Here is a 132,418-nt window from a genome sequence, read left to right on the forward strand (position 1 = left end):
TCGCCTTGTTTCAAAAATGGTACAACCCCTATGTGGTACATAGAATAGAATGCGTCTATTGCATAGGTTCACGACCATCCAACTGAATAGGCCTGGAATAGGCCTTACGATTTACACGCGTGAACAGAAATCTTTCGCCTTGTTTAAAAAATGGTACAACCCCTTTGTGGTACATAGAATAGAATGCGTCCATAGCCTAGGTTCACGGTCATCCAAGAAAACCCTGGAATAGGCCTTAAGATCTACACGCGTAGCCAGAAATCTTTCGCCTTGTTTCAAAAATGGTACAACCCCTTTGTGGTACATAGAATAGAATGCGTCCATAGCCTAGGTTCACGGTCATCCAAGAAAACCCTGGAATAGGCCTTAAGATCTACACGCGTAAACTGAAATCTTTCGCCTTGTTTCAAAAATGGTACAACCCCTTTGTGGTACATAGAATAGAATGCGTCCATTGCATAGGTTCACGGTCATCCAAGAAAACCCTGGAATAGGCCTTAAGATCTCCACATGTAAACAGAAATCTTTCGCCTTGTTCCAAAAATGGTACAACCCCTATGTGGTACATAGAATAGAATGCGTCTATTGCATAGGTTCACGGCCATCCAAGAAAACCCTGGAATAGGCCTTAAAATCTACACGCGTAACCAGAAATCTTTCGCCTTGTTTCAAACATGGTACAACCCCTATGTGGTACATAGAATAGAATGCGTTCATAGCCTAGGTTGACGGTCATCCAAGAAAACCCTGGAATAGGCCTTAAGATCTACACGCGTAAACTGAAAAATATTTCGGCTTGTTTCGAAAGTGGTACAACCCCTTTGTGGTACATATAATAGAATGCGTCCATTGCATAGTTTCGTGGTCATCCAAGAAAACCCTGGGTAAGGGCCTTAAGATCTACACGTGTAATTTAAAATCTTTCGGTTTGTTTCAAAAGTGGTACAACCCCTTAGAAAAAAGCCTTAAAATCTACACGCTTAACCAAAAATCTTTCGCCTTGTTTCAAAAGTGGTACAAGCTCGTTGTGGTACATAAAATATAATGCGTCCATTGCATAGGTTCATGGTCATCCAAAAAAAAACTCTTGAAAAGGCCTTAAGATCTACACGCGTAACCAGAAATCTTTCGGCTTGTTTCAAAAGTGGTACAACCGCTTTGTGGTCCATAGAATAAAATGTGTTCATGGCATATGCTAATGGCCATCCTAGAAATTTATGGAGTAATACTTCTAGGCTTACACCAATAACAGTTGGTCTTTAACCTGATATAAATACGGTACATGGTCTATGCAATATTAGCCCGTTTTTTTCCTTGCGTTTCCGGCGTGAAATTGTCTCGTTCCAATTTATTCACATTTTGCATTTCCAAGGAATAAACAGTTACGTACGTGATATGAATGAATTTTGTATACTACCTGGAACCCATGACAACAAGAACTACTTGGGATGCACACATTCCAACAGATGAAGATGCGCAACTTGTTATTTTTTCAATTAATGGTTCCATAATGGAGGGTAACCAGTAGACCTTGACTCTACGGAGTTCGTAGATTACTTCGAACCCATGACAATAACAAGCAGTACATGGAATGCAAATATATAAAGTACATATTCATTTATTTAGACTACATCTAAACAGATAACACTGAATCAGCAATTTGACGCCACAATACACGGTTCGAGGCCGCATCTCTCCATCCTCGAATACATCCCAGACCCCACGCTCGCCAAGTCATTTTGCACCTGGTCTGTCCATCTCGCTCGCTGCGCTCCACGCCGTCTCGTAACTGCCGGATCGAAAGCGAACACCATCTTTGCAGGGTTGCTGTCCGGCATTCTTGCAACATGTCCTGCCCATCGTACCCTTCCGGCTTTAGCTGCCTTCTGGATACTGGGTTCGCCGTAGAGTTGGGCGAGCTCGTGGTTCATTCTTCGCCGCCACACACCGTTTTCTTGAACACCGCCAAAGGTGGTCCTAAGCACCCGTCTATTGAATACTCCGAGTGCTTGTAAGTCCTCTTCGAGCATTGTCCATGTTTCATGTCCGTAGAGGACAACCGGTCTTATTAGCGTCTTGTACATGACACATTTGGTGCGGTGGCGAATCTTTTTTGACCGCAGTTTCTTCTGGAGCCCGTAGTAGGCCCGACTTCCACAAATGATGCGCCTTCGTATTTCACGACTAAAATTGTTATCAGCCGTTAGCAAGGATCCGAGGTAGACGAATTCCTCGACCACCTCGAAGGTATCCTTGTCTATCGTAACACTAATATACAATATTGACCCGATTTTGTCACTCTTCGATATTGTCATCTCTGATTTTGTCGACCCCGCATTTTTGTCGTTTTTATTATTTTCAAATAATAACGCAAACTACAATGATTTTCGTGAAATAACGTTCATCGCCTGTGGTTTATTCTGAATTAATTCAAAGAACCTGTCAAGAATTTTGTAAGCCTCTTCGACAAGAAATTACGGATTCCGTTCACGTATTTTGCCTTTCCAAGGCATAAACTGATTCATATTGGCGAAACAAACAAAAAAAATTAAAATAAAAATTGTTCCAATTTTGTCACATTTTCTATTTCATCACCCAGAATTCACTAGGAATGATAAAATCGGGATATGACTGTACCAAGAAGAGGCCACAAAAAGTGTTCAACGTTCAATATCTGCATCCATTACGGAGCACACGACCACAAAAAGAATTACTTTAAAGACAAACATAGACCAAGAAGGGCTCACACAACTTGTTTATTTTCAATTAACTGCCCCCATTAAGGAGGTTGACTCTATGTTCGTAGACTACCAGGAACTCACGACAACAACAAGAACTATTTTAAAAACACACATATATAAGGAAGGGGTCACACAACTTGTTTATTCTTCAATAACTGCCTCCATTACGGAGGTTGATCCACAGACCTTGACTCTATGGAGTTCGTAGACTACCTGGCGTCAATGACAACATCAAGATCTACTTGAAATACAAATATATACCTAGAAGGGGTCGCACAACTTGTTTATTCTTCAATAACTGCCTCCATTACGGAGGTTGATCCACAGACCTTGACTCTGTGGAGTTCATAGACTACCTGGAGCCTACGACAACAACAAGAATTACTTGGAATACAAACATATACCAAGAAGGGGTTACACAACTTGTTTGTTCTCCAATTACTGTCTCCGTTACGGAGGTTGATCCACAGACCTTGACTCTATGGAGTTGGTAAACTTCCTGGAGCCCACGACAACAACAAGAACTACAAGGAATACAAAGAAGGGGTCACACAACTTGTTTATTCTTCAATAACTGCCTCCATTACGGAGGTTGATCCACAGACCTTGACTCTATGGAGTTCGTAGACTACCTGGCATGAATGACAACATCAAGATCTACTTGAAATACAAATATATACCTAGAAGGGGTCGCACAACTTGTTTATTCTTCAATAACTGCCTCCATTACGGAGGTTGATCCACAGACCTTGACTCTGTGGAGTTCGTAGACTACCTGGAGCCTACGACAACAACAAGAACTACTTGGAATACAAACATATACCAAGAAGGGGTTACACAACTTGTTTATTCTCCAAAAACTGTCCCCGTTACGGAGGTTGATCCACAGACCTTGACTCTATGGAGTTGGTAAACTTCCTGAAGCCCACGACAACAACAAGTTCTACAAGGAATACAAACATATACCCAGAAGGGGTCACACAACTTGTTTATTTTTCAATAACTGTCTCCGTTACGGAGGTTGATCCACAGACCTTGACTCTATGGAAATGGTAAACTTCCTGGAGCCCACGACAACAACAATAACTACAAGGAATACAAACATATACCCAGAAATGTGTCACACAACTTGTTTTTTCTTCAATAACTGCCTCCATTACGGAGGTTGATCCACAGACCTTGACTCTATGGAGTTCGTAGACTACCTGGCATCAATGACAACATCAAGATCTACTTGAAATACAAACATATACCAAGAAGGGGTTACACAACTTGTTTATTCTCCAATAGCTGTCTCCGTTACGGAGGTTGATCCACAGACCTTGACTCTATGGAGTTGGTAAACTTCCTGGAGCCCACGACAACAACAAGAACTACAAGGAATATAAACATATACCCAGAAGGGGTCACACAACTTGTTTATTGTTCAATAACTGCCTCCATTACGGAGGTTGATCCACAGACCTTGACTCTATAGAGTTCGTAGACTACCTGGCATCAATGACAACATCAAGATCTACTTGAAATACAAATATATACCTAGAAGGGGTCGCACAACTTGTTTATTCTTCAATAACTGCCTCCATTACGGAGGTTGATCCACGGACCTTGACTCTGTGGAGTTCGTAGACTACCTGGAGCCTACGACAACAACAAGAACTACTTGGAATACAAACAAATACCAAGAAGGAGTTATACAACTTGTTTGTTCTCCAATAACTGTCTCCGTTACGGAGGTTGATCCACAGACCTTGACTCTATGGAGTTGGTAAACTTCCTGGAGCTCACGACAACAACAAGAACTACAAGGAATACAAACATATACCCAGAAGGGGTCACACAACTTGTTTATTTTTCAATAACTGCCTCCATTACGGAGGTTGATCCACAGACCTTGACTCTATGGAGTTCGTAGACTACCTGGCATCAATGACACCATCAAGATCTACTTGAAATACAAATATATACCTAGAAGGGGTCGCACAACTTGTTTATTCTTCAATAACTGCCTCCATTACGGAGGTTGATCCACAGACCTTGACTCTGTGGAGTTCGTAGACTACCTGGAGCCTACGACAACAACAAGAACTACTTGGAATACAAACATATACCAAGAAGGGGTTACACAACTTGTTTATTCTTCAATAACTGCCTCCATTACGGAGGTTGATCCACAGACCTTGACTCTGTGGAGTTCGTAGACTTCCTGGAGCCCACGACAACAACAAGAACTACTTGGAATACAAACATATACCAAGAAGGGGTCACACAACTTGTTTATTCTTCAATAACTGTCTCCATTACGAAGGTTGATCAACAGATCTTGACTGTGTGGAGTTCGTAGATCATGACAACCGCTAATACCACTTCGCATGCAAGCCTATATTCTGTTTCTAGAACATCCGTAGTACTTAGATCATCTAAAAACAACCTCCGAAACTAATCCAAATTTGCCTCATATAAATGCTTGAAACTTTTTACGCTCCTATAGGGCGTAAAAAGAGGGAGCGTTATTTCGAATTTGGAGCGTAAAAAGAAGGAGCGTTATTTGGAATTTTGAGCGTAAAGAGAGGAGCGTAAAAGGAGGGAGCGTAAAAGGAGGGAGCGTAAAAGAGTTTTTACAGTAATGAATCATACATTTCATTGTTTGCAAAGGATAAATGATTATGGAAAATGTGTTATTTTATCACAATTTTTATGTTCGTTATATTCATTTGATTTTTCATCTCACTCACCATATGTAATATTCATTCGTTAGATGCATTGCTACAAAATAGCAAATATATTCAAACTTTTCAAATAATTAAAATTGATAAATACCTTGCAAATTTATTAGGTGTATCACTTTGCTATCAATTTGCTGGCTTCATCAATTGTGAGAAGCGGAACCTAATCGAAACCAGAACGTAATATGATTACGATACGATATGATTAAATTATTCATCCCTGATTGAGATAAAGATCATGATTAACGATTGATTTATTTTCTGACAATGATTCTATTCTTCTTCTATGACTTTATATTTCAACTGGAACTTGACCTGCTATTCTTAGGTACCTACCTACTTTTCTAGGTATTTCATATTGAACATTCGAGTATTGTATTATTAATTTTTAAATTGTGTTGAAAAATATGCTTCTCCAGATATGAAAAGTAACAATATTTTGGATGTACAGTTTTGAACAAAAAGGTAAATAATTTTTAATTAAAGAATACTAATTTTGATTTAATTATTCCTTATTTCTTATAAAATGAAAAGTAGACGAAAAAAATCTGTTCAAAAGATATTTCAAACAAACTGTCTTCCTGTTTTGCCAAATGCTACTACTAGGGTAAAGGATGTATTTTGGACCACCCTTACGGGAGCTCTTATTTTGGACCACCAAGAGGAATTTGCACTCAGTGGTCCAAAATATGAGCCGTCGAACTGGTGGTCCAAAATACCTCCCTTATCCTATACTACAATAAAATCCAGCGCTCTTTATAAAATAGAAATTATATCGTTAAATTAAGGACAATTTTAGACAAAAAAATTCATCACATTATGAACATATGAACTTTAACATTCATTTACACTGTAAAATTTGTCGTACCATAAGCCAGATTTCCTCCCAGATTAAAATAAAATGATTTTGATAATTGTTTTTATTTTCAATTACACAATGCTAACTTTGAATTCAACAGTTTTCCCTAAAAACAATAATTATGATTAATAATTTAATTTACTTAATTTAATTTACTACATTTTACTTAATTTTGTTCTTTTCATTTTCTTCAATTGCTTGAATGATATAAACATTGAGAAATAAACTTTTTTTTACCATGGAAAGCATCTTACAATAACCAATTCAAATTTCAAATCTTGTAATTACCTAATTGTAGATTGAATATTATTTTCTCCAGAACTCCATCTAAGAATTTAGCAAAGGTTTATGCTATGCTATTTAATTGTTTTTGAATGAGGTCCTGCATGAGGTTCTTATCCCAACAACTTCCATATTCGTGTGGCCAACCGGTAAAATATTATTGTCTTATTTCCACACACTGAATTTATTTTATAATGTTCGGTGATTCCTGCCGTACTTCCTGCATCTGAACAGTAAGATAAATCTTTGGAAGATTAAATTTCACGTTTAGGAAATTTGGTTACAGATCCGTTTATATATTAAAATATCTGATAGGCTATAATAGGGTAGGATGGGGCAAGATGGGTCGCCTAAGGCGAACCCTGAATATCTCAAAACAGAAACATTTTAATTCAACTTTTCAACATGGATCTATAAAAATAGCTCATAATCTGTAAACCAGAGGTATAAAATAACAAAAACTCCACTTTTTATTCCATTTCGAGTCATTAAAGTAGAAGTCTATTTTTCTGTCAATCGAAAAATGACGGGGTAAGATGGGTCAAACAGCGGGGCAAGACGGGTCACCTTTAAATACTGCAATTAATAATGTTTTTATTCCCAATATTGAATTACACACAGATAGATAGCTTTATTGCCAATGATTATATTGAATAAAACATAATTTTTGAGCCTTGGATGAAGAAATGGCTCTACATTCAAAAATGTCTACAAATTCTTATAAAAAAAGCCGTCTGAGTATTGCTTTCATAAAGACAAAAAAATAGACATTTTCAATAAACAAAATAACACCATTATGTCAAAAGTAACCTTGAAATGATTAAACCAGCAATGGAAAATATGTTTTGAATACGAACTATGCCCTTCAGTATGTGCTGACCCATCTTGCCCAATTTGTAAGTTCATGCTACAATGTCTATTTTTCGATCAAACTAATTTATTTCAAAGCAGTTAGTACAACATCACTTGTATTACAAATCATACTTTTCCCATATTACCAAAAATGTTAAAATTTTACACTTCGACGAGATTACACGTTTTATAAAAAGTGTGTTGCGCTTAAGAAGCATAGCTGTAAAATATTCTACCTTGCCATACTCCAATAAAATTTTATCCTCAAATCGAGTGACAATATTAGAACCAAATTATTCCTCCTACAAAGTCATAATCTCCACATTAAAATGTACACGATGCTCAAAAACGACCCTGACCCATCTTACCCCGTGACCCATCTTGCCCCGCCTAACCCTATTCATTTATTTTTAGAGAACGTTACATAATATGGTGAAGTTCCATAAATAATAAAATAATAATACCGGGCTCAATGTGAACGCACTGGAACTTTTGCTGAGATGTACCAAGTAAACTGCAAGAGCAGCAGCCAATAACAGCTACCGCAGATAGGAAACCAAAGAGAATCTTCACAGTCCCCAAAATGGCAACAGTTAGGCATTGCGGCCACAGTTTAGATGGAAGTAAAGGAGGATGAGAAGTAACTTCGATGTCTTAATGAATATACTTGCTACGCCCTGTTCAAACCTGGAACTATTGAAGAACTAAACTGGTGAGCACGTTCCAATTATTATACTTTGATTTCTTCAATCGCTATATAAAATTATAAATTCCTGAAATTGATCACTAAATACGCACAGGGCACTGTTTGCTTCTATTGCCGCGGATATTGTGGGAGTCCCAGATATCCGGTTCAAGCTTTAGCTAGCAATGGTGGCTCTTCTCGGCCTTCTATTCCCTGAGTAGCTATTACGAATAAGGGCGTCCTTGTGAAGTTTTGCTGTACCTGTTATGAACAACTAGTACATCCCATTCCCTACACTCACTAATGAAACTTGCCTTGCTTCAGAAGTGAATCCTTTTTGTAGTACTAGTCTTCGTAACAAAAAGGGCACCATTGCGGAGCTTGAGATCTGATCAAATTATCCGTAGTACTACTTGACTAACACCCCCAGTCGGGTGAGGGGTAGAGGATGACTCACACACACACACAAGATATTATTAGGCCGATATAAATATCTTTTAAAATAAGCCCCCCCCCTTCGGATTGTTTTGCTTAAAAATAACAATTTGAGGGGCAACAAAAAAAATTCAGGTAAATTTTGAGAATTTGCAAAACATTCTTTAACAAATCCGAGGAGTTTTCATTCAATTTTTTTTAACGAACTTTATTTTGTCTAAAATTGATTTATTCTCTGATTAGTTCTCGAGTTATGCAGAAATTTTTGATTCATTTGTATGGAGCCCCTCTTTCCTCCACACGCCAGATTTGGTTCCATTTGCTTGATCTCGAGTTATGATGAAATTGGTGTTTCATTTGTATAGGAGCCAGGTTCCAAAGAGGAGAGGGGTCTCGAACAATCTTAAGAAACTTCCCCGGTCCCAAAAACCTCTGCATTCAAATTTTCACGCCGCTCGATTCAGTAGAAGAAGAAGAAGATTACCCCCCTCCCACTTGACTTTGCAGAGAGTCGGAGGCCAGTAGACCTTGACCTTGCGTAGACCATAATCTTCTATATAATAAAAAGGAGTTGAGATTTCCTTCCTGACGATTTAACTCCTGATTTGCAAGATTTTTTCCCTAATCGATTCGTTTTGGGATCCACAAGGTTTGTATATACAAAAGTTGGTGAATTTAACGGGAAATGTAAAAATCATTAGAATACTATTTTGGGTCAGCTGTTGAGGAAAACAAAACAAACGGACGAAAAATGATCAAGAGTGCGGTGCTGCAAATAGTTCATTGTGACATTTTCAACATCCGGACAAAGCTGGATTTGTTTCGCTAGTTTTTAATAAATATGTAACGGCCTTATTAGTTTTCAATTTGCAAAAAATGCTCAACATTTTTCCAAAGTCGTTTTTAAATATAAACATGTTTATGCAATTAAATTGCGATGATTGCATTACTAGCAAGGGCTTTGGCATTGATAACAATTGAACGTCTCATGCCTGCACAAACATGCCCCTATCTGCATCACTTTTTATACACCATGCACTACATTACGCATTTTCGTTACATTTGTTTCGACCGCGGTCACTGGTCCGGCTCCTTTGTTCTACTTTTTGTGCGAAACACCGCACAAAAAGCAAAGTTCAAAAGCCAACTGCACTGAACGGCGACAACCGATACGTGACTCTTGCGGGCAAGAAAAGAGGGTGCTGCCAAAATGATCCGATACCCTATTTTAACGTCCTAACCCAAAGTTTCAATATAATTGACAAATTGGTAGAGAATTTCCGCGTAGATTGATATATAAATCTCAAAAATCCATCGGAAGATAAAGACGCTATTAAAGTTCAAAATCTTACATGATTTCGTGACGGTCTCGAATTTGGAAATTTTCATTTGTCCCCCTGTATCCGAGTCTTCCCCTTAGACGTAGTTTACGTCAAAATAAGTTGTCCATTAGGAGTAATCGATGTTGTAGGGGAAACCGCCAAATGTTGAACGGCTAATTTTGTCGCCTATTGTTGAACTTTCATAAGAAATGCACATGCGTTCAACAATAGGCGAAGAAATTAGCCGTTCAACATTTGGCGAATTACCCTAATTAATTTGGGAGAGATCTTTGATAGCTCTACTCAAACGGGCCTGGCGCATGACTAAAGGAAAAAGCGTATACAGATGAGCGCATAAAGGCTACCCCAGACCTAAGCGATTTCATCGCCGCGACGGTGACAACTAGCCGCCGCAATTCTATCGTTGGTTCGCTCCCGACAATGTTCCATTTACGTTGACAATCGATGACAGTTTTATCTAACGAAATGACAGCAAACTGAAAAATACATATCAGAAAAAATACATATCAGAAATCATATAAATTTTCAATATATTCCTTTCATCGTAAGTGTACACTCAATTCCGACACGAACTGTATGTCTACTCTTCAGCTAGAATCTCAGAAACAACCGTGCGGTTTGCGTAAAGAATGGGATTTGCAAGTTGGTCATCATCTGAGAGTCATCATCAGTCTACCAACGAGAATCGAACCGCGAGCATCATTCGATTCTGTTGCCTTAACAATCTGGAGCTGGAACCTGTTCGAGGTTATCACACCGTGCCCGAAACCGGACATAAACAATTAATTATAGCACTGGTTGGGGGAGCGGAACAGGTTGCACCAGCAGCTGGCTGCTGCATTTTGCGCGCGCATTGACGAAAACCGTTGTACGTGATCGCAATATCTTCCAGGATTGGTTTTTTAGTGGAATAACTAAAGAAATGAAGCAAAATAATCAAGATGTGATGTGATTTTCAGTGCCAGATCGGATTTAAAACCACAGAAACTGGTTTGTTTGTTAAGAACAATCAGCGACACAAGTAAAGTTGCCATTTATTGCACCCACGCATTTATAGCTTGTAGTTCCAGTTTTGGATGAAGCAGAAACGGTGATTAGAATAAAGTGTACCGATCCACAGTGAAATTATGTGAAATTTAAATCCACAAAAATAACTAACCAGTAATGAGTAGCAGCTGATCCCGTGAAAAAAAAATACACTGCAGTTATGCATTCCATTTATTCTGTTAAATTGTCAGCAGTAGCTGTGTTGATTCATGGACTGATGTTGTTTTCCAATCTGATTGGAATTTCCGGTCAAACATCTGCGGAACTGTACGGTAAGTTCGATTTTACAAACAGCGGACAATTCACATTTATAGACCGTGGCGTGATTTTTCGCTTACGATCGACAAAGATAACGACTCTTTGGATATGACCATCCGTTGTCAGCTTCCTTTGCTATTCTCGTTAATAGTGTCGCTCATAACACTATTCTACCCGTTCAAAAGATTTTCAATCCAGAACGTATGATAAAACGAAGCTAACTTATCAATTAACTGATGACCATATGGCCCTAGTTAAATTTTCAAATAATTTCAGTCCTATAACACACACCTTGCGGAACTTCTAATTAGATACCAGAACTCAACAGCGCCAAAAAATTATTTTTGCAGAGGACGACAATTGTAAGTCAGTAGATAACTTACCCGGCACCTGCAAAATGCCCAAGGATTGCCCCTGGATACAGCCGAATGTAATTCAGAAGAAACTAGTTTCAATCCGTTCTATTCCAAGGTGTGGTTACACACTCCATGATGTTCTGATTTGTTGCCCAAACGAGGATTCTGGCAGGTAGCTTCTAAATCGCAGATTATCATCAATCGCATCTTTATTTTGTTTTTTTTTGTAATAAGTGGAATCATTACCAGCACAACACAGAGTACGGGAAGGAGGGCCACCAAGGCATGCGAGAACTTCTCACGGGGTTCCACGCACATCGCACAACACATCATAGAGGGTAAGGAAGCCGCCGAAGGTGAAATACCATTCATAGCTGCCTTGGGGTACAAATCAACGGAACCGGATAAGCCCTACGACTTCCGCTGTGGAGCTAGCTGGATTTCAAAAAGCTTCCTGCTGACGGCAGCCCATTGTTTGAGAGATCGGCCAATCGTTGCCCGAATGGGTACGATCAACTTGTCCTCATCCAGTGACTCAAACATCCAGGACTCTGAATTAAAGGTAGGATATTGCAGCCTTGGCAATTTCTGAAATAATCCATAGTTTATCCATTTTAGAAATTGTACCCGCATCCTGATTACAAATCGAAAAGTAAATATCATGACATCGCATTGATTGAGTTGGTTAGTCCGTTCAAGTACGATGATAATGTCAACAGGATTTGCTTGTACACTGACCCAAATGATCTAGTAGTGGACCACGTCCTGACCACATCCGGTTGGGGATGGATAGATAGTAAGAACAAATTGTAAGATTACTTTCCTTATTATACGAACTAATTTCCTGCTTCGGTTTCAGCTGATCAGTCGCAGTCCAGCATACTTCTTAAAGTCGAGCTTAACACAGAACCTTTGAAGCAATGTGCACAGCAATATGCAAGCGAGGTGGGCACCTTAGGCGGTAGATTAGCTTCCGGTGTTACCGAACGACAGTACTGTGCTATTGGAAAACTTCAATCTTCCGGTAAACGAGGTGATGCATGCATTGGAGACTCGGGAGGTCCTTTGCATTATAAGAATGAATCGGCCGATCGCTTCTTCCTGGTTGGAATCACCTCATTTGGTCTAGGATGTGGCTGGAGGGCGGAATCTACACCCGGGTAGCGTCCTACCTGGATTGGATTGAAGATATCGTGTGGCCGGACGACGCATCTCTCCTTGACGATTAAATGCATGCGCAGCGAGGATTTTAATACAATGTGTTCTAAATATTAATATCACTTTCCTGTAGCTAGTGGCTTTGTGCACAATGACTCAAATAACTTGATGTCTTATTTAGTAACTGGAAGCTGCTTCGTGCTCTCCAGGGACAATACTAAACTATTTGAAACTTCTGTTCATTGTCGCATTTATATACTATCATTTAAAGATTAGAACTTTTGGTGCTTTCAAATCTAAAAGGCCGAAGTGGCCTATGCAGAGTCATAATTGTCTTCTCCATTCGGCTCGGTCCATGGTTACAAGTCGTCAACCACGCAGTCTACGGAGGGTCCGCAAGTCATCTTCCAACTGATCGTTCCACCTTGCCCGCTGCCACTCCGCACCGCGCCTTCTTGTTCCCGTCGGATCGTTGTCGAGAACCATTTTCACCAGATTACTGTCCGAAATTCTGGGTACTTGCCCGGCCCTCCGCAGTCTACCGATTTTTGCGGTGTGAACGATAGATGGTTCTCCCAACAGCTCATGCAACTCGAGATTCATTTGCCTCCTCCACGTACCGTCCGCCATCTGCACCCCACCATAGATGGTACGCAACACTTTTCTTTCGAAAACTCCCAGTGCGCGTTGGTCCTCCACGAGCATCGTCCAGGTCTCGTGTCCGTAGAGAACTATCGGTCTAATAAGCGTCCTCCTGACATCAGCTAGAGTGAGAAGGTACGCCTCAAGCCTCTGTTCACCAGGAGGTGCGGCTCAAACAGCATCTGCCTGGTACCTAGCGGCTGATTAACGAAATGCTGTATCGCGTCAGCTATACCTAAGGTGGCAGCCCCATCATCGCGATGTAGGTAACGCGACCCCGGTAAGGTAGCTTACTGAAGCCTCTCAAATACCACGAAAAATGGAGATAGAAGAAAAAGAGAACGTTATTTTTAGCAACCGACTCGGCAAAGAAATCAGTAGCACCTATTTTGCACGAAAGAATATCCGAAAGCACACCTGGAGACACCCAAATGGTGAAAGTTCCAACCAGATAGACCATGTTCTGGTAGATAGGCACCATTTCTCGGATGTTATCGATATGCGGACATTCAGGGGTTCGAACATTAACTCTGATCACTACCTCCTTGTAAGTTAAACTCGTTGTTAAACGGTTGGCAACTGTAGCGAACAAAAGATCACAGCGAACGATGCGCTGCAATATCCAGCGATTGTCGGCGGAGTACCGCCAGAAGCTCGACGAACGGATAAGTGCAACCAACGTTAGCGACAACATCAACGATCTATGGGAGTCGATCCATGGAGCGGTGAGCACAACAGCACGAGAAGTGGTAGGCGCCGCACAGAGGTAGCCCAGGACGGGTTGGTTCGATGCGGAGTGTCAGAGAGTGACAGACGAGAAAAAACGTTGCCAGAAGCCGGATGTTGGTGTCGGGTACCCGATCGAATAGAGATCGGTACAAGGAAGCAAGAGCAGCCGAAAAACGAACCCACCGCAGGAAGAAAAAAGAGTACGAAGAACAAGTTATCAGTGAGGCGCAGGAAAAAATGGAGCAGAACGAAATGCGGAGTTTCTATGAGTCTGTCAATGGCGTGCGGAGAAAGACAGCGCCATCTCCCGTCATGTGCAACGACCAACAAGGGAATTTGCTGACAGATAAAACCTAAGTGACTGCCAGGTGGAAGCAACACTTCTAGACTTTGTTGAATAGTGGGAGTGACGGTGCATAGGTGAACAGAATAAATATTAGCGATGATGGACAAGGTGTGGAGTTGCCTACAATAGATGAGGTTAAAAAAGCTGTTAAAGAGCTGAAAAACAATAAGGCTGCGGGGAAGGACAAGCTCCCGGCTAAACTTCTCAAACATGGCAGTGAGCAGCTTTATGAAGTTCTGCACCATATTATGTCGAAAATATGGGAAGACGAGGAAATGCCTGCTAGCTGGTTGGACGGCCTCATTTGCCCTCTCTTTAAGAAAGGGCACAGACTGGAGTGCGCCAATTACCGAGGAATAACCCTCCTTAATTCGTCGTACAAAATTATGTCCCGTATTCTGTTCAACAGATTGAGACCGCTTGAAGAGTCCTTCGTCGGCGAATACCAAGCAGGTTTTCGTGAGGGCCGATCAACGACGGATCAAATGTTTATCCTGAGACAAATCCTTGAATAATTCCGGGAGTACAACTTGCAGACCCATCTGTTTATTGATTTCAAGGCGGCGTACGATTCAGTGAAACGGAATGAATAAAAATTATGCTTGAAAATTATGCTTGAACATACGAAAACTAATACGGCTGATTCGTATAACGTTAGACGGATCGAAATCAAGTGTAAGGGTTGCGGATGAAATATCGACGTCATTTGTTACCTTTGATGGATTAAAGCAGAGTGATGCACTCTTGAATCTTCTGTTCAATATAGCGCTCGAGGGAGCGATTAGGAGAGCTGGTGGACAAAGAAGCGGTACCATTATCACAAGATCGCATATGCTCCTGGGATTTGCGGACGATATTATCGGGATTGATCGCCGTGCCGTGGAAGAGGCTTTTGTGCCTTTTAAGAGGGAGACAGCGAGGATTGGACTCACGATCAATACCAGCAAAACGAAATACATGGTCGCTGGAAATCAACGTGGGTTCATTAGTGGTGGTGGTAGCGAAATGGTGCTGGATGGTGAAAAATTTGAAGTGGTAGAAGAATTTGTGTATCTTGGAACATTAGTGACGTGCGATAATGATGTTACCCGCGAGGTGAAAAGGCGTATTGCAATATTTAGTAGAGAACCCGGAAGAGGCCGCAGGCTTCGTGGAAGGCCGCGTACACGATGGCTTTTTGCAGTTGAAAAGGACCTGAGGGCGCTTAATGTTCAGGGCGACTGGAAGCGATTGGCCCAGGATCGAGTCCAATGGAGAAGGATACTCCATTCGGCTTAGGTTCATCGAAGAGCTGTAGCCCATCAAGTATCAAGTAAGTACTGTGAGATACTTACTGAAACAAAAGTCAGAAGCAACCCAAAATATTATTGATTATGTGCGGTGGGCTGAGACAAATTTTGGTCGCAAACCTAAGGTTGTGCGATCCTATGGTGGAGAATAGTTTCAAAACAAGCGACTTCGGAACTTTTACAAGGAACAAGATATAACTCCACAGTATACTACTGCGTATTCCCCTCAGTCTAACGGCGTTGCCGAAAGAAAGAACAGATCAATAACCGAAATGGCAATGTGCATGCTCCTTGACTCCGGTCTGGAGAAACGGTTTTAAGGAGAAGCTGTTCCTTCCGCAACGTATCTTCAGAACTGAAGAACTGAAAACCAGATCTGGAGCACCTGAGAGTATTCGGAAGTGTTGCATATGTACACGTTCCGGATGTGAAGAGGAGCAAGCTCGATCGGAAAGTTCGGAAGCTTGTGTACTCCATGGAACACAAGGGGTATCGATTTGTGGATCCTGCGACTGCTACAATCACAATCAGCCGAGACGCCCGTTTTGTTGAACTCGGAAACGGAACATCATCGGTGGACTTACTACCTGTGCGTATGTATCAGAACGAATCTGGGGAAACAGAATTGCAGCCGCTTGAGAAGGAATTCAATGATGGAGAAACTGATTATGACACCAATGATCTGTGTTTTGATGCACCAGAAGATGAAACTGCTAGAGGGGATGATGTTGTGACAAAGAGTGTGAATCCTCAGCACCTTGAAGACTAAGTCGTCGGAATAGCAGCATGTACGGTGCAAGAACCACTAAGCTACAGGGATGCTGTGAAGAGTAAAGAATGGCGTGATGCAATGGAAGAAGAACTAGGCTCTCACAAACGTAACGGAACCTGGGAATTGGTACCATTGCCTGAAGGTCGAAAAGTGGTTGGTTCCAAATGGGTGTATCCAGCTTTTTATTATAGCTAAGGATCAACTATGGTATTCCAGTTTTGACATTTACTGTGTACAGATTTATAGCGCTGTTCTAGTAGGCATAGATTTGAGCAAAACAATTCAATTGTCAAAAATTTTCAACTACCAGATGTTGTTTGATTTGTGTCATTGTATAATTACTAACTTTTAATTCCTTTCAGGAAATGCAAGCTCCTGCAACATCGTTTTCATTGGGAATTTACTATTCATTGGATGGCTGTCGTAGCATCTTCATTTTAGAATGTGGTCTAACATTATTTTGGAGTAAATATCACTTCCGGTTTGAGATAGCTCCACACATTATTTTTTTCTTCCGGAAGCTTGTCGTCTTAACATTTTGGAATCCTATGAATCCTGTGGTAGGAAAAGCTTTTGACCAGGAATCAATACAATATGAGCATGAGCATGAGCATGATTGACCGCCCACGGTTGCTACTCCGTTATTGCCAGGTCAGCTGTAATTACACAGAGAACCAACAGATGAAGTTTGGGACTAACATCATCTTCAATGTGTAAGAACTGGTGACCCAAAATTAAGCAATACCAGCGCCGGCCGTGTCCGAATGCAGGTCAATTAAGGAAGGGGTAGGAGAATGTTGACATGATACTCGCTTTGATAGAAGCCGACGAGTCATCTGCACTTCCACGACAAATCACTGGGATGTTGGATATATGGGGTAGGAAGTGTGGCAGGGTTCGTTTTGGTAAACGGTTTGCCGTGTATAGCGTGTAGTTTAATCGATGAAAACAAAACTAATAATTTAATATGAAAAGCCGCACAAAGCAGAACAAAATTGCGGTAACCGGCCGATCGTTCTGCTCACCGCACAAAGCAGAACAAAATTGTGATGACCGGCCGATCGTTCTGCTTACTGAAGAGAACACGCGATCTAAACTTTTACTTTCTAATTATTTACTCACCCGCACGCAGCAGAATAAAATTTCGGTGACCGGCTGATCGTTTTGCTCACCGCACAAAGCAGAACAAAATTTTGAATATCAGCCGATCGTTCTGCTTACTGACGAAATATGTCTCCGATCGTTCTACGTCCAATACAAAACAAGAACAAACATGTACTAATGTTTTCTGTGGACAACATTTTCCGGTTCTTGTGATTGATCTTATAAGTTTATTGCTAAAAGGTATGATGCTAATTTTCTGACCGTTGTGATTCGTGAAAATCTTTATTTTCTCTTTGTAATCTTGACAATTTCGAGTGGATCTCAACATCCTATAAGACAATCAGTTATGAACTGCGCTTCGTTCTTTCATATTATCGACATTGGCCCAGTTCCGAATGAACCACATTATTATTCCACCCTTTCTCTCACAGTATCTAACGGTGAGACACATTTTTTTTTTCGTTCCAAATAATATCCTACTAGGCATGAGGTTTAAATTTACGATGAATCCCAGAGTCACTCTACCTGAAATATTAAATAATATATTAGTAGTATATTAACATATAGGTTCTAGAGTTTGTAAAGCATTTCAAAAACTTTCGAAAGCAAAACAGTGTTTTAAATGACGTACGGCATATTGGGTACAAAGCCACGGTAACCAAAATAAAATCCACGGCAAACCTGATTAGAATCTGATAGAACCATAAAATCTGTACACAGCATGTGTCAAAATTTAAGCGTCACAGTTGATTTATAGCCAGCGTAAAAACCTGGATAAGGTTAAGCGCAACGAAGACAATAAAGTGCTCAAATTCAAAGCCAGGGTGGTAGCACAGGGCTTCACTCAGCAGTTCGGGGTGTTTTTGCTCCGGTGACACGCCAAGCTAGTTTGCGGATGTTTCTTACCATTGCTGCAAACCGGAAGCTGATCGTTAAGCATCTCGACGTAAAGACCGCACACCTCAATGGAATTCTGAAGGAGGAAATTTTTATGAGGCAACCGCCAGGTAGTGTAGCTCAGAGACAGGAGGAGTTGGTTTGCCGCCTAAAACGAAGCATTTATGGCCTCCGCCAGTCGGCCAGATGCTGGAATGCAAAATTGAAGAGTGTTACCAAACATGGGTTCAAGTCGATGCTGGGTCATTAGGCCGAAGACCATTAGGCCGAATGGTCGTTAGGTCGAACGGTCATTAGGCCGAATGGCCATTAGGCCGAATGAGAACTTGGGAGTGAGAAATGAGTAGTGCGAAGTGAGGAAGAAGTAGAACAGAAGAAGAAAAAAAACTAGGAGAAGGAAGAAGTAAGAAGGAAGGAATGGAAAAGGAAGAAGGAAGAAGGAAGAGAAGGAAAAGGAAAGAAGGAAGAAGGGAGAAGGAAGAGGGAAGAAGAAAGACGGAAGAAAGAAGAAGGAAAAAGGAAAAAGGAAGAAGAAAGAAGGAAGAAAAAAGAAGGAACAAGGAAGAAGGAAGAGGGAAGAAAAAAGAAGGAAGAAAGAAGAAGGGAGAAAAAACAAGTAAAAAAGGAAGAAGGAAGAAGGAAGAGAAAGAAGAAGGAAGATGGAAGAAGGAAGATGGAAGAAGGAAGAAGGAAGAATAAAGAAGGAAGAATAAAGAAGGAAGAATAAAAAGGGAAGAATAAAGAAGGAAGAATAAATTAGGAAGAAGGAAGTAGGAAGAAGGAAAAAAGGAGGATAGAAGAAGGAAGAATGAACAGGGAAGAAGAAAGAAGGAAGAAAGATGAAGGAAGAAGGAAAAGGAATAAAGAAGAAGGAAAATGGAAGAAGGAAGAAGAAAAAAGGAAGAAAGAAGAAGAAAAAATGAAGAAGAAAGAATGAAGAAGGAAGAAAGAAGAGGGAAGTAGAAATACGGAAGAAAGAAGAAGGAAGAAGAAAGAAGGAAAAAGGAAGAAGGAAAAAGGAAGAAGGAAGAGAGAAGAAGGAAAAAGAAAAGATAGAAAAAGGAAGAAGTAAGAAGGAAGAAGAGAGAAGTAAGAGGAAAGAAGAAAGAAGAAGGAAGAAGATGGAAGAAGAAAGAAGGAAGACGAGAGAAATAAGGAAGAAGCAAGGAAGAAGGAAGAAGGAAGAAAAAGATGGAAGAAGGGAGAAGGAAGAGGGAAGAAAAAAGATGGAAGAAAGAAGAAGGAAGAAGAAAGAGGAAGACGGAAGACGGGAGAAAGAAGGAAGAAAGAAGAAAGAAGGAAGAAAGAAGAAGGGAAAAGGAAGGAGGAAGAAAGAGGAAAGAAGAATGGAAAAGGAAGATGGGAGAAGGAAGAAGGAAGAAGGAAAAAAGAAGAATATAGAAGGAAGAAGGAAAAGGAAGAAGAATGAGGGAAGAAGAAAGAAGGAAGAAGGAAGGAGGAAGAAAGAGGAAGGAAGAAGGAAGATGGAAGAAGGAAGAAAGAAGAAGACAGATATAAGAAGGAAGGTGCGAGAAGGGAGAAGAAAGAAAGAATTTCTCATTTTTAACTGTTTGCTTCTTTTTGCTAACTCGGCCTAATGGCCATTCGGCCTAATGACCATTCGGCCTAATGACCTTCGGCCAAATGGCCTGACACCGTTCAAGTCGTCCACAACGGAACAGTGTTTATACGTTAAAGAAGAGAATGTGTAACAAGTACGCTTTTTTAATGTTTCCTTTCACTGCAATTATTTATTGGTTTTCGTTATTTCACGTGTCTCCATGTTCAGTCGTTTTTTCATTTAAACTTTAAACTTTGTCCACCGCACTAGATCACATCCTTCACAGAGTTGCAACGATTGCGTAAATGAGTCCCCAACTCAGTTACACGCGCCAACAGTTAAATGTTTGTCGAGCAGGGTCATATGCAAATCTGCGATTTCTATTAGTGGACATTAGGGCAGTTCAAATTTCAAAAATGTTCGAAAATTACAACTCCCACATATCTTTTAGCATCATTTTGATAATATAGAAGTCCTGGCAAAATTTCAGGTAATTCAGTGGTCATTTAGGGGTGGCGCGAAGTCAATTTATGTTTATATGGAAATTTGTATGGGAAAAAATAAAAAAAATATTCAAGTCTCCCTACATCTGTCAAATCGTGGTGAATTCAAATAAACATCCCCAACCTCTCTTTTTGGAATCTATATAAATGAGACCTCCGGATAACACATTAGTTATGAGTGGATTGAACGGTTCTATTGACAGCGTGAATATGAGATAAATGGCTAAAATGGTGTAATTAGCTTCAACGTAGCAGTGGAAACATAAATCAAATTTAATGATTGACCCACTGGTTAAGCTCAAATAGACTCCAAAAATGGAGGTTGGGGATGTTTATTTGAATTCATCACGATTCAAGAGTTGTAGGGGGATTTGAATAAATTTTAAGTTTTTCCCATACAAATTTCCATATAAACATAAATTGACCTCACGCCACCCCTAAATGGCCACCGAATTGCCTGAAATTTTGCCAGGGCTCCTATATTATCGAAATGATTCTTATAGACATATGGGAGTTGGAATTTTCGAACATTTTTGAAATGTGAACTACCCTAGTGGACATCGACCTGGCAAGGTATCCATTCAGGATGCAATGACCTTTCCCGTTCGGCTTGGCCCACTCCTTCCGAACATGGGAAGAGAGTTTAATTTGGGAATTAAACTGACTACAGAATGACTGACAGGACTTCGTCCAATTTCGCGACCTCGAAACCGAAAGTTTGGAAATTTGCCGGTATCTGAGGACATTCTTAGGCTTTTGATCGTCCACTTCGTTTCGAATTGTGGAAGAGGCAAGAGCAAGGGCAAGAGTGATCGGTTCAGTGTGTCGCGTCGCGGTGTGCTTAATTAGGTACTTAAAACCTGTATTTTTTTTTTACTGGCTAGCTCGGGCGAATCTAACCTCAGGGTCGGCACTCACTTGCTTCGAGAGGACACACTACAGACCAAACAACTGACGTTTAACGCTCGCACACTGATGTGCAATTCGGCATGTGTAAATACATGTTTGTTTTCCTTCTGCTCATAACCTCAAAATTGATCGAGTCATCACAATGGTTGCGAAGGAGTCAAAAAATATATGGAAATATACTCATTTTTACCCAAACTTTGCTGAGTAGCACCATCTAGAGTGTTTGTTTCCTTTTATCCCCACTCACATTCGGACGTGAGAATCTCAATACAAGGTGAACAGGACCCTCTTCCAGAAAGAAAATTGGCACATACACAATTAGATAGGCGTAAGTACTATTTATTTACATTTTTACATCAATTTAAGGGGAAAGGGGTATCGTTGCGGCCGATCCGGATCCGTAGACGCCTCTGATCGGGCGAAGCATGCGAAATTATAGACACTATAGGAACCTATAGTGTCTATATGCGAAAATGGGAGAGAGAGAGATGTAGTTTGATTGTTGGCGGTTTACCTGGTATCGGCCGCGTGGCCTTATAGCTTTCGGGGTATAGTAGGTCTTCCGAATTGGACTGCGCCTTCCTGGAGTCTCGGCCGCGTGGCCTCAATGCTTTCGGGATATCGTAGGTTTTCCGCTTTGGACTGCGCCCTCCGACTGCGACGTTCCGCATGCTCGCTCACGGGGCGATGGCTCATCGGATTTTGGGTTCTAGCAAGCGGGGCAAGCCCTCGGACCTTGCTAGACCCTCACCTCCAAGACTTTGGCCATCGCGGATCGTGGCGTATGGTGTGGCAATGTCGTCGGGCGCATGAACCACCAGCACGGGACTCGCCGAAACTGTCCAACACTCCTTAGACTCGTGACCACCGATTTTCACCAGAGACGCTTCGGGACCGTGGTGAATCCAGACTTCCGTGACTTGCTTCTGGTACGTGGCACCGATTAATGATGCGGCTAGAAATCCGTGGCGCTTTAGTGATTCCTCGGGTTGTTGAAAAGACTGCTGGAATGTAGCGACACTGGTCCGGGCTGGAACCTCCGGATCACGACGTGGCTAAATCCTGGTACTGGACCCTTGACACCGAATTGGACACTCAACACCGAATCCGAGGGAATACTTCGCACTCCCGTTTCACCGCGAACACGTTTTTCGTTCCTTGAAAACAGGGATCCGTTTTTCCACCGGGCACTGGACCTAGCTATTGTTCCCAGTTGTTGGTAACAAACCATGTGAAATTCCTTAGTAGATTTGCTAAATAAACTTTCCCTTTCCCAAGTTAATCGTTCCGTATAGACAAAACGGACTTAATAGTAGGCGGCAAGTGTGTGTTGTTTCTTTGTACAAGAGGTAAGACAGTGGATTTTAAATGCAAAAGGTGGAGCACGTGTGTTGAGCTTGTCTTTAATAGGATTCGCGGCAAAGGAGGCCATTGCCGGCACATCACCCAAAGTCAGAGATCGCTCTTGACCCCACCTTTCGATTTCGGAGGATACCCGGGACACGCGTGGCCGGAAGAGAGTAGCACTCACTAATTCCGCAACCTGGACAGGCAGGTCGCTACCAACAAACCGTGTCGTCAGCCAGCAACAGCAACCGAAGACGCATAAGTCCGCGTATCCAGTGGAGAGAGGGCAAAATCGCATCGTCTGATTGCAGCCGCGATCGTACAGGACTGGAGTAGTGTGCTTCAGCAGCTTCGGTGCCGCCGCCGGCCCGCCCACACCCATCGAAACACCCGGACGTAATTCCTAGGTTGTTGCGTAAGTACCAGGCAAGCATGCTTATTGTTTTTGTGTCGTCCATGCGCATGTGACCGAAAGGCACGAACAATAGTCGGTCCATCAACCGACCGTGTATGAATGGAGTCTCGTCTCCCTAAGCACCGCCACCGCAGCATGTGGCTGAAATAGGTTGCCGCAGCGCCGATACCGAAATCGTGATGCAGAAAGTGTAGCGGTAGCCGTGTAATAAATACTTGTATCCGTAGCCGCGGAAGTGATTCTTTGCTAGGAGCGCATGAGGGAATTAGAGTAAACCTGTTGTAGAACACACACGATACAGATCGCCCGTAGAGAGCGAACAAGCGTAGAAGGGAAAGGAAAGACCTAGGCGAGCATGTAGCGAAAGCGATCGATCGAGTGAAGTAATGTAAGAAGGTATCTACCAATAAAACCGCTGTGAATGAAAGCTTTCTGGTTTGAGCTTGGCGATAGTTGCCACCTCTGTGGGATGATAGAATAAACGTGATCAGTAGTTTCCAAATGTTTTTCTGTATGCGGTAGAGTACCAGAAAGAAAATTAATTTTTTTTTGCTAAGGATTTTCATGTGGTTCGTTTCGTTATTTTCGTGTTTTAGATGTTGCTGGGTTAGTCGACCCGAAATCGACTTCGATCACTCTCGAATTGGAAGCTTTCGTTCAAGGGATCTTCAGACTTAACCGATGAGGAAAACACACGGCACGAAACTTTAGTTCCGACGAATTATTAGAAGGGTATTTTGAAGCGTTGGGTGGCAGGATTCGCATCGAACCTCTGTCCCTATTTTCTAAGGCAGCCAGTTAGCTTCCTTCCCTAGTTCGGGAAAACTCAACCCCTTCTCCTGGAGGGTCTCAGGCCGGGCAAACCTAAATCTGCTGGGTGGTCTCCTTTAAGGAGTGGCGCTTTAAGCCACCCATCTACGAACGGGATACGAACGGGATGCTCGGCTGGCGGGTTTGAAAGAAGTGTTTTTGCTTGTTTACGTGGATGATATGTTGTTGGCTGCATCCACAGTACTGGAAGTGAAGAAGATCATAAACAATTTGTGCAAAGAGTTCGAATTGACTGATCTCGGCGAAGTTCGTAATTTTTTGGGACTAGAAGTGCTACACGAAGAAGAGTGTTACAAAATCCGGTTGAAGAGCTGTGAAGAACGGGATGGGTGAAGCTAAAGTGTCTAGATCGCCGATGGATCCGGGATTTCTGAAAGTAGAAGATAAGTGTGAAAAGCTGAATGATCCTACCAAGTATAGAAGTCTTGTTGGAGGGTTATTGTACATATCGGTTGTTGCTCGTCTGGATCTTGCCGTGTCTACGTCTATTCTTGGAAGAAGATTTTCGGACCCAAACGAAGCAGATTGGACCGCCGCCAAACGTGCGGTATTTGAAGGCTACAAAGGATTATTGTTTGCGTTTGGGCGGACTTACTGACGAAAGATTAGTCGGATACTCTGACGCCGATTGGGCGGGAGATCCTGCCAGTAGAAGGTCAACATCAGGAGCTGCTTTCTATTACCACGGTGGTCTGATCTCATGGGCCAGTCGCCGGCAGTAATGTGTAACGCTATCATCGATGGAGGCAGAATATGTTGCGTTGTCGGAGGCCTGCCAAGAAATTATATGGTTGCGACAATTATTATTCGATTTTGGTGAACCGCTTGAAACTCGTTCACGATAACAATCTGACAAAACGAATTTGACACACAGATACTATGCTACTATCACTTATCTACTACTTATTCACTAACTATCTACTTAAAACTCCAGAAAGAATATTGTGAGACATTGCACGTAGTTTGATTAGATTTTAAATTATTTAATTAATCGTGTAAATCCTGATCGGCTAACATCTCTCTAATTGGAAAATTCGACGGAGGCACCACCATGTCGGGAGCCGGTGGTACATGATTACCGAAGCACAAATGAGGAGAAGGGGAAAAAACGAGTTGAGTGGACGAGGAGATGGGGTATGGGGAGGATTGGAGATGAAAAAAAAACGATCGACGGGGGAGTAATGAAGGAGCTCTGGAATAGAGAAGACCGAATACGGTTTCGGAAGAAAAATCAAATTGACAGAATTTCAAGCGGCCAATCATAATCGGGCCATAGTTTAATGTGCCGGGAAAAAGTTGAAAAAGTCGTCTACTAGTTAATCGTGAATTCGTATGGCTCGTTGGCAGAATTCTTTGGGAGCCTTCTAAAGCTGCCAGGTAAACACGTGGCATCCGTAGGCCTATTGTTCAACGCCTCTCCGCCGATATCCAACGTGAAGGTGCAGTTTGGAAGTGACCGGTTTTCACGGGTGCATTCGGTAGAAAGCTCGGAGATATGTTCCTGGACATGTACACTGGAATTGTTTAATGGTATGGTGCTCCGACGACTATTTACTGCCACCAAAGCCAGTGTCATCACTGTGGCTGGGCTTGAAATCACTGTCCAAAAGACCTATGATCATTCCGTCAAGTCGCCCGAGGATCGTACCAACGTGGTGCCCATTATTTCGAGATGCACCAAATACCACCCACCCCCTAACTTAGAAAAATGAAAAAATATAAAAATCACTAAAACAAAACACAACAACAAAGCCTTAGTATGTGTGTTCTTCTTGTTTATTTTGTCTGTGTTATGTCCGCTTCGTAATGTGAGTCCCCTGAGCAGATCGAAGAACGACCCTGAAATAAAATCTAAAGTGAGCTGGTTAAGGGCGTAAGGACGTCTGCTCCATAGACGTAGGTACGTCACAGGAGTCTGTTACAATTGGCGATCCAACGAAATAAGAAAAATATTCTCAAAGTATCGAATATTTTCTACCTGCTCAGGGAGACACACGATGTGTTCCGTTTGATTCATCGTGAAATTTTCTTGATGGCGTCAATACAGGGTATTATTCCGTGTATAGTAGAAAATCGAAAATTTGTTTTCAATAAAATGAAATATCTGCAGTTATTAGACGTCGCAACTCATTTCTGATTAGTGCGCATGATAGTACATCCATGCGTGCATGATGCGCACTACTAATGAAATATTTCAAATTGTCGCGACTCGCGTCGCAGCGCGAGTGCTCAATCGCGCGGTCCGGTTTGGTGGCGGCCCGACAATAAAAAAAATGCGGTTAAGGCTCGTTTGATCTATTGCTTTATTCTTGCCGGTCCGAGTCACCCATCGTGAGATTAAGAATTCTGATGATTTAGGTCGTTTGTTTTAATTTGGTTCCTTGTAACTTGAATTTAATAAACACTATCTTTCGCTATGTTGAATTTGGCGAAACGCAAAACACTGAACTAGGAATGTAATTGGTAAAAGTTTTCATTTGCGAAGGTTAGGTTAAATTGGAAGTGTGAATTAAATTAGAATTAAATAAAAATCTAGAATATTCGAAGTTGTATCAAAAGAAGGTTATCAAATTCTTGCGAAGAACAAAATCGTTACTATTTACAAGTCTAATACAAACTTATTCTTTCGGACATATGTGTTGAGGAAAATAGACAAAAGGCGGACCATATCGCCGATCCAGTCTAAGAAACACACAATATTTTCCAGATAGTATATAATCGAATGAGTAGTAAACATTAGACCATTTTCTGCAACCACAATTTACTTGTTTGACCTCAACCCACGTTGTGAGGTAAATGAACCCACTGATAAAATTGAGAAAATAAACGTATACTCCAATAAATTATATACAGACTTATAGGCTGCATAGCTCCATCCAGAGCTAGTTAAAAATTCTGGTCAATTTGTGCTTCATTTCAAATGGAACAACAGAAATATTTTTTAAAACTTTCAAATTAATAGCAAGATTGATATGATTAAATTGTTTGCAATCGACCCAACTATGACCCAACGTAATCGGCAATACTAGTGGCCAAAAATAACACATAGTGTTCCTGAAATTAAATTTGGGACAATAAAAAAACAACAGTGCACTGTAACCAGAAAAAGACAAATTTTTGGGTTGAACATGGGAAATAGAACCCAATTTGCCTTATATCAACTTCTTCAATTAATCTGAGAAGTTACAAACAAATCAAAGTTCTTCAATGGGGCTAAGTACACTCGAGTCAGTCTGATTTGGTGTACATTTCTCGAGACGGAAAGCGTCTGGAGAAACTATATGGTTAGGATGATTTACATTAAACTCAAACTAAGATAAATAGAATAACATGCATGAAAAATTGAATGAATGAGTAGGGCCCAATGAATGAGGATGTATAAGTGGGAAGGACGTCAGAGAAACTAGCATAGTAAATTACGAATTAAAACAGGGAAGTAGTTATGTTCCTGTTGAGATTCTAGAAGAGAGTATAACATTACATTTCTTCGAAAATCAACCATAGCGAAAAATAGTATAAAGTTTATCGCGAAGAAAAGTTGTCGAAGCATAATCATAAGAATACTAATCTCAATAGAGGTGAATGCAAATTGGCACGAGTGTTTAACTTATTTTGGATCCAAGTCAGCGCCTAATTTGAATAGTATCTTAGATATCGTTAGCAAGAACGTTTTCCTATGAATCAATAGAGCACTGAAAAAAAAATTAAGTCATCTTGTAGACTTAATTTTTTCCCCCGTTAACAATCTGACAAAACGAATTTGACACACAGATACTATGCTACTATCACTTATCTACTACTTATTCACTAACTATCTACTTCTTCTTGTTTATTTTGTCTGTGTTATGTCCGCTTCGTAATGTGAGTCCCCTGAGCAGATCGAAGAACGACCCTGAAATAAAATCTGAAGTGAGCTGGTTAAGGGCGTAAGGACGTCCGCTCCATAGACGTAGGGACGTCACAGGAGTCTGTTACAAGCTATATTGAAGGAAGATAATCAAGGTTGCTTGGCTTTCGTTAAGACATAGCGAACGAATAGACGATCGAAGCACATTAGTACGAAGGAAAAGTTCATCCAGGAGTTATGCGATAAAGGAGACATCGTCTTGGAGTATTGCTCTACAGGCATCATGATCGCTGACGTTACGGCAAAACCCCTAGGTCCGGAGAAGCATGGACGCTTTACAGAGATGCTAGGCTTAGTAAAGTAAGTGTGAAGCTGTAAAACGTTGAAGAAGAGTGTGGAACGCGAACGGTACAACGATTACCACTTCAACCATACCTCGTTTGAATGCACACCTGTGTGCCTAACATACATTCAGCCAAACGAGGTGTGTAAACGCGTGTACTCTTTTCTTTCCACAATTGATCCGAATCCTTACGCTGTTTTTCCATTTCGATGTCCTGACTCTGCCGTAGTTTCCGTCAACAACGAGATACAAATAAAACCACTTGTAATAGAAAGCTTTGAAGCTTATCTTTAAAATGTGCATTTTTTGCCACTTTTTGCAACCTTGCAAGATATTTTGGTGTGAAAAATGTGTAATTTTGTTCGTAAATCTCGAATTTCCTTCTAACAATTAAAAATATTGTTATGATTCAGTAGCTGAATGCTGTATTTTTATGTACTGAATAAGTTTCTAGAACATTGTTAACCATTCGATACGAGCTAGCCTCGAGCTGAAAGAATAAAAAATACATTGTTAACCTCGAAAATTCGACCATGCAAAGTTATTCATTGAATACCAGTTTTATATGGTTAAATGACCTATTATCTGAAGTTCAGTCATAATTTGATCGTTTCAATAGATAGACCGGTAATGTCTTTGGCAAAGTTTTTCTGTACATTATTTCTGACAACTTTTCCAAAGACGCCATTTTGTTTCAACAAATTTTGAAAAAAATAAAATTTCTTTCTCACTTTTAGGTGAATTAATCAAAAATAAAATTTTCTCAAATGATACCGCGAGGGCGACAACTAGTCGCCGCGATTCTATCGTTGGGTCGCTGCCGACAATGTTCCATTTACGTTTCCATATTTACCAACGGCTACAGAATCGCAGTCGCTAAGTGATAGAATCTCGTCGCAATTATTGCGTCGCTCGCATGTGTTATGGGGAACCATAAAACCAACTATTCGAAAAAAGAGATACCTACTTGCTACACGGCATCAGACCAAACTTTTACCAATGAAAAAGTAATGAATCTTTGAAGATGACCCCAACATCTCACTAAGATAATTTTCCGATCCCACGATGACAGTTTTATCCTACGAAATGAGAGCAAACTGAAAAATACAGATCAGTTTTATGGATGTTGATATCTTAATAACTAACAGAAATCATATAAATTTTAAATATATTCCTTTCATCGTAAATGTACACTCAATTCCGACACGAACTGTATGTCTACTCTTCAGCTAGAATCTCAGAAACAACCGTGCGGTTTGCGTAAAGAATGGGATTCGCAAGTTGGTCATCACCAGTCTACCAACGAGAAGCGAACCGCGAGCATCATTCGATTCTGTTGCCTTAACAATCTGGAGCTGGAACCTGTTCGAGGTTGTCACACCGTGCCCGAAACCGGACCTAAACAATTAAAAATAGCACTGGTTTGAAGAGCGGAACAGGTTGCACCAGCAAACCGTTAACGAAAACCGTTGTACGTGATCGCAATATCTTCCATTGGTTTTTTAGTGGAATAACTAAAGAAATGAAGCAAAATAATCAAGATGTGATGTGATTTTCAGTGCCAGATCGGATTTAAAACCACAGAAACTGGTTTGTATGTTAAGAACAATCCGCGACACAAGTAAAGTTGCCATTTATTGCACCCACGCATTTATAGCTTGTAGTTCCAGAAACGGTGAAGCAGAAACGGTGAATAGAATAAAGTTTACCGATCCACATACCGATCCACAAATTATATGAAATTTAAATCCACAAAAATACCTAACCATTGTAGTAGCAGATTCCGCAAAAAACAAATCACACTGCAGTTATGCATACCATTTATTCTGTTAAATTGTCAGCAGTAGCTGTGTTGATTCATGGACTGATGTTTTTTTCCAATCAAATTGGAATTTTCGGTCAAACATCTGCGATACTATACGGTAAGTTCGATTTTACAAACATCGGAATATTCACATTCATAGACCGTGGAGTGATTTTTCGCTTGTGATCGTCAAAGATAACGACTCTATCGATATAGACCATCCGTTGTCAGCTTCCTTTGCTATTCTCGTTAATAGTATCGCTCATAACACTATTCTACCCGTTCAAAGAATTTTCAATCCAGAACGTATGATAGAACGAAGCTAACATATCAATTAACAGATGATCATATAGCCCTAGTTAAATTTTCAAATTATTTCAGTCCAGTGTGTGTTAGAACACCTTGCCGAACTTCTAATTAGATACCAGAACTCAACAGCGCTAAATTTTTTTTTGCAGAGGACGACAATTGTAAGTCAGTAGATAACTTACCCGGCACATGCAAAATGCCCAAGGATTGCCCCTGGATACAGCCGAATGTGATTCAGAAGAAACTAGTTTCAATCCGTTCTATTCCAAGGTGTGGTTACACACTCCATGATGTTCTGATTTGTTGCCCAAACGAGGATTCTGGCAGGTAGCTTCTAAAGCGCAGATTATCATCAATCGCAACTTTATTTTGCATTTTTTGTAATAAGCAGAATCATTACCAGCACAACACAGAGTACGGGAAGGAGGGCCACCAAGGCATGCGAGAACTTCTCACAGGGTTCCACGCACATCGCACAACACATCATAGAGGGTAAGGAAGCCGCCGAAGGTGAAATACCATTCATAGCTGCCTTGGGGTACAAATCAACGGAACCGGATAAGCCCTACGACTTCCGCTGTGGAGCTAGCTGGATTTCGAAAAGCTTCCTGCTGACGGCAGCCCATTGTTTGAGAGATCGACCAATCGTTGCCCGAATGGGTACGATCAACTTGTCCTCATCCGGTGACACAAACACCCAGGACTCTGAATTGAAGGTACGATATTGCAGCCGTGGCAATTACTGAAACAATTCATAATTTATCCATTTTAGAAATTTTACTCGCATCCTGATTACAAATCGAAAAGTAATTATCATGACATCGCATTAATTGAGTTGGTCAGTCCGTTCAGGTACGATGATAATGTCAACAGGATTTGCTTGTACACTGACCCACAGGATCTAGTAGTGGACCATGTTCTGACCACATCCGGTTGGGGTTTGATAGACAGTGAGAACAAATTGTAAGATTACTTTCCCTATTTCCTACGAACAAATTTCCTGTTTCGGTTTCAGCTGATGAGTCGCGGTCCAGCATACTTCTTAAAGTCGACCTTAACACAGAACCTTTGGAGCAATGTGCACAACAATATGCAGGCGAAGTAGGCACATTAGACAGTAGATTAATTTCCGGTGTTACGGAACGACAGTACTGTGCTATTGGAAAACTTCAACCTTCCGGTAAACTAGGTGATGCATGCGTTGGAGACTCGGGAGGTCCTTTGCATTATAAGAATGAAACGGCCGATCGCTTCTTCCAGGTTGGAATCACCTCTTTTGGGCTGGGATGTGGGTGGAGGGCAGGAATCTACACCCGTGTGGCATCCTACCTGGATTGGATTGAAAATATCGTGTGGCCAGACGACGCATCTCTCCTGGACGATTAAAGGCATGTGCAGTGAGGATTTTAATACAATTTGTTCTATATATTTATATCACCTTCCTATAGCTAGTGCCACTTTTTGGTACTTAGCATTAACAGGTTGCAATCGACGCAGTCTAGTTGTTTCCTATTGAAAATTGTCCCGATCGGTTATTGCGCTCCAAAGTTATTTCTAGTCTAGTCTAGTCTAGTCTACACATGCACAGCCAGTTCATGAAAGAATCCTGGAAAGTGATAGACTCGACTACGTCTATCACTTTTCTTGTCATTATTTACGTTTGAAGCACATCTTGAATGTAGTTCAAACATAAAAGCGGCCAGGCCTACTGTGCAGCGTTGTTTAATATAACTGTGAAAATCAATTCTCAACTTGATTTCACATGTAAGCCATAGAACGGGGACATCTCGTACCAACCGTTCCGTTTACATTGTTAGGTGATGCTTGTTGAATCGTTGGGAGTGACTTAGCTAAGATGATTAATAGTCACTCCTTGGGTCCTCGACGACTTGGGATGGGACACAGTTTTTAGTCTAGTGCCCTGGCTTAGACACTGATGGACAAAAGTAGTCTATGAATTCAAGTAGATTACTATGAAAACATGACGAAGGCTTATATGTCCATCAATGTACATGTAAGCCTAGGTTCAAGCGCCATTACTCGCCCTCTGAAACGAGAAAGGAAAGAAAAGGAACAAGCAATGAAAAAACAATCAAAAACCCATAAGACGATAAAAATTTAACAATTTTACTTACAACAATTCCATAATTTCTGTTGGGCAGAATCATACGCGCAGAGAAGAAAAAAACGTGTCTATCTCGTTTGACTGTTTATTTGGTAACTGAGTTGTTCGATAAAAGTACAGTACAGTAAAAACATAAACATATTCTTACACGCTCAACGGCCTTTAGTAATAATAGAGTAACATCAATAAAGTGAGCACAGATAGTGATATAGATAAACCACAGCTTATTTATTTATGCTCCAATACACCCCCTTAAGGTGATGCGTTTATTCCCATTGCCGTTCGGTTGCGATCCAGCTTGATGCGTTCCAGCGGTTTCGTTAGACCATCAGCAACTTGTTGATCGGTGCTCACGTAGTTGAGTTTGACTGCGTTCTGATCTAGGGCATCACGGATGAAGTGGTGACGAATGTCAATATGTTTTGTGCGTGGCGTGTATCCTCCATTTTTGGCCACACAAATTGCGCTCTGGTTGTCGCAGCGAAGTTCGACAGGCTGCCTCATTCCGAATTGTGACATCAAACCACGCCACCACATTGCTTCTTGAACCGTAGCAGATAGGGCCATGTATTCAGCTTCGCAAGTTGAGAGAGCGACCGTCGGTTGTCTTTTGCAGCACCAAGACACTGCACCACCTTGAAGCATGAAAATATAGCCACTAGTGGACTTTCGGTCATCTAAATCTGAAGCCCAACTAGCATCCGAGTAGCCTTTCAATTCTGGGTCACCTTGCTTCCTGTAACGTAGTTTCAGTTTCGTCGTGCCTCTCAGATATCGAAGCAAATGTTTTACAGCGTCCCAATGTGCAGGCCCAGGATTGGAGTTGAAACGACTCAGTTGGTTGATAGCGAAAAGGATGTCAGGACGCGTGCACTGGGCAAGATACATTACACCGCCCACGGCTTCCTGATACGGTACCGTTTTCATCTTTTCCACTTCGTCCGCGGTCTGCGGAGCCATTTCCTTGGTCAGCTTCACACTTGGATTCATTGGGGTCGCTACAGCTTTGGAATTCTGCATATTGAATCGAACCAGCAACGACTCAATGTACGCCTCCTGATCCAGTGCAATGGCGCTCTTCTCACGAGTGATGCGTATACCAAGGCAGCTGCTTGCCTTTCCCAAGTCCTTCATACGAAATGTTTCACTCAGTTTCGATTTGATCTCTTTCGTGAGCGCCTCGTCGTTAGAGAAGATGATTACGTAATCAACGTAGATCGCGACGAACAGGATTCGTTTTCCATCGATCCGGTAATAGAGACAAGGGTCATACTTTGAGCGAGTCAATCCGAAGCTGCGCAACGCAGCGTCGAGTTTCGCGTTCCAGACGCGACTAGACTGTTTAAGTCCATAGAGCGCCTTATTAAGGCGACATACTAGCTTCTGTGAACCCGAACTGACGAAACAGGGAGGCTGTTCCATATAAATTTCCTCCGTCAATTCTCCTTGAAGGAACGCTGTAGTCGCGTCCATCTGATCGATAGAAAGTCCATTCTTGACTGACAAAGCAAAAAGGTAGCGCAGCGAACTATGACGTACCACGGGTGAATAGGTCTCGTCATAATCCACCCCCTTTCGCTGCGAAAACCCTTTCACGACTAGGCGTGCTTTGTATCTGTCCACTTTGCCATCCGCGTCGTGTTTGGTTTTAAAAACCCATTTGCACTTGATCGGCTTCCGACCGTTTGGCAGCTCGGTCAACGTCCAGGTATCGTTCGTCATCAGTGCGTCGTATTCGTCGCGCATCGCCTGCTTCCAGAGATCAGCCTCCTCACTGGCCAAGGCTTCTTGGTGCGTGGCCGGATTGCTGTCGATTATTAGACTCCTAGCTGCAGCTGTATCCGCCGCGGTTGCGACTCCGCTGAACTGTTCCTGACTGTCGGAACTCACTGATGCGTTATCATGAACCGGTTGATTGCTCGTGACATGGTCGGCTTTCTGTAAGGATTTTAAATGCGGCAAACCTCTGATCGATACTACAAAATCATCATACTTGCCTGGTAAATTGTGCTCCCGACCGCTGGGCCTCGACACCTGTGACTGAGGTGGATGTGAAGTTTTGCGCGGTGGGAGCACGGAAGTCACGTTGTCGTTGTTGTTAAAACCGTGAAAGTCTTCTTCCAGATCAATGCTGTCGTCTTCACAGTCCGAGTAAAATTCGTCTTCATCGTCGTCGTTATCTTTTTCCGAGAAGCGGTCGCGAGCACCGCTCGCTGTTGATTTTTCACTGACGAACTCGTACTCCAATTCGATTACGTTTCGACGCCTCGTACAATCAGGTGGATTCGATGTGCCTTCGTCGATAAAGCAAACCTCGCGACTGGTGAACACCTTCCGCGATTGCAGGTCGTAAAGCCGATACGCTTTAGTGTTATCATCGTAACCAACGAAAACGCACTCCCGTGACTTGGGATCCAATTTCTGCCGCCGTTGTTTCGGTATTTGTACCATCGCTTTGGTACCAAAAACTCGCAAATGAGTGAGACTCGGCTTCCTTCCGGTCCATAGCTTTTCTGGTGTGCCATTGTGACCTTGCGTGGGTGATCGATTGAGAAGATAAACGGAGGTATGCACAGCTTCGGCCCAGAATACTTTCGCCATTCCAGCTTCGAAAAGTAGACATCGAGCTCGTTCGACTATCGAACGATTGGCGCGTTCCGCCATCCCGTTCTGCTGCGGGGTATAGGCATTCGTGCGTTGGTGCTGGATACCGTGGGCTTTCAGGTAATTCTGGAATCCTTTGTTAAGGTATTCCATTCCGTTGTCGCTGCGAAGTATCTTGATCTTCCGTTCAGACTGTCGCTCAACCGACGCGTGGAACTCTTTAAAAGCTCTTAAGACTTCTCCTTCTGCTTTGGTTTTCAGGAAATATACCCACATCTTTCTTGATTTGTCGTCGACGAATACAATGTAGTATTTACTACCTCCGAGTGATCTTACCTCCATGGGCCCGCAAATGTCGGTGTGTACCACATCGAGTACATCTGCGGCGCGTGAACCTTTCTTGTTGAATGGGTGCCTGCAATGTTTTCCCATTGGGCACACTTTACAATCACCAGCGTTCGTGTCAACGATCGAAATTCCTTCTGCCAAACCATTTGCCAACTGCCGGATGCTTTTAAAGTTCAGATGACCTAGTCTCTGGTGCCACGTCTTCAGACTGATCGCAGATGGACAGACCAAAGCACTATCCGTATCTTGTTGTCGCTGATCCAGTTTGAACAAGTCGTTTTCATGCTTACCCGTAGCCACAGTATCACCACTTTCGTTGATTACTTTGCACCCGGCATTCGTAAACACGACCGTATACCCTTTCCTGACTATTTGGTTTACGGAAAGAAGGTTCACTGACAGATCGGGAATCAGCTGTACTTCGTGAACGGGAATGTTTTTCTCCTGACAGACCGGCTTCAAAACAGCCGAACCAGTTCCAATGACGTTCATACTGTTTCCGTTAGCTGCGACGACGGTTCCATTAAAAGGCATCACATTCTCCAGAAACTCCCGGTGACTGGTCATGTGCACACTCGCACCGGAATCGACGTACCAGTCCTTCTTCTTCGTCGACGAAAATGCCGACAACACGGTACAGAACGCATCCTCCTTTCTTGAACTCCTACATTCTCGAGCAATATGGCCGTACTTGTGGCACTTGCGGCATTTCGGCCCTTTCGGGGGGTCACTTCTTGATTCACTTTTCGGTATATATTTACCTTTTCCTTTAGCACCGCTTGCTCGGCGACTTGCCATCAAGGCCGAATCCTCCGCCGAAAATTTTACCTCCTGCAGCAGCTTGGTTTTAATAGCATCGCCGGTGATTAATGTTCCCGAATTTTCGAGGGCCATTATCATTGGCCGATACTCCTCGGGAAGTCCCGCCAGCAGCAACGTTCCCACCCACTCGTCGGATATCGGGAAGTTGATTCCGTTCAGCTGGTGTGCAGTGGACACTATCCGGTTGACGTAATCGTCCATCGAAGTGCAGGCATTCAGCTCGGTTTTCACTAGCTTGTGCAAAAGACCGACACGCCGTGTCAATCCCGTGTCTTCGAATGCACTTTCTAATTTCTCCCAAACCTTTTTCGCGGATTTCGCTTCCTTCACGTGGATATAATTTTCGGCTCCTGCAGCAATATGTTTGTCGCCCTCGCTCGGCGCTCGCCATCAGCACTAACAGCTTTGTATGTTCCGTCCGCATTCTGCTCCGGTTTGACAGCGCTCCACAGGTCCTCAAGCTCCAGGTAAGTTTGCACCGCAAACTTCCACGTTGCCCAATTTTCCGTCCTGTGAGCCGCGCGATTCCCGGAAGGCTGGAAATGCTGTGAACCACTCCACTTCCTGATGCAGCTGTACCACGAACGCTACCGGTGGGGACAACACTGCTGCCACTTCCGTCCGTCATTTTACCACTCGATTATCGCGAAAACGACCGAAAAACTAACTTTTCGCTATGAAAAACTTTCTCGAACAGGCCCATAACCTGTTGGGCAGAATCATACGCGCAGAGAAGAAAAAACGTGTCTATCTCGTTTGACTGTTTATTTGGTAACTGAGTTGTTCGATAAAAGTACAGTACAGTAAAAACATAAACATATTCTTACACGCTCAACGGCCTTTAGTAATAATAGAGTAACATCAATAAAGTGAGCACAGATAGTGATATAGATAAACCACAGCTTATTTATTTATGCTCCAATAATTTCTGTACCTGGAATCGTTCCCCGAACCTCGACTATCCCCGTCGAAACACAACTTATCTCCAACACACTTGCATTGACTATAACTTATATGGGGAAGGAAGGCAATATGCCCTAGCCAAGCAAAAACATCTTTAATATCTTGACTGTAACGCTTTTAATGAGTACTTTCACCTTATGCAAAAGTTAAACAACGTACACCCATAAAATTAATCTCAGGTTTTTGAGAAATTTCACCGAAATCTCAACAGCAGAAATGTTCGGCAAATAATGTATGAATCACGAGTAGCACGTGTGCAGACGTCGTCAGGCTGTTAAAATGCGGCACAATACAGTGGGCTGTACATGTAGTGCGTATGCCGGAGGAGAGCGCATCAAAATTGATGTTTAGCAAAGAAACTGGAAAAGGTCATCGGCTCTGGGGTACACCCGCACTCGCTGTCTGTGTGCAATCCATGAAGATGTGCATACGGCCGGCCGTGCTCAGGAAGTTTATAATAGAAAAAGTGAATCAAAATGTCATAATGTATTAAATAAACATGAATAGGACAGCAACCGAGTTTTCTTCTAACTAAATCCAACAAAAATAATAAACGGAAAGGTAACGGTCTCGATGTCTTACCAGCAACGCTAAGAGAAAAACACAATCAAACCAAATGGATTGTGTTCAAACCATTTGAAATTAGATTGGAGATTGGAAAGAATTTTATTATTTCGTTCTCTGAATTAAAAAATATGTAATACTAAAATGTCATGTTTGAATCATACATAAAGTCATTGATAGCGTACTGCAAACTTTACGGTTTCTGGTGTAACCTCGTTAAATTCGTGTGCAGTTCTGTGTCGGACGTCACTAATAAATCGTCACTTACCTGGACATGCAACCTATCGATACGTAACTGATTTCATCGTCTGTCCAGTCCTGCACTTTACTGACTGAATCCGACACGACCATCGACCTCCAATCCGGAACTCTGCTTACCGAATCTTCTGCAACACTCATCTGATCGAATTGTGCCGCCAAAACTAAATCCATCTTCAGCAGTCCGCTGACCGAATCGAGACTGCCAAATCCATGTGCCGTCCTCTTGTCTTCATAGAAGGTTTACCGACTTAAGATTTCACCACGAAAAAAAAATCCAGCTGCAAAAAATCTGCTGTCAAAAAACACGTCTTTTCTTGAGCCTTGGCTACTACGATTCCGGTTATTGCGCTCCAAAGTTATTTAAAAAAAAAACATTGTTTTTTGCCTTGGTGGATTGATCTGGGTTTTAGTAATTGAAAGCTGCTTCGTGCTCTCCAGGGACAATACTGAACTATTTTGAACATCTGTTCATTGTCGCATTTATATACTAGTATCAGAGGGGCATCCACATTCCGAGTCGTGGGTAGGACAAACAGGAAATAGCGAATGTGGCAAAAGTTCTGGTAATTAACATTAAGCAATTCGTAGATGTTACAAACCTAGACTATTGTATGAGAGTAGCATCACTCCACTTCCTTGCGAATCCTGGAAGAGAAAGGAAGGTTAGTTGGACACATACTTAAGCACGGTGTAGAGAACTCTACGACATTATAATCAATTGTAAACATAATCTGGACTTGAAAATATCTTTGCGGACATAATACTCACATAATTTGAGAATTTTCCCCGATTTTCAGGACAAATATTGCTTTTCCAAGAGTGTTTAGGGATTTCCAAAAAGCATGACACACATCTCGGAATTCTTTCCTGCCCTGCAAGAGGCCACGGATCACAACTTGTCCAATAACTTTCAAAAAAAGTTATGGATCTAGCGATCTAAAGCGAACCACCAAGAAATCATATGACAGTCCCAGATTTTTTTTAGGATTTCGGAATGCCTAACGGACCAGATTTCAAGCGAGCTTAGAGATGTCCGTTGTTCCATAGATTTCAAGAAATTGCTTGGGTTCCTATAAAACCTTTTTTCCGTGGACTTCTAATAATCCATTTAAACGTGCTTTATTTATCACTAGCAGACTAAAATTAATTTATTCTTTGCTTAGTTCTCGAGTTATGGGAGAAATTTCTGTTTCATTTGTATGGGAGCCCCCCTTTCCAAAGAATGGAGGGGTCTCGAACCATCTTAAGAACCTTCCCCGGACCCAAAAAATTCTGCTTACGAATTTTCATGCCGGTCGGTTCAGTAGTTTCGGAGTCTATAAGGTTCAGACTGACAGAAATTCATTTTTATGTATATAGATTACTTCTAAATTTATTTTTTATTTGCATTTGCAGGTTTCAACAACTTCATTTTATCTCTGAAAAACCTTCGTGACGTTTTTGTGCGATTTCGGGATTATACCAAAGCAAGCATAATTTTTCATAAGGACGTATGTAACAAAAGTAAACAAAACGAGGTTTTTAATCCAACATGACAATCACACGCGACTTTATATAATACGCATCGATTTTACTGATTTTAGATCCTAAAATTCTTTAATTCAATCTTTTTACGAATCGACGTATGTAAAATTTTCTATTTTTGAAGTCTCACTGTTACATACGTCGCTTTAACATATGGGAACTAAGAGCGACCTATGTACCAAAAAAGCAAAACAAAATAAAACTGCAGTTGCGTCAATCGTACACTATGGAAAACCGACCATTGTACAGCGACGTATGTACAGCATACCGTTGTATGGATAAGATTTAGTTCTTAAACAGTTTTAGAAAAAGTTTTGCCAACTTTCTGCAAAGGATTTCTCGAATCCTCATAATTGTTACATACGTCGTTATGAAAAATTATGCTTGAAAAGTGTAAAGTGTCAGCTATAATAAAGTAGGGGGCTATAATAAAGTAGTAGGACCAGCCGCACTGGCAACACTGAGAGAAGACCGAGAAGGCAGTGAATATTTCCATTCAGTTCTCGCGTGATTTTTGAAAACGTCGTAAGTCCAAAAGAGAGGCTCTCTTTGTTTACTTTCTCTTTCGATTATTACGAAGCCATACTAACATTTACATCAGATTTTTCAACCGAGACGTAAAGAAAATAGCTTTGTTTAGCGTGCTGAGGTGGAAATGTTGTAATAAATGCAAAATTAGCTTCAATATTAGTGAAAGAGAGCGTAATAAAAGAGAGTCTCTCATTTGGACATACGACGTTTTCAAAAATCATGCTAGAGTTATGTACCTAAATCTGTACACGGTTAGATGCATTTACCCATTAATGGGTAGTCTGTTATTGTTGATATTATTCCCACCGTGGAAAATTCACCCATTTTTTCTCAAAAGTGCTTCTACCCATTAAAATGGGGAGAGGCACTTTTACGAGAAAATGGGTGAATTTTTCACGGTGGGAATAATACCATCAATAACAGACTACCCATTAATGGGTAAATGCATCTAATAGTGTATAATAAAGACGTATTGAAACGAGTCTCGCGTGTGTTAAGCGTCCTTTTGCTTTATCCGTGTCACATCACATCCGTTCCGGTGAATCCACTGGCCTGTTGTGTGTCGGTTCTGTCCGATGGTCCACTCTGCATATCCCATCACGTTTTGGACCTAGTGCAGTGCTTGAAGAAGGTGTTTTGGGACGAAGAAAACACTTTAAGGAAGCCATATAAGGGCGAAAAAGTTTTTCGACGTGGTAACAGTCGGTACAGTTCGTTCGGCTCGAGCAGCAAGGCAATTATTGCGAGAACAGAGAAAACTTCTAATTTTGCGGAGCAAAGAAGAAGAAGAAAACTGAGTGTCGGAAACTTCAAATGGCATGCACTGTGCGAAAAGTGTTGATATTCCTTGATATCAAGAATATTCGAGAAGTCTAAAATGTTTTAAAATCGCATAAATACGTTCAGAAATGCCTTGGAAGAACCATAAAACATATTTAAAATATAAAGCGGCATGTAACACTCGTTTAAAGTTACATATTTTCTTTGATTTCAATAATAAACATTCACACCGAAAAAATCAACCAACAATATTTTCCGTGCATCAAGTGATTTGACGTTTGCGGAACAACTTTCCGACGGTCGACCGTCGGACCCTCGTTCGAATTTTTCTATCTTCTCGCAATATTGGGAGTAAACTCGAGCAGCGCGCGTATTCAGTCGTTGGTGTGTTTGAAAAAGAAAGAAATTTCGGGTACAACGGGTGAAAGAGCCTGACGGCAAGTTTGATTTTCGTTCGCGGTACGAGTGTCGATTTGGAGGATGAGTGAGAAATTTTTGTTCGCTCGTCTCCGTGTGGAAAACGCGCATGGAAATGCACTTTTAGAGCGCGAGGAGCTGTTGTACGTTATTAGAAACCCAGCACCGCAGCCGGTCGATGATGACTGGACGGTTAGTGACGAGAAAGCGCTGGCCATGTGTTGACGCCAGATAATTTCGTCAATAATCTCTTTGTCAAGGTTTGCAGAAATCGCTTTCAATAGATAACGAATAACGATAAAAGAGAGGCAAAAACTGTTCCGAATCGTAACATGCCATGATAACAAATTTACCAAATTTGTATACAAGTGCGAAAAAACAAAATCGGATAGGCAGCCCCCACAGAAACATGGTGATTCTCGCTTTGTTTTCGCTCATTTCGTGTTGGTTACTACACAGCTGAGTAAAACAAGTTGAAATGCATCATCAGAGCCAGTGCTTCCCGCATTTGGAGCTTTGTAAAAGAAATTTATCATAGGGTATAGCCTCCCGAATCAGTTTCAGCTTGCGAAAAAAGTCTCTCACGATATGCTACATATCGTATATGTTTACAGAGATGATAAGTGAGAGACTTGTTCATTCTCTTTTGGATTCAGCTGCCTGTTGCTTAGAAGCAGTAAATAATTAATGTAAATATAGAATGGTGTTCATTTCTACCCGTTCATGGATGCTTTACACGGTCCCTTTTCTCATGCTGGTCTCATGAAGGTGCGAATGTGTGAGGCTGTTGTACGGGTGGCGATGATATGACAGAAGTGTGCTTTCATTTCTCTGTACATACGTTCAATTGGAAAGAACAACAAAAATGATGCTCCTCAAACAGGCACATTGAGACAAACCGTTTCTCCCAAAGAGAGCCACTCCTCATTTTTCCCACAACGAAGAGCATCTTTTTTAAGTTTTGATCATATCCGTGATGTTTTGTTGCTAATTTTTGATGAACTTTTTTGTTCTCATTGAGCTCATTATACGAGTAAATGCCAAGCCTGCCCATAATGCGCAATGTTGTTTTTAAATAACAAACCGAAAATACGTTTAATGTTAATGATTTCAATGGTTCTTCTTCTTCTTATTGGCATTACATCCCCACACTGGGACAGAGCCGCCTCGCAGCTTCGTGTTCATTAAGCACTTCCACAGTTATTAACAGCGAGGTTTCTAAGCCAAGTTACCATTTTTGCATTCGTATATCATGAGGCAAACACGATGATACTTTTATGGAAGTCGAGACAATTTCCAATCCGAAAATTGCCTAGACCGGCACCGGGAATCGAACCCAGCCACCCTCAGCATGGTCTTGCTTTGTAGCCGCGCGTCTTACCGCGGCTAACCGCACGGCTAAGGAGGGCCCACGATTTCAATGGTTATTTACGTTAAAAATATTTCCGACGTATCTAAAAAACGCCTTGCGTCTTTAAGAGCTAAGAGTGTCTTCTATAGATAGTAGAATCTATAGATGAGCGAAAGCATGGCTGAGTCGATTTTTTTGCCCGTGCACACGCGCATATGACGTCACACCCCTAACGTTTCCATTGAAATCGTGACGTCATGCTCGTTTGGAGACACGTTTGACAGTTCGTTTGGAGACAGAGGATTTATCTTCGCTCATCTATATATTCCACTATCTATAGTGTCTTCTAATAGGTTTACATTTGGATGACAATATTGGTACATTCAAAATGAATTGCCTATATGCCGGCTATTAAGCCACCCGGAGTGGAAATTAATTACTATGTCTGAAACTTGATTATGCATATGTACAACATGTGATAGATTTAGTTCAGAAAAGGACAATATTGCTTGAAATTCTGTTTTATGTCACGTACCGTAAAAAGAGGGCCGTAAATTGAAGTGACATCTAAAAAGTGCCGTAAAAAGAGGGTTCAGTGTAAAATCAAAAGTTTTGGGCTCCGTAACCCCCAAAGACAAATAAGCCTTTCAAATAAAATGTGAGACTGAAAACAGATGGTTTCAGCCATGCCAAATCAGCGCCATGGTACGGAAACAGTGGGTTGTGATTCAGTCACTAAACCATAATGCTTTCGATGGGATGACAACATAGTTCACAAACCTTAGCAACCTCTCAATGCCTAATTGTGCCGAATTATGTCAAATTTCAACCAAACTTAAGATTTAGTGCAATGAGTAATAACTAGATTAGAATCGTCTTCAAATCGACGTTCCCATTGATCACGACAAAAGATATTTTAGTTACTAGATAAAGATTGTCGCTGTCGTCGCTGTCCGGAACATCTTTTGCTGGCGAGGATAGGGGAGCTAAATGTCAAAGAAGGAAAATCCATACGATTTGACAGGTATGTACCACACATGTTTCGGACAGCAGAACAAAGGGAACCGAAGCGACAATCTTTATCTAGTAACTAAAATATCTTTTATCACGACCAGTCAAACTTGCGTCTAACGTTTTCTACGCAAATACGAATCTCTCCTCTCTTTTGTCTGATGGTTAATATCTCAGTAGAACAGCCTTTCCATACAGAAAGTCAAAAACGTTTAATCAAATTTGACTGTTGTAAGAATTGACACCTTCTGACCTACCTACATCTGTGGGATGGCTGTTGTATGTAGAAATTGACACCTTCTACACACCTCCACCTGGTATCAAACTACAACATGAACCTGATAAAAATTGCACTTAACCGCAGACCTGTTCTTAGCAGCGTCCAACCATTGTTGTAATGTAATGCATGAATCGCATCATAACAATCCACTGCCAGCTAATCACCACCATTGTAAGTTCTCTGCAGACTGACCATCACCTTTCGATCACTGTTCGCTCTTTGGAAACTCACTCTCTGATAGCGGCCACGCTTCCATGGCAGTGCAACATGAGCGGCTGCTGTCCGGCGATGATTGCCGAATTGAAGATCTGTACGCGAATGCTCTTCTTGATGCGCGCAACCATCTCACTTGATGATGTCCAGCTTCCGCCCATCAGTAGTCGGTTGATGCTCTGGTCGTTCAGTTCGCATAACGTCGCTAGTCGGGGAGTGTGGTGTAATCGCGTCGTGCTCGTCAACTGCAAAACCGGTTGATTAAATTCTGTCAGTGAACCCCCGGTGGGCAGATCGGACACCGTTTCTATAACAGTTTGCGGAACTACGGTTCGATTGTCGGCTAAGCCTGACGGCCGAATCGATGGCACGGGCAGTGATCGAAAAACAATGATCTACGCATGCGAAAGGTGACGTCATTGAGGTTATAGCGGTTGATAGTTGACACTGATCGTTATATTAACTACAAAGAAGATTATTCGAAGGCACTGCTACCGAGAAGAAGCTAATCTGCCGTTGTGCTTTTTATTTTTATTTCGGCTCAGCGGTGACCATTCCGCGAAGCCATCAACTAGTGTTGGTCGCGAGAGCGAGTTCTGCTGTACAACTTGCGCTGATTACAAATGTGAAGATTCCGCATCGCTACTCCGCGATTGTAAACAAAAATCAAAGAGCGGTAAAACCTGAATACAAGACCTACGAAGATGACGAGGATGATGATGACCTTAGGGAAACCCATCGGTGCCGGTTTGCTGCTACAGCTGTTTTTGACCGGTTGCACGCTGTTGGCCGCATCCGTGCATGGCCAAAGCCAGACTCTATACGGTAAGCATCGAGGAAGCCCCGGATTGGTGTAGTCTTCAGGAGGAACGCTTGATAAAATACTAAACTAGAGCGCGATAACAGTGACTATGCCGTTTAGTGTTAGCAAGCGCGTTGTTTGTGTGGTTGCCGTAATCTACAATGGTATAGCACCGACATGATAACCTCTCGATCCTGCATTCTGAAATCGGCGAGAAGCGATCTGTATAGAATGTGCAAATGAAAAGGAAGTGTATTCTGGTGGGATAGAATAAGGGGAATTTAGGAAGTGTTTTTTTAATCATAATGAAGACTTTTGAAAAACAGGACTAGTCATAGCCGAACAACCCACGCATTTTTTTAGATATTTACTATAAAAGTAGTAGCAGCCAACCTGTGAAAAAGAATTGTAATTGTAATTTATTAACTATACGTGGACCTGTTAGTTACCTTTACAAAACGTCAAGGAAGGTGAAAAGCCATTTTAGCAGTCTTTATGTTTATTACTCGGCCACATATCAGCCTAATGGGTTGATTTTTTGCACATCATCAGACACCTATAGATGATGATCATGATCAGGTTTGCCTCATTTTTTGTGGATCTGAAACATATATAGGAAAGTTCCACTGAAGAGGGAACTCACATTGCAGAGCTGACCGACAACAATACTAGTGGGTGGCTTATAATAATGCCTCGGCATTATTTTTTTTAACGTCATGCTGTCACTGGTGGAGTTAAGCTGAGGCACGTAACCCGCCAAATCAAGCATTTTCTCTTAAATTTAATTAGGGTAAATCAGTACTTCGACACATTGCCGGCACACTGTATTTATGATTAATTAATATTGAGAGTCTTAGGTGAAATGTTACAGAGTTAAAATCTTCACTATTCCATTTACTTCCACTATTATCGCTTTTGTTGTCGATAATAGACGACGAAACGAAATACGTATCTGTTGATACAAAGTGGTTATATTATTAATAGTGGAAGTAAATGAAATAATGAAGTCTTTTAATAACACTGCGTAACAAATTTTGCAAAATGTTCTCGCTTTAAGATTAAACCAAAAATTAATTGAGGCTTAGCCCCACCTAGGATCTGGTTAGCCCCCCCCTAGAAAATTTAATGCTTTGCATATGAATTGCACATATCTAGCAAAAGATATTTTAGTTACTAGATAAAGATTGTCGCTGTCGTCACTGTCCGGAACATCTTTTGCTGGCGAGGATAGGGGAGCTAAATGTCAAAGAAGGAAAATCCATACGATTTGACAGGTATGTACCACACATGTTTCGGACAGCAGAACAAAGGGAACCGAAGCGACAATCTTTATCTAGTAACTAAAATATCTTTTTATCTAGCCCTCTTGTTGCATCTATTTGAAAAAGTTTTTGCACTCCGAGCAATTGTTATATTTTGCCATAGGAATGCTAAACACGATGGATATTGCATCAATGCCAGATTTAATTTTTTTTATTTCCAAAATTTTAATTGAATGAAGAAAATTCAAGTTAAGGTGACTCGGAGAGGCCGTGTTATTTCTCATATCTTTCGTCTCTTTCTAGCATTATCACCTCGCAACTTTGGAGCGGCGTATTTCGGTTTTCAGTTGTTTGATGTAACTGTAAAAGTATCAGCTTGTAGATTGTGAGTAAGCACGCGCCGGTGGTACTGTTTCAAAATCATATTTGTTATAGGAAAAAAGTTAAGCATTCAATGATGAAAATGATGACGATTTGATGATTGTTAGTGCTTCCCGTGTCACCTGAAATATTGAAAAACCTGTATTGTCTTGATATTGAGTAAACTTGAAACTTTGGACAAATTGTTTTAGTTTCAAATGGCATAGGATGCTTACTATTGCTTAGATTACCGTACAATTTTCAACAATTCCGGATTTTGCAATGGAGTTAATCAGCAATTGATCAATCCTCTAAGCTTACTTAGCTTAGACTGACTGTACATATCAATGGTTGCTACTCCGTGATTGATCAGAACTGGTGCAAAGTACACTTCGATCCGAATGAATAGTGGTTGGGATTTACCATCTATTCTCGAAGTGCACGTTTCAGCAGCTCGCAAATGTTGATCAATAACGGCGCCGGCCAAGTCCTTACAGTCAGTTGGGAAAGGGAGGGAATGTTAATTTGTGGTTATTGTTGCTACTAGAGACCGAGAATACCTTTGCATCTCCACAATTACCACGGAAAGAAGTTTTGTTAGTTGGGTGGGGTAATCAGTAACATAGATCGGGATTCACCATGGAAAGCGATGTGACCTATGCAACATCTACACAACAGTATTACCGTCGCGTCGTGCGGGGCCTCTTTTGACTTCAGGGGCCACTTTGGATTTTGGATTTTCTGAAAAAATTAAGCGAAAAAAAATACCAAATTTGAAACAGAAAGCACAGACAAACAGACATAACAGATTGAACATCCACTCATCAAATGCATCGTCGTTTAAACACTAACGACATCTGTTGATTTCAGTCACGAATCAGATGGCGGTAGTGAGCAAACATCAAACTAGAGCAAAACCGATGTGCGCGCCACGAGTGATCGATTGACCAACTAATGATTATTTGAATTGACCAGTAAATCAGTGAACGATGGAAATTTGACGAGTGTTATGTCTGTGATTCAACACCCGAATGGTAATAATGACGATTTAAAAGTAATTTACGTTACAATTCATGTTTTAAAATGTCCAAAGTAGCCCCCGATTTGTCAAAAGAAGCCCCGTACGATGGTAGCATTTTCTTAATTTGATAAATTCTTCATCCTTCGTGAGAATAAACAATCAATCGCTCAAAGTGAGCGATTGTTCACTTGAATTTCGGATTAGGCGCCCGCGTCATCATATCTTTAACGTAAGGAAAGTAAAAAGAACCGGGAATAAAATTGAAAATATAGTAATATTTACGGCCGTTGAACCACATTGATAGTAATCGGAAAGCTAATGCCAATCAGCAACCCTTATTTTATCTCTATTTGAGGTTAAACAAGAATATTCAGCCAGATATATTTTGTTAATTTACGTTTATTTTACATGTCGATTATTTTGCATTACTATCGCGCGCGTGGGTGTGTGTTGTGTGACGTGACCAGTATCCTGGTATTAATCCTGATGTGCCGATTGACGCTCGTGTTGGGCTTGTGCACTTTGAGCGGCACACGTTCACTTCCCAGTCAACATAAAATCGTACATGGTTCAATACAAGATGCTAAATTGAAGACGATATACATACATGTTGCATGGAGCAGTACCTCTATCGCCTCCACTTCAGCATCCTACACGACACAATATACGTTCATGTGTTGACAGCTTTTCGTAGAGGTTTAACAGAGCCCACTGTCAAACCCCACCAGAAAATGCGTTAGTATCATACTTCGGAACATCATAGTAATCAAAAGTCTAACTCAGGTATAAGATGTATTAAAAATTATTGCCGGATGTAATCATTTCTAACATCAAATTAAATCTACATTTTATTCGCATCATATTCAATACAACGTTTTTAAATATAAATAAAAAATCGTCAGTTATTATCGCTCGCAAATGGATCCCGAATGTTGCACACAACATTAGAAAGAGTTCTACAGAAAAAGCGTCAAAGTTTTCCAAATTTCCAATTCAATCAATGGAAATTGACACTTATTTTTAACATTCTCATAGCAGATTCTATTGTATCCAAAGCAAGAAAATTTCACTACCGTGGTTTCTTTTTTCCACGGTTTGGTCTTAGTCGATACCCCACTAAAATACTCACACAAAAACTAAGGAAATCCAGATGGTATTCAAAAAGCTGTGAAAATTTATGTTTGAACCGAGAAATTAATGAATTTTATCCGCGTAAAAAACCTGAGTGTAGTTGTTTCATTGATAACGTTCTTGCGCCCAGCTGCACTCCGACAAAAAAACAATGGCTGGCGCCGCCAGTGTTGAAAGTTACATTGGAAAAATTAGTTAAAATGTAGATAGAGAAACAACATTGGAACATGCTCACCGGTTAATCCTAGTTGATGTACATTTCGTTGCCATCTGCAGTCCGTAGAATTACTCAAATTTAGATTTTTCGCATTCAACAAGGAATTTGTTCTGTTACACTTGTAGTACGAAACTTTTTTTTAAACATTAAACGACTATTAAACAAATAGAATTGAATATGCACCCACGTAATAAGCACCCGCGAAAGTTCTATAAGCCGAACACCAGCGAAAAAGACAGCAGAAAAATCCTGTCAATTTTAGTTTCACTTGTATCCACCATGACGGCCTACTCGCAATTGATCAATCCTCTAAGGTTTTAAAGTTGTTTGAAGTTTTGTGAGTAATTGTTAACTAAACCGAGCGTATGATCTTTAGCTTTCTAACTAAAACGAATCCTAAAAGATGCATTGAATTTTCGATTATCACGCTAGGCTTCTTAAGATTGGATAAAGGCTCAATAAAACATTCAGATCTAGAGGAATGGTAACTAAAATTTAAATAAGAAAGAACTTGTTTTGCTTTTCTAAGCTCTTATTATCGCCGCAGCAATATAAACAGTGAAAAGGTCTTAGTAGGCCCTCGAAGTTAGTTGGCTTACTATTGAGCAAATTTTCTCAGAGTGTAAATTTGATAATATGTGTTAAATTTGTTCCTAGGGGAACAGACGGCTTTGGCAGGTTTTGTTCTATTATTGGCAGGGGGCTTTTTGTCGACCGAATTTTATGAAATTTGGCCACAATATTCTTTGATATGGAAAGAATGTTTAGGCCAAATTTGAGCAAAATCAGTCATAAAAAACCCCCCTGCCATTAATAGAACAAAACCTGCCAAGGCGTCATTCCCCCTATATGTTAATTTATTTATTTGTTAACTACATTGAAAAATAATAGTCGGGAAAGTTGTATTAGGAGGTAGATTTTTTTTAAATCATCCACGAATTTATTCTATCATGAGGTGAGTTTTTTTTTGTGGTCAGATCACCGTTTGCAAGCTCGTAGGATTTTTCGGGCCATTAAATTGTAAGCCGGAGAAAAGAGTTTAAAGCCCCAAACGCAATACAACGGAACGGCGACGGAAACGGAAAATTTGACAGTTAGCCCATATATTTTCTGTCAAATTTTCCGTTTCCGTCGTCGTTCCGTTGTATTACGTTTGGGGCTTAACTAACTAATTTATTCAATATTTAATATATAAGGGATTCTAGGTATAATGCAAAATCTATAAAGCCTTCAAAAATCAGTGTCGTGCTTTCATTCCATTTGCGATGAACGAACCAATCAAGGTTTTCGGAAATGCTACGAGATTTCTAGATATTCTATTTCAGGGCTGTGCGTCGATGAATATCATTTGGGATGTTTCAGTCTTCCATGGATATCTGGTAGGCCGACTTACGAACAATATACGAGCGAAAATGATATTTTTTTGTGGTAGGGTAGATGTACCAGTTTTAGCCACCCTATGTATTCTACGAGTTCCATACGTCGTTTAAAGAAGTGAAACCTGGATTTATCGCATTCATCACTGACTTTACATGGAGCAAAACTTTTGTTCTGTTAAACTCATTATTAAAATTGATAATAAATTGCGATATTATTATCAATTTCCCACCTTATCGGCCGCGACGATTTGAAATCGTCGCAAAACAAATTGACGCCAAAATCGTCGCCAGCAGAAATGGCCATAAGATCTGTCAAATCAACTGTGAACAAAATTTTATATACTCAATAATCACATTATTTCCCAAAATTGAGCCCTGTTTTTAATGCAGATTGACATCATTTTCTAATAAAACATAATTTTAGAATAAAGATGATAACGACAATTTTGATAGTGCCTAAAAAATGGTCGGCGCGTTTTGTTACCAAGGAAACAGACAATATTGATACATTTCCATATATAAAAACAGTACTTTTGTTCCTGGTTTGGCCACCTGTTTTCCAGTTTTCGCCACCCCCTGTTCCTCTTTTGGCCATCGTGTTGCTAGGAGCAACACTGACAAGAACATTTAGCATATTTATTAGGAAACGTCCATAAATTACGTCACGCTTTAGGTTGGGGGTTCTGGGAAACGTGACTCATACAAAGACGTCCATACAAAATGTCTGACGAAGGGGGGAGGGAGGAGGATTCCTCAATCTTTCTGACCATTTTTCGCATAACAAACTGACACGGTGAATTCACCAGCTTTACTGACCATTAAAAACCTGCTACAGACCAACTCCTTGAAAGAGTGACAAAAATGCGTAATGTTATTTAGAGGTCTATTTCGTAACTCAAGACGATTCCGCTCGACAGTGACTTGAGCCGAATTGCTCGTCAGTCACTGTCGAGTAGAACAAAAACGCAGTCGACAGTTTTTTCACTCGACTCCCATACATTTGCAGACAAGTAAATCGATAATAGGCGTTATATTGCTTTTTGCATTGAAACTTTTCGTTTCGTCACTGAAACCATTGACACTTGTCTTCAGCGACTGCTTCCGCGATAGAGCATTTGCACATTTTATTCACTCATACATCTATATTGCTGTCAAAATGTGCATTTGACAATTAAATTTTCAGCTAAAAGCTCTATTTTTCGACACCGGTGCACTCACACAACCAATCGACATCAGTTGTCAAAAAATCAGGAGTGCCAACTTCACCACTATCTCCTTGTCGCCGAGTCTGGCGCTGAGTGCTCGGCGCGGAAACCCAAAGGTGGGGATAAAATTTTGGGGCTTATGAATATTTGTTTTACATAATTGCGATTTTTTGCCATTTCGTTAATATTCTTTTTCTTGAATGTAGATACGATTCATTTTTACAGAAAAAATTGATTATTTTATTTAATGACTTCAACATTACATTTGCTCTGTTTCATATTGAAAAATCATTGTATTACAATTCAATTCCATTACACGCAAACGCTTCAACGTTTTGTGTATCTTCTTTGACTTCCCTTTCTCTTCTAATTACGGTTTTCTGTTTCTTCTTTCACTGATTCCTCATTCAACCTTTTTTGTGTTTCTCAACCTGCTCTGACTTTTTCTATTCTTCCTCTAGCTTCTAGCTCTTCTGCCAGTTCATCAGTAACACTGACCCACCCACATCTGATGTGAATATTCCACTCACAGTGTCTTCTGCCTGAAATTCTGAAATTAGAGCAAATTTTCTTCTGAATTTCATTGTTTTGTTTTTCTTGCTCTGCTCTTCTTATACCCTTAACACGTTTCCGGCCGCGTTATAATCAAATTCCATTTCACACAAACGCTTTAATGTTCTGTTTTCAACTTCTTCGACTTTACTCTCTGAGTTGTAGTAGTCGCTTTTCGAACTCTTTTTACAATTTTACAATTTTCTTTTTCTTCTTTCACTGATTCCTCATTCAACTTTTTTTGCTTTCGTTTCTCGGCCCGCTCCTTTTTGGCTTCTTCGGTTCTTCTTCTAGCTTCTGTTCGTTCTGCTGCTCTAATTTTCTTTTGAATTTCATTTTTTTGTTTTTCTTGCTCTGCTTTTCTTATTTCCTCAATACGTTCTCCGGCCGTCAGAACGGGAAAGTATTTTTTGGTATAGCTTCGATGCTTCGCGCTTCGTCGAGGGGTTGGTGGAATCTTAAGAAATTCGGAAATACTTTTCTTCCTTGTTTGCGATACAACGTTTGTTGTATCTCTAAGAATGTTGGGAACAGGGTGACCAGAAGTTGAGTCTAAAATATTGAAAACATTTATGAAAAAACCCTGGCAATTATGTTTAAACAAATAACTTACCAACGCATATATTTTCAGTAGTGCCAAAGCTCATTGAAATGGAATTATTGAGTGCTTGTGGTTATGTCACTGCTTGCCATCGATTCTTTCAAGGAACGAATCACATCCTTTTCCTCAAAATATTGAGCCGCCGAGATGGTTACGTTTCCGTCGTTATCGATCAATAACTCTCCCATTATTGTGTCATCCTCCTCAATTTCAACCATTGCATTTTGTTCAATGTGGTCGTCCTCAAATGAGTTATTTGCGAAGGTCGTAAAAGGGCGAATAAACTCTTTGTAGAAATATTGAAGAACCTGCTCCTCATGAGACAAATCAGCGTTTAGTCGTTGAATCTTCGAAAGCGTAGATCTTCCCATAACTTCAATTGCTTTTTTGATTTTGTCTTTGTGAATGGGCACATAGGCAGAAGACACTGTGAATGGAATATTCACATCAGATGTGGGTGGGTCAGTGTTACTGGTGAACAGTTGATGCGTTACTGTAGCTGAAGTATTTCCGATTAATACCTCAACACTTTTTGCATCGGACAGTACGGGTTCATCAGCTGTTTCGTTTGTTACGGGTGTATCAATATTGGGTAATGAAGTCTGCTGACTGGGAACTACAGAAGGAGAAACAGTGTTATTCGACGATTTCGCTATGCATTTAGTGTAATCAACGTTCTCAGCATCGAAAGGGAACAAACCGCACACACGAAAACCGTTAGTAATACTGTCCTTTTTAATTCCCTTTGCTACTGTTTCCTGTAGCACACCTCCAAAGTGACGCAATGTGAAGCTAACATCTGGTTGCTTCGAACGCCAGTCATCTACTTCGTTCTTCCACTGATCTTTTAATGGTTTGAAAATAGAGACGTCGGCTGGTTGCGTAATAGGGGAAGACACCCAGAAATCGCCCTCCCCCCAGTTTTCGCCCACCTATTTTAAAACTTTAATTTCTCGAAAACTAGTTGTTGGAAACAGTTAAAGTTTAGGTTTTTTCATAATTGATTGATGCTTGTATGGAAAAACTCTAACTGTAACTGTTTTCAACAACTAGTTTACGAGAAATTAAAGTTTTAAAATAGGTGGGCGAAAACTGGGGAGGGCGATTTCTGGGTGTCTTACCTTACGGGTTGTGTTAGGATATAAAGCAATTAGAATGACTCCCAGCTGCTGACACAAATCTGCCACTTCTATTCCTACATGAGAAGAATGGCCGTTCACAAACAATATTATAGGGAGCTTGATTCCTTTTTGAAGTAGAAAAGGGTGAAAAACTTTCTTCATGTATTCACCGAAGTTGTGAGATGTCATCCACCCACGCTCACTCTGCCCAAGTCCCCATTCTGAGGGAAATCCTTGCGCGATTTCCTTTCTAATTCTCTGCCCTGGAAGAATGACCAGTGGATTTACCACCAGTCCGGATGCGCTGAACGAAAACATCACGGTAACGTTTTGCTTGCTGCAGGCTTGTTCCACTTCGTAGACGTTTTTGCTTCCTCTCTGTGCAATGACTTCTTTAGTTTTCGGATGAAGATAAAAGGAGGTTTCATCTCCGTTAAACACACGGGATGAGTCAATTAGGATATCACTTATTCCATGGCGGTCCAGCCACTGATAGACTTCCTTAAACCAATTCCGAATATCTTTTTCGCTTACACGAGCACTAGCAGATGTTACTTCCTCTGGTGTTCGGAGGGACAATGTAGGATGTCGTCGCATAAAGGAGTTGAACCATTTCCGGCCTAGAAACAGCATAATAGAATTGACAAACAATAATAATAACATCGCTAGAATATTTACCAGGGCAATTATTTTTAAATGGAGTTTTCCTGGGATTAGCAGACAAAAACTCTTGGACTTTGAGGAGCAGAGAACGGCGCTGTACGGGGAAACCACGCTGTTGCATCCCAATGATCCAGACACAAATTTTATCTTCTTCTTCCTTAGAGAGAACACTGGGTGGTCCATGTTTGGTTGTTTTTTGCCATTTGCTGCTCAATCGGTATCGAATAGTAGATCGAGAGATTCCGTATTTATTACAGGTGGATTTTACAGAAGAGCCCTTCACGATTTCGTCGAGACACTTTCTGATTGCTTCTTCACTGTGCGCATGCCGGGAGGAACTTCGTGACGACATTGTTTCGGACTTTTTTTTGCTATGATAAAGAGACAATAAACAAAAACATACACAAAATATAATTAAAAGTATACGTACCTCGTTATCCTAAACCATTTTACCTTCACAATTGAAACAATTTGAGAAAAACCCAACTTAATTCACCGAGTGGTCATACTGCCTTTCTCGCATTTAGCCAAGACACCAACCTTATATGGCGCTTATATAGTTCGATTCCATTTTCTCAATAACTTTAAAACGCAATGGTCGATCGTTATAAAATTCAATAGTGATCAACAAGGCTTTGTCCCCTGTCGAATGCAACTTGTTGCGAGAAAATCGGTTAAGAATTACTATATGAAAAAGTGGCTAATGTTTTTCGGTTTTCATGTGCACACACACACACACATACACACGGACAGACAGACATTTGTTCAGTTCGACGAGCTGAGTCGATTGGTATATAACATCATGTGTCTCCGAGACTTCTATTAAAAGTTCGATTTTGGAGTGAAATGATAGCCTTTCGGTACAACTTTGTTGTACGAGAAAGGCAAAACTGCTGTTAGTAAAATGCACGATAATGATGTCACGCGGATGGCGAAAATTAGGAACTGTCAAAAAGCAGAGCGCGTTCGTGGGTGGCCAAAACAGGCGCATGCTGCGATATTTTACATAATTTTTAAATGCAAAAAACAACAATTTGTGCTAATTAAAACTGATCAAATAAGTGTTCAACTTAAAATTCCTTCATTAAATTGCACACTGACCTTGGTGAAGTAGCATAAGTATGAAAAATATTATATCTATTATTCTAACAAAATATGAATTCCTAGTACAAAAATTATAGTAATGCCCTGGTAGCTAATACTGCTCGGCAAAGAACTTCATTATTGAATAAAATTTGCATTATTTTAATTAATTTTTTACCACCATAATGAAGATTTATGTTCATATTTTTAATGGTTTTGCTTGAAAAGGTCAAAAAATGCCAATTTTACTAGATATATTAAATTATGTGCTTCGTGTGGCCAATACTGGAACATGGCCAATTCTGGAACATCTACCCTATAGAAAATGTGATAAAAGTTAGCCCGACCTAGAATTTTTCATTAGTTACGCCAATGAATGTCAAAAATCATACAGAACATACCTTGATGAATGGTAAATATCCTGCTGACAATCGCCGGGGTATATTTTCTCCTCGATTTGTTTCCAAACTCATTTGAAAAACGTTGTTTTGTACCTATTTGTACTTCCAATGTCACACGACACGAACAACAAATTGAACATTTCAAAGTGCCTCATTATTTTTGGGCTAATAATAAGCTTCATAATCAAATTTTTATAAAATGTTTTGTGTAATCAGTTAACTTGAAAACCGGAATGGAGAATTGGGGTACTAGCGAAGCTAGTTTTTTCTCAAAGTTCATACGTTAAACCTAACTGCGATAGTGGTGCGCTATAAAGCGCTTAGCACATCACTACTAAAGTAAGGTTTAACCACTTTAACGTACGGATTGTAAGAAAATCCCAGTTTAGAATAGTTCCCCATTCCGTTTTTCCGAGTATAAATGATATGTATGTAAATGTGCAGTCAAAAAACCAAACCATCTCAATGGATCAATTGCGGTTTGATCTAGAAATCTTTGCGCAGACTTATCATACACATTTAAAAAAAATTGGTCAAAGTTCATAAAAGAAATCGTTTCGTGGCGGCAAATTCCTATACATATAGGAAATAGAGTTAAAGAAAATGTGTATTACTTATGTAACTATTCCGACTATTATTGGCCAGTGGTCCGTGTTATAGGTCAAAATGATGCCACTCTTGATAACAACTTTGCAGCCATATTAGGACCAACATACAACCGCTTGACATTCAATACGTGAAACGTGACGTGAACATGCTGCATTTTCGAAAATCTTTTGAAATTTCTAAGGAAACATATTAAATATTAAATATCGTTCACAGAAACCTACTGAGGTTATTTTCAAATGTATACGTTGAAATCATTTGAGCTTTTTCAAAAAGCACAAATGATTTCAACGTCCACAAAGTACGTCACGCCTCTAGGGGGGGAGTGGGGGTTCTGAGCAGCGTGACGATCCATATACAATTTTTAGGTGTTTGTTACAAAAAAACGTGACGAAGGTGGAAGGGGGGTTGGCGTTGAAAATCGCCAATTTTTGCGTGACGTACTTTATGGATCTTCCCTTACCCCCTCCAAAGCGATGTTGAATAGCAGACATGAAAGACTAACACTTTGCTGTAACCCTCTGCGTGTTTCTAAGGGACTCGAGAATGTCCCTGAAACTCGCACTATGCACATTACCCGATCCATCGTTGCTTTGATCAACCGTATCAGTTTATCCGGAAATCCGTGTTCGTACATTAGCTGCCATAGCTGGACAGATCGATTATATCATATGCGGCTTTAAAGTCGATGAATAGATGATGAGTGGGTATGTTGTATTCGCAGCATTTCTCGATATCAGGCATACGGCAAACACCTGGTCTGCGGTGTAGCGAATCCCGCCTGGTACTGCCCCACGGACACTCTTTCGATGGGTGTTAGTCGACGGCATAAAAATCGAGAAAGTATCTAGTAGGCAGCGTTCATCAATGAGATTGCGCGGTAGTTGCTGCAATCCAGCTTATCCCCTTTTTGTAGATGGCGCACACAAAACATGATGGTTCATTGGTGGTTCGACGAAATTTGTTTCCCTCTGGAGATTGTCAGCCAACTGGCTACCGAAAAGGGCGGCGCACAGTTCAAGTCGAGGAATTGACTGCCCACATAGTGGAGCGACACGAGATTTGGATATCAGTAGATGACTGTGACATTGTCCGAATTCGTCAGTTGAGTTGAAGCAGTGCAGACCTGGCTGTACTGTTGGTCCAACAAAAAGAATCTCATTCAATGACAAACTGGTAGAGTTACGACAGGATCTATCAAATACGATTCGTTTCTCCGTCTCAGGACGATGGAAGAAAATGTGCAATCAACGCTTTTCAGAACTGCTTCAAAAATTGCCACATTTTAAAAATTCGAAAATTATTAAATATCAGAAGAAATCTTTTGAATGTACTTGGTTAAATCATTATTATATTACACTTATTTAATCATTGTTATCTATTCTTTTTCTAGATGGCGACACATGTACCTTAAAAGACGGAGAAGCGGGGATATGTCAAGAGGCTACCAGTTGTCCCTGGTTCTTGGAGACCATAGTGAAGAAGAAACGCTTCGGAGAGCGGGTAACGTGCGGGTTCGATGGCCCCATTGAGGTCATCTGTTGCAAAATGGACAAACCGGTCACTTTTAAGCCGGGTGTCCGCAGCGGTTTGGCCTGCCAGGATATACCGGATGCGGACAATCGGCTAACATTCCACATCATCGACGGGGAGGACGCCGCCGATGGGGAATTTCCCTTCATGGCAGCCTTAGGGTACGAAAACGAGGAAATCAAAGATGGGTACGATTACCGCTGTGGTGCAAGTCTGATTTCACCGAACTTCTTGCTGACGGCCGCACATTGCATTCCCAAACAGGGACGTCCGGTAGTGGCGTTGCTTGGTACGGCCAGTCTCAACTCCATGAACGGAGTTGTCGTTAGAATCAAGGTACGTGTGGAACAGATTCGCGCTGATGCAACATTGTGCTTGGATTGTTTCATGCTAACATTTTACAGGAGTTTTATCCTCATCCCGACTACAGAGCCAGCCGCAGCTACAACGACATTGCCCTGATTGAACTGGAGAAAAGACTGATAAATGAACCTGACGTGAATCCCATCTGCGTCCGCAGCGATACCGGAGATTTACCCAACGATGTGATTCTCACTGCCGAAGGTTTTGGGATTATTGATGTAGACAGTAAGTACTGAATATAACATACGGATTTTCCAAAGCTCATCTTGTGTTCAATTTACAGAGCAAATTCGCTCCGCTCAGATGATGAAGGTCAATCTAACCACGGTGGCCCTGACCAAGTGTAACCAATCCTTCGCTGACAACAATCTGTTGACCAACAATCGCAGGTTACCCCAGGGCATCATTGACACGCAGTACTGCGCAACGGGTCGTGAAAACATCGTCACAAAACAGGTAGGCGATACCTGCCAGGGCGATTCCGGGGGTCCACTCCAGATCGTAGTGGACGGAAAGTTCCAACTGGTGGGAGTGACTTCGTTTGGAAATGGATGTGGATCGAATACGCCCAGTGTATACACCCGGGTCGCGAGATTTATCGATTGGATTGAGCCCATCGTATGGCCCACCGGAGTTCCGAAAACATGAATGGTCGTAGTACAAATGGAATAAGGAATTTGTCATGAAAACTGAAAAAATATACGAAATATGTGAAAACTCGCTTTTCAATGTTAAAGTTTTATATCAAATTATTGATCAACAGGCCCAAAAACTGAATGCCACTGAAGTCAGCCGTATTTTACACGATTCACAATATTTTATTTCTTGTACACTTGATACATATCAGTTTTTATCGTTCAGCCGAGCATTGAACGCAGCCCTTTCCGCCGGAAACGATAACTGTAATATATTAGATGTGTGTTCCGTATCACCATAATATGATTATGATTATTATTTATTCAGACTAAGGCCGAAGTGGCCTGTGCGGTATATAAGAGTCTTCTCCATTCGGCTCGGTCTATGGCTATTTACACGTCGCCAACCACGTAGTCTACGGAGGGTCCGCAAGTCATCTTTCAACTTATCGATCCACCTTGCCCGCTGTGGACCTCGCCTTCTTGTGCCCGTCGGATCGTTGTCGAGAACCATTTTCACCGGGTTATTGTCCGACATTCTGGCTACGTGCCGATTTTTGCGGTGTGAACGATGGATGGTTCTCCCAGCAGCTCATGCAACTCAGCTCATGGTTCATTCGCCTCCTCCACGTACCGTCCGCCATCTGCACCCCACCATAGATGGTATGCAGCACTTTCCTTTCGAAAACTCCAAGTGCGCGTTGGTCCTCCACGAGCATCGTCCAGGTCTCGTATCCGTAGAGGACTACCGGTCCAATGAGCGTTTTGTTGATTGTCAGTTTGGTTATATAGTGCGGAGCGTCTTGCGGAGTCAAAAGTACGTACGATTTCCAGCCACTATGCGTCTCCGATTTTCTCTGCTGGTATCATTTTCGGCAGTCACCAGTGAGCCCAAGTACACAAAATCTTCAATCACCTCGATTTCGTCACCACCGATGCAAACTCGCGGTGGGTGGCTCACGTTGTCTTCGCTTGAACCTCTTCCTATCATGTACTTCGTCTTCGACGTGTTGATGACTAGTCCGATCCGCTTGGCTTCCCTTTTCAGTATGATGTAGGCTTCCTCCATCCTCTCAAAATTACGTGCCATAATATCTATGTCGTCTGCGAAGCCAAATAGCTGGACGGACTTACTGAAAATTGTACCACTCGTGTTAATCCCCGCTCTTCGTATTACCCCTTCCAAAGCGATGTTGAATAGCAGACACGAAAGACCATCACCTTGCCGTAACCCTCTACGGGTTTCGAAGGGACTCGAGAATGCCCCTGAAACTCGAACTACGCACATCATCCGATCCATCGTCGCTTTGATCAACCGTGTCAGTTTATCCGGAAGACCGTGTTCGTGCATTAGCTGACATAGCTGGTCCCGATCGATTGTATCATATGCGGCTTTGAAGTTGATGAATAGATGATGTGTGGGCACGTTGTATTCGCGGCATTTCTGCAGTACTTGGCGAATGGCGAACACCTGGTCCGTGGTGGAGCGTTCGCCCATAAAACCCGCCTGGTACTGCCCCACGAACTCCCTTGCAATTGGTGCTAGTCGATGGCATAAAATTTAGGAGAGCACCTTGTAGGCGGCGTTCAGCAATGTGATTGCGTGGTAGTTGCTACAATCCAGCTTATCGCCCTTTTTGTAGATGGGACACACGACACCTTCCATCCACTCCTGCGGCAAAACTTCCTCCTCCCAAATCTTGGTAATGACCCAGTGTAGCGCTTTAACCAGTGCCTCACCACCGTGTTTAAATAGCTCTCCTGGTAGTTGGTTAACCCCAGGGGCTTTGTTGTTCTTTAGCCGGCCAATTTCCTCCTGGATTTCCTGGAGATCCGGAGCCGATAGAATTATTTCCTGCGCGCGTTCCCCCAGGTCCATCACCATACCGCCATCTTCATCTGCCACATCGCCATTCAGGTGCTCTTCGTAGTGCTGCCGCCACCTTTGGATCACCTCACGCTCGTTCGTAAGAAGGTTCCCGTTTATGTCCTTACACATATCGGGCTGTGGCACGTGGCCCTTACGTGAACGGTTCAACTTCTCATAGAACTTTCGTGTGTTATTAGCGCGGTACAGTTCTTCCGTCTCTTCACGGTCTCGATCTTCCTGCTGGCGCTTTTTCCTCCGGAAAATCGAGTTTTGTCTGTTCCGCGCCCGTTTGTATCGTGCCTCGTCCGCCCTCGTGCGGTGTTGCAGCAATCTCGCCCATGCTGCATTCTTCTTCTCAACTAACTGCTCACATTCGCCGTCATACCAGTCGTTTCTCTGATCCGGAGCCACCGTGCCTAGTGCGGCGGTTGCGGTGCTTCCAATGGCGGATCGAATATCTCTCCAGCCATCTTCAAGAGATGCTGCGCCTAGCTGCTCTTCCGTTGGGAGTGCCACTTCCAGCTGCTGCGCGTAGTCTTGGGCTAGTCTACCGTCTTGTAGCCGCCCAATGTTAAGCCGCGGCGGACGACTCCGACGCGTGTTGTACACCGTCGAGAGTTTTGAGCGCAGACATACTGCGACGAGGTAGTGGTCGGATTCAACATTCGCACTGCGGTAAGTGCGTACGTTCGTGATGTCGGGGAAGAATTTACCGTCGATTAGAACGTGGTCGATTTGGTTTTCCGTTACTTGATTAGGTGATTTCCATGTGGCCTTGTGGATATTCTTGCGGGGGAAGAAAGTGCTTCGGACTACCATTCCGCGGGAGGCTGAAAAGTTTATGAATCGTTGGCCGTTGTCGTTCGATACGGTATGCAGACTATCCGGTCCGATGACCGGTCTATACATTTCCTCCCTTCCTACCTGAGCGTTCAAGCGCGACACCAGCATAATGCAAACAGGAACCGTCATCAGCTAACACGCGTCCACACCACACCAACCCAGCGCCAGCACCGTCGAACTGCGCACCGCCCGATAGAACCAGCGAACACGCACTGAGCCACTAAGTAAAAGCATCATATATGCTGGAACTGCACTACAAAGATCGATGCTAAACAACCATACCCAACGCGACAGTGCAGCAAAGTACCGAATCGGGGACTGCCTACACTATACCATTACACCGCGGAGCCTACACCTTCTCCTGCGCTATGAGACGCTGCTGAAAACAACCTCTCAACCTCTAATACCCAAAAATAAAAATAATTAAACTAATTACACTAAAATTTATCTTACATTTTTGGTCGATAAACAATGTGTTCCATGAGTGCAGATCTTTCATGATAACGCACCAAATCGGAAAATTAATGCATTGTTACGCAGAGTTCAAACCCTCTATTGCGCTAAGTAAGTAATGATGCTGACAAAACTTCTAAGAATTTGATGCGTGGAAACTAATTATTCTGAAATTGGTGCGTGGCAAAATAAGTTATACTATTAGCTGATTTAGTTAAACTCTGACTACCCCACATTATACTGGCCCGTTTGGAGTCATTCAGTGGTACTTGGTCTTAACATTCGTTTTATTTTTAAATTCTATAACATTTCATCACGCTATAGCCCCCCATATTAGTCATATGTACTACGAATGCTGGACTATTACTATACTAAGTATAGTAAAAGACCGGAAGTAATCATGGGGCCACCACAAAAAAAAACGATCGAAGCACATATACACAAAACTCCATTTTATTAAGGATCGGGCTGAACGCAATGAAATAGAAGTAAGTAACTGTCAAACAGTTTATTTGAAGATTGTTCTGCGGGATATTATACTATTCAATATCCCAATGGCCCTACTTGTTTTTCTTCCAGTCGAAATCCTTCCACAATTGATTTAGTTTTAACGGATTCAAGTCAGCTGTGTGGCCAATTGGTAACTCATGCTGACTTTGACTCTGATCACCTTCCTGTGACATTTGAAATCTCACAAGAAGCCATTCATAATCCAATCAGCTCTACTTTCAATTATCATAGGGCTGATTGGGATTTATATAAAACGTATATCGATAGGAATTTTGATGTTGATATTCCTCTTGATACCAAAAGTGATATTGATAATGCTCTCGTATCTTTGACAAATTTAATTGTCGAAGCCAGAGGCATTGCAATTCCTAAATGTGAAATTAAATTCAACTCCATTATTATTGACGACGATCTTCAGCTACTGATCCGTCTTAAAAATGTGAGGCGAAGGCAATACCAAAGAACTCGCGATCCCGCGTTGAAAGTTATTTGGCGAGATTTGCAAAATGAAATTAAAAAACGTTTCGCTATTCTGAGAAATACCAACTTTGAGAATAATGTCTCGAAGTTGGATCCCAGTTCGAAACCCTTTTGGAAATTAACGAAAATTCTTAAAAACCTCAAAAGCCAATTCCAGCGCTTAAAGAGGGAAATAAAATTTTATTAACAAATGGCGAAAAGGCTCAAAAACTTGCTCAGCAGTTCGAGAGTGCCCATAATTTTAGTCTAGGTCTCACTAGTCCAATTGAGGATCAGGTTACACGAAGCTTCGAAGACATTCTCGATCAAGATAATGTTTTTGACCCTTCGTTGGGAACTAATTTGGATGAAGTGAGATCTATTACTAGAAAATTTAAAAATATGAAAGCCCTGGGTGATGATGGTATTTTCTACATACTTATCAAAAACTTCCTGAGAGCTCTTTATCCTTTTTGGTTAATTTATTTAACAAATGTTTTCAATTGGCATACTTCCCAGATAAATGGAAAAACGCCAAAGTTGTTCCTATTTTGAAGCCGGACAAAATCCAGCTGATGCTTCTAGTTATCGCCCTATCAGTTTGCTTTCTTCAATAAGCAAACTGTTTGAAAAGATTATTTTAAATAGAATGATGGTTCATATTAATGACAATTCTATTTTTGCTGATGAGCAATTTGGTTTTCGCCATGGGCATTCAACCACTCATCAGTTATTAAGAGTTACGAACTTAATTCGGCTCAACAAATCTGAAGGATATTCGACTGGAGTTGCTCTTCTTGATATAGAGAAAGCATTTGATAGTGTTTGGCATGAAGGTTTGATTGTAAAATTGATGAATTTTAATTTTCTTCTGTACATTATTAAACTGATCCAAAATCATTTATCAGATTGCTCCCTGCAGGTAAACTATCAGAATTCAAAATCTGATAGATTACCTGTTAGAGTTAGTGTTCCCTAAGGCAGCATACTGGGCCCCCCACATTGTATAACATTTTTACTTCTGACTGATCTGATTTACTACCATGGTGTCAAAAGTCTTTGTTTGCAGATGACACAGGTCTCTCAGCCAAAGGGCGAAGCCTTCGTGTCATTTGTAGTAGATTGCAAAAAAGTTTGGATATTTTCTCCACTTACTTGCAAAAATGGAAAATTTCCCCGTATGCTTCCAAAACTCAGCTTATAATTTTCCCACATAAGCCGAGAGCTTCTTATTTGAAACCTTCTAGCAGACATATTGTCACTATGAACGGGGTTCCAATTAATTGGTCTAGCGAAGCTAAATATTTAGGACTTCTGCTAGATCAAAAATTAACTTTTAAAAATCACATTGAAGGCCTTCAAGCCAAATGTAACAAATATATTAAGTGTCTATATCCACTTATAAACAGAAAATCAAAACTTTGTCTTAAGAACAAACTTTTGATTTACAAACAAATTTTAGACCAGCCATGTTGTATGCTGTGCCAATATGGACTAGTTGCTGCAATACCAGAAAGAAGGCACTTCAGAGGATTCAAAATAAAATTTTGAAAATGATTCTGAAGTTACCTCCGTGGTATAGTACCAATGAACTTCATAGAATTTCTAATATTGAGACATTGCAACAAATGTCCAACAAAATAATTTCTAATTTTAGACAAAAATCGTTGCAATCTTCTATTGCAACGATTAGCTCCTTGTACCCTTAGTATAAATTAGGTTAAGTTTAGTTTAAGTAGAAAACATTGTAATTCCTACATGGTTTAATTCAACCAGAGGAAATATCGTAACTGCCAGAGGCAATTGAAATGTATTAATAATATCTAAAAGCGTAACATAGCAAATAAGGATGATAGTGTTAAGAAAACACGGAACACCTAGAAGAGATAAATGCATGTATTAGATAATTAGCAAATAAAATTAGTTAAAAAAAAAAAAAAAAAAAAAAAAAAAACTGTCAAACAGAAATAATGCTAGCGGACATACTCACGAAGCCAATGAATAGAGTAAGATTAGAAACATTACGTACGAAAATTGGAATTTGACTTGAATGCGAGTGATGGAATCATATAGTACTTAACTCGCTAACCAATTGCTAAGCATAGGTCCATCGCTAACAACTACTTTATTGATAGCAACTAGATTGGTTAAATTGTTCTCTCGATATGAATAGTTGTCTTTTCATCATTAAGATATGACCAACAAATACCACATTTTTTGCAACCCACTAAGTACCAAATGCGATGAATTTTAGAAATAGGATAAAAATTATTTCGCGTTAGATTAAACAAATCATAATGAATAGCTTCACACCCCATCATTGTATCCAAAATCTTATCCTGCATGCCTCTTCAAAAAAGAATTTTAACTTCGGACTTCGATTGGACTTGGATTGGATTTGATTTGAATTTGAATTGAAAGTTTAGATCAAAGTAGCTTCGTGTGCGGACGTCTTTTCCACTACAAGTGATGTTAATCGAGACATCTTTGGCGGACAATATTCGCTCAGCTCCTGACCGCGACCCGTTTCAAAACGCGAACCGATCCGACCACGGGATCCGGAAATACGGCGGTTTTTTTTCTCTTCGGCCATTCAGGCCAGTTTTCCCCTCGCAGAGAGGTGGAATTGAACCGTGGCTAGACCCTCATCGTGCGGTGGGCAGGTCCCAGGACACTCCTGTTGTGCGACGGGCATCTTAAAGAAGAGCTAAGGTGAAAAAAGGGGTGAAAATTCGGGTATTTTAGCCTTTCAACTCTCCAGTGCAATCGCACTGAACAAGTTTTGACTTTGAAAAATTAAGTTGGCTTCCAAAGTGCACTCCCTGCAGGAAGGCACACGTTCGACCTCCAGTGAACCGGTGTTATTTTTTGCCACTGAAGAAGCCCAGTGAGGTTGTTTTTTCAGCCGTTCGGCCTGAAAAAAAAGTGGTGGAGACACAGTGTTTTTTTTTCGTTCGGTCTGGTGGAGACGCATGGTGGTAGAGACATATAGTGGCTGTTTCGTGAGAAAGCGCGAAGGGTGGTGAAGACGCATTGTCGCTAGTGCGTCCAACTAGTGACTTGCGCGAAGGGAGTGAAACAAACCATCTCGTGAAGGTGGTCGTCATTGTGACTTGCGCGGTGGGAGTGAGAGAATGTTTTTCGTAGAGGCGGCGAACCCAAACAGTGACTTGCGCGGCGAAAGTAAGACAAACTTTATTCGTCCGTATCGGTGCGGTGGAGCCGCACGGTCGGTAAAGCATCAAAACAGTACGGTATAATCTTACCCGATGGGAGTGTAGTCAATTTTTTAGCGAGTGAGAAAGCCACTAGTAACGGTAGCGGCACAGTAAAACTTTCGTTTCGGTACATTTGTCACGGCGTCGAACTTTTCGCGTAGTTCAATTCGACGAGCACGCTTTGAAATCCGCCCGTGTCGGTTTAACATGACGTTGGCCTCGGGCCACCCCTTTCACCTAGGGGATCCAGGGAACCCCAGTAATGACACGGTCACCAACCGTATTGACGGTGACTAGAAGACTCCCGAGTTACATGGACCCCGACAACTCATCTGGACCGTTCCAGATTGCGAGACTGCAAGGTGTGCTGACCAGGGTTGTAAATGTTCGGCAGCACTGAGTGAAGGTGATGTATTTTTATTTCATTTATTTATTTTCTTCCTTCCTTGAGATCGATCTCACATTTCCGAAGAGGAAGAGGAGTAAACAAAAGAAATCACATCACCCAGTGCGCCACAAATATGAAATTTACCACAGTAAAATTTACACATTCACCCAGCAAATGACAAAAATTCACCACGCGTTTAAATGGTCACCCACATTCAGGCGGTAACGCACGAACTGAGCAGCCTGTCAGAGCGACTTGTGTTGGGTTGAATGGTTGGGGCTGGAATGATTTTGTGGCTGCCCTACAGTCTCACTCACGACGGCGGCGATGAGATGAGATGAGAATATGCTGAAATCCATGTTTTTCGCTGCATTGACTTTGACATATTTCAATCCTGGTGCTGACCCTTTCCTGCTCCGTCTCTCCGTCGAAGCTTTTCTCAGGGGAGCAATTGAAGGCGCGAACAAGGAGAATGGTGGAATCTCGTATGCTCTCAAGGTTCGCAACCCGAAACAGTTTCACAAGCTGCTGCAGGTGGACAAGCTGAGTGACGGAACACAGATATCGGTAATTGAACACCCTCAACTGAACTCAGTCAGATGCGTGGTCTCGAACGACTACCTTCTGAGCCAACTGAAAGAGCAAGGTGTGAAGGAGCAAGGTGTGAAAGAGCTACACCTGGACCAAAAAACGGCTCCTCGACGGTTGTTGGCCAACATACCAACGATTATTCTGACTTTCGCAAGCACAGTCATCCAGAGCCACTTCACCTTCGGCTGGTTCAGATGCGTAACCAGAAACTACTACCCCAATCCCATGACGTGTTTCCGGTGTTGGAACTTTGGACACACCGGCAAGAGATGTTCAAGTGCAAAACAATTGTGCGGCAACTCCTCGAAGCACTCGCTTCACCCGCGGACGCCTCAATGGCGACCGACGAGCCCACCAACCTCCCACAATATCACTGTGGACCGTCGGCTGGCTTTTACCGAACACTGCAAGAAAACGCGAGAATCATGTAAGGTAAGGTGCAATATGATAAAGCTAATTTCCAGGAAAAGAACCCGAAGCGACCGTGCCCTGCGCCTCCGGGTTGCGGATGCGGTTATTACAAGTCGCCTATTGTACGGATCGTCAACCTGCCCGAAGTCACACGTTCCCTAGCCCCGGTCTACAACCGAGCAGTTTGACTGGTCTCGGGCCACCTTCCATCGACACCTGCGGACATTGCGTGCGCCGAAGCCGGCGTAGTACCCTTCCGCCATAAGATCACCGCAGCATTGAGCTCGAAAACAGTAGGATACCTGGAGAAGACCCAAGTTTCCAACGGCCCCTGCTACCTTCTCGACAGGGCCAACGAGAATTTCCAACAAACAACCCAGCAACAACTTCCTAAAATCGCCGGCCTTCACCGCCTCGTCCCCAGGAGCTGGTCGTCCAAACCACCAAAACTCGACCTAACGCTGAAGACACAGCTGCGCAAAACTCCCAACAAAAAACAAGCTCAAAGTCATTTCAGTCAACGGATCGAGGAGCGTTACCAAACAACACCAATCAGGTGGGTATCGGAATTGTTTCCAGCGAAGGCACATCCACCTCCCACCGACTGCCAGACGTCTGCTCCGTCTTCTCGGCGGAAGCGGCAGCAATTTTCCAGGCAGTGTCGATGGCGAGTACCGTCGTGCGGGGCTTTTTTGACTCCGGGAGCTACTTTGAATTTCTGATTTTTTTTTTTAAATTAAACGGAAAAAATACCAAATTTGAAACAGAAAGTTGCCATCCAACTAACAACAAGACACCCGATTGGGGATAATTGTTGGAGAGCGCACAACAGTGGACAACAAACGTACAGCGGACCGATAAAGCGATTCGGGAACGTCGGAACGGAAGAAATAAAAACAACAACCTATCTGTTGGACTTCACACGAACGAATACGATTTATTCACAAACAAAATTATAAACAATAAATTCGACAACACAACAACCATAGTGTGTCTATTTGGCCGTAGCATAAAAGTAGTCTCGAATGCGAGGGGTGACGGTTGCACACTAAATTTATTTCCAACACCCCTCCTCAAGTCGGCATCCCGAGTATCACAGTACAAGTATCACAGAGCCTATCGATTATAGTCCAACTATCGACAACTTGATTTCCAAGAACATATTAAAAAATTCCGAAGAATTCTTCACCGAAAGCTAAATTGTTTTTCCTTTCCGCCATTGAACCGTTACAACTATACATCAAGAAACTAACAATTAAGAATAGTCTTTCTAAATAAAAAACTTTTCGTCTTAACATTTCTTCTTCTCTTTTTCTTCTTGTTTGTCCCCTCCTAGACAAAAACCTCGTCCATGATGGTTGCTAATTTGCACATTCCTTTCTGCATTTACTGTTCTTTCCTTGGTTCTTCCATATTCTATTACAATCATCACATTTCTTTCACCAATTTTCTTCTAATACTGCTGGTCCGATATACTTGGCATCTTGTGGTATAAAGTCGCTCACTTTTACTGTATTTGCGTCACACTGTATACATTCAATACATATTGTTTTCCTTCATAATAAGCGGCAGCCATTACAACCCCATCTTTTGTGATTTCCGCTTTATTGTTCACAAAACTGACTCTCATACCCGCTCTCGCTACACGGTTCACGGAAAACAAATTACAGCTGAGGCCGGGCACATACAGCACATTTTTTACTTCACATTTCGCCTTCACTGCTCCAACCATTGAGTGCACTACCACATCGCCACTGTATTCAGCCGACAGCTTTTCACCGCTCGCTACTACCACTTCCACCGGTCGCTTCAGACGCTGCATCTTGCTGAAGAAATTTCGGTCGTTCACCATGTGGTTCGTCGCTCCAGAATCTAAGAACCACTGCATTTTCACTGTTTCTTCTTTCTTTTCTTTGGATGCCATGAAGGCCACATCTACTCGATCGATGTCTTCAACCGCTATGTCTGCTCTACGATTCTGGTATTTTCTCTGGTATTGATTTCTTCCATAATCACTACGATCTGATTCCAGTGACACATTCACACGGCATTCGGCTAATTTGTGTCCAACTTTACCGCACCGAAAACACTTAAACTTTCTCCAGCTTTGTCTGCTAAACATGGCAACACCTTCGTCGTCGCCCCCAGGGGCCAGCAGATTTCTTCGCTTCATATCTACATCAAGCAATCGCTTCTTCACAAACGCCATTGTGACACCGTTCGGAAGTGTTTCAATTGCAGTCACTACTGAATCGAACGACGGTGGCAGCGTCAACAATAAATGACAAACCGCGTCGGAGTCTTCTACAGCCGCACCACTTTCTTTCAACTCCCGAATCAACCGATCTTCAGCAGGTGTTCCGACAAACTATCACTCGCATCCTCCACATATTTTAATGTGAGGAGCTGTTTCCGGATAAACAATTGTCCGGCAACACCGCGACGCTCAAACACCGCTTTTAGCGTGTCCCATATTTTCTTCGGAGTCGCACAGTCTTTCACAAGTTCAAGCTGGCTGTCAGCAATCGCCTGAATTATCACAGCTTTACACTTTTTCTCTGCAGCTTTTCGTTCTACTATTTTCTTTTTCTTCTCCGACTTTACACTAGCGGAATCGTCCGCCATCAATTTTAATTCGTCGATCTCACTCGTCTCCCGGTGGAGACAATCCAGCAGATCGAACGTGTCGAGAACGGTTTCCATCCGGAACTTCCAGATGTGGAAGCCGGACCCGTCGAACGCGGCGATTTTCACTTTATCGTCCATACCTGGGCCAATAACCTGTTGGAGAGCGCACAACAGTGGACAACAAACGTACAGCGGACCGATAAAGCGATTCGGGAACGTCGGAACGGAAGAAATAAAAACAACAACCTATCTGTTGGACTTCACACGAACGAATACGATTTATTCACAAACAAAATTATAAACAATAAATTCGACAACACAACAACCATAGTGTGTCTATTTGGCCGTAGCATAAAAGTAGTCTCGAATGCGAGGGGTGACGGTTGCACACTAAATTTATTTCCAACAATAATGACAGTTTTATAATAATTTTCGTTGTAATTCTTGTTTTAAAATGTCCATAGTGGCCCCTGATTTGTCAAAAGAAGCCCCGCACGACGGTAATAAGACTGCAGGGAGCAACTACAACTGGGGGGTTTGTTTCTTGGGGAGTATAAAATTACGTGTAGTTCGTTCGAGGTGTAAAACAGAAGAGAGCTCCTGGCTCTGATTTATTTATTAAGTAAATAACAGCAGTGTTGCGCGCTGCGCTTGCTGAACTGCTGAATACACGGAAAGATGTTTGTAATCAAATTTACAGTATACATCAGCTCTTCCCCCTTCAGAAGGAAAAGAGACTCAGACTGAACAAAAATTCAAGAATCCAATGACAACGATATTCACTTTTAAATCTAACCTTTCTAATTCTTATTGAACGCCTAGGTAGGCCAGAAAGCTCTACCGGCTCTGACGGAAATTTTCTTTTCCTATTCTTATTCTTCAATAACTTGCGTTGGTTCGAGGCGCTTCCATTGCTATGACCTGGTAATTGCCAGATATCGCTCTCGTTCAGTACGGGTTTCATCATGCGTTCTGCTGCAGTCCACAACGGTCGACCATTCTCGGGAATCTCGACAGTCGATAGCGGACGACCAGTCTCGACCACTCGCATTACCCGCTTCGACAGACCCGTAACTCCATGTCCATCCTCAAGGATTCTGATCTGATTAGGATGGGACGTTGTTGTCGCCTCGTTTCCAACCATGATCTGTAATACATTTTGAGAAAAACGTTTCAGAAAAGATGCTTTGATCCATTTTCCACGTATATGCGGTTTGTTATGCTTTTTCGTTCTAATCAAACAGATTAACATCTTAGATGTATGGGTATAGTATTTTTCAGGAGGAAAATTTCCAACCATTGTCGTATCATTAAAGCTTAAACGTAAACTAATCTGGTTTTCCAAGTACAACTTACAACTTTTATGTAAGAAACAATTGTCATATATTGTGACGTTGTCCAATAAAAAACTCGCAAAATGCATAACCAATTTAGCTATGACTACCAAATAGTTGTCAATTTTAATCATTCGCTTTACCTCCACCCTTTTAGAGAAATCATTTCCTACCGATGGTTTCTTAGTAGGTACACTGTTTGAAAATTTTGAATTAATATTATGTTTTGGAATGATTGCCATATTGGAACAGACGCCACAAACAGCAACAAAATTCGTGTCAAAACCAAACAAGTGAACCGCTTGTTCTACAGATTTTATCATATCAATGATGCCATCATGAATGACACGTTCAAGTTTAATCATTTCTCCTTGAAATTTCTGCGTAATGTTCACTTTGTCCTGGAATAATAAACACACGTCAAGATCATAGAAATCTGGTTTAGTTCTAAGCATTTTAAAACCATGTTTGTCAGTTTTCTTAGGCCACAAATAGCGTGTAAAATAAATTCTGTTTATTTGAAATATATCATTCATAGTCTGTATGGAAATTACCAAAGAATCATCAGTTATAATATTACTTTTCACAAATTTATCACATTGTATTGGAACTGACACATTCAAAACCAACTGCGAAATAAAACTCGCAAATAAAGATTTTGACGAAAATATATTAGGAGTTTTGAAATTGAATACAAAAAATTTAAAATTATTCTGCCTCATATCATAAGGAAAGTCATTATCTTGTTTTGAAATTGGTAAATTACTTTTTAAAACCACATCTGCTTCACAATTAGCTATAGAATTACATGAATTTCTGACAAATACATCAGCACATTTAATCTTAATATTTGCAATAAGTGCTTTATGTTGTTTTTGGCGAATATTATTTCCTGGCAAAGAAACGCCAAAAAAAATTCTCCAGTTGGGAAAGGATTCAATCAACCACGTTTTTCCCTGTAATGGAATAAAGTGATAATAGCAATCAAGCACTAGCAGATTAAATATTGCTTTTGTACTATTCAATTCAACCGTAACATCATCTTGGCCAGAAATTGTCACCCTGGAACTATTTATCTCAATTAATTTATTGAACCTCTTACTTAATGTTCGGTTGAAATTTGGAGCAGCTGTCCTAAACCCACTGTCAATCTCCAATTTTGTCAAATTATTCTCAATAGAGACATTCAACAAACAAGAACTACTGAAATTATCGATGGAAGAAACATCCCTACACTCCAATACAAAATCACTTGGCTCATTGTTATCCAATTCACAACTTATTTCATTAAAATTATCCAGACGCTCGGACAAGTTATCCGGAGCCACAAAAGATTCTTGCATGTCGGCATGTTCAACTTCATCGCTCCTTTTAGGATTTAGTTCACGGCACCTTCTTCGGACGTGTCCTTGTTGTCCGCAGTAGTCACAGGTACGCTGGTCTACCATCCTTTGGTTGCTATCCATTTCCAATTGTCGATGCGATGCGTCTTGGTACCTAAATTGTTGAGAAGGAAAACAACTTTGCGTATTATGTGGATAATCATTATTTGCCGAATCAAAAAATTGATATTTGGTTTTTATTGAAGTTACAAAGTCAACATTGTTTTTATCAAGTCTTTCCTTGAGTTTTTGAACTAATATTTCATAAGACACATCCAACAATTTATCTGCAGGGAAAATCTCACTTGCAATATCGAATAAAAATTCACCTCCCAAACAAAACATCTGGTATTTTCTCTCATTATCGTTGACTTTGTTCACTCGGAAATGGCAAGACAATCGCTTAATCCAAGAAGTAAATGATTGTCGCTTACTGTATGGTTCAATATTGGGAGCTATAATGTAAGACATATTTGTCAAAATCTAATTTAAACAGAAATAAATTACTCTTACAATTGATTTCGAAACAGAATCACAACAACAATTGTAAAAGGCTATTGAAATTGGTAAACATTCTCTAACAATAATTAATTAATGGAAAAACTATTGTTTCATTGTTTTGTGTCAATAACAATTCCAAAAGCTACCAAAAATATCAGCTTTTGTTCAATAGAAATACAAAACATGCAATAAATCACGTTACTTGCGCAAAATCACTTTTGTATAGTATTTAAAAAAAAATGCGCGGCTTTTCCTGACACACTATAGAGAAAAGTAAAATCACCAATAATCAAAATTAATTCTGGCTTCAGTTTAACCAATATATCACACTGCGCAAAACCAATTATCACTTTTTATTACTTATGTAAATTGCGCGAACACTCCTGGTAAATGCGAAAAAAATAAACGTAAAACGCCAATTAAACCAGATTTCGTTACTCACCCGATGAATCCTTTACTCTCACCACGATTCCCAGGTAAAGGAACCAGAAAACCTTCCAGCGGAGCGAAAAGGAAAAGATCAAAATTAAACCACTACCGCCGCACAGACGGTCCACTGTGCAGATGCCCCTATGTCTCAAATAAAAGAAAAATCACTTTTATTATAATGTATAATAGATTTGTCACTCAAAACAATTGAATTAAAATACTAGGTTTTCTTTAAAAACACTTTTTGTTTTGCTTGAAACCGACGCCGTATAAGCAAATGGCGTTTCGGTGGGCAAGTGCACTTTGCCACCTCCGAAATATATGCCACCAAATGTGTGCTATTGTGATTAATTATCACTATCACGGTATCACTTTACCTACCGGCAATCGAAACAACAGCCGCCGTCTCCTGTTGGTTTTCCGTCGGCAAAGGCTGATACGATCCAGTAGCTGCGGTGATCCGTCGGTTCGTTTTTTCCTCGTCGCCACTAATAAGACTGCAGGGAGCAACTACAACTGGGGGGTTTGTTTCTTGGGGAGTATAAAATTACGTGTAGTTCGTTCGAGGTGTAAAACAGAAGAGAGCTCCTGGCTCTGATTTATTTATTAAGTAAATAACAGCAGTGTTGCGCGCTGCGCTTGCTGAACTGCTGAATACACGGAAAGATGTTTGTAATCAAATTTACAGTATACATCAGACGGTAGCGGTCCGACGCTGATTGTAACCGACTCGACAAGCGCGCTGCTTTCACCTCCGCATCAAACCACCACCCTTTCATCCATGCTACCCAGACGATCATGAACACCGACATCATCCGGATGTGGGTCCCCGGCCACTTCGGCATCAGGGGTAATGAAGATGCGGATATCCTGGCCAATATCGGCCGACGACGCCAAGTCATGGATCAAACTCCATGTGAACACCGCCTGGGCCAACGAATGGAAATTAATCGATTTTCACAACGATGCATCGGTTAATCGAAGTAATTGATTAATTTGCGACATCTCTATACGCTGGCTGTGGCACCTCGAGGAATGCATCTAGCGATGTTGACGGTGGAGCGGGGTTTCACACCCTTCGCCTATTCGTTGGCTCTAGTGGCGTAGTTTGCTTCGTAGCGTTCGCGTAACTCTTTTGGACCATTAGCTTCTTGTTCCGCACGCAAGAAATGCCAGTGTGACTCTGTTCTTTGCAGTGTTTGCAGGAAGGAATCTGTCCCTTGTGGTGGATATACGCTTGCTGACTATCGATCGTGACCCACGAATCGATGTTGCTTTTTATAAGCATGCGAGCCGACCAAATCCCGAGCGTAATTCCACCAAACTCGAATCCATCACCCCACGTCAATTCGCGCAGTAAGATAACTTCCCCGAACGCACTGAGGAGCTCGATCTTCTCTTCGGAAACGTTTTCCGGCAAATCATGTACCTTCACTTGAACACTTCCATCTTCCATGGTTATTCGTAACTTGTGCTTCTTCTTTGCAATATCCACTTCATGTTCATTGACCTCGACGAAAGCACATTGTTCACCGCGGTGGGACTGGAGTCTCACAATATCTTCTATCTTCAGCCCAAGAACTGTGCGGCAAAAGCCATGCACCTTTTCGAGAGACGGCTTCACCGGGAAGCGTGAGTAGTCTATACGAAAAGTCTTTTCGTGCCTCATCGCTGTACACTGAAAGCACGCGATGCGGTACGAGCGGATGAAAAATAAACCACCGGATTTAATTTGCTTGAATTTCGGAGAGCGCAATCGAAAACACGTCTGTTCGTCTCATAAGCTGATCATCCATAGATTTCGTAGAGCCCAATCCAATAGCTACAGTCGGCTCTCCACATCTCGATATTGAAGGGACCATAGAGATAGGGAGAGATCGAGGAATGGGAGGAAAATTGAAATGGGTACTAGATCCAAAAAAGCTCGTTGCTATGACAACAAAACAAATGTCCGAATCCGATAGATGATCCGATCCGATAGCAACCGACAAACCATCTCCAGAGTTGGATTGTCTTGACCCAACTAGGTCCGATGGCATATCCAGCCACCGACTAACCCACTCCAGAGTTGGATTTTCTTGATTCAATTTGGACCGGTGGCGAATCCAGCCATCGACCAACCCACTACAAAGTAATAATGCACTCAAGTAAAAGATCTATTTTATTATATTCTTCTCATTATTACTATTCTCTACAAAAATGAATCAAGATTTGTCTTTCGCTACCCACCATTGATAAGCCAACGACCTCCCTGGGAATCGCGACCCACAGTTTGGAAAGCCATGGTCTAACGCATGCGGTAAAAGCTCGGTAGGTCTTCACCTAACTTAAGTGAAGATGGGCGGACGATGTCGACCAAGGTGTAGGCAGATAAATTACAATTACAAAGTTGTTTTTACCTACATTTTCGGCATATGATTGAATATAAAATCTCAATTAAGGTACAGTGGGGCAAGTGGGTAAAGGAAATCGTATATTTCATGTTCATCAAGTCATAAAAGTTGAATATAATATTGAAATTGATCATATTTATGACATAACGAATCATCTATCCAATCTTTATATGCCTGCGAACAAGATCTTTGAAAAATACTTTTAGGATACAAAATATTTGGAAAACAAAAAAATCGGTTTCAATTTTTCACTTGCCCCACATGTGGGGTAAGTGAAAAAATGATTTTAAAAGAGGATTTGTCAATATAAGTGATGTATATTATAAATACATTCAGATTAAACTTAATTAACAGTGTATGTCAGCAGTCAGCGCTGCGCGCAACACTGCTGCTGTCTTCATAATTTGAATAAACTAGAGCTGAGCTCTCTTCTGTTTTTGGCACTCGACCTGAACACATCGCGTTATTATTTACTCCGTAAAAGAACCCCCACAACAGTATACAATTTCCAAGTATTTATTAATAAGAACACATTTTCTGTTCATATATTTCATGCAAATGAGAATTATACTGAATAGAGCATAATTGTGATCTGTTATGATGCTTTTTGACACTTCATGAAAGTCAAAGGGCACTAGAGTGCCTCCATTCAATGATTTTTATGTTGTTATGTTTTCTTTACTTGAATTTTTTGAGATCTAATATCTCATCTCTATTTGTGTCTAACACTACTTTCTATTTCAGGTTTATAGTAAGATAATGAACCTTGGCGATAATGCAGAGAAATTATCTTTGAAATATTCATCAAACCTGGAATCATATTGTGTTTCATTAACAATCCACTTATGATTTCAGTAGAAGAGTCTACATTAACAAATAAATTTTATAATTTTCAACTAAATAAATCATAATTGTTGATATATTTGCAATAGTAGTGATTCTTGTATTTAAGCTATATAAATAACATTTTTTCACGAATTATTTATCAAACATGAAAAATTTGAAACACTGACACGCTTGGCAATTTGGGTTCCTGATTTAGTTTTATCACGTATCACTGTAATAACCAAAAGCCTTCGAATGTTTTCGAATTGGTATCATTTGTTTATATACGCTTAATAGAAATTATTTGTGTTTGGAAAAATAGAGAAATGCATTCAGTGTCGGAAAATTTTCACTTGCCCCACCCATGGTAAAAAAACAGGCACAGCAATAAAATATTTTTTTCAAAGTTTTTGATGTTCATATTAATATTTTTGTGGCTGGAATTCAAAACTCCAAAGAAAACCAACTTAACTTATCAATGCACTAATTGAATGTGTTATGGAAACCAACATAAAAAAAAAATTTGTATTTATTGACACGCAAAACAACCTGTGCAAAAGATAAACTTGAAAGGTTAATAAACTTTTAATCTCGCATGTTGAAATGGTTCATTATTTCATGTTTCACTTATTCTACGCATTGATTTGAACGACCTTGTATGATTGTGAAGTGAAATTTAATAGTCCTGTGCTTCATCAGTAGGGTGTCCCAAAAAAATCGATGTTCGAAAAGTCATGGTGCTCAACCCTGAAATGAAAGAAATACCTGTCTGGATAATTTTTGTAGAACAAACCGAATTTCTAAAAAATCGTTTAGAGGTCGCGCACGACCGATTTTTGAAAAATGAGCTTCTTTAAGGTCAAAAATCAAATATTGGGTCCTTTCACATTTTTTTTTCAGGGTCACCCATTCGTTTTATATTTTTTTATTTTTCTGTGGATCTTTGCCTATATTCTACATGAATTAGTTTTTAGTATTATACGTGTTTACAGTCAGAAGAACTTTTTAAACATCGGAAAATGCACATTTTTTTGACTAATTTTTGAAGTTATTTCATCCTCACACAAAAAATATTTTTTTCTCGTTCAGAAAAACTTACATACATACATACTACGAAGAGCTATTTATAAGGAATATTTTCATTAAAAAAAATATCCAAGAAATGTTTCTCTGTGGCTGAGATATTGCAGTTTTAGTAAATAGTCAAAAAGTGTACAAATTCGGTACTTTTATGTTATAATTTCATCAAGATTGCACCAATATTTTAATTTAAATTAAAAACAATTCAAAAGCAAATAAATGGGAATATTTTCTAGGTAACATAGCTTTTATTTCCGATGGAGTTGGTTACCTGAATTACAGGATTTGGTCGGAGTATATGGATGGAGCCAGTTATAAAATGATATCACATCCAACAGTTAATATGTAACAGTATACAAATAATCAGGTTTACTATGATCTCTTTATTAGTTTTGATTCAATCATAGGATGCTTTTCACGGTATACAAAAAACAAGGCAGGCTCAGCATGTATGTAAACATTCAGTTTGAATGTAAACATGTGTCGTCACTACTATCTTCGCACAAGCTGAACTGAGACGATGCTCTACGGTCTCAGCATGCTTACTTTTGTAGTCTAACATGTGGCATTAAAATATGCGTCACTCTTGACGTGTCACTTTTCTTACAAGCCTACCTTGTTGTCTGTATACCGTGATGCTTTTGATATGTCATATGACAGTCAAACATTTTTTTCGTCGTACCAGTTCGACAGCTTTTCCATGAGTTCACTTGAGATATTGGAAAAGTAAAAACGGAATAAACGTAAAGTAAAAATGGAAAAATGACACTTCAAGTGAGACGCATATTTTATCGCCACATGTTAGAGTACAAAAGTAAGCATGCTGAGACCGTAGAGCATCGTCTCAGTTCAGCTTGTGCGAAGATAGTAGTGACCACAGATGTTTACGTTCAAACTGAATGTTTACATACGTGCTGAGCCTGCCTTGTTTTTTGTATACCGTGAAAAGCAGCCTATGATTGAATCAAAACTAATAAAGAGATCATAGTAAACCTGATTACTTGTATATTGCTACATATTAATTGTTGAATGTGATATCATTTTATAACTGTCTCCATCCATATACTCCGACCAAATCCTGTAATTCAGGTAACCAACTCTATCGGAAATAAAAGCTATGTTACATAAAAAATATTCCCATTTATTCGCTTTTGAAATGTTTTTAATTTAAATTAAAATATTGGTGCAATCTTGATGAAATTATAACATGTAAATAAAAAGTACCGAATTTGTACACTTTTTGACTATTTACTAAAACTGCAATATCTCAGCCCCAGAACAATATTTCTTGGATATTTTTTTATGAAAATACTCCTTATAAATAGCTCTTCGTACTATGTAAGTTTTTCTGAACGAGAAAAAAATATTTTTTGTGTGAGGATGAAATAACTTCAAAAATTAGTCAAAAAATGTGATTTTTTCGTTGTTTAAAAAGTTCTTCTGACTGTAAACACGTATAATACTAAAAACTAATTCATGGAGAATATGGGCAAAGATCCACAGAAAAATAAAAAAATATAAAACGAATGGGTGACCCTGAAAAAAAATTGTGAAAGGTCCCAATATTTGATTTTTGGCCTAAAAAAAGCTCATTTTTCAAAAATCGATCGTGCGCGACCTCTAAACGATTTTTTAGAAATTCGGTTTGTTCTACCAAAATTATCCAGACAGGTATATCTTTCATTTCAGGGTTGAGCACCATGACTTTTCGGACATCGATTTTTTTTGGGACACCCTATTCATCAGTGAAATACTTGCGTTTTTTCACTTACCCCATTTACCCACTTACCCCACTGTACCTTAACCTGCAATCTCCATGTTTATAAAAATTCAAACGCATCCTCAAGTCACCATATTTGCGTTTGCTGTTGTTTAAGTAAGATGTTTGTAAAGGCTTTCTTTTGTTAATCTTCTGGCTTCGAACTTCGTTTACTAAATATATTTCACATAAACTTCTACATTCGTTCCGACAGCAGATGTACCTCGCCGTATTTCAATGTATCATCCAACGGCTTTTCAAAACGCATTCTTCGACATGGCCCTCCCGTAGAATCAGATCACACTCATCAATCACTTCAAGTATAGTCAGAGCAAGTCAATAAACAGAAACATAATGCAACAGAGAGTGCTGACTTTAGTAAATTTCACAGAACTGATTTGCGGTACTGTGAGAGTTGCAAATAATGAATGAAACATGAGTTGACAAAGATTAATGTTTCAAAAATAAAAGCATCGATTAGAAGTATTCCTTCCATATTGATGAAGCTGCACGTTGCCACGACATTCATTGAGGTGTATCTTCACGCTGTTGTTGCTGCTGCTGCTGCTGACGGCGTTGATCATCATTCGTATTACTAGGCGCGGCTGGTCGGTCCAGAAGTGGAGCTTCATCTGCTGCTTCCGTGGGCACGGGGGGCGCTGCTGGCGCAGCAGCAGCCGGTTGATTATAGTTGGCTGCTCCCGGTGGAGGTGGTCGTCGGAAGTAAAGTGCTGCTCCGAGCACCACCGTGAGCATCGTGATCAGGTAGAGATCCCAGTTCGAAGCAATGTTTTCGTCCAGTTCCAACAGGACGCTGAAGGGGGACTAAAATGGAATGTAGCGAATTTTTCAAAGTAAGTTGTTTTTATTATCAAATCGCAATTCTTTACCTCTCGTAGTGATTCCAACTTGAACAGCAGTTGCAGCTTCATCAGTGCCAAAGTAACGGGAACCTTGGCATCTACACTGGTCTCCGCGGCCAAATCGTAGCACCGTTTGGCTAGGTGAATATCTTTCTTCATTCCGAGCCCCTGTTCGTGCATATAACCCAGGTTGAACATTGCTTGGGCGTTGTGTTGCTGTTCCGAGGCCATCCTGGAAAAATGCAACATAATATGTATTCAAAAAAACTAAATATTAGAGGCTATTTTCATTTTTAAAAAGTTATCCCATCATAAAAACTACGAAAAGAGTAGGTTTGCTTAATGGAAACATAATTTATTTAAACGTTCAAGGACGCCTTCTGTTCACGTCATCTGCAAGAGAGTTAAAAAATCCTACATTTGGCACACTCACCTGTAGTGGGAAGCAGCAGTCTCGAAATCAACGTTCGTGCCCAATCCGTAGTAGTGATAGTCACCCAACTTCACCTGTGCCGCCGAGTAGCCCTGAGCCGCAGCACGTCCCCAGAATTGCAACGCTCGAATCAGCTCTTCCTCCCTATTCTGGAACAAATTGATCTCTCCCCTATCCAACAGGAAGGCGGCGTTGCTCTGCGCTACCTCGTAGCCCAATTCGGACATCAGTGTGTACTGCATAAAAGCTTCCTCGAACCGATAGGAACGATAATCCTGATGGGCAGACATCAATCTCTCGGACCACTTTCCTCTCTCGGCAACATTTTTGAACAGCTCTACTGCAGTCGGACAGGATCGCATCATACCAAGTCCCACAGCATGCATTTGACCCAGGTTGTAGAAGGCCAACACATGCCCCGATTGTGAAGCCAAATTGAAATACTTGTTCGCCAGTTTGAAGTCCCTCTTTACGCCGATTCCGCTAAAGTACATGTTTCCGAGCTGAAGCTGACCATCGACCCAACCCTGGTCGGCGGCTTGTGTAAAATATTTCAATGCTTTTACGGTGTCCTTCGGGACGCCCTTGCCATGTAGAAACATGACACCTAAGCCAGATTGTCCAACAGGGTTACCCAAGTCTGCGGCCTTCTTGAAATATTTAAAAGCGGTGTCATTATCCGCTTTAATGTTGTCGCTTCCTTCCAGGTAGATCTTTCCCAAAAAGGCCATGGCCACAGCATTACCCGCGTTTGCCGCCTGGCTAAAATACTGCAACGCTTTTTGGTGGTCCAGTGGAATACCGCGACCGCCTTGGTAGTGAAGCTGGCCCAAACCCACCTGGGCCTGAACATCTCCTTTATCCGCAAGCAGCTGATAATAATCAATCAGATCGTTGTCCAATATTCCAGAGCTCGGTCCGGCATTTTCGATTTCATCCAGAAGCCTGATTCGGTGAACGGCGACTCCACCCGAGAACGTCACTTTGTCGGCCACCTTCGTGGCTACTTTCCTGTAAAAATCCAACGCCGTTTCGCAACTGTTCGGCACGCCTACTCCCGCCCAAGACCTATATCCAAGCGCCATTTGGGCCCACGAATTGTCCCCCAGGGCGGCCATTGTGTAGTACACCAATGCCTTGGACTGACTAACGTTGAACCCAATTCCAGTAGCGTACATTAGACCTAGTCCCATCTGAGCTTCGGGCAACCCTTCCTCGGCCAGTTCCAAAAATGTCTTCTTTGCTGCTTCCGTATCCATGTGTACCGGATGACCCAACAACTGAGCCCAAGCGACGTGAATTCTAGCCAATGGATGGCCCTTATTGGCTGCCTCCACCATTAGCTTATGCCCCTGCAGCTTGTCCACCTTGGTCCTATTGAGTACCACCATCGCCCTATCGTACGCCTCTTGCGCCTCTAACTGCTCCGGGGTCACTACCACTGGTTCTTCATCCTCCGGCGAAAGCCTGTTAATCTCCTCAATTTCACTCTCAATCTTCTGAATCATCCTCTCGTGACTGTCCAGCAGCTCGTTCAGCATCTCGGACATCTTCCTGCTCTCTTTATCCTGCGATAAATCCGGTGCCTTCACTATCTTTATCGCCGAATGCATAAACTGCAAATCATCCGACAACACCTCATAATCGGACTTTTCGCTACTCTTCTTCCCGGACTTCTCCAGTACCAACTCTTCCAGCAAACCTTCCGCCGATTTTCTTTGGTTTGAACTCTCCTTCGTTTCCTTCACTCCGTCCTCTTCCGCATTCTTTCCCTCCCCTTCGCGCTTCCTACTGTTTCCCGCGGAGGTCGCACTCGTTTCCTCCGGCCCCTGCGGTAACGATTCCAACTCACTGCTCCACACCTCTCCGAACAGGATCAGGGTCGCAGCGCAGAACAGAAATACGATGGTTCTCATCTTCAGGTGTTCTTTAGTGCCGCCAGTAACAACAATTGTGACGTGTCTTGCTGCCCATCGGACGGGAGAAAAAAAAAGTTTGCTGATGAATGGAATAAAATGCTATCAGTTCCAACACCGTAGTCTATTATCAGAATCTTGCGACCACCAATTCGCACCTTTCACAAAGTTGCTGATGCGATACACCGGCGAAACGGTTCAGCGATGGCTCGTTCGAATGATTCTATACTCAATTTTTAGACCAAAACTCTTGGTGCGCTAAAAAAAAGTTAATTTCACCAATTTTACAACTGTTTCCGGAGGATTTTTTCACTTTTTTGGACAATGAACTTTGAAGATTTTTTCGTCGGAGAATGTGATGTTTATTATTTTGCACTGAGGTGGAAGAAAATACAAAAAAAATGACGTGTGATTTGCAGATAATGACAGATGGGATTCGCTCCCGGGAATTTTCGATAGTGCGCAAATATGCATGGTAGGGTGGTGCCATAATCGCATCATAAAATGAGTAAAAAAATATTGTGCTTCTCGAGGTTTTAAATAAACTGGTAAATAACTGGGTGGTGCGGATAGAATCGATTTGGTTGTCAAAGTGAAGCCAAAATTTTCTATTGTGCCGGAGCCAAACATTGAAGATTGTGGTTATGTTCGTTTAAATCTTATATTGAGAAGTATTGTTATTATTTGGGAAAAAAAAATTAAAATAAACTTAGTTTGAGTTTTGCATTCTTTTCAACAAATATATTCACATTATATTTCGAGTAGGAAATTAGTAGGAATGCAACTAAAATGCACTCGTTACGAGATTTCACGAAATTAAGCAGCTGATTGGAGCAGGAATGTATGTAAACCATCGTAAAGTCATGTAGAGTCTCGAGCATTTGTGCGCCTTCATGCAGCATGGAAAGAGAAATTCAAAGAGCGGGAAATGTTTGACAGTCAAGTAAATGCATAATAATTTTGCTCATGGGATTGATTTCAAAATATCCCGCTACTCGCTTGAGAGCACAAAACCGGATCTATCCGCAGCACCCAGGTAAATAAATATTTATACAGTATCCCTCCGCTTATCCGGACCCAAGAGGGTAAAACGCCTATCATCCGTGGTACAATGTCACTCTACCCAACATCGTTTTTTGTACTTCGGTTTTATGGTACCCGAATTTGGGTGGTATACCCTAATTCCTCATGTTGGGTGATAAGCTCGTATATATAGTAGTTAGAGCATCATTATCGGTCGCGAGCATTTTAATCACCCGCGCAGCGCTTTCATTTTAATTTCGTCACTCGTTTTCGCATCGGTCACTATTTTCGGCTCTCAATTTGGTTGCTGTATTCCGTACCGGTGACGTTTGACAGTTGACAGTTCATCAAATAGCAGCGCTTTTATCGCGCTACCAAATTTGGTCACCTGTCAGTCGCGCTACTGTTATAGCAGCGCGTTTAGTAGCGACCGGTAAAGTGTCAAGTAATGATACTGCGCTGCCAAACGGCTTAAACTCACCACCGGTAATCTTGCTCTTAGTGCTAAAGCCCGCAGTCCACTGTTTGTCATATAAACAAATATTTGTCAAGTTTATCTGGACATCTATCAGACTGATTATAAATCGACATGGATTTCAGGCTGACTTGACAAATATTTGTCATCATGACAAACATTGTACTGAGGGCTTTAACTATCGGCAATTAACTTTTCCCATAAATCACTTGCTATTAGTTGAGATTTATCGAGCCTTTTGTATTTGTATACCTCTTTTGTGTCGAAACATAGTACGTCATTACGTCTGAAGTTTTGTTATCATGAATTGAACGAAATAAAAACAAAAACATTGTACGCCATATATTGCTTGAATAATGGGTAGACGAATAAGCCATCTTTTCCTGTCCGGACCTCACTAATCCGACGACTCGTTAAGGTAGCCTCACACCTCGGGAATTCGGTCCGCGGATTTTTTTCCCCATGTATTTCTGCATATGCGATGTTTTCGGGATTTGGGCACGGCAAGGATGGTTTCAATCGTATCAATGAACGTTCATTTCACATTTTATTTCTGATTCACTCAACACGCACAACGTCTGTCAACCACACCCGCATTCATCAATACTTACTTGCTTCTGCCGTTCCGCGATGCATTCATCGGTTTTGTTTGGCCAGTTATCATCACTTCACAATCCGATTCAGCATTAGGCACCGAATTGTCCGATAGGATCAGCTCGCGATTGCGTGGTGAAAACTAAATTAAAATGGCGCGGAAGGGAATTTCGCAGAAAGATAAGATTCTCCAAATAGTGGAGCAAATACAAGAGGGCGAACTCATTATATACAAATGTGCAGTGGATGTCGATTGTGTCCCGAAATGCAGTTAAGCACAAAAAAAACTTTTGGTCAGTAACTTTAAACGGCACCTCCAAACATCCCATCCAGATGCCTACAAAGGGCTGAACCTGGATGATAAACCAGAAGAAGAACCTGCCCCAAAGAAGCTGAAAGGGGCCAAGCTGCTGGTTGACCTAGAAAAAAGAGACTGCTATTTAGGATTGTTACAACTAGTAACAATTAACAATTTACCGTTCAGCTTCATCGAATGGATTGGCTCAAAAACATTGATACATCCTGTGTTGAACGCAATCGGGAACAAGTGGACACGTCATCGCATTGCGGCTTTCGTTAAAGCAGGTATTCTGCCAACACTTTCCGTGTAGAAATAATGAATGATGATTCTCAAATGACCTCTCTGAGCTCTCATTCGACGAACATTTTCAGAAGGCGATCTTTCTCTGCTACATTCAGGCACGGCTTCAATCAGCGCTCGAGTGAATCCGTGATTGGGTAAGATGTTGTTCATTCAGATTGAGGTAGAATGAAGTAGTTAGTCAAACGTCAAAACTCGGGTCACTCACTGAGTGGCATCGTATGTTGTTTGAAAGAATATATTGATGGGCGAAGCTGTTTCACACACTGAAAAAATATTTTGATGATTGCCGATTTTATCAGCAATCACCAACACTGCACTTTAAAAAAAAATACACGAGAGGACCGTGTGTTCTACACATGAATTTGCGCATGTTGTCAATACAAATTAATATCACGTGTAAAACACATGACATGGCTCATTCAAAACTGAGCATCTTTTTATAAACAAACCACACGGTATTAACGTGTAAAGCAAATCGAATTCGGTTGCTCGACTTGTCATAGTCGCTTGTTTGATGTATGATATCTAAGAATAATTGTGTTGATTTTCATTTGAATTGTGAGTGAATATCGTGTTTTCTTTCACATTTTAATAATGATAATGATTGCATATCCGTCCGGATTCCGATTTCCGTCATCGGATCGAAATCCATTTCAAGAAACATAGTTTTCCTATAACTTCGACGAATCAACGGTGGAAGCACAGACAAACAGACATAACACATTGAACATTTACTAATCAAATACATCGTCGTTCGAACAATAACGACATCTGTTGATTTCAGTTAGTTGGGCAAATCGCGAACCAGATGGTGGTAGTGAGCAAACGTCAAACTCAAGCAAAAACGATGCGCGCGCCACGAGTGATCGATTTGCCAACTAATGATTATTTGAATTGACCAGTAAATCAGTGAACGATGGAAATTTGACGAGTGTTATGTCTGTTTGTCTGTGGTGGAAGTATAGAAAAACGTCTCGTTGGTTTTCGAACCTCTGACGGAAATTGATATCCGGACAGATAGAAAAAAATCAAGTTGGTAAAACTGTAATATCCACAGTGAGTGGTTGCATTTATTATTTTAAAAGAAGTTGAACCCGAGAGCCACACCAACTAATACTATTTTAAGAGCTGAGGCCGGCGATTTTGTCTTCGAACAGGTAAGTGCTTTTATTTTCCGAAATCTGCAACCGGTAAATAAGATTTTGATTATCCACACAGATCACAAAAAATTCAAGTTACCTACATCTAAAAGAGCTGCTTCCGGAGAACATGATCGTTTCGGTGCTTATTCCAGCTACGTGCTAGCAAGAAGCCACCACGAAGTACATACGTCGCAAAGGATAGTCGGAAGAGGCCGGTATTGACGATGCGTCTTCGCCGTCTTGAGTATAATTTCATCTTATTTGATACTTCGCAGCAGCAGGAAGGGAACATGCAATCAATTAGAAAAAGAACCAAATTAGTATGCTCCAATGCGATTCAACATAAACGAGGAGCCACAGCAGGTCAGCCAGATTTTCCAGAGCAAGTAAATTAATTTTAAAATATTAATATATATGTATTGAATTAATGGGTTTCAGCCGTATAACGGAAGTCGCATTCCGGATAAATTAAATTAAACGAAATCATAGTATTAAAAAGAAGTGAAAAATCTACATTTCCTGTTGTTTAATTACAGTTTCGAAAAATATGGATTAATTTTTTTTTGAGAACTCCTTCGTAGATTTATAAACGTTTATAAATATTTTTTTCAATTAATTAAATCACAGAGAACAGAGAACAGACGTTGAAGCTGTACTCGCCATGTTGTGATAACTTTTTACTGTTTATTTTAAATAACTTTGGAATGTCGCCGTTATCCCGTGCATAATCAGCGCTAGCGTCATCAAAAAATGCCACTGTGCGCTAGTGTCGTTATGCACGCAAGGGCATACCCGAGGGGCGGATCACTGTGAAATTTAGCTGAATCCAAAATACGTATTGATAAAAATGCGTTAAAAATATGCCAAATTATTTAATGCTTCAAAAAATGCACAAATGCGCTTCAAATGCGAATGAAATTGTAATGCGTTTAAAAATGCATCAGTGCATTAAGAAATGCTCGTTGGTATAAAATACATAATGCCTTGTAATGCAACAATTCGTTAGAAAATACGTTTTTTTTACGAAGTGCGCTTAACTAATTTGACAGAAGTGGGCGCCATATTTTGATATTGTTATTTTGTAGCGGCGATAGTTGTAAACATTGACTTTTGCTATCAATTTCATGAAAATTAGATCTTTTCGACGATGTTTTCACCGCCATTTAGTAGAAGGCGCTGAATTTTACTTGTTCTTGGTGGTAGTTGGCAGAGAGCGTTCCTAACCATTGACGAATTTGCGAAAATATCTCGGAATGCAGGTTTGTTAGAGACATGGCCACTTTAGGATCAGTTTTGGAACCTGGAATAGAACGCCACAAACTTCATGTTTTTGCAAAATGGCATGTGTTCTGGGGGTATTTGGTGCATGTGGTCTCATTCTGGAACATCTAAATATGATGGTTTGCCAAATAAAGCGGACACTTTTAAGTCAAATCTAAATCCTGTCCTCGCATATTCATTAGTTTCTGGTGATAGCTAACAGAGAGCGTATTTATTTATAGATTGTGACAAACGTCAAAACTTACATTTGCCCCTCCGACTTTTAACCTTTTCAAATATCAATGTCTATATCCATCATAAAAAAATCGATCAACAATGCATTAAAAATGTATTATTCTTGTACGAGGAAAGGGCACCGTTTCGCGCAGATCGATCGATGAGAATTTTACTCCAGAGTACGTCCGTAACGTGCTTGCAAGCCTATATCTTTAATCGATGTGCTGGAAAAGCTGCGTGAAGGAAAATCGAGAATTCCGTTTCGGGAGTCGGTGCGACAGTCACCAATTAAAACGATCTGCGTTTCCTGTATGAGAATCATCCGATTTTTTCGGTATTTCCCATTTCTTCATTCTTCATGGTCTTCTATCAGTGATGGGTTCTGATCTAACCGCCAAGGCTATTCCGCATGCTAATTTTGATTTGATAAACATTCTGCATGATGAGTAGTTCGACTCATTCCCAGCGGAAAGTGTGTTGACAACAACAAGCTCCGTGTTGGATGTTCTGAATAAGATATCCGGTGCTTTGGTCATCACAATTCGAATCGTTCACGAAAACAATCATTTAGTAGCACGGGCCTAACGCAGCGCATTAGTTGCCGGCGCTGGCAACTTTAATGGAAAGTCTAAACCGATTCAGGACGTCAAAGCCTTGGTCGCCAATCCGAAACGTTCACCTGACGCTTCAGTTCAGTGTGAGATTATTTGAATTACAAAAAATATCTGTAATCCAAGAAAAGAAAAACTATTTACAACAACAAGTTTACGTCAAAATTGAAATACAAAACCGAAACGAAAGCTGTTTTGATTATTAATGCATTGTAAAATATTCAAATGCGTATACTTATGCATCAATGCATTGTGAAATGCATCAATGTGTACTCCATTGCATCAATACTCAAATGCATTTCAAAAATGCTCAAAAATACGCAAATGCGTTCATCAATACTTGCGACTGCTTCGAAAATGCGTGAGTGATCCGCCCCTCGGGCATACCAGCGCCATCGTGTTGTCAAAATGAGATTGTGAGTTGCAATGTCGACGTCAATGGCGTTGAGGTTCGGTGTGTTGGTTTACACATGTTTTGCAAGAAATTTTGTTCGAGCCTCCATGTCTGTTCTCTGTGATTATACTATACTTGTTTTTACTTAAGATAGCAGGTGAACTTCACTTTTTTCATTTATTTGGCAGGGTTGCATGTTCCACACATCCTACACACATCTTCTGCCCTCCCGGTCACTCAACAATAAAATGTCCCTTCTTTTTTTATTCATAAATTAATAAGTGCAAATTAATATAAAATCAGTTCACTATTTACCGATAATTGAAATTGAAAAATGTTGCGGCCTTTCGAAACATGCATGAACATGTCCGCTTTTATTGAAATAATGACACATGGAGGATCGTCTGAATCAGTGTTGTAAAATGTCATTTGCATTTGTTGTTATAATTTTTCCAGAACTTTTTTCAGAAGTTGTTTATTGATTAATGATGTATGACGAAGTTATAGCTCTTAAATGTGCCTACAACTTTGTCTAACAAGACATTGCTGTAAATATGTAATCTGGGGCGTGGGAGGCAAAATGTCATTCAAATGACATTATGTCAAATGACACGTGACATTTTGGAGAGTTTTCACTCTCCAGCCTTAGATGTTAAAATTAGAGCAATGTACCCTGGAACAAAAATATAGCTCTACTCAAGCGTTATGACAGGAACTAATAACCGGGACACGACACTAGGATTTTTTTCGTGTTGCGCTTGAAGTCTCCATCGGTGTGTAGAGTTCTAGGTATACAGTTGAAAAGACACTATATGGCTGTCAGTTTTTCCGCATAATTTTCTTGCCGTGTGCAAAAACTGAAAACAAAAACAAAAGTTAAGTTTATTTTGATTCGATTTTTTTTATTGAATTCTTCTCGATCAGACGGACAGAGAATTTGAGGAAAACGGTTATTTTCTCGGGAGTGTATGTTTGTTCCGGTGCCACAAGCAGGCCAAAGAAAGCCATTTCCGTTATCGGGAAATCGCTGCCCGGAACTGTTGACTGCCTTCCGCATAAACCAGCGAACACCGTCGACTTAACGACGAAACGGTATGGCAATATTTTTTAATCTGCTGAGGAAGCCGTAGCCGACATTCCGGACGGTGCCAAGCTTAAAAATGAACCAACACGAATGAATCAACGAATGGTTGTGACTATTCAGATTCTCAGGGGAAAAAATAGATGCAGCATGAAACAGTGTACTCTAGGTAGGTGTATATCCGCTTCGCTGCTAGTGATTTCTTTCCAGACGCTCCATGTGCAAACACAGGCGCTGCGTGATTTTGGCCGAAACAGTCCAGTACCTTTTGGACTCATTTATATTCGATCTAAATTTTTCAAATTTTCCTTTAGACCTTTTCATCGGTTGCGGTAGTCAGGTTCCACGCGCAACAAAGGTATGCGTGTAGCGGTGCCGGTTCCGCAACCGGAGTCAAATTGTTGACCAGCTTTGAAGGTGAGATTTTGCGAGGCTGGTAAAGACAGACCAATGACCAATGTTGTTTATTTTGTGTTAAGGTACACAGTTAACATGGAAAGTCATCAAAATCAACTGAACCGCGAATGCAGCCTGTTTATCAACGATGGGAAATACGTGATTATTGGAGCTGCATCATTCATCCCAGAAGATAATCATCCTCGGTTTTACGTTTTACAAGTTTTATAAAGCCCACTACCAGCTGTCCGTTGGAAAATTACACACTACATTATAGATTAGTACAATGGACGTATTTCCGACTCGAAGGACTTTAATGTCGACAAAATAAGACTGTCACATAATCAGGGCGTTTAGCTTTACAACGACGCGTTAGCCATTCTGTCGATTCAACACCAAACGGTTCATATCTTTTCGATAGCTGGAGGTACATTCAAACTTGAACGAACGATAGGTAGGTTTTGTTATCCAGATAAAGGAATGCTGTATACAGTATGGTAACGGCCGGAGGTAGAACAACGGGGAACAATTCGAACTTGCGAGCGTTTCGTGATCCAACGATCAATAGTGTTAAGCATATTCAGCAGTCGATTGGTGAGGATAGATTTGCGTTGAGAAAATTCTATCGTCGCTTCGATGAGTATTGGAACCTCCGAATGTGGAAAATGTAATTACTGTATGTAGATGATCATCTGTTGATCAAATATTCTAGTGAGGACGTAGTTACGCTGAAGAACCAAATATTCACAACAGCCTGCTTGTGATTTACAACATCTGAAGGATACGATAATAGGAATTTACGGCAATCAATCACCGGAGCTTTTGTATCTGTATGAGAACTTCTGCGATAGTTTCAGGAATGCCAACCTGGCACATCAAGGCAATTTACCAGCTCGCTAGCGAACAACATCTACAGCAATCTGTTTCATCAGCGTTTTAAGCAAACGATAATCGGGGCACGGAAGAGTTCAAGTGGCCACCAAACGGATCCTGGCCGCCCTTGAACCCTGGCTTCGGCAATGGAGCAGACCGAAAGCGTGCACCCATTCGATTCTTCGGCTTGCTCAAGTTCAGAATCTACGCTGGAGTGCAAAATCAACTGCCGAGCTCTGGATCGAGACGGCTTGTGGCGTTCGCATTCCACCCCACGGAGCCGGCACGGATGATAAAGGTGATGAGAGAATTTTATCGGTAGAGAGTTATTTGTTGGCTGATTGTATTTAGTATTAAAGATGATGATAAGAGCTTTTTAAACTTAGCAATAATGAGTGACAAGAGTATAAAATCAAACTTTAGATAACTATGTTATGTATTGCGGCTTGAGAAGTCCATTTGATTTAGAACTATTCGTTTTGTAAGTTGACTGCAGTGTTTTCTATCTAAGGAACGAGATATGTTTGTGTCCACTACAAACAAAGTTTCTTATAGGAAGTTAGCCCTTTTCGAAAATACTTTACGCCATAACTATATACGGAGGAGCGAACTAGAATCCCATTTTATGTTTACCCTACTTTTCTTTGCATTTAGAAAGTACAATATTTCACTAAATTCTTATTTTGAGGTTGATTGAATGGTGTAAAATAATCGTGGGATTTGCTTCCATTTAGGTTTGTGGTTAGTTCTGGTATTGGATGTTTAAGGCTGGTTAGATGGCTTCGTATGCCCATTTATAAGAAAGGGAATAGACTAGAGTATGCTAATTACAGAGAAATCACTTGAGGAGTACAACTTACCATCTGTTCGTTGATTTCAAAGCACACAAGACAAGGAAGGAAAAAAAGCATGCGCAAGAATTCATATTCATTGTGGTGGTATGTAAGCTGGTTGCCGAAGTTCTATGTGGTTTCGACTACAAGATTAACACGTGAACACGACCAAGTGTCTGAAGTCGCTGAAGTACATATTAGGGTGGTTCAAAAAATCGATTTTGCTCCACAGCGCTCATCTGATTCTTCATCATGTTCTGAGTGTCCTCTGAAAATTTGAGCTCATTTTGATTAAAACTGATTTAGCACGACCCGTTTCAAGTTTGCATGCAAATTAGTATAAGGAAATTTATTTTTTCATTATAGCGATAATGACGCTTCCCCATTAAGCGCAGGCTAAAAGAAAACCTGGCTAAAAGGAATACTCAAGAGCTTTCACCCAATGAAAACCAATCGCCCCAATAATTAGTAATCGACTTTAATATAGGTTGCGAATCTTTAGTCATGATCGTTAAACTTCTTTGAGGGCATCACTGAAAAGTGCAGTGCAACATAATAGCCTGAATTTGTGTGTGCTATCTTTCGCGCCACGAGCAGCAATGTTGCCTGTTGAAAAGTTTCGCAATTACCTCCAGAAAACTACGGTTTAGATTAAATTCGATTACTAATTATTGGAAGCATTTATTTATTAGGATGCAGTTTTCACTGGGTGAAAGCTCTAGAGTATTCCTTTTACCCATATAGGTTTTCTTTTAACCTGCGCTTAATGGGGAAGCGTCATTATCACTATAATGAAAAAATAAATTTCCCCATGCTAATTTGCATGCAAACTTGAAACGGGTTGTGCTAAATCAGTTTTAATCGAAATGAGCTCAAAAATTCAGAGGACACTCAGAACATGATGAAGAATCAGATGAGCGCTGTGGAGCAAAATCGATTTTTTTAACCACCCTAGTACATATATTTATCATGATCTGCAGCTTGAAGAGAATTGTTCAATGAATTTGAAGCTTTCGCCAGAAAAGTTATTTGACGAAAATGAGCACTAACTACGTACGAGCCTATGAATTGCGGTATACCACCCAGAAACTGGGTACCAAAAACGATGTTGGGTAGAGTGCCATTGTACTGCGGATGATAGGCGATTCACCCTCCTGATACATTCATATAATGAATAGTGCTGTCCAACGCAGGTAGGGTGCGTTGATATTACCAGATTACCAGAAACTCTTTTTATTCAAGAGTTTCATTTTTTTTTTGGGTGACATACAAAATGGTTAAACACAGAAAAATATAGGTATAGGTATTTTATTTTAATATCCACAGATTGTACATTTCTCAGGGCGAGTCTGCCACAGTGTTACGTTGCACAAACTCCAGTGTAGCATTATTCACGAAACCTAAAATTTTATATATTTTATTATAAGCAAGCTATTTAAAATTATGCAGTATCAGGGCTGGTAGCGATGAATGCCGTACAAAATAGTGACTTTAGTGACCAATGATGACGAAAAAGTGACCAAATAGTGACTTTCAATTGCAGAAAAAGTGGCCAAATAGTAACTTTTATATGAAATTTTGAACCGGGTATCCAGTTTTTCGCGAGCGGCCAAGCATTCTGACCAATGTGGCATATCTTTGGTAGGACCATTTGTTTGAAAGATATAAATTAATGAAAATAATAGAGAAATTTTTAAAATTTAAGTGTTATTAAAGTATGGTTTATTAACAAATTTAAATGAAGTTTCTGAGATTTTGAGCTCGACGTGGCATGCCGAGGAAAATTTTGAAAATCTATTAAAACCATGGTCTTTTATTAGACATCCAGAAATTCTTATTTCTAAATGGTAGACTTTAGTATTAAAGTTGATTAAAAATGGGTGTCAAAACTAGAGGCCTGAATAAGAGAAACGCGGATAGGTATGTGCCGCCAATCGAACCGTAAAAAAACAGCAGCCAATCGAGCAGGAGACCTATCAAGCAGCCAAAATGTTGGCTCAAATACTGAAAACGGCTAAATTTGAGTTTATGCCATTTTTAAATAAACAAATTTTATCAAAATCATGAAGTTCGATGTGTCGCAAGCTGGGTTTTAGAGTCAATCAAAAAGTGACCACTTCCCTCGGGGCATCAGGTTCCCAGGGAACCCTCGAAAGTGGCCAATGTGCCCAGATGTTCTGCAAACGTCTTCTATCGTATTTGCGTTGCAAAATCATGGAGTTCGATGTGTCGCAAGCTGGGTTTCAGAACCACTTCAAAGTAACCACTTCCCTGAGGGCATCAGGTACCCAGGGAACCTCCGTAGGTGGCCAATGCACTCAGAAGTTCTGCAAATGTTTTCAATTATATTTGTGTTGCAAAATCATGAAGTTTGATGCGTCGCAAGGGGGCTACCCCAAATATCATAACTCCATTTGGCATAATGCCGTTTGGCATAAGTCCGTTTGGCATAATGCCATTTGGCATAACGAGTTGAATAGCCAGGGGCCATTTGGCATAAAGACCATTTGGCATAACGACCGTTTGGCATAATAAAGAAAAATAGTCATAATGATTTTAGGGCCATTTGGCATAACGACCATTTGGCATAATGACCATTTGGCATAAATATTAAAAGAACTATAAGAACTCTAGGAAGAAGCTCAATTTACATTTGTATTATTGCCTTTTCTGGGCATATGCGTATTTTAAGGAGTGATTTACTTTTACTCCTTTCGGGTGGCAACCAAAAAATGGGATTTAAAAAAATGGCTCGGGATAAAAATACAAAGAAGTACAGTTTAATCTGATATATGTTATACAAAGAGTTGTCCTTAGTCTTCAAACTTAGACTAATGAATATTGGCATATTTTCCGTGGTTCGCCGTGCTGCTTCTGATCCTGCTTATGAGTTGCTTCGTGGCTTTCTTTTGCCTTATTCCGGGTAAATGCGTACTTTTAAAGAAGGAGTCATCTACTCTTTTGCTTCATCCCGGGCAAATGCGTACTTTGCTAGAAGGAGTCATCTACTCTTTTGCTTCATCCCAGGCAAATGCGTATTTTGAAAGGAGTCATCTACTCTTTTGGCTTCATCCTGGGCAAATGCGTACTTTTTGCATTATTCCGGGCAAATGCGTACTTGTAAAAGAAATAGTCATCTACTGATTTGCCTTATTTCAGGCAAATGCGTATTTTTAAAGAAGGAGTCATCTTCTTTTTTGCTTCATCCCGGGCAAATGCATACTTTTAAAGAAGGTGTCATCTACTATTTTGTATTATTCCGGTCAAATGCGTACTTTTAAAGAAGGAGTCATCTACTCTTTTGCATTATTCCGGGCAAATGCGTACTTTTAAAGAAGGAGTCATCTACTCTTTTGCTCCATCCCGGGCAAACGCGTGTTTTAAAAAAATGAATCATTTACTCTTTTTGCTTATTCCGGGTAAATACAAAGGAGTCATCAATTCTTTTGCTTCATCCCGGGCAAATGCGTACTTTTAAAGAAGAAGTCATCTTCTTTTTTGCTTCATCCCGGGCAAATGCATACTCGCTTTCGTAAGCAATGCCTTTTGCTGCAAATTTCTCAACAACTAGGACCGCTCCCAGGTAACAACCACTTGGAACTGGTGGCGCTCCGCGCCTTCTATCAAACAGAAGTGGAATATATCGCCAGAAGTCTTTAATCTAACTGAAATCAGCAGAAGAAGTCAATGTTTACGTTTGCGACTTTCGCCCTTATGAAACAGCAATGTCGATATATTTCTACGATTAACCTTTTTTGTGCCAAATGGTAGTTTTGCTAAACGGCCCGTTGTATTTAATTCATTTTTCAAGGGTTATGCCAAATGGTCATTATGCCAAACGGTCGTTATGCCAAATGGCCTCGAGGTACCAAACAAATTATGCCAAATGGTCGTTATGCCAAATGGTCTTTATGCCAAATGGCCTTTAGACACTTAAATTGTTATGCCAAATGGCATTATGCCAAACGGTCTTATGCCAAACGACATTATGCCAAATGGCATTATGCCATATGGGCTTCCCCCCGTCGCAAGCTGGGTTTCAGAACCACTCAAAAAGTGATCACTTCCATTGGGGCATCAGGTTCCCATGGAACCTCCGGAAGTGGGTTATGTGCATAGATGCTTTGCAAATGCCTTCTATTATATTTGTGTTGCAAAATCATGAAGTTTGATGTGTCGCAAGTTGGGTTTCAGAACAACTCAAAAAGTGACCACTTCCCTGGGGGAACCAAGTTCCCGGAGCATCTGTAACCGGATTTTGAAGGTCCAAACATGCAGTTTCCATTCCCACTTTTGCAAAATGATTAATTATAACGATTGCATCATTATTAAGAGCATTTACTACTAGTTATCTACGATTAAAAGGAAGTTGACCTATTTTTGACCCCATTTGACCCAGGGGACCCCCTCGATAAAACCGTACCCAAGGACCCAATCACCAAATCAATACATCTACACAAAAATATAGGATTTAATGCATCTTTCCTCCAAATTTCATGCAAATCGGTCGAAAAACAAGGGAACGGTGGATTTTACAATTTGAAATCGTAACCCGGGCCGAAACGGGTTAAGAAAACTAATACGCAAAACAACGCCGCCAATATTTGTCTTTCAAAAGCCATGCCCTCCTTAGCCTAGCGGTAAGATGTGCGATAAAGCAAGACCATGCTGATTCCCAGTGCCGGTCTAAGCAATTTTCGGTATGGAAATTGTCTCGACTTCCCTGGGCATAACAGTATTATCGTGTTAGCCTCATGATATACGAATGCAGAATAGAAACTTAGCTGTGGAAATGCTGAATGAACACAAAGCAGCGAGGCGGCAATGTCTCAGTGGGGAATGTAATGCCAATAAGAAGAAGATAAGCGACGCAATAAAATGAAGCTTCCTTCTGATATCCATTGCATATAATCCAATTATGATATTTAAATAATGTTCTTTGCAAGATTATTGGTTTCTTGGTCTTTAAAGGAGAGGGTTTCAAAATGTGAAAATTTAGTCTCCGTGATTTACGGAAAGGATTCTTTGAAATGCCGAAAGGATTCCCTTCGATATACCAAAGGATTCCCGAAAAAAATCCCTTCGGAATCTCGAAAGGATTACCTTCACATAGAAAGGAACGTTTGTTGAAGACATGTCACATTTAGTTCATGAATCGCTATAAATATGTACCATGTTAAAAAGGCTTATAAATCTTTATTAAGGCATGCATGTTTTTATTTCTGGTTTCGTCCACTTCGTACATGGTTTGGTTGCACGATTGCTGCATCAGATCCTTTAGATTGAAGCTTAACTCTCCCAGTGTGAAACAATGGACGACGGCAACACTGCGAATAGAATCAAATGTAAGATAGTTTGTGGATTTGGTTATATGAGTTTTCAAAATCGGCAGTATAGATTTTTTAAATCATAAACACAATCGAGATAATTTCAGAAGCAGCCCAGAACATTCTTAAAACATCAACCGAGGATGACTATGTTCGCACCAAGGTTCGCACTAGGGCCTTGTAACATGTTATTCGGCTATCTCGATGAGGTTTTTGTTTTGTCGACAATTTGAATAACATGTTATTCAGGCCGTAGTGCGTAGTAGTATAAATCACTAAATTCAAACTACAAAATTTGTGACTTACCTTATTTGGTAGCTCGTCTGTAGTAATTTCCAATCACTGCGGCTTAACCTTTTCCGTCGTTTAAATCCTCATCGGTGCATTCGTGGAAGTCTTGATCGACTTCCCCATTCTCCTTGTTCCAGACTTATCCGTCTTTTTCGAGATTTAAATTATAAACATCAGCTAACAAAACATAATTGTCGTCCTCCTCATCATGCTTTGGCGTTTTCTCGGTTGGATCCATCCACAGTCTTGTCTAAATGCGGTTGTTAGACAATTCCAGCCTGCAGATGGCCGGTAGCTTAGTAGGTCTTCTGTGACACTAGCCCGACGTTGATTAAAATGAGCGCTTCCAGCGCTTTGAAGCTGTTGGTATCGCCTTCGATACTGGTACAGCGACAGTTGTCCTCACCCTGGATGATGATCTGGCAGTGTTCGTTTTTCCAGCACTATTCACTTCTCAATTTTTTGTGTTACGTTTTCGGACTTCTTAATGCCTATAGCTTGCCCTGTTCACAGACGACTACGGCGACTAAAACCTTAATCCAGAATATAGTTACGACGACAGTGAAAAAACGAATTAATTAGATTATACGGTGCACAGCAGATTGCTTCCGAGCGGAATCACAAAACATTAGTGCTGTCCAATGAGAGCTTGAAGTAGCTCGAAGTTTCTCCCTGTCCTGCTCATGCCCATTTGTTGACAAAAAAGAATGAGCAGGACGGGAACAACTTCGAGCTACTTCGAGCTGCTCATTGGACAGCACTATTAATTTCGCGTTTTGCTTTTCAGATAAAACCAGAGACGATGGTATTATATAGAGACACGCGGAGAGAATAAAAGCAATTCTGGCTTCACGGCCAGCAGACAAAAAAATTCTGTGCGATCGGCAACATAAAAAAATGTGAGAACTTGGAGTGACTCTCAGTGTGAGAAGTTATTTCGTTTGATCCAACTACATATTTTCTCTTGTTTAGCACCATTTCCTTATATTCAACAGTAAATATGATTAAATACCATATATAAATTTGCTATAACTCTGAAAACATCTTCATTCACTGAACTTTTCTAACTTTTTTATAATTTCTGTATTGCTGATTACAATACTTATCTTGCATTTAGTACCGATTGGTAATGTTTGTTTACTTTGCTCGTTTGGTACCGCGTTTGACGGTTCGTTTGGTACTTTTGGCTTCACTGTTTGCGGGTCTCTATCTATAAACAACGTCTCTGGATAAAACGTAAATAAAACGTCTGTCAAAAAAAGTCTACACTTTCCGAAACACTTCAAAATAAATTTAACCATAATGTGAGTAAACTACACTAGCGCCTCTGGCGGTGCTGGTCTCGTCAGCTCTTCTGCACATGGGTTGCATGAATTTTTAATCGGTTCTTCGGAACAATCACGTCCCGGTTATTAGTTCCTGGTTATGAGTACATTTAAAATTATGATGAGAATTTTACTTCTGAAGAAAGTTATTAACAAATTAGTCAAATGACATGCAGATGACATTTTACAAGCCTGGTCTGAATTGTCTGAATGCATACTCAAATTCGTTTGAAGTAATTCATAACATGTTTTAGATAAACATATGACATCGTGGTGTATCAATTGGGTCCTAAAATGAAGAATCGATATTCGATTTTTTTTTTCAGGGAACGATGAAGGTAATCATCCTGAACGTGTCAGTTTTTCTTTCGGCTCATAAATCGAAAAGAACATTGTTTAATTTGAAATTGAAAAATATATGAAAAATGCTTCCTCGACATTTTCGGTCTTGTTTGACGTACGGATTCAAACGCACTAGCAAAACACCACAGGGCACTTGACTCAACCTTTGACAGTTAATATATGGGGCTGACGTTTTGGGCTGATGGTTCATTCGTTCTGAAATGTTGCACAGCCCAAAGTTTGCCTTAAAATGTCTTAAACGCAAAAATATTATTTTTACTGATTTAGAATTTTACCAGAATTTTTATAACAACGGTTCATGTATTCTTGACCGATGCACTATCGTTTGCAATCATAAACGAGGTAGGGCTTTAGGACCCAATTATATAATTTGCTATAAACATACACACAAAAAAAAATCGTTGGTAAATGTAAGAGAATCGTTGGTAATTTTAAGAAAATGCGTTAGTGATTTTCAGTAGAAAGTAAACAGTTGTTAAAAATACCAATTTAAGAATCTTATTTCTATTGGAAACAATTCATTTTTAAATTGAATAGCACGCTTGTCAAATTAAAATTTTTGCTGTTGTCTTGAAAACTCAATATGCTCTCAAATTAATAAGTGTTTTGTTAAATCCAGAATCGGTTTTCCTGCTTTGTTTTGTTTTTCATTTGTCAAAATTTCGCATGTAAATAATGAGTATTTTGCATACATTTTAAAACTGTTTATTTTCGATTATTATACATATAGGCTTTGTTCCACGGATTCAGTATGAACCGAAATTTCTCCGATTTCAGAGAGGTTAAGTGAATCGAAATCGAAGTAGGATCGTATGGGGCCTTCATGCATTGGTAAATTTTTCTGCTTTGCGACAGCTTCTGGACCGTCTGATATGGAAAAGTTCGAAGCCAGAACATCCTTCCGTGTTAGTGCTCTTTGTCCCAGATAAACAACATTAGAACCCCTCCGACTCGTTGCCGTCCAGTCCGATCGATGTGCTATGCAAACCTGGTGCAGGTGGCTGAAGTACGAAAATAATAATCAGTATATATTTAAAAAGAAGCGCTATCTTATTAACTCACCTGAAAATCCTCCTTCATGTTGCGATCCATAATGACGAATATTGCTTTTCTCGCTTCGGCTCTACCTTTTGCTGGCCCAACGAAAAACTTCCAACCGGCCATCATTGAGGTCCTCAAAAAAGTTCAAAATCGCGCCAATTTGAGCCTGGCGAATTTGTCTTCCATCGAACTCTAGTGTAAAGTCCAGATATTATCATTGATCTCTGCCACGCCAATCGTTCATCCCTGTGTCGTTGACAGGACCAAAATCCGAAAGCTCCTTTGCTTTTGTCACTATCGCTTTTTTAATTTCCGTATGATCGCACTAACGTTTCGCCTTGTGGGCCTCATTCACCACCACCAGCCTCGTCCACCAGGAAGTTGTACTCCGGCGAGTTGATATTCGTCAGAACCACCCGGAGCTATAAATACCGATAACGCGACAATCAGCACGATTGAAATATTTAACGATGAGATGCAGACAAAAAAGTTCGGTTGCCAGAAAACTTGTTTCTATAGCCTGTGCTGCCAAATTCAAATAAAACAACAAGCTCATTTGAAAGTTTTTGAACTTTCATTTACAAAATAATAGCTTTTAATATTACAAGTTTCAGCCAAAAATTTCTTACTGAAATTAAATATTTTATTCTCAATTTAATTATTTTGCAATTCAAAAGTACCAAATCTGCACGACTTTTATTTTGAAAGTACAAAATTTTTAAAAGCACAATTATTTTTTTCTCTGTGTAGTCATTTGAACCGAGTTTGTGAAGAACATCTCAGTGATGTGAAATACATCAGACTTGATGGTGTAATTTGGAATGAAATATCAACATTCTGAAACACACGAGTCGAACGTGTATTTGTTATGGTTATTCATGGATGTGCATATCATATGGTAGTGTATCAATAATGAATTTGGATGTATTCAATGACATTTGAACTGAGGATGTCAAGAACATCGTAGTGATGTGGATTGCACTAGAATTGATGGTGTAAGCTGATTGAAAATATCCATATTCCGAAAAACATGAATCGAACGTGTTTTTTTTATCAGTGTGGGGCACGGAAAATCAACATCCCAGCCCCATTTAAAATGCACGGGGACCAAAATCCGGCGGAAAATTTTCCCGAGGTGTAAGCCCGGATAAAAATGTACTATTGGTTCAATAGTGTAAACAATTGAATTACCATACAATGTACGGTATACAATTGGATATATTGTTTCTGGATGGTTGCACAGATTGTATCAACACTGAGGATACAATACATCAACATATTTCTCTAATGTAACAATACTTGCAATTGGTTTTGAAACGTTTTCGTACATAAGATTCATATATTGATAACTTTTGAAACGTTTCTTTACATTGCATATAAACTATATAACAATATTTGCCTCATAGCGCAAATATGCATTTTCCCTTTAAATTGCATTGTTGAACAGTAAAGCTGTCACCACTGAGAAATCAAAAATCGTATTGTATTACTATACAAATACAATACAATCCATTGTATTTTGAACAGTTTTATTCTGATATTTCAACAATATATTAACCATACACTCTATTGTGTGACGAAAAAAATGTTTGGAAAAATCTCAGATTTTGTATAGTTACGATACTTAACAACCCGTACATTCTATTGCGAAAACTTCATTTACATTTGAGTAAATAATTCATAACAATGCATTCTAATGTATTTCTATGGTTTCATTTACAATATAATCTATTGCCAATTTAGGCTCTGTCTCAATTGGATAATTAAACTGAAATTAAACTTAAAAGTGACATTTCAATAATTATCAAATAACCCTGCTCGCAGAGCAAGATTACTTTTGACAGATATCGAATCATTTTCCATCGATGTCCTATTGGAATTGCTGGGTAGCACCAGCCATTCTTATAACGGGGTGATTTTTCAATTTTCGAACTGTCACTTTTAAGTTTAATTCTCCAAATGAGACAGACCCTTAATGTTATTGATAGTAGTGTTACAATAAATTTTATTGTTATTCTACTGTATTTTTTATTCGGGAGGTTGCCTTTAGTCCGGATCTCGCTAATTCGGAATTTTCCGGATTAAGGTCAGTATCGACTTAAGGTTGGTATCGTGTTCAAAAGAAATTTCTTTTTCTATCTCAATCACATGTTAAATTCCGTTCACTGAATCGGAAAAGTAAAGAATCGAAACAAAATTCTTACAACAGTATCCACATGAAAAGAACAAAAAACAAATTTGGAATTTGTAATGTTCCCACGCAAAGTAATCCAGCTTTTCGCGCACGGTAATGGCGGCTCTGTGGATTTAAAAGTGTATCCGTCCCTGTACTTCTTTGACATCTGACTTGGGTTTGACATTTCGATTATCCTCTCCCCTCATCCTGGAACAGGAGGAAAATGGAATGTCAAACCCAAGCCAGATGTCAAAGAAGTACAGGGACGGATACACTTTTAAACCCACAGAGCCGCCATTACCGTGCGCGAAAAGCTGGATGGGAGCTGTCAATTTACTTTAGGAGCAATATTCCGCTCGATTATTCCGTAAGGAAAAGTGACAATTTGCTCCATGCAGATCAGTTGTCAAAATTTCTCTTGGTAATATTGAACAAAATTCCGTAACCTCTCTACTTTTTAAGTCGATACTGGCCTTTAAAAAGTAGAGAGGTTACGGAATTTTGTTCAATATTACCAAGAGGAATTTTGACAACTGATCTGCATGAAGCAAATTGTCACTTTGACTTACGGATAATAATCGAGCAGAATATGTTTCCGAAAGTAAAGTGACAGCTCCCATTACTTTGCGTGGGAACCTTACAAATGCCAATTTTGGTTTTTGTTCTTTTCATGTGGATGATACTGTTTTAAGCACTATGTTTCGATTCTTTACTTTTCCGATTCAGTGAACGGAATTTAACATGTGATTGAGATAGAAAAAGAAATTTCTTTTGAACACGATACCAACCTTAAGTAAAAGTGACAATTTGCTCCATGCAGATCAGTCGTCAAAATTTCTCTTGGTACAGTAGACGTTCGATAACTGCAAGTCATTTAACTGCAATGCTTTTTAACTGCAATTCGATAGTTGCAACACAGTTTCATCACAGTTGACCATCGAGTTTCAACTGTTTCCTTGACTGTTTCACCTAAGTCCCGGGTGCACTCTTCTGAGCACAATAAAAGTGTATCCAATTCACGAATTATTTAATTCATTTTCATAAGGGTCTTTATACCGGGAACAAAACACACGTTTATAACTGATTATTAATAAGCTAAACGGATGATTTGGAATACTCGTTAAAGTGAAAAAGTCTTCGTAAAACAAAAATCATGCGGAAAATTTTATTCGAGATACCAATACTTTCACACAAAAAGCTGCTGGCTGCACCTGACAGTTCGTGACAGCAGTTGACTGGCAGCAGCTGAAGTTACATTTTTTCCTCTTTGCAAGTCCCGTCCCAGGTTGCAACGTCTCAGCATGCAACAGATATCTGGCAACCCCAATCCTACCCACTATAGTATACGTTTGACAATAGCCAACATCTTTGAGTTTCCCATTGTTCTATTGAAATTGGGTTTCCCACTGACAATTCTATTTTGTAAACAAACCACTATTCCGAATTGATTTTTTCCAAATAGACGTAATTATTTTTCATCATTTTTCAAGAACTTGTGCGAAAGTATGAAAGCGAGGTGTATTTCAACAAGAAAATTGATGTCTTTAATAAATTTTCAGATTTCAATCGGCACCAAGCGCTCTACTTCGCCAAAATATCATGATATTCAAAATACATTTTCAATGGCAGGTTTCAACGATTATGATTACGCCTTCGTATTAAATTAATCGACGATTTTGATGCTGGCATCAGAAACATGGCCGCTTCGCAGACCCCTAGGCATGCAAGGAATCTGACAATATTCCCGGCTCGATTCCCGGGATGAACCCCCTTGTACACAAAATTTAAAAAAAAGATTTTTTCCTCGGGCAGCAATGTCAAACCGCGCATCGCATCAGAACTCAGAAGACAGCTAAAACATGTAAACAATAAAAAAAATCATTTTTCGCGGATGTAAAGCAAACTCACATTAGTTTTGTTAATTTCGCCGTAATTTCCTGATATAATTGGTCTAAAACGCAGAAATAATGAACGAATCCTTATCAGAGTGTTTTACCTGCATGCGTAAAACAGAAAACGTTCTACGTATCTGCGATGAAACGAACATCGAAAGGGTCGATCAGATCCTGGCCAGGCACTTTTGGTTCCAGGTGAGCACTAGGAAAATAATGGAGAAAATGCTTGCTTGATAATAATGATCTTGATTTTAGAAACGGGACTTTGAACTGTCGGTACTTTGCACCAGTTGTTGGGAAAAAATCGACGAGTTCCATAAATTCTACTGCGAGGTAGCTCATGTTCATCAGGTTGATGCGCTGCGGGTGGTCAAGCTGCAAGATAGCCAGGATGAGATCGCATCAACGAAAAAGCGCCGGGGGCGAAAGCGAAAGAAACAGCTTTCAGAAGATGACACTGATGAAGAGAGGAAGACTCCGACCAGCGATTTAAGTTTTCCTGTGCCGGTGGAAGTGAAGCTGGAAATTACGGAACCAGAAGTGGAGATTTTTGTCGAGGAGCATGAACAGGTCAAGCAGGAGAATTTGAGAGAATCGGAGGAGGATGAAGAAAGTGATGCTGAAGAGGAGGAATCGGATGAGGATTCGATGAAGCCGATAGCAGCAAGACGTAGGCAATCCAAGAGACGAAACCATCGCGGTACGAAGTCATTCATGGGAGAAAAAGATGCGTACATCCTCAAGCATTTGGATAAACTGGTTTGCGAACAGTGCAATGAAGAGTTTGACACTTTTAAAAAACTGGAGAAGCACTGTAAAAAAGAGCATAACTCTTCCGCTTCTGTTGTCTGCTGTAATCGAGCTTATCATAAGCAGCTCAGTTTGTATCAACATCTGTGCCGGCACAAAAATCTGCTCAAGTACCAATGTAAGGAGTGTGACCGCTGCTTCAAAAACGTAGACGGACTGAAGATGCATAATTTGCTGCATCACACACCGGAAGAAGAGAAAATGTTCCGCTGCCAACTGTGCCAGACGGCTTTTGCCACGGAATCGTTTCTGACTAGTCACCTTAACTGGCACGCCACGGTAGAACCGAAAAACATCATTTGCCATAAGTGCAATAAATATTTTACTAACACAAAAATGCTGGAGAACCACACAATAACTCATCATCCGGAGTTTCTAGACCCGGAAGGGTTTTCGATCGAAACGGATGGTATGCAACAATCGATGGAAGAACATCAGCCATTAGATCAACCTTTACTTGACGAGTCCGAAACATCATTCAAACGACCCCAAGAATTGGCCAAACCGATCCGCCAAAAAAGCATAGAAGAGTCGGCCAAAGAGGACGATCTCATACGGAAGTACTGCTCGCTAACCTGCGACTTGTGCGACTTTATCGGGGCCACGTTCAACAAGGTAAAGGTGCACTACAAAAACGTCCACCAAGTGCCGGGTTTCGCCGTCTGTTGTGCGCGCAAGTTCAGCAAAAAGAGCCGACTTTACGAGCACGTGTGCGTTCACGAGAATCCGGAACACTTCAAGTGCCAGGTGTGCGACAAAACGTTCCAAAACAGCTTCGGCTTGACGAACCACATGATGTGGAAGCACACTCCCGACTCGGAGAAACCGTTCCGGTGTGACGTATGCGGTAACCGATTCTGGAAGGAATATCTGCTGAAACAACATATGGAATATCATCTGGCGCTGGAGGAGAAGAAGTACGCCTGCAAGGAGTGCGATCGATTGTAAGTTTGTTGGGTTGGGATCGTAAGGGGAAATAAAATCTGATCATTGATTATTTTGAATTTAATTTCAGCTTCGGAACCAGCCTGTTACTTAAATCGCATGAGCAAACCGTACATGGTCTCAGCGCTAGCTGGGTGTGTGACATCTGCGCCAAAGGATTCACATTGAAATCGGCGCTAGAGTTCCACCGGCAGCAGCACACACAGGAGGGCTTGGCGGCGCAGAAGGCTCAGTGCAAGTACTGCAACCTCTGGATGAAGAACGTGCGCAGTCTACAGAGCCACCTGAAGCGCTGCAAATCCGACCCGGTCACGTGTGACATCTGCGAAAAAGAGTGCTCGAACACGTTCTCGCTACAAAGCCACAAGAAGTTTGTCCACTCGAACGTTCCGTTGTACGCGTGCAAATTTTGCGCCAAGCCATTCAAGCGATTGTTACGGTTGAGGGTAAGTTAACCACAAACTTGTGTGATAGTTTTAGAAGAAACTAAGGGAACTCGTAATTTACAGGAACACGAAGCAGGACACACCGGAGATACGTTGTACAAGTGCGAGTTCTGTCCGCGGACCTGTAACTCGAGTTCAAATATGTACACCCACAAGAAGGTTGCCCATCCAGAACAGTGGGCGGAAAAGGTGGCCAGCCGGTTCCATAAACGGTAGAAAGGTTCCGGAAATCTGTCCGCATTAGTGGGTAAGTCATCTCGGTGTGTAGGTAAATTATTACGAAATCTAGTATCGAATACACATAGAGCGTGTGATGATGGGTTGGACGAAATTGATTTCGATGACCACTTCCCTTGAAGCAGATGACAAATAATTGAAAATGAAAACATGAGGAGGACAGATTAAATGGCAAAGTGATGAAAGACAGTACAAAAATATGAAGGTGAACGAAAGTAAAAGGTAAAATAGATAAAATATAAAAATGTTTAAAAAAGGAAATGGGTTTCAAGCAAAGATACATTTGAAGGAAAGAAATACAGATAGAGGAATTTGTTCGGATTTGAACCAAATTTCTCGAAGCAGCCTGGATTTTGCGGCAGCTCAAACTAGAATTTATATTTAATTAGCAACTCACAGTTTTATCTTTAGTGTCTACTTACAATAATTGGTCTTATTGTACTCTTGCACACCACACCTTTCTACTCGATCCTGGTTTCTTTTTGTATCGGATACTTTCCCTGCGTACAAATAACAATCTTTAATTCAGTGTCAATTTCTTTTCAGGTCACTTTCTATAACTTACAAGCCGCAATTAATTATGATTTCTTTTCTTTTCAGTTACGATATAAGGCGATCACCGAGATGAACAGTTGGACTATTTGAAAGGAATTTGAAAGCACTTATTAATAAATAATCCATTTTCCTGAATAGTATAATTTGTACAATTACTTACTGCAAATATTCCACAATCCTAAGCACAAGATAGTTTACTGGCACTTATAATTCACAGTATAAGATTTTATAAATTCAACGCATCTAATTCAATCCTAATGGCAGATTTGTTTACATTTCTTCATCTTTTCTTCTATCAATTCATTCTTTATCCTCCTTTCTAAGCAGACGATGTAAATCGGCAACGAAACTCAGGCAGGCTTGTTCCGTTTGTATGTAGCAGTGTTGGTGGACACGGTGGGTATGATAGCGGTGTTAACATACCCCTGCCCGTAACATCCTGCAACACCAGGATTTACTATCTGATCTCCATCACCGCTATGTTAGCAGCTGCGCGACGAAACACCCCGCGAGTCGTGCGAACCATCGCTTGTCTCACTCTTCCATCTGAACCCCGTATCACTTCTTCAACGATTCCTCTGACCCAACCTTTTCTGTGTTTTCCATCGACAAGGAACACTAAATCATTTACTTGTAACGGTTTTTGCTCTTCGAACCATTTGGTACGTTTGTTGATCGTCGATAGATATTCCTTCAACCACCTTTCCCACATTTGATTCGCCAGTCGTTGAGATCGCTTGTAAGCATTACGCAAAGCCTCGGCCATTCTACCTCGCTTTGAGTTATCATGTCCGCATCGGTAACCGATCCACGTAGAAAATGATTCGGAGTGATCGCCTCGACATCATCCTCTTGTGACACATATGTCAATGGTCGTGTGTTGATCATATCTTCAGTTTCAGCGAGTGTCGTCGACAGAACTTCGTCTGACAGGGTTTGCCCATTGTTTAACGTATTCAATGCTTCCTTCACTGATCTTACCATCCTTTCCCATATTCCACCCATGTGGCGTAGCCGGAGGGATAAAATGCCACGCTGTCGCTGCACTAGAAACGTTCTCTGCGCATTCGAGATGAATTTTTCGCATTTCATTGTCTGCACCCTTAAAACACGTCGCGTTGTCCGAGAAAATCTCTCTCGAAACCCCACGTCTGCAACTGAATCTCCGAATGGCCATTAAGCAGGATTGTGTTGATAGACTTGCGACAACTTCTAAATGTACTGCACGAACTGCAAGACAGGTGAATACGGCCACCCATCGCTTCTCCTTTCTACGTCCAACAGTTACTTCAATTGGTCCTAAGTAGTCTATACCCACCGAGTAGAAAGGTCGGTGGTGTGGTGTAATACGTTGTACTGGGAGTGGCGCCATTATAGGAACTTGAGGACAACATCGATGAACTTTACACCACGTACACTCATTCATAACATGGCGCACAGCGGCGCGGATGTTCGGAATCCAGAACCTTTTTTTTTTTTTTTTTTTTTTTTTTTACAAGGGAGAATGCATTTACACACTAACCCAGTACACGTGCATTGTAGTTGCCAAACTACCACACGGAAGTGTACTGGAGTGTCGGACTCGACCATACCGGTAATACCGACTAAACTCCCTTGGGCTCCACCATCGTTTCCCCCAGGAACTACCTCGCAGTACTACTTCTGGGGGACGGCAGTACTAAGCGTACTCACTCATTATCGCTCACACAGGCACTCGTCCCACGCGAGACTGACTTGGGTGCTCGCACCCCATTCACTCCATTTGAGTCTTACTTGGATGCTCTCCCGGACGCTCCGCTGCCATGCCTCGAGGTGTCAATAGCGGTAACTGCCTGGGCCTACAGATATTGCGCTACGACACTCTGCCTCAGCACGAGCAGATCAATCACACCACTGCCGAAGCAGACCATACGCTACCCTGCCGAAGCAGGGACACTCCCCATGCACCACATGTGCACAACTGTAGGTGTGTGGGTACAACCCACTGCTACCCTGCCGCCGAAGCAGCTTCTCCAAAGACCATTCGCTCCATGTGACCCTTTTCGGGTGCTCACTCTAACACTCCACTGCAATGCCTCGAGGTGTCGATGGGATACCTCGACTCCTGCCTCAGCATGTGCAGTCCATACTCAGACTTCTGCTGCGCTTTGAGGTGACAATAGCGGCGGAGACACGCTATGACACTCCTGCCTCAGCACAACCAGATCACTCACTCCCTGCCGAAGCAGCTCACGCGCTACCCTACCGAAGTAGGTACACTCCACAACTTATTCTAACACTCCACTGCCATGCCTCGAGGTGTCGATAGCGGTATGTGGGGACTAATCAACGATACTACGCTACGACACTCTTACCTTAGCATGTGCAGTCCATACTCAGACTTCTGCTGCGCTTCGAGGTGGCCATAGCGGCGGCGACTCGCTATGACACTCATGCCTCAGCACAAACAGATCACTCACTCCCTGCCGAAGCAGCTCACGCACTACCCTACCGAAGTAGGGACACTCCACATGCCAGTTGGCACTCCCTCCCTGGGCTTGTGCTTTTGAAGCGGCACACAGTCGCTTTGATAGAGTCCGCTTACGGGCACTTGTGGTTTTTTGGGAGGGATTTTAGCAGAGCCCACTGCTAAATCCCACCACGCCCTAGGCAGTTCTCCCTGACTCGCAGACAGCTGGGGAGGGGTCGTCAAACCCTTGGACATCATGCTGTTCCTGCTGTCCCTGCTGCCCCCATCCAGAACCTTTGACGTAGCTCATTTGTCACCGTCTCTCGATTACCATGGCCAAATTTTTCATGATAGAAATGAATAACTTTTTCTGTCGTTGGATGCTTCCGTGGCAAGATTATAGGAAATTTCTTATCAAATGATAGCTCCTCTGACAACTCCAGTCTGCCGCCCATACGAAGTACGCCATTTTCGTCCAGGATTGGTGTTAATTCATAGATGGAACTAGATTTCTTGACTGCTTCTTCCTTCTCTCCTGGTTTTCGGCTGAGGTTCTTAGAAAGCAAATTTATTTCGTCGGGAAAACTATTCTGCTGCGCTTGTTTCCAGAGAACAATCTCAGCTCTATAAAATTCATCCTTCTGAAGCGGCCTTTGATTCGATTTCAGAAGTGCTAGGATTCTTTGCTGCATATTATGCGTTGCTTTAACGGTGATTAGCAGTTGTCCAGTCATCTTGCGCTTGCAGTTATCGACGAATCTAACTACATACGCCATTACCCTTAGAAGTTTTGTCCAGCGTGAACACCGGTCGACATCAATGACATTATGATACGACACATGACCCCTAGCCTCCTCAGCTGTTTGCTCGAAAGGTACTTCGAGAGTTGGCCATTCGTTTTCCGATTGATAGAGGAACGATGCACCTCGAAACCATTCCCCATCGCTGTCAAAGGTATCTCGACGCCACTTCGTCAGGACATCTGCTTGATTTTGTTTGGTTGGTACCCATCGCCAATCAGTCGCTCTGGTGAACTCAAGTATCTCTCCGATGCGATATGCAACAAATTGTTTGTATTGATGTTGGTCTGATCGGATCCAACTCCAGACAGTCCGCGAATCAGTCCACAAGACACATCGATTGATATTCAGCGAATGTGTAGCTATCAACGTTTGACTCATTCGAGCGCCTAGAACGCCCGCCATTAGCTCCAACCTCGGGATTGATTGTAGTTTCAATGATGCTACCTTTGAACGAGACATAATCAGCGTACACCTAATAGCTCCGCCAGTAACCACTCGCAAGTATGCGACGCAACCGTACGCGTGTTCACTAGCATCTGTAAAAAATGTGTGCCTCAGCTGACTCGATTTCTGATGATGAATAATCTCCAAGATAGCATCGCGGTATGCGAATGTTTTCCACCACAGGTAGTAGATCAATCCAGCGCTTCCACATTTCCCAGCATTCATCGCCAATGACCTCGTCCCAATCGCAGCCACTACGCCATAAAGTTTGTACAATAATCTTACCATGAATGGTAAACGGAGCAAGGAGACCCAACGGATCAAAGAAACCCATAACACAGCTAAGAACAGCACGCTTTGTTGGGCGTTTTTCTCCACTGAAGTATGGAAGATGATGCTCTCGGTGTTTTGTGGAGAACAAAAACTCATCGCTTACAGGATCCCACACCATCCCGAGCACTCGTTCTTGGGATGTCGCTTTGTCTTCGTGAAATGGAACGGGCGTGATAGGCCTTTGTTCGCCTAAACTTTGCAGGACTTCATTCGAGTTCGAAACCCAATTCCTGATCTCAAAACCTCCCTTTTGGTGAACGAATTTGACTTCCTTCGCACGTCTAATTGCTTCTTCGATAGTATCTACGCTATCGAAGTAATCGTCAACATAGTGTCGTTCAATGATTGCAGTCGCTGCTTCTGGAAATTGGTCAGCGTAATCTTGTGCGTTGCGGTTTTTTATGTACTGAGCTGAGCTGGGGGAACTTGTTGCTCCAAAGGTGACGACGTCCATGATGTACACGCGTGGAGTCTCTTTAGGGTTGTGGCGATATAAGAAACGCTGAAACTGCTTATCTTGAGGTATGATTTTGATTTGGTGATACATCTCACGCAGATCACCACCTATAGCAATTCGATGCTCACGGAACCCTGCTATAACTGTTACTAGAGGAACCAGCATGTCGGGTCCCTTCAACAGTTGGTCGTTTAAAGATACACCTTGAACTGTTGCAGCTGCGTCCCACACAAGACGGACCTTCCCTGGTTTTTCGGGTTTAGCACGACGTTTAGTGGAAGATACCATACATTTTTTGGATCCGTTGCATCGAGTTCTTCTGTCGTAGCCAGATGTGCATATCCTTTTCTTTGGTACTCTAGAATCTGCTCGCTAACGTTGCGTTGCAACTCTTGATTTCTCTCCAGCTTCTTTTCCAGCTGTTTCAACCGACGCACCGCCATTGGGTAACTATCTGGGAAAGACGGATTATCATTTTTCCACAGCAATCCGGTTTCGAAACTATCTCCAATTCTTCTGGTAGTCCGCTCAAGAATTTCGCGTGCTCTTTTATTTTCCGTAGACTCCAACTGTATTGTAACTACCGATTCTTCAACGGCGTAGTGATTCTTCAAAAGATCATAAAGGTCCTCGTTAGAAACGTTCTGGTGGACGTTCACAAATCCGGCCACTTCTGCCGAACTCATAGTTTTCTTCGGTCCGTACACGGTCCACCCTAGTTGGCATCTTACCGCTATTGGTTCCATTACTCTACCGATTTTTGCTTCCAGTGGAGCGAAGGCATGCAGGTTGTTCAATCCGATAAGCATTTCTGGTCTTCCATTGTAGGACGAAATGGATAAACCACGCAGATGGCTGTAATGGTGGCTCAACTCCTTGGCATCTAGTGACTGTGCTGGCAGCATTAGTTTGTTGACCGTGTGAACAGTGGTCAATAGTGTTTTTCCCTTTGTCTCTATGTCTGACACCCAAACATTCGTCCGCGTTGAGTCCTTTTCAACTCGCTCTATGTCCGCCGTCCATTGAATGGTGAGCTTTTCATGGACACCGACTACTCCCAACCGATCGGCTAGCCTCCGCTCCACAAGCGTTACCGAAGCTCCTTCGTCCAGGAATGCCAGTACCGTTATTGATTTGCCTCCATTATGCAGACGCACCGGAATCATTCGGAACATCGTGGTGCTGTTCGTTCGGATGTGTGCACTAGTTCCCACGGATCCTTCATTTGGGTGTAAAAGTGAGTTGTGTGCTTGTCGGCATTCACCTACATTGCACCGTAATTTGAACTTGCATTGCGCCTGTCCATGCTCATTCAAACAGGTATGACACAGCTTCCAGTGTTCTACTACACGCATTCGGTCCGCGTAGTCCATGTTCCTGAAGTCTTGACAATAACGTAATCGGTGATCTGTCCTATTACACACTCTGCACGACTTGAAGCCTCTTCGATCGTCATTGCCGATTGATGAACTGATTGGGTTGTGCACTCCCTCATTGTGATTGAATAGAGCCCCTTTAGATTTGCTACCTCCGGTTGCAGACCGTCCTTCGCCAGTTGATCTATTCGATGGTTTATAGTCTAGGCTTACATTCGCTTCACATGCGTCCACCACGATTTCGGACAGAAAATCTGTAAAGGTCCGGAGAGTCACCTTCTTCTTGCCTCTTTTGTAACGTACCCATTCGCGTTTATCGTTGTCAGGCAATTTTTCCACCAGGTCTTGAACAAGCAACGGGTTTACTAAATGCTGCTTAAGATCAGCTGCCTCCAAATGCTCGCATAGTTGCTCTACAGCCGTTCCGAATGGGATGAAGCTAGCAAGCTTACCTGCTTTGGGTGGATCTAATTGTCGAACTTTTTCTAGATGGCTGTGCAGCAGTTGTTCTGGCCGTCCGTATAGTTGCCGCAGCTTCACGATCACTTTCGGGACCGACTTTGGAAGGAGCAGCTGTCCACGAACCATTTCAAATGCTGGACCTTTAAGGCATTCTTGCAGCCGCACTAGATTTTCCACGTCCGTGTAGCCGCATGCTTCATTGGACGCTTGATACGTTCCGTAGAATAGAGGCCATTCCTCCGGTCTTCCTGTGAAAATAGGTAATTTCCTGCTAATACCATTCCTTGCAGCCATCTGAATTTTAGTCGGAGCGCATTGTCGCTGCCCCAGCTCATACTGGCTCGAATTACGTTGGACCCTTCCGCTTGACATGTTTTTCTTCCCAACCTTCACAGACGGTCCCTCAGATTCTTCAATGGAGTCGTCATCTTCATCTTCCTGATCTTCATCGGTGTCGGATTCTCCATCATCATCGGCTTCGGTGTCTTCTTCTTCAGATTCCACTACGTGAGTTTTCCTAGGCTTCACCGGACTTTGCTCCATAACTTTTCCCACTTCCGGATTGCGTAAAGGCGTCCGATTAATGCATGAAACTCCTTCACCAGCATCGAAGTCAGCTTTCACCTTACTCTTGTCAGAAGAGGTTTTCAACTTGCGCATCTCTTCATCAAGGATCTTCAAATTGTTCTCGAATGTCTGCTTCCTGACTTTCATACGTTCTAACTGTAGCATTCTTTCCCGTAGAATCTCTTCTTGCAGCAGCTTCTCTTGCTCTTCTTCTTCTTCGCGCATCTGCTTTTCTAACAGCATACGTTTCCTTTCCATCGATCGCTTAAACTCCATTTCCTTTTTCTTCAACGCCATTTCCGCTGCCAGCTCTTGCTCAATCCGCTTTTGATTCTCCTCCATTCCTTTGAGCTTTTGCTCCAGAGAGAGCGCAACGTCTGATTTGACGCTGGAACGGTCCGACTCATCGCCGTTCTTCTTAGAACGACTCCTTCTCTTCTTTTTGGTCTGTTGGCACTTATCATCCGCACAGAACCATTTTTTCTCTATCTCTGCTTCGGTCGTTATCCCGACGCAGCGGGTGTGGAACCACTGTTCACATCCATCACAACCTATCATCTTCTCGTTCTCGGTAGATACCTCATCACAGGCCGCACACGGAGTTTCCGTGAAGTCCAGAAGTTGTGCAGTAGTGGTCATGGCAGTATAAGAGTTATCCTACTCTCTTACAATTATTTTTGAGAATGTTCGGATTTGAACCAAATTTCTCGAAGCAGCCCGGATTTTGCGGCAGCTCAAACTAGAATTTATATTTAATTAGCAACTCACAGTTTTATCTTTAGTGTCTACTTACAATAATTGGTCTTATTGTACTCTTGCACACCACACCTTTCTACTCGATCCTGGTTTCTTTTTGTATCGGATACTTTCCTGCGTACAAATAACAATCTTTAATTCAGTGTCAATTTCTTTTCAGGTCACTTTCTATAACTTACAAGCCGCAATTAATTATGATTTCTTTTCTTTTCAGTTACGATATAAGGCGATCACCGAGATGAACAGTTGGACTATTTGAAAGGAATTTGAAAGCACTTATTAATAAATAATCCATTTTCCTGAATAGTATAATTTGTACAATTACTTACTGCAAATATTCCACAATCCTAAGCACAAGATAGTTTACTGGCACTTATAATTCACAGTATAAGATTTTATAAATTCAACGCATCTAATTCAATCCTAATGGCAGATTTGTTTACATTTCTTCATCTTTTCTTCTATCAATTCATTCTTTATCCTCCTTTCTAAGCAGACGATGTAAATCGGCAACGAAACTCAGGCAGGCTTGTTCCGTTTTAAATGTAGCAGTGTTGGTGGACACGGTGGGTATGATAGCGGTGTTAACCGTTGTGTGACCGGCAAAAAAAACACCCTTAACAGGCCGGCAGGGTACCCGGGTACCCACGAAACTAAAATGCTTATATCTTTGGAAATTTACAACCGATTTCAACAATTTTGGGCTTATTCGATTCAGAATTTTCTCTTCTATAAAGATGTTACCAAGACGAACCGATCCGGTCAATTCGATACCCGGAAAATCCGGATTTCCAGGAACATGTCCTGCATAAATGATACTGATCGTGGTTTCGATAGCTAATCAGCTATACGGGTATCAAACTTCTAGAAATGGCATCAGTAGATTGATTCTTATCGATTTGGGTCCATAAGAAATGCAGATTTTCGATTGGCCATTCCAGAACAGGTTCCTCGAGGGGTCATAGGTGGCCATGAACATTGTTCAATGGAACATAAACAATATGGGTATCAAACTTCATGAAATTAACTCTTGCGTATGTCCTCAATGATCCCAGGCTCATCAGACAAGTTGACTCAGGAGTGGCCATTCTGGAACAGGTTCCCTGGGTGCCGGGGTTGGCCAACATTATTTCTCATTGGAACCCCAACAATATGGGTGTCAAACTTCTTGAAATTGTCTCAAGCGTCAATTTCTGATCTATTTGGGTTCATCAAACAAATTCACCCCGGATCTCCAATTCCGGAATAGGTTCCCTGAGGAGTCAAGAATGTCCAATAACATTTTCAGAGCTCATTGTTTTAAATCAATTTATCTAGCAATGTGAGTGCAAAATAAATGCAAAATAAATGGACCACTCATTGACGCTGGGTGACCAGCAGGAGACCCATCATAAGATTCAGGACACTCGGAGATATGATCGATTCCAGAAATTCTTCTGAACAGATGTGACCGCAATTCACTACATTGATAAAAGGAAAATATCGTCGAAGATAAATCGACCAATACAGTTACGCCCTTATGATACTAAGTGCAAGATTGCGAATATCATTCATTGATCTCGAGTGGCCACCAAGAAGTCCTCCTGAAATACCGGAATTTCCGAAGCAATCGTCATTTCTTACATTTTGTTTTCAACAGTTGCGTAATCGTGAACAATTTATTTTGTACCAAAGTAAAAAAAAAATAAGGAGAAGAGAGCGGGCTTGGTAGTCATAAGGCTACTGCTTCTGCCTCATACGCAGGAAGTCGGGGGTTCAATCCAAAGTCCGTTCCATTCTCCTACTTTGTATCTTTCTTTATATTTATCTCTAGCAATCGCTAGAACTCGAAATGGACTTCCATACCATTTACATTTCTTTTCCTATACCTTTAACTTGACTATTCTATCCGTTTCTGTTAGAATTGGAAATGAACTAAAGAGCTCGTTTCCTACACCCAATTAGAAATTCCATTAGTTGCTTTCTATCTATAACATTGACAAATCGTTAACCAAGACGGACCTCTGCCTCTCGAACCTTAACCCAACAATTCCAATAAATTCCGTACAAACAGAGGTATATTCGGCTTGCAGTGGGCGAGTGATTGCATCATCATTTCCACCCCCTTCCCTACATTGACTTGCATTCTGAATCCACTGATAATCTGTGTGAAACAAAAATCTGTAACTAAATGCGCTCCCTCAGTAGATGAAGAAACCGCCTAGTCTAATCAGTTTCGTCGTTCCAGTTTCAAAATCTACCTGTCTGGCCGTGAAGGCCGATGAGATGTCGACGGATGAGATGTTTAGCCTGAAGATGATCCTTTATGAATTTCGGGAGTACAACTTGCAGACTCACCATCTGTCTATTGATTTGAAAGCAGCGTACGATTCAGTGAAGTGCTGAGGTAGTGCTTAAAGGGGAAGTTGTTGAAGAATTTGTTTATCTTTGAACACATGACATGTGACATGTGACAATGACGTTTCCTGTGAAGTGAAAAGACGTATTGCTGCTGCGAATAGGGGCGAAAAGTGCTACGTACAATTCTCGATAGGAAATTAGAAAAAAATGTTTGGCGCAGACGCATAAATCACGAGCTGTATCAAGTGTATAAAGAAGAAAACATTGTGAATCGTATAAAATACGGCAAACTCCAGAGGGCCGGTTACTTAGTGCGAATGCCGGAAGAAAGAATAGCAAAAACAATATTCACCAGAGATCCGGATAGAGGCCAGCGACTTCGTGGCTGCTGCACGCGGTGGAATCGGACCTGGGAACCCTAAACGTTTATGAAAACTGGAGGAACATCACCCAAGATTCACAATTATGGAGCTCTACAATACGTCAGTCAAAGGTTGTTTAGAGCTTCTAGTGGAGTGTCTTCACTTGTCATAAGACGATTTAGAACTATGCCATTTTATTCCACCACTTGAAGTGAACGAACGATTTATTGAAAGTCGCAGTATTATTGGATGTATTGTTTAGATTGCATCAATTATGCTCTCACATTTCTCAACAAGCGATATCTAAAAACTCACAAAACTAGGACGACTTAAAAATTGGCACATCTTCGAAAGCTCCGAAGCTTCCAGATGTTCACCTAACGGCCACACGGTGTCAATGAATGATCCTCGAATTGATTTTGATCGCACACAACTACAAAAAGTCGCAGCTTTATAGGGCGAGTTTCTAGAATTGATTACCTTTTCGGCTATTCCTGAGCTGGAGCACCACTAAGTGGCCGCCCGGGGTCAACGTTTGGTTCTTGAAATGATATTGCTCTCATTTTGATGCATAAATCGTTTTGTGAAACAGTACGGTTCATGAGGATGAATTAAAAATTTGGCCCTTTTCTCAGAATGTTCCGGAGTTCCCGGAGGACCATTTAGCGGAGTTTCGCTCTCACATTCATAACAAACCACTGTATTCTAGGACGATTTTCAAGAATTTGTCTTTACTACGGGTGTTCCGGACATTCAGTGCCAGATGACCAATGGTGGTCAATGCGTTGGTCATGCAATGGTCAATGCAATGGTCGTCAATGCTTCAACAAGTGATAGTTTTTAGGATTTCCAGAATTGGCATTACGCCAACAATAGATTTATAAAAAAATCGAAACTTCAAAATATAATCTTCTACGGTGTTAGGCCATTTGGCCGAATGCCGTTTGGCCGAACGCCATTTGGCCGAATGCCGTTTGGCCGAACAGGTCGTTTGGCCGAATAGTTAAAAAAAAATACCTTAGTTTACGAGTGGTCCTTCTCCCTACTTCCTTCTTCTTTCTTCTTTCTTCCCTCCTCCTTATTCCCTCTTCCTTCTTTCTTCTTTCTTCTTTTTTCCGTCCTCTACCTTCCTTCTTCTTTCTTCCTTCTTTCCTCTTCCTTCTTCCTTCTTTCTGCTTCCTTCTTTCTTCTCACTTCTTCTTTCTTCCTTCTTTCTTCTTCCTTCTTCCCTCTTCCTTCCTCCTTCGTTTTTCTTCCTTCTTCATTCTTCTTTCGTCATTCTTCCTTTTTTTCCTTCTTCCTTCTTCTTTCTTCGTTCGTCCTTCTTCCTTAGCCCTTCTTCTTCTTTTTCCCTTCTTCCTTTTCCCTTCTTTTTTATTTCTTCTTCCTTCTTCCTTCGTTTTTGTTTTTTTTCTTCTTTCTTTTCCCTTTCTCCTTCTTACTTCTTTCTTCTACCTTCTTCATTCTTCATTTTTTCTTCTTCCTTCTTCCTTCTTCCTTCCTCCATCTTCCTTCTTCTTTCTTCCTTTTCACTTCCTTCTTCATGCTTCTTTCTTCCTTTTTCCTTTTTCGTTTTTCCTTCTTCCTTCTTCTTTCTTCCTTCTTCCTTCTTCCTTCTTCCTTCTTCCTTCTTCCTTCTTTCTTCTTCCTTCTCCCTTTTTCCTTCTCACTACTCACTTCGTAAGGAAACGTATTTAAAACTATTCCGCCAAACAGCCAAATGGCGATCGGTCAAATGACCATTTCGGCCAAATGGCATTCGGCCAAACGGCATTCGGCCAAATGACCCTAAACCTCTTCTACACGTGGTAATTTCTCATGATGTTCCAGAACTTTCTAAAACCACTTTTAGTGGCCATCCGGGATGAATGAATAGTCTTTGTATTGATTGTGTTCGCTCATTGCTACAACACTAAAATTCTAAAAAGTCTCAGTTTTCTAGGATAAACTTTCAGAATCGGCAACTTCTCCGGATGTTTCGGAGCTTTCAGTGGTCCACTTAGTTGCCTTCTGGTGTCAACACACGGATTACAAAAAAACTGCAGCTTTCTATTTTTTTATTTATATTTATTTATATTGAAAAGTATTTATGGCCACTTAACACCCTACGGGGTCCTGTCCTGCAATGGAAACTATAAAGTCAGCACGTCTGATGGCTCCAAAACAATCAGAAACACACTGCTGAGGCAATTTCAAGAAGTTTGATGCCCATATTGTTGAGGTTACATTGAAAAATGTCCATGGCCACCTATGACCCCTCGAGGAACCTGTTCTGGAATGGCCAATTGAAGATCTGCACGTCTGATGGACCCAAATCAATAAAAATCAACCTGCTGATGAAATATCAAGAAGTTTGATACCCATATTGCTATTTACCTATCGAAATCCTCCCTCCACCCCTCCTTAATCAAAATTTTAGTTAACCAGTACAATCGATTTTGGCCGTCATTATTGTGGATATGACAGAGTTTCAACCTCCTACTATGAAAATTCATTTAGATATCGTGAATTGAATCTCAAAAAGGTACCCGGGTACCCAGCCGGCCACACAAGGGTTAACAGAATTAAAAGAATAAAATTAGGGTAAGATAAATAAGGTAACAAAAGAAATGGAAAATAATCAGGAGGAAAAATAGTGTTATATAGAACACAAACAGAGGAAAAATATAAAACGGTTAATGATTAATTAGAGAACGGGTTGTAAAAGCCATGTAAGAAAAGTTGACAATTATAGAGAGAAAACGCTGATAGAGTGTGAAGATAGATTAAAGATAGAGTAAATAAATAGATAGATAGATAAATAGAAATATACAGAAAAGTCTGACGAAGAGAAAAAGAAAGGGCTGTCGGAAAAGACAGAAAAGACAAAAAGAAAGCGAAAGAAAAGTGTGATACAAGTTGTTTGAAAGAGCTGTCGTAAAGACAAATATTGACAGAAAAGGCTTATAAGAAAAAACAGAAAAGGCTACTAGGAAAAGAATGAGACTTATGAAAAATCCGAAGGGTCGTGTACAAAACACGACTGCAAGGTAGACGTTGGAAAAAAAAGTGTAGGGTAGGATGGGGCAAGATAGGTCGCCTAAGGCGAACCCTGAACGTCTCAAAACAGAAACAATTTAATTCAACTTTTCAACGTGGATCGGTGGATCTTTAAAAATAGCTCATAATCTGTAAGCCAGGGGTATGAAATAACAAAAACTTCACTTTTTATTTCATTTTGAGTCATTAAAGTAGAAGTCTATTTCTCTGTCAATCAAAAAATGACGGTGTAAGATGGGTCAAACAACGGGGCAAGAAGGGTCACCTTTAAATTCTGCAATGAATATTGTTTTTATTCCCAATATTGAATTACACACCGATAGATAGCTCTATTGCCATTGATTTTATTGAATAAAAAAAATTTAAGCTTTGGATGAAGAAATGGCTCTACATTTAAAAATGTCTGCAAATTCTTATGAAAACAAGTCGTCTGAGTATTGCTTTCTTAAAGACAAAAATAGACATTTTCAATAAACAAATTAACATCATTATGTCAAAAGTCAATGGAAAATATGTTTTAAAAACGAACTATGCCCTTCATTTTTATACTTTTTAATCACACATTTTGGTAGAAAGGTTACTTGATTATTGATCACTATACAAATCATTTAATTTAATTGCTTATAATCCTTAAGGCTCAAGACTCCATCACAATGTTTTGAAAATTAATGACTATATCACTTGTTTGTAATAGTGATGCAATTGGTACTGAAAAGTGCAGCAGCGATAAATAAATGTTGTTTACAACTGGGGTAGGTAGAAATTGGGTGGTAAAAATATGCCAGCTGATGCATGCCAGACTTGACGAATTGTTTATTTTAAATCATAAGACATGTTCACGGTGTTTCAAATATATGGGTATTTATCGATTAAAAAAAAATTATTCACCACTTGGAATGTAATAGAAGCTTACATAACATGATTAAATATTTATTTTTGGTTTTATTGTTCAATCCGACAAACAGCAATGATTTTTTCCAATGTATAAATCTGGCAACGGTGAAGAGATGATTATTTTCTTGTGTATGCACATCTTTGTTTGCGTGTTGGCTGGCGTATACGTTGTATTGTTCGGATTTAATGAAGTTGCATCGCGTAGATTTTGTACTCACTGTGATATCCAGGTATTTACCATATCTCAACGATGTTAATCTAGCACTGGAAACTACCAAACGCGTCAATCCACAAGCACAAGCGTCTGTCACTTCGTGTGTTCTTCTCTCTATTGTCTACCAATGTGCACACTCATATTAGGATACCACACTCACCATTTCACTTATTGCGCTAGTGAATTTGAGTCTTCCGCATTTTATTGCATTCACAATACGGTCGTCAAATTTGTCTCTCACTTCGATTTTTGGAAAGCAGTTTTCGACAGTTTTTGGGCGTGAAGTGAATTCAATGGTAGTCAAGATTGAAGAAAAATGTGGAACTCAGTTAGTGATTATTTTTAAGGAGTGATTAAATCAAGGAAACAATGGGAAAAGATCAAGTGAAAAATCAAGTGAGTGTGTATGTGTTTGATCCGAACGTTTGAACGTTAGTATGCGTTCGATGAACATACGAATATCGGCCTAGGGAAAACGCAGTTTTCAGCGTTTTTCCAGCAATTCCTCAGTAATTGCTAGTTTTGGTAGGTGAAAAATTAAAATGGGAATGCCATGAATATATTATGATGGAGGGTAAGTCCGTAAATAGCCCCAAAATATTGAATTTAGTTCAAAACTTTATTAGTATTAGTGCAGATTCGATAAAATCATCGTCATTATCGGATTGATTACGGTTTATAGAGCCTTAATCATTAATCATATGGATCGTTAATCATTAATCATACACATATTGTGTTAACATTTAATCACGATCGGTAATCGTAAACATACTCCAAACGTTTTATTCATTAATCATGATCGTTAATCATTGTCAAAAATTAATTTAATCGTTAATCATAATCATTCTCAAAAATGAATAAATCATTAATCATATTCTTTAATCAAAGAGTTGGATGATTCAATCATAACAAATTTAATCATTCATTGGAAGCTTTATTCATTAACGATTGCCTTGCCTAACTCTACCAAAATAAAATTTTATCGTCAAATCGAGTGACAATAAAGTAGAACCAAATTATTCCTCCTACAAAGTCATAAACTCCACTTTAAAATGTACAGATGCTCAAAAACGGCCCTGACCCATCTTACCCCGTGAACCATCTTGCTCCGCCTAACCCTACAAAAAAGAACTGGGTGTATAAAAAAACAGAAAAAGCTGATATAAGGAGTCAGAAAAGGCTGATACCAAGGGATAGAAACGGCAGATAAAAAGCGACAGCAGAAGGAGGCAGAAAATGCTGACAGAAAAAGATTTAAAAGACCGATAGAAATAAAAAGAGAAGACTGATATAAAGTCACCGAATAGGCTGATAGAAAGATGAAAAGAGAGGACCGATAAAAAGAGAAAGTGAAAGAGGGGGGTCATATAAAAAGATAGAAAAAGCTGATAGAAAGAGACAGATGAAAGTGATAGGAAGAGACAGGAAGAGCTGTTGGAAAGATAGAAACAGCTGATAGAAAAAAAAACAAAAATGATAGAAAGAGACAGAAAGAGCTAATAGAAAAAGACAGAAAAAGCTGATAGGAAGATACAGAAAAAGTTGATGGAAAGAGACAGAAAAAGCTGATAGGAAGAGACCGAAGAAGCTGATGGAAATAAACAGAAAAAGCTGATAGAAAAGGGAGAAAAATCTAATAGAAAGAAAAAGAAAAAGCTGATAGAGACAGAACAAGCTGATAGTAATAGACAGAAAAAGCTGATAGAGACAGAAAAAGTTGATGGAAAGAGACAGAAGAGCTAATAGAAAGAGAAAAAGTTGATAAGAAAAAGAAAAGAGACAGACAAAGCTGATATGAAGAGTCAGAAAGTGTGATAGTAAGAAACAAAAAAAGCTAATAGAAAGAGACAGAAAAAAAGTTGATGGAAAGAGACAGAAAAAGCTGATAGGAAGAGACAGAAAAAGCTGATACAAAGAGGCAGAAAAAGTTGATGGAAAGAGACAGAAAAAGCTGATAGTAAGAGACAGAAAAAGCTGACGGAAAGTATTAACACAGTAGTAATCGCCCAACTCTCGCACTGGTTGCTAACGCAGTTACCAATACTTAGTATTTTTTCCTAACATTCATTCCGTTACACAATCCCAACCTGTTAACACGTTATTAATAAAATCTTCACAAATTCGTTTGTTACTCAACGTATTTGTGTCTTCACTAGAAGTATCAGTCCCTCAAGAGGTTATGGGCGACCAACGCAAAGAAGCTGCGATAAACGGAATTCAGCAATTCGCTGGGAAAGGCTATGACGTCTGGCAGTTCCGCGTTCAAACCTTCTTAGAGTCTGTGAACGTGTAAGATGCCATCGTAGAGAACGCTCCTGAGGCAGCTGCCGAAGCGGCTAAATTCAAATAAATGGATAGGAAGGCCAAAGCGTTATTGGTGGGTTTCGTGTCTGACGAGTATCTTGGATGACTCGAAGACACGTTTGCAAAGAAATCAGCTGGAAGGCAGACCCTGATCCGGAAGCAAAATGCAACACTGCATCTAAAGGACGGCAGCTCAATTCGAACTCATTTGCTGGAATTTGAAGACCTAATTCGTCAGTTGCGAATGGCGGGATCAAATCTAGAAGAAAATGATATTTGTTCATCTCTGGCGTTGATACTTCCGGAATCATACGACGCACTGGTAACTGCTCTAGAAAACTTACCTGAAAACGAGCTAACGTACGAAGTAATGAGGACTCGTCTGATAGATGAAGAGTCGAAGCGAAACGAACGAAACTATACCCTGGAAGACAAGCCAGCGGCGTTAGTTGGTGACAAACAAAGGAAAGAAGCAAGGTTCAACGGTAAATGTCATGCATGTGGAAGAAAAGGCCATATGAAAAAGGATTGCAGGAAAGGTAAACCAAATGCACATGTGGCGAATTCTTCCAAAGCAGTGGCTTTCATGATAGATCGAGGGAATTTCAAGCGAGAAAGCGTGTCCTATATGTGCCAAGCCTTCGTGATAACCTAATATCAGTCAAGAAATTGACTACAGCAGGAATTAAAGTTGTGTTCAATGAGAAGTCAGCAATACTGAAGTTGAATGGCAGATTAATTGCTACAGCGTACTCACGAGGAAACTTATACCAGCTTAAAATAGACGTGCCGAAGAAGGAAGCCAATATATGTGACATTGAAGCTGGAAAACTGTGGCATCGGCGCTTGGGCCACATTAGTCAACAAGGACTGGATACGATGGCTAGGCATGGCGTACTTAAAGGAGTTAACAAAGCACCTAAAATTGGACTTTGTGAATCATGTATTCAAGGTAAGCAATGCAGGGAACCTTTCAATGGTACTAGACAACGTGCGACTCGCCCTCTCGAGAGAATACACTCAGATGTCTGTGGTCCCATTGATCCACCGGCGTGGGACGGGTTCCGATATTTTGTCAGCTTTATTGAAGACTACAGTCACTTTGCGCAAATCTATCTATTGAAGAAGAAGTCGAAAGTTTTTGAAAAATTTAAGGAGTACGAAGCTGCGGTGACGGCAATGTTCGACAAGCCCATTTCCCGGATGACCGTAGATCAAGGTCGGGAATATTTTTCGTCAAATCAAAAAGAATACTACAAGCAGAAAGGCATTCAAGTGGAACCTACGCCACAGCAAAATGGAGTAGCAGAAAGGTTCAAACGAACCTTATTAGAAAGGATTCGCGCCGTGCTCATCGATTCAGGGGTACCGAAGAACATATGGTCAGAAGCGGCATTGGTGTGTGTATATCTTTCAGCCTTGCCTAGTGGTGCCTCTCCAGCAGAAATGTGGTTCAACTGTAAACCGAACTTGGACAAATTGCGTATCTTCGGATGCAAATTTTATTCCTGGATACCAGCACAACTACGGAAGAAACTGGATCCATAAACTGCCGCTAACCACAATATACGCCCATATACAGATGTGCTCGACTTGCGGTTAGCGGCAGTAAAGCCGTGAAATGGTGGTGATCGGCTATGCACCGAATGGCTACCGACTATGGGATAGGAAAATGAAGAATGTTCGCATATCAAGAGATGTTAAATTTGATGAATGTTCGTTTCCTTATGCCGAAGACAAGGTGAAAATCAAAATTGAAACCGTACCCTTGTCAGTCAGGTTTTCTTTCGAGCAAGAGGGGGGAGATGAAGCACAAATTATGGATGATGAACTAATTCAGAATCATAACAAAGATCGAGATAACCACGCAACTTAATGCTCATGAAAGTGAACCAGAACTGGAAGAAAATGTCAGCAGCGCGCTCCCTCTTTAAACAGAATGACAAGAAAAATACAGAAAAAGTTGATAGGAAGAGACAGAAAAAGCTGACGGAAAGAGAATGAAACAGCTGATAGGAAGAGACAGAAAAAGTTAATGGAAAGAGACAGAAAAAGCTGATAGAAAGAGACAGAAAAAGTGATAGAAAGTGACAGGAAAAGCTGATAGAAAGAGGCAGGAAAAGTTGTTGGAAAGAAACAGAAAAAGCTGATAGGAAGAGACAGAAAGAGCTGATGGAAAGAGATAGAAGAAGCTGATAGAAAGAAGCAAAAAATGATAGAAAAGACAGAAAAAGCTGAAAGAAAGATTTATTTATTTATCATCAGACTAAGGCCGGAGTGGCCTGTGCTGCACATAAAAGACTTCTCCATTCAGCTCGGTTCATGGCTGCACTTCGCCAACCACGCAGTCTGCGGAGGGTCCGCAAGTCGTCCTCCACCTGATCGATCCACCTTGCCCGCTGTGCACCTCGCCTTCTTGTTCCCGTTGGATCGTTGTCGAGAACCATTTTCACCGGATTACTGTCCGACATTCTGGCTACGTGCCCGGCCCACCGCAGTCTTCCGATTTTCGCGGTGTGAACGATGGATGGTTCTCCCAACAGCTGATGCAACTCGTGGTTCATTCGTCTCCTCCACGTACCGTCCGCCATCTGCAACCCACCACCCTAGCAGCACAATTCACGTTGGTTTGGTTGAAATAACTTATATATGACCAAATTTAGTCGTATATGAGTATAATAGACTGATTTACAACATGTGTGTTGCTCGGGCATAGATGGTACGCAACACTTTCCTTTCGAAAACTCCCAGTGCGCGTTGGTCCTCCACGAGCATCGTCCAGGTCTCGTGTCCGTAGAGAACTACCGGTCTTATAAGCGTTTTGTAGATAGTCAGTTTGGTACGGCGGCGAACTCTATTCGATCGAAGCGTCTTGCGGAGTCCAAAGTACGTACGATTTCCAGCCACTATGCGTCTCCGAAGTTCTCTGCTGGTATCGTTATCGGCGGTCACCAGTGAGCCCAAGTACACTGGATTTTGTTTTTACGCGATTTACATTTTCTCAATTTTCCACTCATCCTAAATGTTTAACGTATATTAATTATCATGTGATTTTTCTTTGATTTATTCTGGATTTTTTGAAACATATTGCGAAGAGTTTGGTGACAAATTGAAGTCACACGATCAAAAATACGAGTGAAAAAAAATCGTGTAAAAACAAAATCCTGTGTACACGAATTCTTCAACCACCTCGATTTCGTCACCACCGATAGAAACTCGTGGTGGGTGGCTCACATTGACCTCTCTTGAGTCTCTTCCTATCATGTACTTCGTCTTCGACGTGTTGATGACTAGTCCAATCCGTTTAGCTTCGCTTTTCAGTCTGATGTAGGCTTCCTCCATCCTCTCAAAGTTACGTGCCATGATATCAATGTCGTCGGCGAAACCAAATAACTGGACGGACTTCGTGAAAATCGTACCACTCGTGCCAATCCCTGCCCTTCGTATTACTTTCTCCAAAGCGATGTTGAATAGCAGACACGAAAGACCATCACCTTGCCGTAACCCTCTACGGGTTTCGAAGGGACTCGAGAATGCCCCTGAAACTCGAACTACGCACATCACCCGATCCATCGTCGCCTTGATCAACCGTATCAGTTTATCCGGAAATCCGTTTTCGTGCATTAGCTGCCATAGCTGGTCCCGATCGATTGTATCATATGCGGCTTTGAAGTCGATAAATAGATGATGTGTGGGCACGTTGTATTCGCGGCATTTCTGCAATACTTGACGTATGGCGAACACCTGGTCTGTGGTAGAGCGTTCACCCATAAAACCCGCCTGGTACTGCCCCACGAACTCTCTTGCAATTGGTGTTAGTCGACGGCATAAAATTTGGGAGAGTACCTTGTAGGCGGCGTTCAGCAATGTGATTGCGCGGTAGTTGCTACAATCCAGCTTATCGCCCTTTTTGTAGATGGGACACACGACACCTTCCATCCACTCCTGCGGCAGAACCTCATCCTCCCAAACCTTGGTAATCACCCAGTGCAGCGCTCTAGCCAGTGCTTCACCACCGTGTTTAAACAGCTCTCCTGGTAGTTGGTCAACTCCAGGGGCTTTGTTGTTTTTCAGCCGGCCGATCTCCTCCTGGATTTCCTGGAGATTCGGAGCCGGAAGTCGCATGTCCTGCGCGCGTGCTCCTAGGTTCATTACCATACCGCCATCTTCGTCTGCCATATCGCCATTCAGGTGCTCTTCGTAGTGCTGCCGCCACCTTTGGATCACCTCACGCTCGTTCGTAAGAAGGTTCCCGTTTATGTCCTTACACATATCGGGCTGTGGCACGTGGCCCTTACGTGAACGGTTCAACTTCTCATAGAACTTTCGTGCGTTATTAGCGCGGTACAGTTCCTCCGTCTCTTCACGGTCTCGATCTTCCTGCTGGCGCTTTTTCCTCCGGAAAATCGAGTTTTGTCTGTTCCGCGCCCGTTTGTATCGTGCCTCGTTCGCCCTCGTGCGGTGTTGCAGCAATCTCGCCCATGCTGCATTCTTCTCCTCAACTAACTGCTCACATTCGCCGTCATACCAGTCGTTTCTCTGATCCGGAGCCACCGTGCCTAGTGCAGCGGTTGCGGTGCTTCCAATGGCGGATCGAATTTCTCTCCAGCCAAGAGATGCTGCGCCTAGCTGCTCTTCCGTTGGGAGTGCCACTTCCAGCTGCTGCGCGTAGTCTTGGGCTAGTCTACCGTCTTGTAGCCGCCCAATGTTAAGCCGCGGCGGACGACTCCGACGCATGTTGATCACCGTCGAGAGTTTTGAGCGCAGACATACTGCGACGAGGTAGTGGTCGGATTCAATATTCGCACTGCGGTAAGTGCGTACGTTCGTGATGTCGGAGAAGAATTTACCGTCGATTAGAACGTGGTCGATTTGGTTTTCCGTTACTTGATTAGGTGATTTCCATGTGGCCTTGTGGATATTCTTACGGGGAAGAAAGTGCTTCGGACTACCATTCCGCGGGAGGCTGCAAAGTTTATGCATCGTTGGCCGTTGTCGTTCGATACGGTATGCAGACTATCCGGTCCGATGACCGGTCTATACATTTCCTGCCTTCCTACCTGAGCGTTCATGTCACCGATGACGATTTTGACGTCCCGCAGTGGGCATCCATCGTATGTCTGCTCCAGCTGCGCATAGAACGCTTCTTTCTCGTCGTCGGATCTCCCTTCGTGTGGGCAGTGCACGTTGATGATGCTATAGTTGAAGAAACGGCCTTTTATCCTCAGCTTGCACATCCTTGCGTTGATTGGCTGCCACCCAATCACGCGTTGGCGCATCTTTCCCAGCACTATGAAGCCGGTTCCCAGCTCGTTGGTGGAGCCACAGCTTTGGTAGAAGGTAGCCGCTCGATGCTCGCTTTTCCACACTTTCTGTCCTGTCCAGCAGATTTCCTGCAGCACTACGACATCGAAGTTGCGGGGATGTAATTCATCGTAGATTATCCTATCGCAACCTGCGAAGCCTAGCGACTTGCAGTTCCATGTTCCAAGCTTCCAATCGTGATGCTTTATTCGTCGCCTAGGTCGTTGCCGATTGTATCGAGTCGTATTATCTTCTATGTCGTTCGTAATAGTTGTTTTTAAAGGCGGCTTATTGGGCCTGCGCAAACCTCCTGTCTCGTCGGAGGGCCGTCGTGTCAGGGCTGTTTAGCGTCCCACCTAACACCAGGACTTGGGCTTGTGCGCTTTGAGCGGCACACGGTCGCTTTGGTGGAGCCTGCTTGCGGATACATGCAGCTTTTTATAGAGGTTTAACAGGGCCCACTGTAAAACCCCACCACATCCTAGGCAGGCGCCACAACTCGCAGATGGCCTGGGGAGGGATCGTCAAGCCCTTGGACATAGTCCCTGCTGCCCGAGAAAAGAAAGATACAAAAAGCTAATAAAAAGAGACAGAAAAAGGTGATAGAAAGAGACAAAAAAGTGATAGTAAAAGACAGGAAAAGCAGATAGAAATGGACAGAAAAAAGTTGAAGGAAAGCGGAAGGAAAAGCTGATTTTATTAGACAGTAAAAGCTAATAGAAAGAGACAGGAAAAGGTGATATAAAGAGAAAGAAAGAGCAAATAGAATGAGACTGGAAAAAAGTGATATAAAGAGACCGAAAATGGTGGTAGAAAGAGGCAGATGGTAATAGCAAGAGGCAGAAAGAGCTGATGGAAAATGTGGTTCAGAAAAATACAGAAAACGCAAAAAGTGAGAGAGAGAGAGAGAGAGAGAGAGAGAGAGAGAGAGAGAGAGAGAGAGAGAGAGAGAGAGAGAGAGAGAGAGAGAGAGAGAGAGAGAGAGAGAGAGAGAGAGAGAGAGAGAGAGAGAGAGAGACAAAGGGGCGAGCGAAGTGGGTTGACCAGGCACATAATGACTTGCCGAGCGTGGGGCGCAATCGAGGATTCAGCAGCTTATTGGAGCAGGAATGTATGTAAACCTCCGTAAAGTCATGTAGAGTCTCGCGCATTTATGCGCCTTCATGCAGCATGGGAAGAGAAATTCAAAGAGCGGGAAATGTTTGACAGCCAAGAAACTGCAAAATAATTTTGCTTACGGGGTATCAAAATATCCCGCTACTCGCTTGAGAGCAGAAAAGCGGCTCTATCCGCAGCACCCAGATATCTCTGAAATACGAACATAAAGCATTAGACATATTTTGTTCACAACATTGGCAAAATAATGTCACTATTAATGATTTGCGTGTATTACTTCTACGTGTAGTTAAACTATATACAATGATATGGAAATGTTAATATCATCTTCCAAACTTAGACCTACATGTTCATGATATAATTAGCGGCGGAAGTATAGATTTGATAGTTAGGATACGGCAGGCATGAAGTATGTTTTATAGAAGTCGATTTGAAAGCAAGCAGAAAGCAATATTCGTGAATCTCACGACCTCCCTTCTTCAAGCTCCCGTATGAAGGGAGGGAAAATACAAGTGTGGAAGCTGTGGAGTGGAGAGATATCAGCTTCCACACTGATACTGTTCCCAACTTCAAACTTTTTTTTTCTAGCATAAAAATCTCAGTTAAGTAGGAAACCGGTTCGGCACTGCATCTCATAGCTCCCATTTCCATCCAATCAAAAACAAAGCAATAAAAACAAATTGATTTGTTTTTTTATTTTTGTGATTTTTTTAACAGTGAGCACGCATGTGAACAAAAAGAAGCGACAAGATTGGTGCTGTATTTCTCTGTTTTGCGATGAGATGAATATATGTTCAGTAAGATGGAAAATAGAACAATTCCCCTATTTGTTATTCAATTGAAGCTGATAAGGTCATAT

General features: G+C 41.1%; 5 protein-coding genes, 3 long non-coding RNA genes and 2 pseudogenes across 11 annotated transcripts; 4 read left to right on the plus strand and 6 right to left on the minus strand.

Annotated features, from left to right (window-relative positions):
- Positions 1–10,496: 10,496 nt before the first annotated feature.
- On the plus strand, positions 10,497–12,813 carry LOC134202963 (serine protease persephone-like; annotated as a pseudogene).
- Positions 12,814–29,561: 16,748 nt separating this feature from the next.
- On the plus strand, positions 29,562–59,213 carry LOC134202948 (serine protease persephone-like). The gene is made up of 7 exons (XM_062677945.1): positions 29,562–30,199; positions 30,540–30,717; positions 30,779–31,106; positions 31,163–31,340; positions 57,982–58,457; positions 58,526–58,709; positions 58,768–59,213. Exons 1-7 carry the CDS (start codon positions 30,088–30,090, stop codon positions 59,130–59,132), a joined length of 1,821 nt encoding a protein of 606 aa, XP_062533929.1. The 5' UTR covers positions 29,562–30,087; the 3' UTR covers positions 59,133–59,213.
- On the minus strand, positions 52,232–54,024 carry LOC134202955 (uncharacterized). Its single transcript, XM_062677956.1, has 3 exons — positions 53,836–54,024; positions 52,797–53,625; positions 52,232–52,755 (listed from the first exon to the last, which is right to left on the minus strand). The coding sequence occupies exons 1-3, from the start codon at positions 54,022–54,024 to the stop codon at positions 52,232–52,234; spliced, it is 1,542 nt and encodes a 513-aa protein (XP_062533940.1).
- LOC134202962 (uncharacterized) lies at positions 54,086–54,974 on the minus strand. Its single transcript, XM_062677966.1, has 4 exons — positions 54,929–54,974; positions 54,514–54,869; positions 54,146–54,455; positions 54,086–54,098 (listed from the first exon to the last, which is right to left on the minus strand). Exons 2-4 carry the CDS (start codon positions 54,848–54,850, stop codon positions 54,086–54,088), a joined length of 660 nt encoding a protein of 219 aa, XP_062533950.1. The 5' UTR covers positions 54,851–54,869; positions 54,929–54,974.
- An 11,530-nt stretch (positions 59,214–70,743) lies between the features above and the next one.
- Positions 70,744–74,691, minus strand: LOC134202949 (uncharacterized). The gene is made up of 3 exons (XR_009977387.1): positions 74,518–74,691; positions 74,150–74,283; positions 70,744–71,637 (listed from the first exon to the last, which is right to left on the minus strand). It is a non-coding gene; the product is annotated as an uncharacterized LOC134202949 (long non-coding RNA).
- A 5,667-nt stretch (positions 74,692–80,358) lies between these two features.
- Positions 80,359–85,554, minus strand: LOC134202961 (protein sel-1 homolog 1-like). 3 transcript variants are annotated; one of them, XM_062677963.1, is made up of 4 exons: positions 85,515–85,554; positions 81,490–83,455; positions 81,084–81,288; positions 80,359–81,018 (listed from the first exon to the last, which is right to left on the minus strand). In XM_062677963.1, the coding sequence occupies exons 1-4, from the start codon at positions 85,537–85,539 to the stop codon at positions 80,719–80,721; spliced, it is 2,496 nt and encodes an 831-aa protein (XP_062533947.1). In that variant the 5' UTR covers positions 85,540–85,554; the 3' UTR covers positions 80,359–80,718. The 3 variants fall into 3 exon arrangements, with proteins under 3 accessions (XP_062533947.1, XP_062533949.1, XP_062533948.1); XM_062677965.1 differs by lacking the exon at positions 85,515–85,554 and adding an exon at positions 83,564–83,780; XM_062677964.1 differs by lacking the exon at positions 85,515–85,554 and adding an exon at positions 83,564–83,780 and having other exon boundaries at positions 81,490–83,487.
- A 5,722-nt stretch (positions 85,555–91,276) lies between these two features.
- Positions 91,277–92,703, plus strand: LOC134202964 (DET1 homolog; annotated as a pseudogene).
- A 5,394-nt stretch (positions 92,704–98,097) lies between these two features.
- LOC134202947 (uncharacterized) lies at positions 98,098–99,153 on the minus strand. Its single transcript, XR_009977386.1, has 2 exons — positions 98,562–99,153; positions 98,098–98,255 (listed from the first exon to the last, which is right to left on the minus strand). It is a non-coding gene; the product is annotated as an uncharacterized LOC134202947 (long non-coding RNA).
- Positions 99,154–105,287: 6,134 nt separating this feature from the next.
- On the plus strand, positions 105,288–108,482 carry LOC134202956 (transcription factor grauzone-like). 2 transcript variants are annotated; one of them, XM_062677958.1, is made up of 5 exons: positions 105,288–105,541; positions 105,602–107,100; positions 107,172–107,547; positions 107,611–107,794; positions 108,385–108,482. In XM_062677958.1, the coding sequence occupies exons 1-4, from the start codon at positions 105,419–105,421 to the stop codon at positions 107,761–107,763; spliced, it is 2,151 nt and encodes a 716-aa protein (XP_062533942.1). In that variant the 5' UTR covers positions 105,288–105,418; the 3' UTR covers positions 107,764–107,794; positions 108,385–108,482. The 2 variants fall into 2 exon arrangements, with proteins under 2 accessions (XP_062533942.1, XP_062533941.1); XM_062677957.1 differs by lacking the exon at positions 108,385–108,482 and having other exon boundaries at positions 107,611–107,864.
- Positions 108,013–108,814, minus strand: LOC134202957 (uncharacterized). The gene is made up of 3 exons (XR_009977389.1): positions 108,500–108,814; positions 108,350–108,421; positions 108,013–108,284 (listed from the first exon to the last, which is right to left on the minus strand). It is a non-coding gene; the product is annotated as an uncharacterized LOC134202957 (long non-coding RNA).
- Between the last annotated feature and the right edge of the window lie 23,604 nt (positions 108,815–132,418).

The sequence above is a fragment of the Armigeres subalbatus genome, unplaced genomic scaffold (genome assembly GCF_024139115.2).
Source record: "Armigeres subalbatus isolate Guangzhou_Male unplaced genomic scaffold, GZ_Asu_2 Contig1541, whole genome shotgun sequence".
Classification (NCBI taxonomy): domain Eukaryota; kingdom Metazoa; phylum Arthropoda; class Insecta; order Diptera; family Culicidae; genus Armigeres; species Armigeres subalbatus.

Excerpts from the sequence above, each read along its gene's own strand:
- LOC134202948 (XM_062677945.1), top strand. The coding sequence starts at position 30,088 with ATGCATACCATTTATTCTGTTAAATTGTCAGCAGTAGCTGTGTTGATT. Across the intron at positions 30,200-30,539 it reads AACATCTGCGATACTATACG|AGGACGACAATTGTAAGTCA; the intron begins GTAAGTTCGATT and ends TTTTTTTTGCAG. Across the intron at positions 58,710-58,767 it reads TGGGATTATTGATGTAGACA|AGCAAATTCGCTCCGCTCAG; the intron begins GTAAGTACTGAA and ends TTCAATTTACAG.
- LOC134202955 (XM_062677956.1), bottom strand. The coding sequence starts at position 54,024 with ATGACATCTCACAACTTCGGTGAATACATGAAGAAAGTTTTTCACCCT. Across the intron at positions 53,626-53,835 it reads ATCCTAACACAACCCGTAAG|GGCGATTTCTGGGTGTCTTC; the intron begins GTAAGACACCCA and ends AACTGGGGGGAG. Across the intron at positions 52,756-52,796 it reads GAAAGAATCGATGGCAAGCA|CTTTGGCACTACTGAAAATA; the intron begins GTGACATAACCA and ends CATTTCAATGAG.
- LOC134202962 (XM_062677966.1), bottom strand. The coding sequence starts at position 54,850 with ATGTCGTCACGAAGTTCCTCCCGGCATGCGCACAGTGAAGAAGCAATC. Across the intron at positions 54,456-54,513 it reads ATTTAAAAATAATTGCCCTG|GCCGGAAATGGTTCAACTCC; the intron begins GTAAATATTCTA and ends TGCTGTTTCTAG.
- LOC134202961 (XM_062677963.1), bottom strand. The coding sequence starts at position 85,539 with ATGCATCGCGGAACGGCAGAAGCAA. Across the intron at positions 83,456-85,514 it reads TCGCGGAACGGCAGAAGCAA|CAAGACACGTCACAATTGTT; the intron begins GTAAGTATTGAT and ends TCCGATGGGCAG. Across the intron at positions 81,289-81,489 it reads ACTGCTGCTTCCCACTACAG|GATGGCCTCGGAACAGCAAC; the intron begins GTGAGTGTGCCA and ends GCATTTTTCCAG.
- LOC134202956 (XM_062677958.1), top strand. The coding sequence starts at position 105,419 with ATGAACGAATCCTTATCAGAGTGTTTTACCTGCATGCGTAAAACAGAA. Across the intron at positions 107,101-107,171 it reads TGCAAGGAGTGCGATCGATT|CTTCGGAACCAGCCTGTTAC; the intron begins GTAAGTTTGTTG and ends ATTTAATTTCAG. Across the intron at positions 107,548-107,610 it reads AGCGATTGTTACGGTTGAGG|GAACACGAAGCAGGACACAC; the intron begins GTAAGTTAACCA and ends CGTAATTTACAG.